The sequence below is a fragment of the Xyrauchen texanus genome, chromosome 10, assembly GCF_025860055.1.
Source record: "Xyrauchen texanus isolate HMW12.3.18 chromosome 10, RBS_HiC_50CHRs, whole genome shotgun sequence".
Lineage (NCBI taxonomy): Eukaryota > Metazoa > Chordata > Actinopteri > Cypriniformes > Catostomidae > Xyrauchen > Xyrauchen texanus.
In genome coordinates, this window is record NC_068285.1 from 16,048,635 (window position 1) to 16,192,813 (window position 144,179).

Genomic DNA, 144,179 nt, shown 5'->3' on the forward strand with positions numbered 1-144,179 from the left:
ATTTATCTTGTTTTAGAAACAACACTGCATATTTAGGTTTTTCAGAGAATGTATTTTTAACATGTGTATTTTATCTGACTGTACTGGCACAGTTTTTAATAGTCAAAACAAGTGAAAAAAATCTACCAGTGCTGAAGAAGTAATCCAAAGTATTTATAATAAATTACTGATCTTGAGTAATCTAACATAATACATTACAAATTACATTTTACACCATGTAATCTATAATCTGTAGTGGAATACATTATGGACTACATAACCCTCCCAAACCTGTGCATATGACTCCAGATGTTCAAAGACCAAACATGATCTAAAAAAACAACATCTCCCATAATGCAATTCGTTTCCTCCGCTATCTCGCGCCTTTCCATCTTGTTCCTCTTCAGTCGAGAGCTCAGCGCCGTAGTTGTTGTTGTTGTGGCATGTAATAATGGCGGCAGCAGGAGGCGGATTACCAGCCTCGGCTGTTGTAGCGGGCATAAACACCTCAGCCAGCGTTCGCTGCCGTTTCCCGGGTCGGCCATGGATGTCTCGAAGCCTGCTGAGGACGGAGAAACGCTCGCACGTCGGCCGGCTGTGGGCCAAAGATAGCAAAGGGCCGAGGCCCGTCGACGTTGGAGCTACGCTGAGAGATGATCCGACACTGTCGCACTTGCTCAGGCTGGCGGTGAAGCACAGGCGCCAGAGCGAGGTGGGATTCTGCACTAGTGGAAGCGATGAGGTGAGTGCCATCATAGTGAAATACAGTTCAACAGCGGATGAGGAGGAGGAGGAGGAGGAGGAGGAGGAGAGTGAAATGCATAGCAAGCGCATTGTTATGCATGTCGCTCAGGGTTTGCTAATGTCAGTTCATGCGGAGATGCACCCGCCTAAGCAAAGTTGCACGGTCCCGAGCTCTGCAGATTAAGATACGGGGCCTCTTTAAAGTGTGTAAAGAGACGCTGTCATATGGTGGACTTTTGCCGGGGTGTCGAGCTCTAATGGCGGGATTTTAACTTTAGAAACGGCTTGGGGTTGAATGAGTTGCCGTGGCTACTGGAACTGTTTGTGGGTCAGTTACAGTATTGTTGAAACCTGAAAACAAGATGATTGTTTCCTCAGATGTGCTGTAAAGGAGTTGGATCAAAGTTATCAGCTCTGAAACATTATGTCAGTTAAGTGTGTGTCCGGACAGCTCAATTTATGAGTTATTAATACTTATAAACAATTGTGTTTGCACAAGGTGTTTATTTGTTGATGATATGTGGTGTGCGTTTAGAATATATGCTAAGTGAATCTGTGCATTATTCCATGTTTCCATAGAAATAATGTTGAATGCCCTTTCTATCAGTGAAACTTTCTAGGGATTTTAATGTCAGTCAAAGGGATCTCTTCTTTATTCTGCAAAGTAGAATTTGCACTATTGTTATCTTTATTTTTTCTTTGCACAGTTTCTCATTGTATCACATTGGCTTTTGGACTATGGTTAATACAATCGTTTTATTCTAATCTGAATCATGTTCTGTGTTTTGCACCTTTATGTAGCTTTGTTTGTTTGTGAGGACTGTCCTCACTAGGTTTTACTGTATTAGTGAGAACAGTTTCATACATGTAAATCGATTTCTCGATTTAATTTGATTAATCCAAATCGAAAAATAAGGCAGAAGTGACGCAGTCCATGGACGAGGGTGCGAACACATAAAGACAAGAGGTGTCAGCTGTGTTACAGCGCTTCACTTAAGATTTGAAAAACAATGCAGGACCTAAAAAACATCACTTCAGCAATGTAACAGCACTTGAAAAGGTTTTCACAAACCTTTGGATTTGGTATCCACCGTGGCATCCACGCTCAACTCACCACGTGTCCCACCGAGAACGAATCACATTATAGCGACCACAAGGAGGTTACCCCATGTGAATCTACCCTCCCTAGCAACAGTGCCAATTTGGTTGCTTAGGAGACCTGGCTGGTGTCACTCAGCACGCCCTGGGATTCGAACTAGCGAACTCCAGTGGTGGTGGCCAGCGTCTTTACCACTGAGTTACCATAACAACTCTAGAAAATGGGCTCATTAATATTCACACGCATGTAATTCTTACACATTTTCCAAAACAAACCGGCATATTCATCTCTATTACATCATGTCTGGAAGTTTAAATTCGTGAATGCTTAAAATTGCCAACAACTCACCCTGCAAAGGCCATTCTTTCATGCTTCAAGGGCTGAGAAAGCACTCATTCATTAGAGGAGTTGTGTATGGGTGATCGCCTGCATGCTGCAAAAAAGATCGGCCCTAAATCTAGGCACAATCGGCCGATCACGGATTTATGACGAATATTGAATGGCCGTTTTTGAATGGCGGCCGATCGATCGGGAAATCTCTATACAAAATAATATTTTTTTTATAAAAACATACTTTATTTTAAAATATTTAGATTAAACAGAGGACATTTTAATGCATACAAGCATCTCCAAAACAGACTTGGTGACAAATTGTTTAATCCCGTACTTCCAATTCTTCATGGGTTGTAGCTTGTGCTCAACTGATTAGCCTTTCTTTCATATATATATAGGCATCGTTGTATATGTTTTCCAAAATATGCAGATATTAGAACTTTTTTTTCCAGAACATATAATGCAGAAAACAATGCTTGGGTGATTTAGAATTGGTGTCATAGCGTTTGTCCCACAGAGAGTGTAAACATCATTGAAAGGTAAACATCTTTTTGCAGTTCAGCAGACAACTGGATTGTGGTGGTGGATTGTTTCTGTTGAGTGTTGATTTCACGCTACATTGTTACCTAGTTGGTGAGATGCAATGCTTGGAGAAAATTAACTATATCGGCAGGGATATCAGTCGGGCTCTAGTTGTAGCATTGGGAATCAGACTCTAGATGCACTCTTTTGCAGAAATAACTTAGTTCAACAGCAGATTTCTTAATATCGCCCTAAAGTGCAAATGTCCTCTCATGTAAGGATGATGTTGGAGAGCTGACTGATTGCAACTACCTCTGAGTTTCAGTCCATTTAATCAGCTATACACTCACCTAAAGGATTATTAGGAACACCTGTTCAATTTCTCATTAATGCAATTATCTAATCAACCAATCACATGGCAGTTGCTTCAATGCATTTAGGGGTGTGGTCCTGGTCAAGACAATCTCCTGAACTCCAAACTGAATGTCAGAATGGGAAAGAAAGGTGATTTAAGCAATTTTGAGCGTGGCATGGTTGTTGGTGCCAGACGGGCCGGTCTGAGTATTTCACAATCTGCTCAGTTACTGGGATTTTCACACACAACCATTTCTAGGGTTTACAAAGAATGGTGTGAAAAGGGAAAAACATCCAGTATGCGGCAGTCCTGTGGGTGAAAATGCCTTGTTGATGCTAGAGGTCAGAGGAGAATGGGCCGACTGATTCAAGCTGATAGAAGAGCAACTTTGCCTGAAATAACCACTCGTTACAACCGAGGTATGCAGCAAAGCATTTGTGAAGCCACAACACGCACAACCTTGAGGCGGATGGGCTACAACAGCAGAAGACCCCACCGGTACCACTCATCTCCACTACAAATAGGAAAAAGAGGCTACAATTTGCAAGAGCTCACCAAAATTGGACAGTTGAAGACTGGAAAAATGTTGCCTGGTCTGATGAGTCTCGATTTCTGTTGAGACATTCAGATGGTAGAGTCAGAATTTGGCGTAAACAGAATGAGAACATGGATCCATCATGCCTTGTTACCACTGTGCAGGCTGGTGGTGGTGGTGTAATGGTGTGGGGGATGTTTTCTTGGCACACTTTAGGCCCCTTAGTGCCAATTGGGCATCGTTTAAATGCCACGGCCTACCTGAGCATTGTTTCTGACCATGTCCATCCCTTTATGGCCACCATGTACCGATCCTCTGATGGCTACTTCCAGCAGGATAATGCACCATGTCACAAAGCTCGAATCATTTCAAATTGGTTTCTTGAACATGACAATGAGTTCACTGTACTAAAATGGCCCCCACAGTCACCAGATCTCAACCCAATAGAGCATCTTTGGGATGTGGTGGAACGGGAGCTTCGTGCCCTGGATGTGCATCCCACAAATCTCCATCAACTGCAAGATGCTGTCCTATCAATATGGGCCAACATTTCTAAAGAATGCTTTCAGCACCTTGTTGAATCAATGCCACGTAGAATTAAGGCAGTTCTGAAGGCGAAAGAGGGTCAAACACAGTATTAGTATGGTGTTCCTAATAATCCTTTAGGTGAGTGTATATAGCACCAGTCTACAAGTGTGATATCTCAGCTCAATATAAGGATTGTTGGTTCAGCTGTGAATGAGACCACAACAGAGCTTAATTATTTAACTAAAGGCTACTTCATAGTAGGGGTCGATATTTATGTCACGGTTCGATATTTTTGCGATTCAAAACTACGATATATTGCGATATTTCACCCAATGTTTCTCATTCGTCTTCATTGGACTACAGAGAACTCTTACCGAATCACTAAATGTACTGTTAAATTAATATAAAAGTGCCAGTTTGCAAAACAAGGCCAGTTTATTTCCTAATATCTGTGTACATTTATAAACGTATACAAAACCATAATGGGTCCTTATTTCTGCAGTTAGTTCAATGGTGCTAGTCTTTATAAAAATGTATTCTAGTATTTATGAATACAATAGTAGCCTAAACACTTAAAAAAACATTATTTATTACAACTCAGTTCCAATACACAAAAGTAAAATAGATTTAACCTAAAAGGTTAGCAATATGATACTAACATTTTTGTCAAAATAAATTGTTAATGTTGCTACTGTAAAATTGTAATTATTTTAGTAAATGTGGGTGATTATGTGAAAAGCATGATAAGGGACCTTCTCCTGTTGTTGATTTCATAGATCAATTTGGCAAAGAGAAAAAGAATTCCCATCACCATAATGTTTGCAAAAAATTGCAAGCCAAATATCGATCCAATATCACTAGGACAATTATCACGATATATTGATATTTTTCCACAACTCTTATAAAGCTCCTAGATCCCATCTGATTTTCCACAACTCATGCTGTTTGGAGTTCTTTGTCTATTGAATGTTCTTGGAAAGTTATTTTTTCATTGTTTTGTCCATGGAAAAATCTAAAAACAATTTAAACTGCAGCGCAACCCATTGAAGAGACTGTACGCCTATCCCTCATAACCTCGTTGTCATTCTCATCAAAAATCAAAGATGGCGCTGCTGTGAATAAGGTCAATGATACCATGATAAAACTTTAATTAAGCAAGCTGTGGTTTTGTAGTGCCACCATCTCTCACTCACTCAACAAGAAATGGAAGAACACAAAGCATTGGTTTGTAACTCCTGTTGGGTTAGCCAGTGCAGAAAAATGCATTTTTATGATATGAATTAATCTCGCATCATAAAATAAACCATTATAGTGAGAAAAAAATAGATGCATAAAATTTATGAATATTTTAATGTTTTATCCATCTTTCTTTCTATTTATCTTTTTTAGGAGACAGACTTCACAGGCTTTAAGTTTGACAGCCAGTCCTTGCGTTCTGGACAAGATTCATTAAGTAAGTATTGCATTTATTTCCCTGTCTTACCATTTTTTTGAAGTAAACTATTTAAGGAATGTGTGCTTGTATGTTCTATATGGCCCCCCTCATCCCATTTTGTCCTGGGTGTATAATAAAATCGCTCATAAGTAGATTGTCTCTTTGCACAAAATGACACCATTTATTAATAGTTGTAAGGGTTCCATCAGCATTATGTACACTATGATAATATTTTAAAATGTACATTTAAATCAAGACATATGCTAGATAATTTTTTCAAATATATTGCATCCAAATCACTGTATCATTTTTACAATAATAGAGCATCAAAATGCATAAGCTGCATATGCCATCAGTTGACAAATATATTGAACAACAATGTTTAAATAATTACAACAGCTACATTTAAATTAAAGTACAATGTGAAATGTGAATATATAAACATATAAAATGTGAAACTACTCACATCGTGAAACTAGTCACATCGAAACTAGTCAAACCAACAATTTGGTGCGACAGGCCTAATGAGATGGGTGATGCTGCTTTCCAGCTGTTAAAGCTTTGATGTCTGGCTGAATAGACGTTAATTTCAGGCGGAGATCGGATTCAACATTCAGTGCGTTCCTGTGCTTTGACTTTAAAGCCACGATCACCAAATATCCTGCTTCACATAAACAACGTTTCCATCCAATAATTTTTGGGGGAAAAAAGTTATAGCGTATCAAAATAAAGTTGATGTAAAAGCAAATTAAAGTATATAAAATATAAACAATTTCATAAGTGGTCAACATCATATTTTTCTGTTTAACTCTAGCACATAAACTCTATGTCAATACTTCAGTTGTCACAGTCGACATAATGCAGTTGTGATGGCTATGCTTTAGATGAATGTTCAAAATAGCCTATTGAATATCAGGAATGTATCAAATGTAAACCTTGATATTACACTGCATCAATTTCTCTTTAATATCGGTGCACACAGCATATACACATCGATGGATGGTCCTTATAATAAGACTGAAAATTTCCCCCACTACTTGGTGCAGTTTACCAGCTTGAACAGGGCCATGATGATTCGCTTTCCGGTTGGAACAGGTGGCATCCTGCGATAGATATAACATCGGGACCAATATTACAGTCCTTTCAGAAGGGCAACTGTTCCCTTTTGATTGCAATTCCTCGTCTTCTGATTGCATTTATTTGTGAAATTAAAATGAGATTAAGCTGGCTAATTTCAATGAATTGTCTCAATACTCTCCCCATTTTACCAATACCTCAGGAGGAAAAAATAGGCACATCTGGGAGGCGAAAGTTACTCAATTAGTGATACACACATTTCTGTATGGAAACGGCTTAAGGGGAGATTTATTTTGTGATAAACCCAAACTTTTTGAGACACGACATCACGCACAACATTTTTATCGACAAAAGGCCATTTGAATGGAAACGGGCAGAAGACGGCAAAGTTTTTTACGCATTTTCACTTTGTCGATAACAAAATAGCATGAAAAGTTGATGGAAACTAGGCTATAGATACGTTGTGGCAAATGGTATCAGAAACATCATTGCCTTGTTAGAGAGCTCAGGGTATTTGGAAGACACATACAACCAGAACTGAGTCAAAAGTCTTCCTGAAAGAATCTGTTTTAAAGAGCTGTCACTGGAGAGTTCAACAAGGCTATCCTGCTCCTTGGAGGTGAGATCCGCAATTACATCCTTAGTATGGTTGGCAAAGAGGCCGGGAAGTAGTCCTGCATCTGTGACTTTAAAGCATGTGGGTGCTCTGTTATAACAGCAGCTGCAGTGACTGGAAGTGGCCAATCAAACTCTTTAGTCAAAAACTCGGACACATTTTCGAAGCACTCATAGTTGGCTCATGCTACTCTTTTCAACCACAGATCAAGTTTCTTCATGGTTGCCTCTATTTTTTTATGTACGTGAAACATTGTTACTGCTTTCCCGTGTAGGGCTAGATTGAGTCTGTTCAAGTGGCTGAAAATGTCTGACAAGTAGGCCAATTATATGGCCAGTCAAAATCACATAGGCAGACTGCAAGTTCGAATTTGGAGTCAATGAAAAATTTTCTGACTTCATCACGTAACTGGAAGAGCTGTGTGAGCACTCTGCCGCATGAGAGCCACCGGACTTTGGTATGCGGTAAGAGCTGCTGGTGTCCACTTCCCATCTCTTCACACAAAAGGAAAACAAACATGCTTGCAATGTATGACACTTGATATAATCTCTTGATATGACTCTGTGAATGCAGCAATGTACGTGAGTGAGCAGTGGGGCAACATCTCAGACCCATTTCACAACTCCACTGTGTTTCCCAAGGATAGCATGAGCACCAACAGTGCTATGTCCAATGAACTTTGTCCAGCTGATGTCATTGGTAACCATGAACGTGTTCAAAATGTCAAAAATAGCTTCCGCAGTTGCATTTGAATGTTGAGGTCTGCAAAAAAGAAAGTCTTCAATTTCTCCATCACACTCATACCTTTTGAATGTGAGCAAATTTGCCATACTTGTGATGTCTTTTGACTCGTCGATTTGGATTGCGTAAAAACTAGCCTGTACTCTGCTAATTAGCTGCTGGAACACATTCTCAGACATATTGTTGATTCAGAGCTTCACTGTGTTGTTTGATAAAGGAATTAAATTTAGTTGCTTAACTGCATTCTTTCCCAGCATAATGCTTACCATCTGCTTAGTGGCTGGCAAAATTAAGTCTTCACCTATGGTGAGGCTTTCCAGATGTACCTTTGAGTCTTGATACCTCATACGATACTGTCACTGCCTTTTCATTTTCGCCACCATTCACACAGGTTGACTCAATTACAGATTTACGATTCTGGTATTCTTTTAATTTGTTTTCAAAGAATTATCGAGGCTTGCTGGCAAACGATGCATGTTTTGTTTCGAGGTGACGACGTAACTTGCATGGTTTCAGTGCCTCGTTAGAAAGTGTCTCTGAGCAAAGCACACACGGAGAGGTGTGGGATTATCGGTGGGTCCAACACATGTAAATCCCAAGGAAAAGTACTCCTCGCTGTACTTACAAGTTTTTATGTTTACTCGTAATGCTTTCAGGTCCAATTGTTGAGGATGATGCACTGTCGGACTCGGCACCTCTTTTACTAAGCAGCCATCGATGGATTTTGAAGGCGCGAATTTGCTGACTAAAATCGCTGCTAATTAGCTGTCTTGTATTCAATTTCATAATCTTGTGCACTATATTATCATGGTGGATACATTTAGAAACAAATCATTTATCTCACATTGCTATCTTTCAAAACTGATATTATGAAAAAAAAAAAATCTTTACAAAATATTTTAACTGATATATTTCTTTGCCTATGCCACTTTGGGAAGCATTGTTCAATAATCTTTAGGGTTTTGATGTTGGCAAAAGTACCACTTACCTATAATTTTTGTTTGAAGGGACAGCCTGTATCCTTTAGATGTTTGCTAATTACATTTGAAATATACATACTACAGTTTTAAAGTTTGGAATCAATAAGACATATTGGTTTTTGAAAGACATTGATGCTTCTGTTTGCCAAGGCACCCTTTTCAGCAACTATTACTCTAGTCTATGAAGAAAAACTCATCCTCACCCATTGTAATGTTCTCATTTGATACTCGTTTTCTTGCTTTAAATTTTGACTCCTGAGGGTCTAGCATCTATTGAAGGTTTTATGCTTACCCTATTTATGAAAATTAATAATGAAGTCCTCCAAGGGCATTTTCACTACAGTCAGCTATTGATTTAAAATTCATGAAGGTGCCAATATCTGTACTAACTTGGTCAGTGTTGGTGTGAAAATAAAGTTTGCAGAGTGATTTAAGAGATATAAAAGTAAAAGCAGTATGTTGCCTTGAACAACGGTCAAATACACAGTTCTTATACAAAATAATTTGAATGCTCATTGCCAAGATTGACCAATATATGCAACATTATGTTGATGCTTTTCCATCTCTTGCTTTTTTCTTGGCATTCCCCTCAAACTGGCAGGAAAATCATCTCTTCCTGCCAAACCTGATATGAAAGGCAGAACGTTTTCCAAAATGGACCAAAAATGTGCAAGGCCTAAAATGGTTATTAAAATGGCAGCCAAAATGATGCCCAAGAAAGACGCAGAGCAAGTAAAAAGGCCTTCTGTTGGTAGAGATGGACAATTGAAGCAGGGTAGCTCAAGTAAGACAAATGGCAGGTTACTCCGGGGCCAGAAGGAGACTGATAATGAAAATGGAGTGGACAAGGTGTTTGAGCAGTTAGAAGATGAGGAGAAAACTGCAAGATCGAAAAGGCATGCTTCCATTGCAACAGAAAGCCGGGCGAAGCACAGGAAAATAGTGTGGGCTTTAACACTGATTAAAAGTAAAGAGCAAGCCTACAAACTTAGAGGGACCCAACACCAAAGAAAATCAACAAAAAATACCAAGGCACTCGATGGCAACCAGTACCACAGGAAGAGGACCACAGATACTACTTGTAGTAAACAGGCAGGTGCTATATCCCCAAAACCAGTTGGCAAACAGAGGAGGGTCCGCAGGGGTCTCTCTTCAGAAGTAGGGACAGAAGCAGGCCAGGAGTCTGTTTTATCTCCTGACGGAGAGGCAGGAACATCACTTAGCGGCATTTTGTTACGTTCTTCAAGAAAGGAGCCTTTTGTAAAGCTAAGAAATTGTTTTTATGGCCACCGAAGGATACAGAAACAAGAAAAACGGCAGTCACATGACAGTCAACAAGATTCTAGTGTGCCTAGAAAGAGGCAGCGACGTGCCTACACAAATGTAGACTCTGCAGAGCACCATGCACAGGAAAAACCACTCGGAGTTGTAGGAGAAATGGAGAGGTATGGCTCTGGAGGCCAGGCAAAAAAACCTAATCACTCTGCCAGACTGATTGTTAGTGCTCGTTCTTCCCGAGTCATTAAGGTACCGAAGAGGTTCATGGATGACGAACGCATGTCTGCACTCCCAGAGAGAGGTTCCCCAAAAAAGGCAGCTTCAACTGAGATTCCTACGGATCCCAGCAGAATGAATGTTGATCTTGTCCAAACCCAAGAAGCTGGAAACAGGCCTAAGGCCTCACAAGAGCCACAAACGCTAAATAATGCAGAGAAAAGTGTTTTGGAAACAGTGAAATCTCAGGGAGGCAAACCTATTTTGAGTTCTTCTGGTCTCACTGGTGGTCAACGCGGGAGGGGTGGGAGACTCGGCCATGCCACTGACCACTATAAGATATACCGTAAGTTGAAGAGGCTCACTGCAAGCCTGGCCAAAAGAAGAATGCAGCAGGTTGACAGTTCTTGTCCCGGATTAGTGGATGAATGTCCTGGGGCTTCTCAAAATATGGAAGGGACTGTTGATTTGCTGAAGAGAAGAAAGTCTGATCTCAAAATGCAAGACCTGGATTCTGGATTCTCACCTGACGTGGTGCCAAAACTAACCATACATCTTGGTGATCGTTCTAATTTGGTGGAGGGCTATTACCCAGCTAAAGAAAATGGTAGGATTAATCCTAATATTTTATCGCTATAGTGTTTTTTTCCACCTTAAGTGTCTTTGTGTGTTCTTGCATTCTCCAGCTAATCCTGAGACTATTTATTTCTTCAGTAGAGACAGCCAACCTTGAGGGCACTAGTGAACAGAGGTCAGAAGATGCCCAGGTGTTGGCAGAGCAAGGTGGTGCCACTAACAGAATGAATATCACAGGTGCCAATAAGAGGATGTTCCACCTGCTGAAGAGAGCCAAAGTCCAACTGATTAAAATCGACCAGCAGAAACAGCTTAAGTCAGCTCAGGTAAAAAATACGACTGCAGATATTGCTGTCTCACTCACTACATATCTGGCAATCTGCCTCTGCATTCTTTCATCTTTTTTCACTGTCGAAAATCAGTTGCGTAATCGTTGATTATTTACAGTTAATTATTCAATTGATCATGAAAAGTAAATAAACAAAAAAAATGGGGAAGATATAAATTAAGGATGTCAAATTTCAGACATTTTCATTTTTGAACAGTGAACATTACATTTATATATCGCTTTTCTGACACTACACTCAAAGCGCTTCACATACTGAACAGTGGCCTCTTCTCAACCACCACCAGGGTGCACCATCAATCTGGATGATGCGACGGCACCCATATGTGCTATTACGTTCACCACACACACACACACACACACACACCAGCTATTGGTTGGGAGGAGAGAGTAGAGTGATACAGCCAATTGAAGGATGGGGATTATTAGGAGGCCATGATTGATGTGGTGGAATTTGGCCAGGACACCGGGGTTACACCCCTACTCTTTACGAAATTTGCCCTAGGATTTTTAGTGGCCACAGAGAGTCAGGACCTCGGTTTAACTTCTCATCCAAAAGACGGTGCCTTTTTACAATATATTGTCCCCATCACCATACTGGGGCGTTAGGACCGTCACAGACCGCAGGGTGAGCATCCATTGCTGGGCTCACTAATTCCTCTTCCAGCAGTAACTTTAGTTTTCCCCAGGAGGTCTCCCATCCAGGTACTGACCAGGCTCAACCCCGCTTAGCTTCAGTGGGCAACCAGTCTAGAGCTACATGATGAAATGGCTGCTGGCCATAATTTTCATAATCGATTAATCGTTAACGTTAATACCGCAAAACACGCATGGAGGACTGAAAATAATAGGTGCATCATTTTAATTAATACACTTTAGATATGCAAGTATAGCGAAGAGGGTGTGGGCGAACCTTAATCGCATGTGAAACCAGCAAAAAAACGAACTGTCTGGCTGCCTCTTTTTATTACTGCACTTTATACTCTGTGAGAGTGAATTTGAAAAGAAACTTGCCACTAAAACGTTATCCTTGTCCATTGTGAATATTCAGTCTATCTGTGTATGCCCACAAAGGTGTCACTGCCAAACCAATCAACTTCCTATTGGTCAACGTGTTGAATTCGTCTGTCAAAGATCACCAAACTTGAACGCCACGTGAAATCCGTGGGGTGAAATTCCTTATATAACCTTAAATATTATATAAATCCATCGTTCAAAATTCACGATTGTGCTGAATTCCATTGAGATGACTATTTTGCCCACAGAATTTATCCACATAGCATGTCAAGTCATTCTGTGAAGTTTATCTCAAGATCGAAGCATCGTCTCACTTTGTATTTGGACTCGTTTTAATCGGGAGCATCTCTTAAAGTTAAGTAATCGTGTGCATTTGTTTCATGAAGTTAGAAGCTAAAATGCAGCAAATAGCCACATCTGTTTGTCCTCTATTTTACTCTCTATACTTTGGTCACATATGTCACATCATTACTATATTGTATGATCTTTTGACTGTATGTTTAACATATAAATTGTAGAGTAATGATATTTTATAGGTACTGAAAACAGTACTTCTAATTTGTCATCAATTTAAAAAGCACTTGTTAAATTTTACCGATTAATTGAGTTTCAATCATTAACAATAACGATTGTCATATTAAGGATATTTCTGAAAATTTGCAGCCTTAGTCCAAAGCTTGGTTATTTTGAGTGGATACAAAATATTATGTACCCATAAGCTGGTTTGTACCTTATGGCCAGCAGTTGTACCATATTTGTACAAACTTTGTCATTTACATGGTCTGTATGTTTATGCTCACAATAATGTGTTTTTTCTGCAGCTTCTGGCTGGGTCTGTGAGAGCAGGAGACAGATCAGTTGCCATCATGAAGAGAGGCAAGAGGAGAGGGAAGAGAATAGTCAGGTCTAACACGGAGGGGGCTCCACAGGTGTGCTACGATTAAAAATGTACTCAATTAGTTCACTGTATATCTTGAGTGTAACATTGTGCCTGTCTACCTTTATAGGGGCCTTTGATAGGTGGTCCTCGAATAAAGCATGTATGCCGAGCGGCAGCGGTGGCACTGGGACAGCCACGTGCCATGGTTCCTGATGATATTCCCAGACTGAGTGCTCTTCCCCTGCACGAGAGGGAAGGGATCAACGCTTCACCTGCCGAAGATGGTACACACCTGTTCTGTCCTCATTCTGTCCATTATTAGTGGTGCTTACTAAGGCAAGCATCACTTTTGGTATTGCTTTTATTTAGAGTTAGGAATATGAACAGACCCCTAATACTAAGTATTAAACTTGGGTGTGTAACTGTACTGTTTGTTCTATAGATGTGTGATTTGTCAAATAATTTGAAAATCTAGTTTGTAGTATCTGGGAATTTTCCCCTTTTATTTCCCTTTCCTTTTTCATCATTGTGGATGAAATGTATAATCAGAGCAGAGAAAAGTGTCTCCTATATGGTTTTGATTCAATATCAGAAACTTGCTTGATGTTTTAGTCCTCAGTTGTCATGTAGATGATTTATCCCATTTTATAGTTTTAAGGGACCGATTGGTTCGATTGCTTGGTCCAAATCAGAGATAGATTCCAATAGAAAGCTATAGTGAAAGTGACACTATTCTTATTTTTATATCTCCTCTGCTTCTTCAAGATGTTGCATCTCACTCTGAACCTGAAAGTGAAGGATCTGTTGATCAGAAGCCAACAATTAGACGTAGGTATGAAAGAACCTTTTTTGGCAGTCGGCTAAAGCGCTGCTTCCGCTGCAAGGGCTGCAATCGGCTTGAGGACTGCGGTAGGTGTGTGTTCTGTCTGGACAAGCCCAAATTTGGAGGACCCAACAAGAAACGGCAGAGCTGCATGTAAGTGAAAAAGAGTTTCCACTTATCATACATGCAGTATAATGTCAGTATATCCGAAGATTTAAGACATTAAAAGTTAGCCTTTACATTTATTTTGTTAAACATGTCATATATTCATGTTGACTTGAAAAGTATGTATAGGCATGAAATTATGGAGAGCCTCTTTGTGGATTTGTTTGTCTTATTTTTTGACAGCTTAAAGAAGTGCTCTGTGATCGAGCAAAACAAAACGAGACGATTTAACAAAGGTACATGCACTTTCCTCTTTTGTCAAGAATAAGATATTTAAATCGCATTTAAGATTCTGTATAAATGGGATATTTGATATTCCATCCCAACATTAAAGACTATCATTATATACACATGTTCATGCTATTCCAAACCTGCATGACTGTATGTCTTATGGCAGAATGTTAGCTTCAGCCACCATTCACTTTCATTGCATATTTTTTCCGTCTTTTTTATTTGACCATTTCTCTTTGGCGCAGTCCAGATGAAGCGACGCCGGTCATCAGCAGCCTCTGGCATGTACAGCAGCGAGGAAGAAAACGTGGAGGAAGGCGGAGATGAAGGGGGAGGACAGGCCCATACCAGCACATTTATCCCCACCAGGAGACAACCCAGACGACAGGTCACGCCACTGTGCTACAGAAAACTGCTTGAATTTGGCGACTCTGAGAGTGAGATGCAAAGTGTTGACCCTGAAAAGACAAAGGCCAGCATGACCCAAAAGACTCAATCCAGTGGTATGAATTATATTGATTCTTTTCAATGTCTTACATTATTTGTGGGACTAGCTCTGTGTTCATCTTAACAGTTAAAGGGATAGTTAATTCAATTGGGAAAATTCTGTCATCATTTACTCACCTTCATGTAGTTCCAAACTCATACGAACACAAAAGGAGATGTCAGCCTCAAATTACCATTCACTTTCATTATATGGAAAAAGATGCAAGGAAAGTGAAGACTTTCTGCCTTACATCTGCTTTTGTGGAACACAAAAGCAAGTCATACAGGTTTGGAATAACATGAAGGTGAGCAAATGATTACAGAATTTTAATTTTTGGGTGCATTATTCATTAATGATTTAAGTTGTTTGATACAATCCATGGAAACCAATATATTGATCCTCTTTCCTGTCTGTCAGGTATGACTACCTCAGAAACTGCTCCAGAAGAGGCTGCAAAACAGAGAAAGCAAGGACTTTACAGAGCTTTTTGGGCCCAAAGCAGAATTGATAAAGTCCGTTAACTTGAAAATTGTTTATGTCTAGGGTTTTTTCTCTCCAAACACTAAAACTCAACTGTGATTTATTTGGTCCACACATTTGTAATAAAAAAACGTTCCACACCATGTGCATGACAAACTCAACTTAAAGGGAAAGTTCACTCAAAAATGCACTTCTGGCATCCCAAATGTGAATGAATATCTTTTTTCTGCAGAACACAAATTAAGATATTTATAAGAATATTTCAGCTGTGCAGGTCCATATAATGCAAGTGAATGGGTGCCAACAATTTGAAGCTGCAAAATCCACATAAAAGGAGCATTAAAGTAATCTATATGACTCCAGTTGTTAAATCCATGTGTTCAGACACAATATGATAGATGTGGGTGAGAAACAGCTAAATATTTAAGTCATTTTTTTATCATAAATTCATCTCCCGGCCCAATAGGGGGCGATATGCATGAAGAACGTGACTCACTAAATACAGAAGTAGAAAATAAAGGAAAAAGGACTTAAATATTTATTTGTTTCTCACCCACACCTGTCATATCACTTCAGAAGATATGGATTTAACCACCAGAGTCTTATAGATAGATTTTATTCAAAATTTGGCACACATTCACTTGCATTGTGTGGATCTACGAGCTGAAATATTCTCCTAAAAATCTTAATTTGATGAGAGAAATTCATGCACGTTTGGGATGGCATGAGGTTGAGTAAATGATGAGAGAATTTTCATTTTTGGGTGAATGATTCCTTTAAGGCCTCTCTTTTTTTTTGCCAGTATGCTTTTTGTTATAGCTAGAATGGCCAATTGTTAATTTTTTCTTATCTCAGACATGCATGCAAGTAGAGCTGTGGGTAAAAATAGTTTCAGCGATGCATCGCGATTCATACTCAAACATTTCTGAATCGATTCTCAAAAGAATCAGAATCAATTCTGAGTTCAGTTTAAATCACGGCAGAGCAGTGGTGCGCGCCAAAGACAGATGTGGAAACAAAGACGCGAGTTAAGTGCATACAATAAAGTCAAATGAACTGTATCAAACACATGACCATTTGTGCCCAAATGAAACTACGATCTCGAAATTCTTTCACAAACCCACGCACATAGCAACGGGAGAGTTTATTCGTGATAAGAAGCAAACAAACAACATGAAAGATGAGCTTGAACCAGTAATTGCACTGATTTGCACACAACGGGGGAATTTCAGAAGAAAATATTGACGAGGCAGCGTTTCCAGAAATGTTGGTGATGTTTTTATTTAGTTATTTTTTCTCCCCCCGATGCTTTTCTCTACTCTTGCGCGCTCTCCATTTCATTGGCTTTTGTCATTGCCGGTCACTCTTTTGTCAGGCCAGTACGCACACCTGATGATAAAGGTTTTATCTTGTACTCGCAGAGCAAACAGATAGAACAGTGCATATGGGATGCTTAATACATTTCTGAAACAACAACTGCGCTATTTAAACCACTTTACTATCACCTGTGCAGGTTATAAGAGGAGATGTTGACAGCTACACTCTCATAGAAGCAGAAATATCTCTCATCCTGGACCAGCATCTTCTATTTGTGCTTAAAAATGAAAATGAATAGCATGGCATAAATTCAATTTAAATAATAATTAAATACTATTAAATTATTTACAATGCTTAAAAAAATATATATAATCAGTCAAAGTAATAGTATTCAGTGTGTTTTGATGGAGAACCAATATTGTTTTGTGCTTTTAATTGATTTTTATAAGAAAGAAACTGAAAAACTGAGATAATCTTTTAAACTATTGAACCATTTATTTAATCTTGTGGATGTGCCATGTTTTGTTCACAGCTCATACTGAATGTAAAAAGCCAGTTTATGTATTTTAAATTTTAAAACAGCTGTTCAATAAAAAGCTGAAAGTGAAAAAACAGAGTAAAAAATTAATTTTTAAGAAACTGAAAAAAGGAAGATATTGAAGGACAAGATGCATCAAGAATTGTTTTATAATCGAATCGTTACCCTTTTAATCATAATCGAATCGTGAGGCCAGTGAAGATTCACACCTCTACATGCAAGCATGACAAATCTTCTGTAGTGTATCTAGTGTGTTATATGTTTGTTTTGATATTTGATGTTTAATATATGTTGCAGTGAAGTGGAATGTTAGACCAATTGCATTTTACTCTGGGTAGAACGGCGGGACAGAAAATGTGTTGTCGCTTGTTGCTATACCAGGTGAAAGAAGAGTGAGCTCGGGAGCATGCTCTTATTTATTTATTCTCTCTTAAACTTTCTCAGACTTCAGGGGAACACACACCGGCCAATGTCCTGACTTCACTGGCCAATGGCTTCACCCAAAAGGGCAAGCTGTTACTGGGTACAACAAACAAGATTCGTGTGGACTTCAAGGTCAGAAAGAGCCCATATGAATTATTATGAAACATTAATGAATTTTATAAGAAATTTTTTCCTTTATCTCGAAAATCGTTTTGAAAGCTTTTTATTGTGTCAATCCCAGAAACTGTCCAGATCATATTTCCCCTGAAAAAAAAGCATTATTTATATATATTTCTATTGTATATAAATTATGGCATGTGTTGTACCATTAAAAAAACAAAAAAATCTTACTACCTATGATTCTTATTAGATTCTCATTACTGTAAAATAACTGTAATACTTAAAACAAAAAAAAGCAATTTTTTAAATTAGTTAAACTGTCCATTACGTAAAGGCTTAACAATAAATATACTACCTTCATGAATAAATATTTAACTATTTAAATTGAACAAAATTGGACTTAAGCAGGTTCTCTTGCAGTATTTCCTTATATTTTGCTCCATCCATTCTTCCTTCAATTCTAACAAGATGCCCAGTCCCTGCTGATGAGAAGCATCCTCACAGCATGATGCTGTCATCACCATACGTCGCTGAAGGGATGGTGTGTCTTGAGGCATAGGAAGTGTTAGGGGTTGCGCCACACTTAGCACTTTGAGTTTGGCCAAAAAGCTTTTTCTTGGTCTTATCTGACCACAAAACATTCTCCCACATCACAGCTGGGTCCCTCCACATGCTTTCTGGCAAACTCCAGATGTGCTTTCAGATAGTACTTTTTGAGTAACGGCTTCTTTCTTGCCACCCTCCCTTACAGGCCAGCGTTATGCAGTGCTCTTGATATGGTTGACTGGTGCACCATTACTCCAATCCCAGCCACTGAACTCTGTAGGTCCTTCAAAGTGATTGTTGGCCTCTCTGGCTTCTCTCACAAGTCTCCTTTTTGTTAGAGCACTGAGAATTTAGGGACGGCCTTTTCTTGGCAGTGCCTGGGTGGTGTGGTGCAGCTTCCACCTTCTGATTATTGATCCAACTGTGCTCACTGGGATATCCAAACATTTTGCTATTATTTTGTACCCTTTCCCGAATCTGCATTTTTATTACTTTATCTCTAACTTCTGTGGAATGCTGTTTGGTCTTCATTTTCCTTCAGATTCACAGCCTCACCAATGATCAATGATGGGTTTTTTTTATCCAGAAAATGTAATTGCAACTTTAATGATTTACAGGTGGATGCCAAAGTATTTGTGTCCTCGTTAGGGCAATTTCTTTCATCGGTGTAACCTGGCAGCCTCCATAGCACAGGGGTTGAATATATATGCAAGCAAGATATTTCTGTTTTTTTTTTTTTTTTATAAATATTTTTCCCAAACATAAAACCTATGTCACCTAACAATAATTGATTTTGAGTTCCAGTGTTTTTAAAATAAACAGAATAAAATTTCAATGCACCATTTGTAATTCAGTAATATGGGATAATTGGTCATTGGTCTGAATATCTTTGCAAGGCACTGTGTGTGTGTGTGTGTGTATATATACATACATACATACATACACCATTGAAGTCCGAAGTTTACATACACTTATGTTGAGCTCATCTACTTTGTGCATGACACGAGTAATTTTTCCAACAATTGTTTACAGACAGATTATTTCACTTTTAATTGACTATATCACAATTCTAGAGTGTCATAAGTTTATATACACCAAGTTAACTGTGCCTTTAAGCGGCTTGGAAAATTCCAGTAAATTATGTCAATCCTTAAGGCAATTAGCTTCTGATAGGAGGTGTACTGAATTAGAGGTGTACCTGTGGATGTATTTTAAGCCCTATCTTCAAACTCAGTGCTTTGCTTGACATCATGGAAAAATGAAAAGAAATCAGCCAAGACCTCAGGAAAAAAAATTGTGGACCAAAAGTCTGGTTCATCGTTGGGAGGAATTTCCAAACACCTGAAAGTACCACGTTTATCTGTACAAACAATAGTACACAAGTATAAACACCATGGGACCACGCAGCCATCATACCACTCAGGAAGGAGACATTCAACAAATAATGAACCGTTTGTCCATAATGACCATCATTATGTTTGGAGGAAAAAGGGTGTGGCTTCCAAGCCAAAGAACACTATCCCAATTGTGAAGCATGGGGGTGGCAGCATCATGTTATGGGGTGATTTGCTGCTGGAGGAAGGACAATTATGTGGATATATTGAAGCAACATCTCAAGACATCAGCCAGGAACAAAAAGCTCAGTCCCAAATGGGTCTACCAAATGGACAATGACCCCAAGCATACCTCCAACGTTGGCAAAATGGCTTAAGGACAAAAAAAGTCACAAAAACTTCAGTCCGATAGAAAATTTGTGGGTAGAACTTAAAAAGTGTGCTCGAATAAGGAGGCCTACAAACCTTACTAAGTTACACTAGTCCTGTTTGGAGAAATGGGCCAAAATACCAGCAAAACGTTTGACGCAGGTTAAACATTTTAAAGGCAGTGTTACCAAATATTAACAAATTGTATTTAAACTTCTGACCTACTGGGAATGTGATGAAAGCTGAATATAAAAGCTGAAATAAAATCATTCTCTCTACTATTATTCTGACATTTCACATTCTTAAAATAAAGTATTGATCCTAACTGACCTAAGACAGGGAATGTTTTCTAAGATTAATTGAAGATTAAGGAATTGTGAGTTTTTAAATGTATTTGGCTAAGGTGTATATAAACTTCTGACTTCACTGTTTTTATTTATTTCACATTACAGAACAAAATTGTTTTGGGGAAATGTGTGCAATGAAAAAAATGGCACAATAAATAAATTTACTCTTAACAAAACAATTATCTTTTTGTTAAATATTCAGTAATTGTATTTATTTTTTGGGTGGTGAAGTATGAGCAAAACAGGTTTCATGAGATACATCCTTGTAGTTTCAACCCTTGTTTCATGAATATAAATATAAAAAATAAATTGTTCAAATGTCAGGAGAGAGGCCGCTGAAGTCACTGGCCTAAGCCTATGTTTATATTTCACAAAAGTGACTGTCCCTTTTGTTTTTCTAAATAAATAAATTCTAACAAATTTTTTTGACCTTATTCAGGAGGACTGTCACATCCAGAATGTGTGGTTGATGGGTGGATTAAGTATTCTCACTTCAGTTCCAATCATGCCCCAGTCTGTGTGTCTGCTCTGTGCCAGCAAAGGCCAGCATGATGTAAGATCAGTTAACTACCTCTCAATACATCACTCAATACCACTAAATCATCACGCATGTTACTGATTGTATCAGAGCCCAATTCTAAAGCACACATCAATAGTCATGTAATCATGTCATGAAGTTAATCTCAGTTTCCATTATTGAATGAAAACAACAAATAAAAGTTGATCCTTGCCTTATTTTAAGTGAGAGTTTGTTCTTTTGTTAAGATGATCTACTGCCAGATGTGCTGTGAACCTTTCCACCAGTTCTGTCTGCACCCAGATGACCGCCCGAAAGAGGAGAGCAAGGAGAACTGGTGCTGCAGACGCTGCAAGTTCTGCCATGTTTGTGGACGCAAGAGCAAGCAAGCAAAAGTACCACACAATCAAATTTATCTACTGCCAAATGGTTCTGCTTACAGTCCCAACAATGCAAAATGCAATTGTACAGTATATTGGAACTGATAATGACTTGAAATGTTTTAGCTGATCATGCAAGTGCTGTAATTACAAATGTTTAGTATTGTCTCATGACCCTTATGGAAACCTGACAACTGTAATGTTCTCTCACCTCATTTAGCCAGTTTTGCAGTGCAAGAAATGCATGAACTGCTACCATCCGGCCTGTTTAGGACCCACATATCCCAAACCTGTCAAAATGAACACATCATGGGTGAGTTATCTGTCCTGTTGCATGATAACATTCTAGCATGTTTTAGGTAACACTTATTCACACTTAACACTTAAAGTTGAGTTATTCAGACAGTGACAATCAATCAAGTTATTATAGTCACGAGTTCACCTTGTTTCTTTGTAGACTTGTATGCTGTGCATTAGGTGTAAGAGCTGTGGTGTGACTCCAGGGAAGTCCTTTGACCTGTGGAACCATGAGCTGAATCTCTGCCCTGACTGCACCAAACTCAACAACAAAGGTTTGACAACACAGTGTTGCCATATTTTGTGGTTAATTTTGACAAATCGGACTATATATTAGTGATAAGCAAATAAATTATGCCATCAATTATGATCATTCCGCTTTGTGTCAGACAAAATCTACCAACAGTCACGTAAATGGATAGTGCACATTTTCTGTTTTCAAATATTTTTAGTCAATTTGATATTTCCCCAAATAAGCGTTCATATAAAACCTGCAATTTTGTAAATGTCATCATAATTGTTTTTATATTTGTGTGTATATATCGGCAATCGACCACCCCATCAGCTATTAAACATCTCATATCAGGGGGCCTGGGAAGCTCAGCGAGTATCGATACTGACTACCACCCTTGGAGCCGCGAGTTCGAATTCAGTGACTCCAACCAAGTGTCTTAAGCAACCAAATTGGCCCGGTTGCTGAGCAGGGTAGACTCACATGGGGTAACCTCCTCGTGGTCGCGATTAGTGGTTCTCCCTCTCAATGGGGTGTGTGGTAAATTGTGCGTGGATTGCGGAGAATAGCATGAGCCTCCACATGCGGAGTCTCCGCGGTGTCATGCACAATGAGCCATGTGATTAGATGTGTGGATTGATGATCTCAGAAGCGGAGGCAACTGAGATTTGTCCTCCGCCACCTGGATTGAGGTGATTAACCATGCCACCACGAGGATCTAAGTAGTGGGAATTGGGCATTCTAAATTAGGATAAAAGGGGTTAAAAAATAAATAAAATAAAACACCCAAATCGGTTAGGAACTACATTTTATAAATTTGTCGTTTATTTGTATTTTTTTTCCAGGCAACTTCTGTACTGTGTGTCTGAAGTGCTATGAGCAGAATGAATTTGATAGCAGAATGATACAGTGTGCCCGATGTGCCCACTGGGTCCATACCAAATGTGAGGGACTCACAGGTAAGACTGTGTGTGGGTTTTTTGTTGTAACTATCAACGCCTTACTTATCCCACACTTAGTTCTTTCTCTGTTACATCCTCAGATGATCTATATGAGATCCTGTGTCCTCTGCGGGGGAAGAGTCTGGTGTTCTCCTGTGCTGCATGCAGTAAGAAATTCCACAGCGACTGGAAGGATGTGGTGCTGGAGGTTTTGAAGAAAGGGTTGGAGAAGATCATGAATGGATTGAAGAGCTCTCCGACCTCCCACCACCTCTTTATTTGTGCACAGGTTAGGTTTTCAACAGGCTGTTTTTCATTGAGACTTCTCTGATAGTAACTTCAACATAGTTTAAAGGGGACATATAAAAAAAATACTTTTTCTTGCCAAGTTGTAAGTCATTTAAAAGAGAGGTTGACTAAATATTACAGACGAAGCTAAAAAAAATACAATATGTCCCCTTTAAGGGCATAGTTCTCTCTCATCATTTACTCATCCTCATGTCATCCCTGATGTGTATCACTTTCTTCAGCAGAACACACATTAATATTTTTAGAAGAATATTTCATCTCTGTCAGTCCATAAAATGCAAGTGAATGGTGTCTAGGCATCCAAAGATCCAAAAAGCGCACAAAGGCAGCATAAAAGTAATCCATATGAGTGGTTTTATCCGTATATTCAAAAGCAATTCGAGAGTAGTGGGTGAGAAACAGATCAATATAACAAGTCCTTTTTTACTATAAATCTCTTTTGTTTTTGGTGATTCACATTCTTTGTGCATATCGCCAACTACTGGTAGGGGCTGATCAAAGGTGGAGATTTATTGTAAAAAAGGACTAAAATATTTATCTGTTTTCCCATACATCATATTGCTTCTGAACACATGGATTTAACCACTGGAGTCGGATGGATTACTTTTATGCTACCTTTATGTGCTTTTTGGACTTTCAAAGTTTTGGTCACCATTCACTTGCATTGTATGGACCTACATAATTTTTTATTTTCTCCCTTTTCTTCCCAATTTGGTATGCCCAATCCCAATGCGCTCTTAAGTCCTCATGGTGGTGTAGTGACTCGTCTCAATCTATGTGGTGGAGGATGAACTGCAGTTGCCTCCATGTCTGAGACCATCAGTCCACGTATTTTATCACGTGGCTTGTTGAGCGCATTACCGCGGAGATCTAGCATGTGTGGAGGCTCACGCTGTTCTCCGCAGCATCCCCGCACAACTCACCACGCGCCCCACCGAGAGCAAGAACCATATTATAGCGACCACGAGGAGGTTAACCCAACGTGACGCTACCCACTACTGGGCAAGTTGGTGGCTTAGGAAACCTGACTGGAGTCACTCAGCATGTTAGCATGGATTCGAACTTGCGACTCCAGGTGTGGTAGTCAGCGTCTTTACTTGCTGAGCTACACAAGCCTCCCTGAAATATACTTGTAAAAATATTTGTTTGTGTTCAGCAGAAGAAAGAATGCCATACACATCTGGGATTGCATGAGGGTGAGGTAATGATGAGAGAATATCTAATTTCTGGGTGAACTGTTTCTTTAATATTTGTCTGTTCATCTTCCCATAGTGTCTTGGTATATCTAACTTTGAAAATAGATAAAACATTAAAAAAAACTAAAAAATGTAAATGAAAGTGTAAAAGCCCAAAAGAACCATTTCATAAAATGCTTCTATAGATTAGATTCAAAAATTGGATTGTAACAAATTTGCTTTTAATGTGTATCTGAACAGTGTGAGGCCTGTCCAGACATGGAAATTGAAAAGGAACAGTTAGGATGTTGTCTACATCCTGTAGAGCAGAATCTGCAGAAGAACCTGTACACCACACTGGTGAGATGTGTGACCATACATGCTTCGTTATGACCACATAAACAAGGTTTACAAATGAAGAATTCCACAAAAAGAACAGACATTTATGTTTTACCATGTACTGTGTACTGGAAGGTGGAATTCTTAGAAACTACATGTTCAGTACTCCATGAATCCCTATAAATGATTCTAGATACTAAATACCTCCAAAGATTTTTTTTAAAATAAAGAAGTAACTGATTACACTTTACTCTGTTTAGAAAGCATTTCATGAGGATGTTGCTACAGTGATGGTGAAAAGACTGAAAAAAGAGGAGTCCCTTATACAGGAGCAGAGGCCCACAAGCTATGCCAAGCAGTATTATTTAAAGGTAACTTTTATTAAAAATATTTGCTACCTAGAATAAAGTTGTGATTGACTTTGGAGCTTTTCAGGTCAGATATCACTGGGAATTTTCTTGCAATACATAATGTACTTACATTGGTTTTGTGGAATGTATTTAATAAAAATGTCGTTATATTTGTTCATTTGCAGATAGTGGAACAAGTATTTAGTTGGTTCAGCAGTCAGGACCACAAGACATGGAACTCACATATTCAAGTATTTCCAAGGTATGTACCCCTCCATTTTGTGTATATATATATATATATATATATATATATATATATATATTATATATATATATATTTTTTATGGGTTAAATTCAATTTATGCTCTTTTGACTGTATCTCAAGCTTGATGTCAGCTGCCACTATTCATTTTGATGGGTCGTAAATAAATTGATTAATGTTTTTTGTTTTCCTAATTAGAGACTGTTGCCGTTTTTTGTAGCAGAAATTTGAAGACTATTTTTGTATTGGAATTTTTAAGTACTGGAATTATTCAATGTTAGCATGTTTATTATTTCTGTAAAGTTGTCTAAGATTTTCTTTTGAGGTTGGACTTCTTATCTAGATGGATAAACATTTGGTTGTGCATAACCGGCCTTGTCACTTCACTGATCACAGAATACCAATGCATGGTTACACCTGACCCATTGACCACCCAATTGGCAAATTATTGAATACATTTACTTAAGAATATGTTAAATGTATTCATGTTTTTCTTTTTGTGGTGTTTTTAAGTTACGGTGCATTTTTGCCCCTTTTATTTCATAGTGGTATGCTCCCTCAAGCAGTAATTCCCCCGAGTGATGAACACAGTTATGCACAATGGCTCAAAGATCAGGACCGTACCATTATCAGGCCAGAGGGGGCCCCAGAAAACACTCAGTCACAAGGTAAATAATTGTATTTTTATCTTTATGGCACATGCTCTTCTCTTGTTTGTCTTATTTTTATTTTTTTACATGAACCACAGATCTGGAGATCTCCTTTGGGGATGAAAGACAGTGCAGCTTCTGCCAGCAACATGGAGAAGCCAAACCGAATGTAGGTTATGCCTATGGCAGTTCTGTATTCAGATATAAGTATTATGTTGGGCTGAGTTGAGTTGTACTGTCTCTTTGTAGGATGCTGGTAGGCTGCTGTATATTGGGCAGAATGAATGGGCACATGTAAACTGCTGCGTGTGGTCGGCGGAAGTGCAGGAGGTCAAAGGGGCATTATTGCATGTCCACAGTGCTGTCGCCAGAGGCCGTTGCATGGTTGGTATCACTTAAAACTGTATAGTGTCATTAGTTATATTGTCAAACAGAACTGAGCATTTATAAAGAAATGGCACTAACCAAATAATGTTAATATATGTATAATTATATAATATGCCAATATATTTTTTTTTAGTATTTATGCATTTGGCAGACGCTTTTATCCAAAGCGACTTACAGAGCACTTATTACAGGGACAATCCCCCCGGAGCAACCTGGAGTTAAGTGCCTTGCTCAAGGACACAATGGTGGTGGCTGTGGGGTTCGAACCAGTGTCCTTCTGATTACCAGATTACCATTTATGTGCTTAGACCACTACACCACCACCACTCCTTTTATAATAAATAATAATATTTAATCATTCTTATCTATATACTGAAAATAGGGAGATATATTAAAATGAATATTGCCAGGCCAGGAAAAGTCATGGGATTCTAATAAAAGTTTATTCGGTCAATATTTATTTTTCTACTTGTGCTCAGTTCTGAAATATTTTATTGACTTGAATGCTCTTTGTGATTTATATAAAAAAAAAAAATAGAAAACTCCGTATCCCAGTTTCACAAGGGAAAGGAAAAGTAATGTAAAATGTATTGCTCAAAACGTGTGGGAACCTAGTCAGTTGGTAGAGGGCTTTGGCAAGACGGTTGTGAGATACTTTTCATCAGAGCTGCACCGATACCAATTTTTGAAGGCCGTTACAAGTACATTTGGGTATCGGCCGATACGCAGTACCGATACAAGTAGTTTTGTGTTTGTAAACGTATGCCATTCAATGTGCATTTGATATCTTGATATTGCCAATATTAGCATTTTCAGTCATTAAAAAAGACAATTCAGGACCGTTTTAATAAGGTGTATCTTACCTTTAAAAGGATCCCATCTAACACGTACACGTTATTCATGCTGTATTGTTATTTTTATCATATTGTTCTGTGCATTCACGGAGAGGACAGTGCAGTTTTAGTACTGATTGATTGTTCTGTTTTTGTTGCGTTGAGTCTAACTTAGTTCGACGTCTGTTCGGTTGCTTTATACTGGGTTTTTATTGGCCTGAAGTAAAGTGACACAGTAACTTCCAGCTTCGTCTGTACATGTAACAGATTATTTTTGGAGTTGCGTTGTTTATGGTAACAATGGCCTTCTGGCTCGAGCATCTCTGGCGAGAGTATGATCATGGCGCTCTTTTTTCTTTTTTTTTCTCAAACACAAATGTGTGGAGAGAAAGAGAAGGTGGATGGAATGAAATCTCACGCATTATTTTCAAACGATTTCTTTTCTTGCTGTCTTTTATCTGTCAAAATGACATTTGGAATCTGTCATGTGCACAGAAGGAGAGCACCAAGGGAAATCTAGAGGTGCCCTTTTGGTCATTCAGAAAAAGGGAAGATATTTTTATAACTAAATTAAAATCTCATAATCTCACAACCGTAATAATGTGTTATTATGAGATTTCTTTGTAAATCACAGGTGCATTAAAGAAAATTAAGCGGAAGTGCCTTTAAGAGTGTGTGCTATAGCCGATCGGGGGCAGATTCCAATCGTAAGTGATCCTCCATATTCTTTATACTCTCTCCGAAGTGCAGAGCCCTTGAAATCGGTAATCTGAAGGAAACATGTATGAATGTACCCTTCACTAACAATCTTGTGGATGGACCCACCGAGAAAAGATACATTTTCTCACTTTCTCGTTTTTTAATGAGCTTTCAAGTGGCGTCCCCTCCCGCAGCAGTGCCCTTCAAGGAAGCAGAAAATGCAGTATGTTATGTTCCGTTTCTGTTTGTCCTACGAAGGCCGTCTCGTTTAAACTGTTTGGAATTATCCATAAAAACAAATCCTGAATGAAGCGATTGGGAATTTGAGTTAAATCGCCACACAGGGAGGGAGAGAAGGCTTGTGCACGTGAGATAGTCCACATAAATCAGATAAAGATGGATAAAATAAAAAAATGGATGTTCTAGATTTAAATGGTTTAAAATGTTTCTCATGTTTTCAAACTGGTCTTAGAAGTACTGTGCACACATGTGCAACCACATTAATGTACTCGTACTCAGAAATGATACCGAGTATGAGTATTTACCCCCCCTGTATCGGCCCAATATGAATACTACAGAGTAGTATTGGTGCATCCTTACTTTTCATTATAGCGAACTGGATTTTCTGAACTTTCTGAAACTCTCTCTTTTATTAGCGCTGTGAACGTTGTGGCCAGACGGGGGCGACAGTTGGCTGCTGTCTTTCCTCATGTCAGAGTAACTACCACTTCATGTGTGCTCGTGCCAGCAACTGTGTTTTCCAGAGCGATAAGAAAGTTTACTGTTACAAACACCGTGACCTCATCAACAACAAGGTCTGTATAGTGTTTTACTCATATTTAATGATTTACAGTTACTGTAAAACTGAAATGTGATGAAAGTTTTCATTCTGATTTTCTCTTTATAGATCGAGCAGGGCAATGGGTTTGAAGTTCTCCGAAGGGTGTATGTAGATTTTGATGGAATCAGTCTCCGTAGGAAGTTTTTAACAGGCTTGGAGCCAGAGTCTGTAAATGTCATGATTGGTGAGTAAACGAATGCTGTTTTACTTTCGCCATGTTAGTTACTATAAGAGAGAATTCATCATGTCTTTCATCGTGTACCTATGCAGGATCTCTACACGTTCAAAAACTTGGTGTTCTGACAGAAGTTTCAGAAAATTCTGGAAAATTGTATCCAGTTGGCTACCAGTAAGTAAAATGAAGACTTTCAGTGAAGACATTCAGTTTTTTGTCAAACAATCTTTTCATTTAATGCTATGGTTATTAATCCAAAATGTTTATTTTTTCTTGTTATTGTCCAAGAAATTGCTGAAAATCCATTTCACGGCACCTAGTTACTCCACCACAAAATGTTTGCACTGTTATCAATATCCCGGTATTATCCTCAGATGGAGGCGTATTTTTCCCCACCTTTTAGATATTAGAGTATCAGGGATCAAATATGGGAAACAGTAGTTCTTCCTGCTTACTGATCTTTTTCTTAGAAATTTGTGCCTATTTTTTGTGGTTTCAGATGCTCTAGATGGTATTGGAGCACCATTGACCCTCGAAGACGATGCCGGTATACTTGTAAAGTGACAGAGGTTCGACCATCTACACGATGCAAAACTTCTTACTCCATGTTGGATCAGGGAGAAAATGAAACTATTGTGCACAGCCCAAAATCACACAATGGTTTGTATATAAACGTTTACATGTTTTTAATATTTAAAGCCAGCATTAAATAAAAATTCACCCTATCTATTTTCTAAATGTATGTTATTGATCTTATTGTGAATGATTCATCCATGCATATGTTTTTTTTTTTTCGTTTTTTACCTCGTTGTCTTTAATCTAAATGTAATAACTCGATTTTCTGGTGAAACGACAGACTTCTCTCTGGTGACGTATGCAGGACTTCTCCAATCATTTAGTCTGTTTAAATCCAGCCCTTTTCTTATGAATGCCACAAACTTGTGTAGAGATGAACGAAGCGTCAATCGCATGCTGCTGAAGGATGGCAAGGTGTATTTTTGTCTGTTTTCCATCAAAACTATCGTTCCTTAATCCAAACTTCCTAGGTTAGGGGTTAGCTGGCTTGAAATTACATTTAGAACGAGGAGGAATAACGGCAAATTTGTTGTGTTTGAGACATTTCGCACCTGAATTGCAGAGTTGTTCACTAATGAATACAACGCTTTGGATGCCTCTGCAGTTTATTTATATTTTTGAATGCAGTTGTCTTGGGATGCACAGCACGAGTGTTTTTGTTCCTTTATATTTAGTGTATTGTCATTCAAAACGTTAAAATATGATTATCTTTTACTCGTTTTTCAGCGGCTATAGCTTCTTCGTAAATAAAGTCTGGTATGTACTCATGCATTTATGTTGTCAGTTTGATCATAAATGTGTTGAGAACGCAGCTTAATTTAATTGATAACTGGCTCTGACTCAAGCAGCACAGTGGTAGTGTGTGTGTGTGTGTGTGTGTGTGTGTGTGTGTGTGTGTGTGTGTGTGTGTGTGTGTGTGTGTGTGTCCACCGCAAACTCTCATTCTGATCTGCCTCTGTTCTATTATGCAACGGCCATATATTCACAATCCAATCAACAAACAATAGATAAACTCAAATCTCTGCCCTACATTTTTTTTTCTTGTTCGATTGGCTGTTTTACTTGGAAATGTCACAATACGGAAGTAAAGTTGTTCACAACTTCCGTTTCATGCCGACTTTAAGAGTATTTTGTTGAGCTTCCATTGTGTAGTTTTGTGCCATTTAAGGTGTGAAAGGTTTGTACTGTCCCATTTGTCTATAAACAATGATCTGTTATGGAATAAGGCTCTTTCTGTCTCATAGATGAGGATGGTACAGACAGTGAGCCTTTTTCACCTGAACTGCCCCCCAGCACACCTTCCAAGACCAAACAAGACTCAGGGGCTGGAGCTAAGACTCCTGGGTATCCACACAACAGGAGACCAGCGGGAGGAATGTTCAGACCATTACCTTCCCCAGGTAAGATCAAGTAGCTTCATTGGCATGGTAAAAAAGAGGCTTTACATTGCTAAAGCATTAGTAACTGCAAATTTACATGCACACATACACACAGTTAAAAAACCATCAAGATTAGCCTAGGAAATTATTTTTAAAGCAAAGATAACAAATTCTTTTTTCTGACTTACATTTATGAATTTAGCATACGACTTAATAAGCTTGATGTTCCAAAGCAATTTACAAATGAGTAAGCAGAGGCAATTAATCCAATGGAAAAACAATACAAGTAGTGCTATGATACCTTATTTCAACTAGGGATATATAGAACTATTATAGAATAATAGTTCTTTACAAAAATTTGAACCCAAATAAAGCTGAACGGGGCAATTTTTCGTGCCGCCGAATGGAATTTTCAAAAATAAATGTTTGTTTTCAAACAGCTTTCTGAATATGCCCTAGGCTTCTGTTGATTGGCTAAACAGATACTCCTGCCACCAACTCACAGCATTGGTTATGTCAATGTTATTGTTTTGGTGTGGATGGGTCACTCAAAACTAGGGCTGCAATAAACGCCCACGAGGGACGGGCGTCCCCGCTCCAGAGGGTGCCTCAGTCGGGTGCCTCAGTCGGGTGCCTCAGGTCGGGTGCCTCAGTCGGGTGCAGTTTCAATCTCTCCCTCTTCACGCAACTCATAGATGTGGCGCTGGCTTCACAGAGAAATGCCATTTTTGTAGTTTGTTTATGATGCACTTCCTTATTATTTGAACTTTAATAAAGGATGCATTAAAGATATAATGCCAGATTGTTTACTTTTTAGATGCTCTGACATTCAGGTTTTGCTTAAGTGGAATGCCAGATCTGGCTCTGCATTATTTCACGATGACAGTACATCTGTATTTCTTTATTTTGCATTTTTCCATTATAATTCTGATATATTTTGTGATCTACATCACCTGAAGCTGTTTGGAAAGATTAGAGTGCATCGGACATGTGTTTCTTCCTCTCCTCAGTCAAGTGCGATCTGTTGTGCTCCTCTCTCACGTCATTGTTAGAGTTTCATATCATCTCATGTTACGATAAATGAGATGAAATGACTATTCGACACCGAAAATTTGTATCGACAGTTTTTTTTTGTCATTGTTGATAACGTCGACTAATCGTTTCAGTGCTACTCAAAACAGGCATTTTTATAGCTCCATAGAGACAGTGTTTACAGTTATTTAGAAAATTAACCAACAAATGGCTTACAGTTGTCTATGCATATTAAGCTGGGATAGGAAAGTATTTTAACACAGAACTATTTACATACTTCAGCTTTAAAACAGCAATCATTCAAAGTCAAGTAACACAAAGTTCCCTTTAAATGCTTCCTCAGGTAATGTTTCCACATCCCATCATATTTTGACCATCAGTGACTTTGATGAAACTCGACGTGCAACAAGGCGGTATTCCACACGTAGCCGAAATGCATCTCCTCCCCCTGTGGTTCTACCGAACCCAATAACACTGCGATCAGGGGGCACCGGTCACCCTAGGTCACTTTCATTTAGCCCCCCTGTCTCACCACTCAGTGCAACTGAGAACTTCATGAGCTCCACCTCACCTCGACGAAGAGGGAGGCCTTCCTCTTTGTCTCCCTCTAGCGTCACCTCAGGGCCCTCTCCGCTACAAGCGGCTCTCCGAAGTACCTCGTCGACCTTACCTTTGTCTCCCCGCCTCTCCCCAAGGCTTCAACAGCCTTTTAAAACCACACCAACACCACAAGACCTTGCCCCTTTAGAGCCAGTAGAGGTTGCAGGTGTGTCAAGCCACAGAATTTCCTTGATGGCCACCTTATCTGACAATTCAGATCAAGAACTGCTTCCTGCACACTTTGATCCAGACACTGATGTGGCAGTGGCCTCGATATTGAATGCAAAGCTAGAATTCGACGAGGCTTTGCTCAATGAAAATGTGGCTCTGCACTGTGACCCACAATGTGGTGAGGGAGACGCTGAAGAAATCGGGGATGGAGAACGTGAGTTGGAGAACAGTTTGTCAGGTTTGACACAAGTCAGTGCCGGCAAGGACTTGCCTTGTCTTTCAACTTCAGAGTTGAAGATGGAAGCAGACTCCGCTGATGAGGATGCTGGCCATTACCTAAACTTCTCTCGCACAGTAGTGGTTTGTGAGGCTCTCAAAGACACTTCACAGGTAGGTCTCACTGTCCATCCTAACTCAGGGTCTATCTCACAGCTGGATGGAGCTGACAATGACTCGGAAAGTGATGCAAGTGAAGCCAACGCAGAGGATAGTTCTCAGGAAGTAGGAAATAGTTTTCATTGTCAGAATACTGAGCCATCAAAATGCAATGGTTCAACCAAGGGCAGATCCCTTGGCAACGGGCAGCTGGTTTGCACTCCGACATCTTCCCCATCTGAAAATCCTTGTACAGCAGATTCTGTTGATCAGAATGCTGAGCTGGTAACATCAGCAACACAAACCATGGACTTACTTTGTGAAGAACAGGACATTCAGGGAATAACTTCTTTGCAAGAGATCGGGAACTTTCTTGTTGACTCTAGTACGAATGTATACAACCAACAAGATGCGCCCTTAACAGGTGAGGAGGAAGTCTTGTTGGACAATGAATCAACAGAGAGTTCAAAAGAGGAATTCTTGGATGACACCAGTGGGAATTTTATACCTGCTGGTTTTGACAGCATTGTTTTGGACAGGACAGATAATGCTGCTGGTCCTGAGAAATCGTGTGATTCCTCATCAGTAAACGTATTAAACAGGGATGGATTAGGTCTGAAGAATGTGGCATCACTTGTTGAGAAAACAGCAGCAGCCACGCCATCAAGTAGTACTAGAACTATTAATATAATCACGCCAGCTAGACACACACAAAGACGTTTAATTACCATTCAACCTGTATCACAATCCCAAACCCTCCAGATGGCCATGCCTGTTGGCACTTCTTTGCCACTGTCTCTGCCCGTCAATGTTGTCTCGTCTTCTCCCGTCATGTGCGTTACTCCACAAGGAACACCGCTTGGAACGCCCTGCCCGGTTGTAATGAATGGCTTTGGAGCTCTGCCGAAGGAAGCCACAAGGGGTCGTACCATCGCCATACGCATTGCCACCCCAAAACAAGTGACTGAGCAGTCTCTGCCACAATGTTTTACCAGTATGCCCTCTTCACCTCAGGTTCTACTTGTCAACCGTGCCGGCCAGATTCTTGTGAAAAACCCACAAACTAACACATATCAGATTGCTAGTGCTAATTCCCCCTCGTATACCCAGATCAGCCAGATTGCGAAGATAATCCACAGCGGGAATATTCTCCAACGACCAGTCCCTAAGGTCACAGTAATGCCGGTCCCACAGGCTCAGGCTAGTCTAGGGAAAAGCCCACCAACACGTATCATATCTTACAGCTGCAACAATGGAGTAGCACCGTCAACCCAAGTGCTGATACGGAGGATAACTCAGAGTGATACTGGAAGCCAGCCTCATGGTATCAGTCAGTCCATAGTACAAAACACAGTCTTGGTTAAGCCCAAGAACGCCTCAAGATCTGAGGGTGGGCAGAAGCAATTGGCCCAGGCGATAATAGACAAAGCAATGGCAAGCCACCGTGACATAAGTCCTAGTATTCTGACGCCTTCTGGATTCCAAGTCTCTCCCTGCCCCAATAAAAACCTCTCTCCTGACTCAAGTGAATCATCTCCTGGGTTTCACCTGCGGCCCCAGCCCAGCATCTTGTCCCACTCTAAGCCTCAGGTCAAGATCAAGAGAGTGTCTTCAGCAACTGATCAAATTGGTGTGAAAAAATGCAAGACTGACTTCTTGGAACAGACAGACCCTAGTTCCCAGGATGACCTCAACAGGCAAGGACAAATATGAGTCAAACTACTATTAATATAATGATTTAACAATATTGTTTATCTTTAAAAGGTTATTATTCTAATAATGTTATGCAATAGTAGTATTTTTTTTCTCTAATGCTTAGATCGAACAGGGTTAGAATAAAGACCCCAAGTTTTAAGGATTTCCTTGACTTTGATGACCTGGATGCCGGATCTCTCGTACAGCCGAGGAATAAATCCAAAGTGGTTGAACAAGCAAGGTTAGTAATGATGATTTAAAGTCATATTGTTAAAGGAAAAGCTCCCACAAAATGTTTAATTCTCTCATCATTTACCACCGTCATGTAGGTCTAGGTGGTATGGTGATACAGTATATCATGTGATGATATAAAATGGGGTAAATCCCTAAATCAAGACCAGAATTATCAACCGTAACTCCACATTTAGCTTTTAATCTACCAAACTCTCAGACTTTTCCGGCTTAGTGTGTTAAGCACCAGAATATTGTAGAGACGTGGGGGTTGGCTCTTTTGACATGGGACACCATACTGAGTCCCTTTGTGGGCAAGTCTTGATGGACCAAGTTTGAGTATACACAAGTGCAAATGAGATTTAGGAGCTATTTCAGAGGGCAAGATGTTCACGGAAATACAACTTAGTGTGAGGAACAGCCATTCTAATTTATGACACCAGGAGTCATAGAATTCAGACTTAGAATACAGTGCATGAGTCATATGGACTACAGTTTATGATACCTTTTTGGAGCTTGACAGCCCCGGACTCCTTTTTGCTTTCATTGCATGGACAATGAAATGGACAATGTTTTTTTTTTGTGGAAGTTTAATTCTTTTGTGTTTGATGAAAAGCCATACAGGTTTGGAATGACATGAGGATGAGTAAACAACCTTTTTTGTCAAGTATTCTTTTAAGTTATACATAAAAATAGGCAGACACAATATTTTCTTGTCCTACTCTTTAGAGTTCCTCTAAATGAATCAGAGCCCACTGCAACCCAGGGAAGGGATACACTTGACAGTGGCAAATCTCAGTGTATGAGCTCCAAACATGGTGAAAATGCTGACTGGGCTCCTTATGCAGGTGAAATTACAACATGAGTTTCTTTTTTTTTATGTAACATGTATATTGTGAGCAATTAAATTAAATGCACTCTGATAATATCAAAAGTTTTTCATCTTTCCAGACTGTTTACAACTTCATACGTAGAACAATAATTAGCATTTAAAGAGTTAAAGATTCGCCATGTCCACATTTTAAAGTCCTAAATTACTGATATAATTGATTTAGAATTTGATATGACCCATAAGCTGCAGAATCTTAATACTGCATAAAGTGATTAGTGTCTTTGCGATCATGGCTGCATTAATACTCCATGTTTTCCACCGCGTTTAATTAGTCACCGAATCTAATTGAATAAATCTAAACTTTAGCGGAGCCATTTAAAACTTACTGCAACTATAATCTTTTCAGGTTGGAGTTCAGATGAGGACTCTCCATCACCTAGCAAGCAGGACAAGTATTCCAGTCAGTGTCAATCTCACCTGCGCTTCCAGATTACCAGTGAAGATGGATTCAGTATTGAAGCAGACAGTATGGATGGTCAGTATTGAGTAATCTCATTCTATGAAATATAAACACTTAAATTGACTGTGTTTAATGATATGTTTCTTCTCATGCATTGGGATCATTATCTGTCTACGACTGTTTCCTTAGTGGCATGGAAGGCAGTGATGGATGGTGTCCAGGAGGCGCGGATAGGCTGTCGTTTGGAGCATTTGCCCTTCAGCAGGGTAAATGGTGCTAGGGTGCTGGGCGTCCTCCATGATGCTGTGCTCTTTCTGCTGGAGCAGCTGCAGGGTGCTTCCCTCTGCCGGAAACACCTCTTCCGTTTTCACCAGCATGAGCAACAGGAAGAGGAGCTACCAATCAACCTCAGTGGCTGTGCTCGTGCTGAGGTCTATGAACGGTAATTCTCTAGTTTTGAAATCTTCATGAGTTTGATCCCTTCAAAAATATAAAAAATATATTCCTCAGCCAGTTCTCTGGAAAAGTCATGGAAATATCATGGAAGTGAATTGGTCAAAAGGTGTAAGACCCCTGTTTCTGTCTGATTGAAAATGAAAATTGCTTTGCCTTTTGCCCTCCAGAAAATCTACCTTTGATATGTTCAATTTCCTGGCGTCACAGCATCGTCAGCTTCCTGAGTCTAGGCCATGTGATGACGAAGAGGATGACGTTATGCTCAAATCCAGCAGGTTAGTGACCTGTAAAATATGTACTTTTTACTCATAACATGTACAACCTACATGTGTGCTAGACTAATTGAAAGCTTCTCATTAAAACATGTTTTTGTTATGCTAAATTTCTCCATACTTTTTCAACTTACCTTTTAGACGGGCAACAAGTACAGAGTTACCAATGGCAATGAGGTTTAGACACTTGGAGAAAACATCTAAAGAGGCTGTAGGAGTTTACAGGTAATGCCCCTTTTAGTGACACAGAGTGGTCAGTTTCCAGCCCAATTTAGCCCAGATTTCTTGTGCAAAACTAGTAATGAGTCCCATGCCTATAAAATAATTTTATTAATGTAACTTTAAAAGGCAAATGGCAAAAGCTGACCATTTCAGTGCAAACAAGGCCTTATATATTCTTCCTGTTATAGATCCGACATTCATGGTCGAGGTCTTTTCTGCAAGAGGAACATTGAGGCTGGAGAGATGGTGATTGAGTATGCTGGTAATGTCATCCGCTCTGTTCTCACTGACAAGAGGGAGAAATACTATGACAGCAAGGTATGTGTTATGATTAATTCATCTTAGTTTTTTTGGAAATGATACAACAAATCATTTAAAAAGGTCTTAAATTTGGAGACGGAAAGACACAAATCCTGATATGACCTAATGTGATACTCAAACTCCAAAAGAATACCATTTAATTAAATAAATGCATTCGCTGCGTCCTTAAAAGTAAAAATGTGATTGTTGTATTTTCTCCAAGCACGTGAGGGCTTGTGAGTCTTTTCAGCTGTTGTAGAGCAGTTCACAAACATTAGGACATATCAGAATTTATGACAAACTATCACAAATGATCACCTGTTAATGATGATGTCATGATGTAAAAGTCTGTTATTCATGATTTATTTTGAGACTTTGTGCGTTTCTATTTGTATAGGGATACAGTATTAATTTAATTTGTTCAGGGGTCGGTTGCTTAAACATAGACATTAACTTAAGACTTTGTCTAACAATTAGTCTGACTAGCTAAAGACATCATTGAAAGCCTATTGCATAAAACAAGCTCAGAGTTGTACACATTTAGTGATTTTAACCTAAATAATAAAAACTAGGGCTGTCAATCAATTGCAATTTTTAATAGAATTAATTACATGGTGTCCCAATTAATTAATCGCATATACAAATATTTGCTGAGAAAGCCCCTTATATAACAATAATTCAATATATAATGATTATACATACACTCACCTAAAGGATTATTAGGAACACCTGTTCAGTTTCTCATTAATGCAATTATCTAATCAACCAATCACATGGCAGTTGCTTCAATGCATTTAGGGGTGTGGTCCTGGTCGAGACAATCTCCTGAACTCCAAACTGAAGGTCAGAATGGGAAAGAAAGGTGATTTAAGCAATTTTGAGCGTAGCATGGTTGTTGGTGCCAGACAGGCCGGTCTGAGTATTTCACAATCTGCTCAGTTACTGGGATTTTCACGCACAACCATTTCTAGGGTTTACAAAGAATGGTGTGAAAAGGGCAAAACATCCAGTATGCGGCAGTCCTGTGGGCGAAAATGCCTTGTTGATGCTAGAGGTCAGAGGAGAATGGGCCGACTGATTCAAGCTGATAGAAGAGCAACTTTGCCTGAAATAACCACTCGTTACAACCGAGGTATGCAGCAAAGCATTTGTGAAGCCACAACACGCACAACCTTGAGGCGGATGGGCTACAACAGCAGAAGACCCCACCGGGTACCACTCGTCTCCTCTACAAATAGGAAAAAGAGGCTACAATTTGCAAGAGCTCACCAAAATTGGACAGTTGAAGACTGGAAAAATGTTGCCTGGTCTGATGAGTCTCGATGAGTCATTCAGATGGTAGAGTCAGAATTTGGCGTAAACAGAATGACAACATGGATCCATCATGCCTTGTTACCACTGTGCAGGCTGGTGGTGGTGGTGTAATGGTGTGGGGGATGTTTTCTTGGCACACTTTAGGCCCCTTAGTGCCAATTGGGCATCGTTTAAATGCCACGGCCTACCTGAGCATTGTTTCTGACCATGTCGATCCCTTTATGGCCACCATGTACCCATCCTCTGATGGCTACTTCCAGCAGGATAATGCACCATGTCACAAAGCTTGAATCATTTCAAATTGGTTTCTTGAACATGACAATGAGTTCACTGTACTAAAATGGCCCCCACAGTCACCAGATCTCAACCCAATAGAGCATCTTTGGGATGTGGTGGAACGGAGCTTCGTGCCCTGGATGTGCATCCCACAAATCTCCATCAACTGCAAGATGCTATCCTATCAATATGGGCCAACATTTCTAAAGAATGCTTTCAGCACCTTGTTGAATCAATGCCACGTAGAATTAAGGCAGTTCTGAAGGCGAAAGGGGGTCAAAAACAGTTTTAGTATGGTGTTCCTAATAATCGTTTAGGTGAGTATCATTTATATCAATGTATAATTATACATAGTTATCTTTAAATATTTAAAATTATATATATATATATATATATATATATATATATATATATATAATAACAAATATTCAGATAAATAAAATGCATTACATTCCTGTAGTAGAAGAGTTAATCATTGATAAGACAATACAAAAAGCGGCTTTAGAATTCAATGTATTGTTTACTACCATATTATTGATCATAAGTCAATCAATGGCATACAGTTCACAGCAACCATTTCACAAGTGAATTTGTCAATCAGTTCGAGATGTATTATGAGGGCTTGTTTAAGGGCCCGTCAATTTACACCTACGTCAGGTGTCTCGGGAGTGTTGCATCATAAACATAAAATGATTGGTCACTGTTTCAAGTTAAATATAGTTTGATACTCAATCTTTAAACAAATCTTGATATCCCTTAGATTGCATTTACGCTCCTTCGAGTGTTTTGAACACAAGAACATAACGCACGTTTGTGTTGTTCTGCCTACTGAAGTGTTTTCTTCACTGTATAAACATTGCTCATACAGCTGATATTTCAATTACTGCCCTCTGGAGTAAACAGGTGGTACTACAAGCTTGCATTTCTCAGGAATCTTCCTTATTATGGTGTGATTAATTGTGTAATTTTTTTTACCGCATTATTTTTTGTCAAATTAATCGCACTGAATTAATGCGTTAAATCGACAGCCCTAATAAAAACAAGAAATGTTGTTACCATCGTAGAAGTCAAAGTCTTCTACAAAGTCTCAACTCAAAACCCTTTCAGCCCTCAACTGAAGTCCCACTGGCTCAGATCACAGTTATTTTCCATGGCAACATAGAATGTAAACAAAAGTTCTAGGGTGTATGCAGTCTCACATTTTGGTCTTAAATTAGACTGATCTAAGTTTTTATGCAGCTGACTGAAAAAAGTTAAGACCAAAATTTTAGACTAACTAGTAAGACTAGTCTAAAAAGGTTTTATTTAACTGGCCCCAGGTCTTAAAGGTGATTTTAAAAACCCTGCAGCAACCCTGAAATGCATCTGGCTATTCAAGCCACATATGTAACCTTAACTCCGCCCAAAAAGCAGTACGTCAGCATAGGAAACTGCAATAAATAACAGTAAATAATAACAGAAAGGAACAGATGCATGTTGTTGTGGAGAAGGAACTTATTTCAAATTTTATTTGATTCAAATAAGTTTGATAAAACAAACAAAACATTGACAATAAGCGCAGTTGACGCACGCGCATTACGCATCTTATCTACGACAAGCCCAGAGGGGAAAAATACACAGTGCACACATGCACCCTGACTTTCAAATGGGATAAATCAGCCCCAGAAGGGCACCTCGAAGGGAGAACAATCATGATACTTAAAGCAGAAATTTCAATAAAATAACTTAAAAGGTGAGTTACAAATAAACGTTATTCAGTCTTCCAAAGCTCTCAATGGATAGTAAAGCTTTCGAAGGGAATAGTGCATATGGAGGATCACTTCTGAATGAGATGCACCACATGCATACAAGTGCACTGTGCAAAGTCACATGGAATCAAGTAATTTATGACATCTTTCAAATTCGCCGCCCAGCTTTAGCAATCTCGGAAGTGAAGTCTGTTTTATTTGCATATTGTGCGGGAATTGATGATCTGATTCAATTGGGATAGCAATCCGGTCAGTAAAAACGCATAAAGTGGTCAAGTGTAAATTGTTTCTCTCTTAATCCTCTTCTCTGCTTGTATTTTCTTGTCCATCCTCTATCTCTCTCTCTCCCCCAAGGGCATCGGCTGTTACATGTTTCGCATTGATGACTTTGATGTGGTGGACGCCACCATGCACGGAAACGCGGCGCGATTCATCAACCACTCCTGTGACCCTAACTGCTATTCAAGGGTCATCAATGTGGAGGGCCAGAAGCACATCGTTATTTTCGCCCTGCGGAAGATTTACCACGGAGAAGAGCTCACCTACGACTACAAGTTCCCTATTGAAGATGCCAGCAGCAAGTTGCACTGTAACTGTGGCACCCGGCGCTGCCGACGCTTCCTCAACTAGAGTTTGGTGGAAACTATTTACACCATCGTGGAGACATTTTGGGATGGTTGACTGTCTGCTGTCAGTAACCATCTTCTTTGAAGGAAGGGACCCATATTATTAGTGCTAAAGGGTGCAAAGATGAATGTATTCTAAAGGGACATTAGGGAAAACAACATAAACGGATCACAATCTGTAGATAGTTCATCAGGTGTGTAGCGATTTTTTTTGACCACCAGCATGTCTTGACTGGTTACTTTGAGCGGTTTTACCTTTCAACAACCTGCCAATATATAAGGTATGCTAAAGCTAAATTCTGGACTGGATCGGGCAGTCGATGTTTAATTTTGCAATTCGCTTTGATTCAACAATGAAAGATTGCGACCTCCAAACTGCTAACATAAATGAGTACTCTTTACTTAATTACGTCCTTTGTCCTTCCTCTACTTTTTTTTCCATCATGCCTTTCAAATCTCGCCACTGGTGGCTGGAAATGCAGTAGATATATTCTGGGACCCGAAGGATACTTTAAATCAGCTGTTAGTACTAATTTATAGAGGATTTCATAATGGAAGATACCCTGAAGTTTGAAAAGGGGTGTGATTATTTTTGCTACTGATTCAGAGGCGTTCTTTGATAGGTCGCCTTCAACAGCACCTTAATAATCTTTTCTCTTTTTTTCCAGAAATGTTCGCAGTGTATATATATGAACCAAAACAGGCTTACTTTTTCATCCAAAAATGCCAGAGAACCTCTTAAATGACAGAGTGGTTTGAAACATAAACAGGAGCCTGTTTATTGTTTCTAGAACATTTCCATTGTACATTTGTTTTTCTGTGTGCTTTTTATATTGGTGCAAGTGAATGTGTCAATTATAGCCACTTTTTTTAAAAGAATAACCCAAATAGATTTAATGCCTTGACTGTTTAACATATTTAAAGCTAGAATTTGTTTGCCCTGAATGCATATAAAGATGACTGCCCACAGTGTGCTGCAGTCGTGTACAGATATTTCCTTTTTCAAAGATTTCCAAGGATGTATCGTCCCATGTATGTATGCACCCAAAGCCCAAATCTTGATAGTTTTAAGAACCCACTGTTTTTATGTGCTTTTATATCTTGAGGCCAGTGTTTTTGGGGGTCTGTTGCTATTTTTTGCCAATTAGAATTACTTGTGCAGTGTTTAAAGTTGATAGTTAACAAAAATCCCATCTCTGGTTAACTTGATAAGAGCCTCGAGTCATTTTAACATGCACATGGTATTAATAAATATACACAAAACCATGCAAATGTATACGGGGGTCTAGCTTGAAGAATCCAACAAGCTGCTGATAGCCATGTGTCTTTCAAACCCCTTATTTACACAGCACGTTTTGGCCCATTCTCATGTCTTTAGGTTGACTACCTCAGTAGCTAAGTAGACCAGTGACAGCTAGTGAAATACAGTACAAACAATTACATAAATTATGCTGGGATAATCCCACACTAACTTTGATTTTATGCAATGTAACTGTTTGTTTGTTAATGTTTTTCAGAAACTTCCCAGACCCCTATTCCCTCATGCTTTTGTACATAATTGAAGTGTGCTTATTATTAAAAATGAAGACTGAGGCTTGATTCCATCCCTGAACATGAGGGAGCTCAGAGTTCATCCAACTCCGAGTCCATCTTTGTATATAGTTGTATAGAAGAATTTCAAAAGCTGATGAAATGCACTTTTTTTCTTTTTTTCAAATTTTATTTATGTTATGTACGTAATAAAGATTCAAAACTATTTGAACACAATCTTGAAATTTTAATTGTTCTACACTGCCTGGCCAAAAAATAAATAAGTTGCAGTTTGGATTTAAGGCAGTGTTATGATCTGGGGTTGCTTCAATTGGTCAGATCTAGGCTCAACAATGTTATGAAGTCTGCTGACTACCTGAATGTACTGAATGACCCTGTTATCCCATCAATGGATTTTTTTCTTCATAGATGGCACGGGCATGTTCCAGGATGACAATGCCAAGATTCATCAGGCTCAAATTGTGAAAGAGTGGTTCAGGGAGCATGACGAATCATTTTCACACATGAATTGGCCACCACAGAGTCCTGACCTTAAAACCCCATTGACAGTCTTTTGGATGTGCTGGAGAACTTTGGTTTGACTTTCCCATCGTCAATACAAGATCTCAGCAAAAAATTAATGCAACTCTGGATGGAAATAAATCAGAAACAGAATGAGCTTTATTGCCAAGTATACTTACACAAGGAATCTGTCTTTGTAAATGTTGTGATGGTGCATAAGTTTGGCGGATCAACGACAAATGTGCACTGTAATCAAAGCTAAAGGTGGTCCAACTAAATATTAGAGCATGCAAAAATTTTTTTGGCCTGGCAGTGTATACTTGGATGCCATGAGTGGTCCCCATTTTTAAGTTTTCCCAGATCCTTTGACCTCCACATCACAACGAAATTAAGCCACAATACAACAGAAAAGCCAAAATATGTGGCCCAGGTTTGAACGGCACAACAAAATTAGCAATGCAAAAAAAAAAAAAAAGAGAAGAAAACATAAACCACAACAACATACTTAAGCTATAACACAATGGACAAGCACGGCACTATTGAAATAATCCACAGCACGAAATTAAACCTTTTCTGATAATTTTGTGTTGTGGCTTTTTTGTTGTGTTGTGACCTAATATTGTTTTGTTGTGCAGCCATGGACCAATGTGAGAGTAAAGTTTGTCAACAAAAAAAAATAAATGGGCCAAGCCAATAGCAAAACATTAAAACAAGTCTTAACAACAAATTATTGCTCAGCAAATTAGCAAGAATAGAACAAGTAGATAAAGTAACATTATGGGATGGTTTTTCACTTTGATTTCTTTAAATGTTTTAGCCTTGTGGGTAAACTTACAGACAGCTTTTTACAGAAAGAAGAGTCAAGGTTGTCCCACTCAGTGTTGATGCTTTAAACAGTTGATGAGACCAAATATTCTCTATAGGGTTCAAATCTGGACTCTGACCAGGTCAAAACATGAGCCTGATGGACTTCTTGGCCGTCTTGTTGAAAAATAGCATCTGATCGTTCCTCTTTAGAAAGCAACTTTTCAATTGTGGAAATCAACTGTGACTTTTCACTGTGCAGCAGCTCACCAGTATCAGCAGCTGAAAAGGCTTCCCACACCATGACACTTCTTCCTCCATGCCTCACTGTGGTAGAGATGCATTCACTATTGTATTTCGCACAAGATCTTCTGGAGCATCGCCATGCAACTCAAATCGAGATTTATCTCTCCACACATCTCTGCTGAACCACTCTGAATCAAACTTTCCGTATTCTGACAAAAACTTCATTTTGTCTTTGATGTTTTTTCTGAGACAGCAGTGGCTTTTTAACACTTCTAGATACAAAACCTGCATGAGATCATTTTGTGGTTATTGCTGTTCTCGAAAGAGTCTTGTTTTCTGAGGTCTTGAATTCTGCTGACAGTTTTTATAGGCTTTTTGTCCTGTCTTTTGAGACCTGTCAATTTCATCAGGTGGTCAACTCTGCATGACAAGGCTTCGGATCTTCTTCATCCTTCCTTTCTGCCAACGTCACCTGTTGTTTCAAAGTGTTGACCTATTCTCCTAATAGCTGATTGAAAATAGGGATATTCTCTGCCTTTAGGATCTTGTAAACTTCAGAATAGCTACAGTTGGCCTGACGCAGACCAGCTATGCTGTTTCTGACAGCAACCCCTGAATTATATTTACTTTTATTTTGGAGATTTTCTCACTCCTTTACCTTGGGACTCACAACACTGTATAGTGTAGATCTCTCCCTGCTCCATCTCTCCTGGTTCCATTTGTAATTGTTACCAGGACATTGATGGATGTTATACACCCAGACATTTAATCATTATCGTGATTTTACCTTTGCATACAAGAAGACTATATAAGTGAATTTTCCTGTTTCTGGCTGTTTCCCAAACAGTTCACTGAACCAAAAGCTAATGAGCAAATGGTGGTTTGGCTCTCTCTCTCTCTCTCTCTCTCTCTCTCTCTATTAAATTAGTAATTTAGTTTTTCTACCCTGTGAAGGAATTAGGAAATAATACCTCTTGGTTGTATTTTCTGAAAATTGGATTTGATTGTATTTTCAGGATACAAGATACATTTTACCAAATCTGTTGCTTTGCCTCAGGCAATCTCATTTCAGAAACAGATGCTTTCTACTCAACCTTTTAGTGCTTTATATAACCCCTACAGTCCAACTTGTTTAGACATAATTTTGTTCCTCTTTTGGGGAAAATTCATAGTGATTTGCAGAGCACACTTCCTTTGTCGTTGATGGGGAGAATTACATTAAATAAGATATTTTTATTAAGAAATTTTGCCTCGTTTGTTGTATCCTTTGATGATGCTACCAGTTGTGCTTTCAGACAAAGGTATGAAGGAACTCAACGCCTGGCTGTCTGGTTTCATATGGAGTAAAAAGAAACCAAAGTTGAACATCGCCAAATTACAGCTTTCCAGGCATAAGGGTGGTCTTGATGTTCCAAATGTAAGGTGGTATCAAATTGCATGTCAGCTTCGCTTTGCTGCAGTATGGTTAAAAAATTATCCCAGCTCCAGTTGTGTTGATCTTGAAGCTTCACAATGGTAAATGGTCTGCACTTATATAGCGCTTTTTTTAACCTTAGAGGTTACCAAAGCTCTTTACACAGTGTCCCAATCACCCATTCACACACACACACACACACACACACACACACACACACTATTGAGCGTTAAGTTAATTTTTTTTTCGAAGAGGAGGGAGAAAGCGCGCGCACTCGCTTGCATGGTTGCCAGATTGCATAAATTAAGTATGACGTAAGGCAAAATAATTCCAATTTGCGCAAGTATAAATCTCTGATTGGGGTTTTGCATCTGTTATCTGGCAACCCTGAGCATATTAAAAGCTTGTGGATGTGCGATAGGTCCAAAAACCAGATTAATGAAAGATCTAATAAAATGTTAGTGATAAATTGACCCATGGGCAGTAGTTTGCCCTGATCTGCAATTGAGGGTGCTCTAAGGTTCGTTTGAGGGTGCTTAGCATCTTAACTGTCGTGCTGAGTTAAGATGTTTTTCTTACATACCTCAATATTTACTCATAAATAAGGACTTTCAGAACAAAAATATCAGTTTTTTTTTTTATATGAATAATACTCATAGAATGGATTTAAAGTAAAATCAGCTTGATTAAAGTATTAGATTAAAACAGAATGCATAAGACAAAATCTTAAACACTCAAGTGGCGAGAGATGTGCAGAAGTTTATAAATGACAAGCTTACTGCGAGTTCTGCAGGCGCAGAATCTGTGTCAGTCTAGACAGGGGCGGACTGGGAAGAGAAATCGGCCTGTCCTTTTCTGCAAAACGCTGCCCCCTTCGGCAAATCGCGGTGCCGTTTTGTGGCCCGTTCTACATAACAGGAAAAGTCCCGGGTTCACACAATGGTGAGTCCGCCCCATGCAATGGTCGTTACTTTGACGTAATCTCCCGACCCCGAGTCTAGGTATCGGCCAATGCCATCCTCCAAAAATTTGAATTCTGTTATCATTTACTCACCCTCATAACATCAGATGTGTGTGACCTTTTTTTCTTCTGCAGAACACAAATCAAGATTTTTAGAAGAATATCTCAGCTCTGTAGGTCCTCATAATACAAGTGAATGGTGGCCAGAACGTTGAAGGTCCAAATATCACAAAAAAGCTGCATAAAAGTAATCCTTACGTCTCCAGTGTTTTAATCAATGTCTTCTGAAGTGATCCAATCTGTTGTGAGAACAAACCAATATATAACTCCTTATTCACTGTACATCTTCTTGCCATTGCAGTCTAGGCACAATCATGATTTCAAGCTTGATTACACTTTCTAGAGCTTGACGCATGCACAGAGCGCTAGATGGCGCTTTAGGAAGTGTACAACCCCTGGCAAAAATAATGGAATCACCACACTTAGAGGATGTGTACCCAGCTTTTTTACTTCGTAGCAAATAAACAAATCACAGATATGACACAAAATGTTTTGGTTTAATAGCTGAACATTCTGGCTTCCTGAAACATCCCTCAAACAAATTCAGTTACATTAAGCTTAAGTAATGGCATATTTTTCTTCCAGATCAAGTAGAACAAAAAATTATGGAATCACTCAATGTTCAGGAACAAATTATGGATCACCTTGTAATTTGCATTTCTAAAACAAATACCGGCACAAGTCTAAACATGCAAATTAGTCTGCAGTTAAAAGAGAGTGCTTACAGACCTTACCGAGCTGTGGGATTTGGCTAATTGAAAGCAAACATGGCCCCAATAACAGAGTTTATGAAGGACATCCAACATGGAGTGTGGCAAAAGACGTTGGTTGTTCCCAGTCAGCTGTGTCTAAAATTTGGTTCAAGTATAAACAAAATGGGAAGGTTATAATAGGAAAACATAAGGGTAGACCAAGGAAGACTTTGAAGCGTCAGGACAGAAAACTCAAAGCAATATGCCTCGACAATAGAAACAAAACAAACGAAAACCCAATGGGTGGAAACAGGAGTCAATGTCTGTGACAAACCTGTAAGAAACCGGCTGTATGAAATGCTTTTTATGTATAGAAAAGCCAAACAAAAACCAGCACTAACACATACACAGAAGAAAACAAGGGTACAGTGGGCTAAAGAGAAGCAATTGTGGAGTGTGGATGAATGGATGAAAGTGATGTTAAAGCTTTTCTTCAGGAAAGGCATATCAACTCAATGACATGGCCAGCAAACAGTCCGGATCTTAATCCGATTGAAAATGTATGGTGGAAATTGAAAACACTGGTCCATGTCAAGACTCCATCCTGCAAAGCTGATCTGTCAACCGCTATTCGAGAAAGTTGGAACCAGCTTGATGGAGAATATTGTTTTTCATTAGTGAAGTGCCTCAAAGAATTCAGGCCATCATAAAGGCCAGAGGAGGAGCAACTAATTACTAATTGCGTCATTTTTTCTTCTACTTGATCTGGAAAGAAAATATGCCATTAATTAAAATAATGTAATTTAATTTGTTTGAGGGATGTTTCACGAAGCCAGAATGTTCAGCTATTAAACACATTTTTTTGTGTCATATCTGTGATTTGTTTCTTTGCTACAAATGAAAAAAGCCGTCTAAACATCCTCTAAGTGTCGTGATTCCATCATTGTTCACCAGGGGTTGTAATCAAGCTTGAAATCATGATCGCCAAGAAGACTGCTGTCATGATTCATAGTGAAAAGAGAATTACATTTTGGTCTGTTCTCTCCCAAAATCGATTGGATCACTTCAGAAGACATGGATTAAACCACTGGAGTCGTATGGGCTACTTTTATGATGCCTTTATGTGATATTTGGACCTTCAGAGATCAGATCGACATTCACTTCCATTGTATGAACCTACAAAGCTGAGATATTTTGATAAAAATCATCATTTGTGTTCTGCAGAAGAAAGAAAGTCATACACATCTGGGATGGCATGAGGGTGAATAAACGAAGAGGGAATTTCCATTTTTGGGTGAACTGTTCCTTTAAACATTGGTTGATTAATTTGTCTGTCCAATATATCACTTCTCATGTGAACATTTATGTAGATAATAGATATAAAATATTTCTATATAAGCCTGTATACTATTATTTTCATAATAGCATCATTAATACTTTCTTACATTTCCAGTAGCATGCTGTTTTCACTTTTTATAGAGTAATTCCTTCAATTCTTGAAGATTGAATTTGGGCAGTGGTGGCTCAGTGGTTGAGGCTCAGGGTTACTGACCAGAAGGTTGGGGGTTCAAGCCCCAGCACCACCAAGATGCCACTTTTGAGCCCTTGAGCAAGGCACTTAACTCCAGGTTGCTCCGGGGGGATTGTCCCTGTAATAATTGCACTGTAAGTTGCTTTGGATAAAAGTGTCTGTCAAATACATAAATGTAAATGAATGATTTATCCTTAATGTTAGAGCCATCACACAACATGTGCTTTTGACATGTTATAGCTGCAGTAACATATATTTTAAGACAACATTCAGCTAGTTATTTTCAATAAATTAATGAATTGGATCATTAATAGGTTAGGTCCTCAACCTAATGTGTGAACCACTTTCAACCAGAAGAGTGTGCTATAAATCTTCTTACTCTACCAAACCAGAACTACTTTCTGTGCCGCCATGATAGAAGTGAATAAAAATGATGTCATCCGACCTTATCTGCAGAGAGCTGGCAAAAGTTCAAGTCTTTGTCCTACTCTGAGGATATGCTTCGTAAAAGTGTTTTATTTTTACATTTGGCAGACGCTTTTATCCAAAGCGACTTACAGTGCACTTATTACAGGGACAATCCCCCCGGAGCAACCTGGAGTTAAGTGCCTTGCTCAAGGGCCCAACAGTGGCATCTTGGTGGTGCTGGGGCTTGAACCCCTGACCTTCTGGTCAGTAACCCTGAGCCTCAACCACTGAGCCACCACTGCCCCATTTTACACTTTATGTTCCCAAGCAGCAGAAACAGTCTATCTTGACCTAGATCTATTGCAACAGCTCACCTCAGTTTGCAGTACTGTCAGTAAGTAACAGGTCGAGGAACAGAGAAATTAGTGTATGAGAGGCATCAAAAGATAGATGGACAAATATTTTACAATGAATTAATCAACATTGTGCTGCATTAAAGGGATGCATGTGTGCACATAGCGTCTGGTAGAAGAACCAGAAGATTTTGATTACTGTACTCAAGTGGAATGCATAGTGTACTATATATACATTTACATTACATTTATGCATTTGGCAGACGTTTAGCATTACAGAGCCCTTATTACAGGGACAATCCCCCGGAGCAACCTGGAGTTAAGTGCCTTGCTCAAGGACACAGTGGTGGTGGCTGTGGGGATAGAACCAGTGACCTTCTGATTACCAGATTACCAGTTATGTGCTTTAGACCACTACACCATCACAACTCCTATACATTGCTAACTAACAATTGGAGTTTAATGGCCATATTGTGGGATAGTGGTTAAAGCTAAAGCTCAGTGCTAGTAATTAGAAGGTGGTTGGTTTGATTTCCACAAGGTGAAAGCCATGAGCCATCACCATTGTGCTCTAAACCTCAGGTTGCTCTACGGGGCTGTCTCTGTATTCAAATTTCAGCCATTTTGTTAACTTCCGCTACACTGATATATCAAGACACCTGTTATGTGATATTTGTCAGGTTGTTGGGGCAATCTTTGTATGGTATTTTACTAAACACATTCAGGGTTGCTGATAAAGGGGGACGACTGGACCTATTGTCCTATGCCCAGGCTTGAGGGGGCCAACAGAAAGGCTTGTCCATATTGTAAAACATTTTGTGTGCAACAGCAAAAGTGAAAGCTGCTAGCGTAGCGCATGTTGATGGCAGGGGGTAGATTCCATGGGGGATGGGGGGAGGTAACCCCCCCCAATAATCAAAACAAGAAAGTGGTTGATGAACTGTCAGCTAGTCTCACTGTGAATTCGGCAACAGGAGGTTGAAAGTTCAGCTGCTGAAATCAGTCGACTCTCTGAAATTTTCATCACTGCCCCCCAGTAGCCTAGAAGTGTTGTTGAATGTATGCACACGTTTGAGTTTCCAGGTGAAATGTCCACAAAGTGGCACCAAAAGCAAGTTGTGTTCATTAGTTATTAGTAATTGATATAACACAGTCACCAGGAACACTTATAAAAAAATCTAGATTTCACTGCAAACATGCTGCAAGTTTCCCAGTCATTATTTTCACTTGCAAATGAGATTGTGAGAAATGTTTGCCAGATGTTTGAAGCTCCTCACCATTAGTAGTGAACCTGCAGCAAACCTTTGGTGACAATGAAGAGTTTGCCGAAAAGCTTGTATGCATATGAACAAATAAGTGGCTTATTTGTTTGCAAATAACTTTGCAGCAAGTTTTCCAGAACTTTCAAATTTTGTAAGTGCTGCAAAATTAGGATTCAAATGGACTGATTGAGGAAGTGACCAATCATGCTCAACTGGAAATGCTACTGCACCCTGTTTAGTACCCTTCGACACGATTTTATTCTGGTCCTTTTGCAAGCACTACTAATTAGTAGGATTATGTATTGCTGCTTCAATTAAACACTGCAGCAGTATCTTAACAGGACCTGTTAAATGGAATTTAGCAGACACTTTCATCCAAGCTGAATTAGAGTTCTAATTGCAGGGACAATCCCCCTGGAGCAAGGTCATTATCTCAGTAAATTTGTGATCATTGGGGTATCTCAAGTCATGAAATATTAGGTTGCACACGGTTTTCAAATAAGCTTATTGAGGATTTTTATCAATTCCGAGTCCACAATATTAGGTATTTACACTGATAGCAAAATCGAAATGGTGTTGATGTTATAATGGTAATATATTATAATTTATTATAGTAAAAACAATTTTTTATAATTGTAATACCCTTTTGGAAGGGTATAACTACCATATACAGCACTATGCAAAAGTCTTAGGCACATAAGAGGTTTCACAAAAACATTTGTATTAAGATTGTTATTTATATCTGATACTTTATTGTCAATAGGAAATATACATTTTGTCCTCCCAAACACGACTTTGTCCATAGAATAGAAGAACAGGGATCCCTGCAGGAGATGTCACGGTCCCCACAGATCCCCCCACTGAACATCGGGTCAGTCTGAGAATACATGAAGAGACAGAAGTAATTGAGACAGCTGAAATAGATAGAAGAACTGTGGTGAATTCTCCAAGAAGTTTGGGACATCCTATCTGACAACAAGAAAGAAGTGTCCAGCTGTAAGTAAAAGAACTGCTGCTGTTTTAAAGGCAAAAGTGTTCACAAAAATATTGATTTAGCTCTTTTTCTGTTTACTGGACTTTGTATGACATTATTTGATAAATGAAAACTATTTACCATAATTTTTTTAATAAATCCTCACTTTAAAAGTTTTTCACAAGTGCCTAAAACTTTTGCACAGTACTGTACATTGAGGGGGATGGAAGACCACCCCCAGATGTTGGTTGTAACATGCTACATTTACTCTGTTACATTTACTTGAGTAACTTTTTTGGGAAAAATACTCTTATAAGTATATTTGAAGGTAGGTGCTTTGCACTCTTACTCAAGTACATTTCTAATTAAAAATGTTTACTTTTACTGCATTACAATGAGCGACGTTCCTATTGTTATATTACAGGTTTTCATTTAATAAGTGTAAACAAATGCGTAATTTATTGAGAGAGTTTTAAATGGACTTTTACGACAGCTGAATTTTACAGCTGTGCTCTGTCACTGGAGTCGAGTCCACCACTGCAGCAGCAGAAAGCTCGCCAAATAAACACTTTCTTCACTGCACACCATTAAAAAGTTTCATCATGCAGTGCCTTCATTTTACAATAAAACATGCAGAAATGTCAAGATAAAAATTGCAACGTGGTAAGTTTTGGCGATTATGATGTGGGCTTGTCTGTGCCATTGTTATTTTCAGGGTGATTCTGTAACTACGGGCTCTTATGACCTCAGTTTATAAGTATACATTTTTATATCAGTGTTACAATACATCAGTTCCTAAAAACCAAGTGTAAATGTCTTCTGCTTTGCAGATCTTGTTCTTGACTTCTGGAGCATGAGGAGACGAGTATGTCTGCACCTGTGCAGCATTTTTGCGTTTGACAGATGCTGTGCGTTTTTCTCATGAGCTCTGAACTTAAATAAGCCTAATACGCTTTGAAACACAGAGATGAGGTGTAGTTTACCCTTAGTGTACAGAACTAATTATCTAAACTCTTTAGACACTGAAAATTCTGTAACTACACCGATCTAAGAATCCATACAGGAGTTTGAAATAGTGACATTAGGCATCAGTAAAGCATGATTTTGCTTCTTTTTATTCAGCATTACATATAATTGGGCCAGTGGGACATTATTCATGTTTTTTCACCATAATAATGACTTGAAACTGGTTTCCAAACTTTTCTTATAATTGACAGATTTGTGTAAATCTGACAAGCGTCCTTAAAGTGATATTTCAACTAGAAATTAATGTTCTGTCATAATTTCCCACCCTCACTTTGTTCCAAACCTGTGTGAATTTGAGTTTTTTGTAGAACCCATAAAATATATTAGACATAATGTTAGCGATTGACTGTCTCAGTCACCATTCCCTTTTAAAATTGACTTGACTGGTAGTGGCTAAAGCACAGGGCTGTTAATCAGAAGGTCAGGGCTGTTAATCAGAAGGTCACTGGTTCAAACCCCACAGTCACCACCATTGTGTCCTTGAGCAAGGCACTTAACTTCAGGTTGCTCCGGGGGGAGTGTCCCTGTAATAAGTCCACTGTAAGTCCCTTTGGATAAAAGCGTCTGCCAAATGCGTAAATGTAAATGTAAAATATAGAGGATAAAACATGCAGTGACAGTAAACGGTGACTATAAGGCTAAAGTTCTGTCTGACATCTCTTTAATTGTGTTGCATTGAAGAAAGTCATATGATTTGAAACAACATGAGGGTGTATGACGACAATTTCCATTAATAATAATAATAGTATATACACTGTAATACATGTTAAATATTTATCATGTAATGGAATATTGGGGCGTAATCGTCCATTATGTTTTATGTGGAAGTAACTAGTAACTAGTTACTCGCTACTTGAGTATTCTATTAACTAAATACTTTCTTACTCTTACTTGAGTACATTACTACTTTTACTTCTACTTGAGTAATACAGGTGAAACTCGAAAAATTAGAATATCGTGCAAAAGTTCATTAATTTCAGTAATTCAACTTAAAAGGTGAAACTAATATATTATATAGACTCATTACAAGCAAAGTAAGATATTTCAAGCCTTTATTTGATATAATTTTGATGATTATGGCTTACAGCTTATGAAAACCCCAAATTCAGAATCTCAGAAAATTAGAATATTGTGAAAAAATTCAGTATTGTAGGCTCAAAGTGTCCCACTCTAATCAGCTAAACACCTGCAAAGGGTTCCTGAGCCTTTAAATGGTCTCTCAGTCTGGTTCAGTTGAATTCACAATCATGGGGAAGACTGCTGACCTGACAGTTGTGCAGAAAACCATCATTGACACCCTCCACAAGGAGGGAAAGCCTCAAAAGGTAATTGCAAAAGAAGTTGGATGTTCTCAAAGTGCTGTATCAAAGCACATTAATAGAAAGTTAAGTGGAAGGGAAAAGTGTGGAAGAAAAAGGTGCACAAGCAGCAGGGATGACCGTAGCCTGGAGAGGATTGTCAGGAAAAGGCCATTCAAATGTGTGGGGAGCTTCACAAGGAGTGGACTGAGGCTGGAGTTACTGCATCAAGAGCCACCACACACAGACGAGTCCTGGACATGGGCTTCAAATGTCAAACGTCTTACCTGGGCTAAAGAAAAAAAGAACTGGTCTGTTGCTCAGTGGTCCAAAGTCCTCTTTTCTGATGAGAGCAAATTTTGCATCTCATTTGGAAACCAAGGTCCCAGAGTCTGGAGGAAGAATGGAGAGGCACACAATCCAAGATGCTTGAAGTCCAGTGTGAAGTTTCCACAGTCTGTGTTGGTTTGGGGAGCTATGTCATGGGCTGGTGTTGGTCCACTGTGCTTTATTAAGTCCAGAGTCAACGCAGCCATCTACCGGGACATTTTAGAGCACTTCATGCTTCCTTCAGCAGACAAGCTTTATGGAGATGCTGACTTCATTTTCCAGCAGGACTTGGCACCTGCCCACACTGCCAAAAGTACCAAAACCTGGTTCAATGACCATGGTATTACTGTGCTTGATTGGCCAGCAAACTCGCCTGACCTGAACCCCATAGAGAATCTATGGGGCTTTACTAAGAGAAAGATGAGAGACATGAGACCAAACAATGCAGATGAGCTGAAGGCCGCTATTGAAGCATCTTGGTCTTCCATAACACCTCAGCAGTGCCACAGGCTGATAGCATCCATGCCACGCCGCATTGAGGCAGTAATTAATGCAAAAGGGGCCCAAACCAAGTACTGAGTACATATGCATGATTATACTTTTCAGAGGGCCGACATTTCTGTATTTAAAATCCTTTTTTTATTGATTTCATGTAATATTCTAATTTTCTGAGATTCTGAATTTGGGGTTTTCATAAGCTGTAAGCCATAATCATCAAAATTATATCAAATAAAGGCTTGAAATATCTTACTTTGCTTGTAATGAGTCTATATAATATATTAGTTTCACCTTTTAAGTTGAATTACTGAAATTAATGAACTTTTGCACGATATTCTAATTTATCGAGTTTCACCTGTACATTTTTTTAAAGTAATTGTAGTTTTATTGAGTTAAGATTTTGGGTACCCTTACAACCCCTGCCCCCCCCACTATATATTCAGATTGGCACTGAACAAATAAGTGTATTTTTTAATATGTATAACTTATGCAATACTTCTTATATAGCCACATTATGACCAACACTGCCAAACATGATTTCCACATTTATTTATGCAATGTAAATGTAGAAATGTATGTCAACAATCCTACATATTCTCATGACAACTTGTAATAATTTGTATGAGATGGCATAATCGTAAGATATAGCTTGGCTTGAATGAAAAGGTACAACTTTTTTCCCATAAAGGCCAACCAATCAAAAAACAGAATTTCAAATAGATACAATACACGCAGCACATTTTAGCTAGCCTCCATTCCAACACTTTAGGAAACGTCAGTGAACAAAATACTTATTTATTATTACATATTTCTTAATGTAATACAAATGACAGATGTATGTCAACAACCTGTAATACGCTTCCCTCCTCTTGTTCCAAACCCTGATGTTTTCTCTCTTCCATAGGACACAAAAGTTATTTTGCTATTAAAATTATCGTTAGGTTTAGGTGTTAAGGGCTAGACTTTATGGTTAGATTTCGATATGAAAATTAGGAAAATCTTAAGAAGGCTTGTTCGTGGGGGCCTGGGTAGCCCAGCAAATAAAGACACTGACTACCACACCTGGAGTCGCAAGTTTGAATCCAGGGAGTGCTGAGTGGCTCCAGTCAGGCTTCCTAAGCAACCAGTTGGCTCGGTTGCTAGGGTGGGTAGAGTCACATTGGGTTAACCTCCTTGAGGTCACCATGATGTGGTTCTCACTCTCAGTGGGAAGTGTGGTGAGTTGTGCGTGGGTGCCTCAGAGAATAGCGTGAAGCCTCCACACGTGCTAGGTCTCCGCAGTAACACGCTCAACAAGCCACATGATAAAATGCAAGGATTGACTGTCTCAGACACGGAGGCAACTGAGATTCGTCCTCTGCTACCCGGATTGAGGCAAGTTTGGAAAAGTAGGGTTTGGAAAAATTGTTAGACTGTATGGTAAGGTATGAGTTTGGGGTTAAGTTTGGGGACTTGTCATGAGACCGGGTTGATAATTTCTTACATTAAAGGGCTTCTAACCAAGGATCTCTGACCAAGAATTCATATTTTTGACCAGTTTTCTGTCATTTGGAAAAACAAAAAATAAATAAAATATAATTTTAAATTAAAGCTTAAAATCAGTGAGCACGTGTACACTATGTGCACATGCAGGGCTCCTTTCCTCTCTTTTTTTCTTTTCCTGTCTGACACACACACACACACACACACACACACTCTCTGCCCAGTGTAAACCTTCTCCCCTTCCCCCCACGTCTCTCTCCCTTTCTGTCCCCCTCATCCTCCCTTCTCTCCACTCCCTCGCACTCTCACTTACAGCCTGCAAGCACTATTTCAAGCCTCTATTAGACAGAGCGAAGGAGAGCAGTTCATAGAGGTCGGGGGGAGGGGCCGGCCGACAGGATTTGGAGTTCAAGTGCATGTGGAGAAAATGACCTGCAAGACAGCAAGACAGAGAGAAATAGAAAGGAATGGAAAAGCACAGGTTGGTGTACCGAACGGGATTCCTGCTCCAGTTAATTCCACACCCTTCTTTTCTCAGAGACACACAGAGATATTTGCCCTGGAATGAAGAAGGTGAGCTTGAAAAACAAGAGCAACTAAAAGAAAATCGAACACCAGGAGACGACAGCGGAGGAGAGAAAATGTATTCCAGGCCCCCTCCCCTGAATACTCCAGGCCTCCTCCTTTTTCCCTCCCTCCTGTGAACCCCTTAGCCTCTCTTTCTATCTGTCGTTCCCTCCCCTCCCATCTCCTCATGCGGTTGCTCGCATACACATGCGCCCTCTCAGTCTCCCTCTCCTTCTCTCGCTATCTCTCCCTCTTACAGCGGTTACAGTTCACTCAGCTCTCCTTCTCTTCTCATCCTGCCTGGCAGCTTCATCCGTGTTCCTCCCTACTGGACGGAGAAACATGCACAGCTTTTCCATGGTTCCCCCTTCTGTGTGCCTCTTTTAAAAACCAAGCCCCTGACCAGCTTTTTTTCCTACTTGTCTCAGTGCTGGTCACTATCCACTCTCCATTGCACTTTACTGACTTTGTTACTAAACTATCTAGCTTGACCTTTTTGAATTTTTGTTAAATGATTTGCCTTTCAATCACAAAAATTCCAGCATTGAAAGTGTCAAACAGACAAGGAGGATGGAAAGCAGTCCAGACCACTGATTGAACAGTAGGAAATGGGCTGATGGATGAGTTAAAAAAAAGAGGAAAACGTGGTTTGGGAGGAAATGCTATGAAGTGACTGCCGTTGGGATAGCGGAGAGGAGGAAGGACCCGGAGGAATGAAAGAAAGAGCGAGGGGTGGCTGAGCGTGGGATCGACGAAATCGCGGGAAAACGAGGGGAAAAGGAGAATCAAGGAAAGGAGAGAAGACCCGAACTGGTACTTGTGTCTTTCCGTTTTTTAACCCTCTGTTTCCTTCTAATTCATTATACATTCATCCATCCTTTTTCTCTTTTATTAACTTTCTCGCACTATCTTTATCAACTTTAACTGTCTTTATGTTCTCATTGTACATACACACATACTTTTCTCCTGTTTTTTGTAAAGAAAATTATCAAATGGTGTTATAAGATAACAAGACTAAACCTTCAAGTATTTTTCTGTCTGCGTGTCTTTCTCTCCCTCTCTCCTTCCAATTCTTATAAATACTCTCAAGCTCTTTCTTTTGTACCTGAAGTTCTTGCTTGATATTTTGGGGGGCTGACATTGGGGATTAGGTATTGAGGAGAAAAGAATCAAAGGATTTGTTAGATGCATTTCAAGAACAGAGGGTTATTGTCTGTTCAACCCACGTCCTTCACTCTTTCTGGTCAAATACTGGTACAGTTGTGCAAATATTGTGTCAGTTTGCATTGGTAGATGTGATGTATATGTGTTTCCGTGTGTCTATTGTGTGTCGGTGTGTGTGTCCACATATGTGTGTGTGTGTATGTCTGCATGCTTAAACATGCAGGAGAGCAAACTGTGTTTGGAATTGTGGGGGTCGCCCTCTTTCCCTGTGTTGCGTTGCATTCCCAGTATGTCCCTACACATGCCCCCAACTTCCTCTGTCCATCACCCTATCATCCGGGAACCCCTACAACTGTCCATCCATCCGGTCATTTGCGTTCTCCGGGGAATTGGAGACAATAGCCACACATCTCAGGCCTGAGTATGTACCGTATGTATACTGTAGTTTCATTGTATGTTTAGCAGTAGGCAAAAAGGCTTCAAATACTTGAAATGTGAGTTAGAAAAAGTAATAGTGTGATGGTCATCTAACTGCTCTTTTTGCGAATGCTCTGATGTTATATATCAGCGGAAGCGCTAATGAAGAGCGACTGCGCTGGAGGACTATGGCACATGTGGTAGAGTATACATCTAATCCAGGGTTTGCTCGGTGCATTGAGGCGTTAAATCAGAGACAAAAGCCGAATGCTTTTGACGGATCAAGAATCGAGGTCTTCGAATACGGCTGAGTCGTGAATTTGATGTCTTTCTGCTTCCTTTTGAATGTTATTTAAATTTCTCTCTACATTTTTCATTTGTTTTTGTTCTGGGTGGGATTTTTTTGTGCTTGTGCATTTTTTTCTGCTTATTTATGCAGAGGCAGTATCAGTGGTTTAGATTGATGTATGCACCTAGAGCTGGTGGGTGTAATGCTTGTTTTGTGTGTGTGTGTGTGTGTGTGTCTGTGCAGGTTGTAGTGAAAATAAGTGTGTGTGTGTGTGCTTGGTTTCATAGGGGTGCGTTCATAGGCAAGTTTTTATTTTTTCTTTACTTTTCGTATTGGACACTATACATAGTTTTGTTGTTTTATTCATATTTAAATGCTTTGTGTTTAGTGCCCCATGTAAGATATGATGACTGCCAGTTTATAGTTACCTTTTTATAGATGGGAAGACTAAATTAGGTCATGAATATGCTGTCTTATTTCTAATGTAGCAATCAGACTTGTGGTATTATGTTGTTGATTTCAGTGATCAGAATTTTTTTTTATGTTAACTGAAAAAATAGCATCCTATTTTAGATTATCAAAGCCTAATGAAGTTTAGACTGGCTGTGACAAACAATAATGCATCTTAATGTTTTAAATAATGGGTTGCATGGGTAAAGACATTTTTTAAAGGGATAGTTCACCCAAAAATGAAATTTCTATCATCATTTACTCCCAAACCCACATGATTTGTTTCTTCAGTGGAACACAAACAATGTTAAAGGCATAGTTCACCCCAAAATAATGTATTTTCATCCATACAATTTAAGTCAATGGGGCCCAAAAGCTCTAAAAATGACATAAGGTCAGGATAAATACTCGAGTGGTTTAATCCATGTCTGCTGAAGCGATACAGTCACTCTGGGTTAGAAACAGATCATTTAAATGTTGCAATACGCAGTTAAAAGTTTTGGTTGAACTATCCTTTTAAAGAAGACAACTGCTGCTGTGTTGCTGTAATGTGTCTACAGTTTGTATAAAAGATGTTTACTCTTAGCCTTCATATTTATATCATCTGATCTAACAAAGAGCTTGTTGTTGATATTCATTAATCTGAAGCAATATAAAACTGCTGCCTTTGATCGGTCGCTTTCCATGGCCTGCTAGTGGATGGCGTGCCTCAGTGCCGTGAACCCAGCCTGACCCTGTTATCACCCAGGAGGAATGATGGAAGGGAGAAATCAGGGCGTGCAGAGAAGAGGGGTGAATATGATGAATCTTTGATGTTGAAATGCGGATGAGAGAAGTGTCTGGGTCTAGCGCTAGACAGACAGAGGCGGAGAGAAAAAAACATAAGCCTGCTCCTCAGCAACATGCTCTGTTTGATACTGAGACATCGACGGACGTCAAAAGGACTTGCCGGAAAGTAATGCCATTTATTTCAACATCAGAAGAGAGATGAAGTCAGAGAAAAGAGCAAAAGAGAGATAATGCCAGGGAGTCATGGTCCCCAGTGTTATGTATTACTCATATCGCCTGTCTCTTACGTAACATTACATAACCCAGGCTACTGTGGTAACTCTTTTATTGGAGCTCAACTTGTGATCAAGAGGATATTTGAAACTGAAGAAGTCCTTTGCTCTATAATTTAAGAAGTATATCTAACCACAGTCATTTTCACAATGTACCTTTTGATTCAGCTCAACATGAACAGGCTCGACATGTGCAATTTTCTCCATTATAAAGTCACCTTATAGCTAAAATAACTGCAGGGTCTACCCCATATTGCAGCTCTTAAAGAAATTATTTTCATCCAACACATAATCAAACCATCCAATTTGTGAATTTTAGGGACTAGCTTAATCACTTAACATTTACCCATATTATTGATTAACCATTATAAAATGGATAACTCCACCTCTAAATTCTGATTGGAAAAGCAACGTTCAAAACCGTTGTGAAGTGACTAAAAATGGTAAATTGGTGCACAGTTTGGCAAGCGTAAATATCCTCCTATAGGGATAATGATCTGTATTACTTGGCTGACGAATAATACATTAATTATTAACTGTTTCGTATAATTTTCCTCTGCTTTTTTGGAGAACTCCTAGAATGTGTGACCTTGTAAAAGGCTAATCAGATTTACTTAGTGGTCATGGTGGAATGTTTCCCATGGTTCTCTGTAACATAACAGCGTGTAAATGAGTGTTGGCTTTGTGCCGACCCAGTGTCAAGGTCTTCATCAGTCTTACCTTAGTTTGTTTATGTCAGTTCGTATTGGGTATAGTCTGTAGAAGCCAGACTGATCGCACAGTGATTTCGGTGACCGCAGGTCGAAAGTTCTTCAGTTGAAATCAGTCTTTGATTACCAAATTTCGAACCACCGCCCCCAGTGACCGAAGCTGGAAGTGTTGTTATACGTATGGGCACATGTGAACTCTAGTCCACAGAGTGGCACCAAAAGCAAATTGTTTTAAGTTGTAAATGATGTAACACAAGTCAACAGGATTGCATATGTTATTAAACATAGGCCCTAACATTCGATAGCAACATGTTGAGTTCCAGTGTGATCATGTTGTTTAGAAATTTTAATGCATGTTTAAACATGAGTATTTTCTCGGGGTGTGAATATTTGGATTGATTCATTCACAGTTTCTATTCATTGGTTTTCAATTTGATTTAAAAGCTTTTTTTCATAAATTCAGAACGATTGTTTTTGATTCAACACACTCAGTAGCGATTTGATTTAGTACAGCAGCGGTTTAGAATGCATTTATAGGTTTATTAAAATACTTTCCCAAATATATCTTTGGGAGGAAAAAAAGTGGGATGATAAACTACTTTAAAATTAGTTTACAATTCATTTTCGATGAGAGTGGCAGATGGACTTGAGAACGGGTGCAATCTTGTGAAGGATGAGTGATAGAGAAGTGGATGTGCAGAGTTAGTTCATTGCCACCCTACATCAGCAGAACTTTGTACATGTGACCTAATTCATGAAAGTATTTACATATGGATATATTTAAAGTAATGTACCGCACTATGCTTGAGCAGTTTGTTTTTTGTAAACACAAATACATATAGGTATATATAAATTACATGTATTATACATACACACACATATATATATATATATATATATATACATATACACACACACACACATATACATCAAGAAAACTGAACTGAAAATTAATAATTTAGACAATTTCAGACATTAACACAAATGTTTAAATTGGAATGAACTATTGCATTTATTGTCTACTGCATATATATTTTCATAAACATGAAAAATCAAATCACATGAGACATAATCCAAATAACTCATTGCAAAAGGTTCATGTATCTTTCACCCCATGTTCAGTTCAGATTGTAGAGTATTTCTGTAACAATGTAGGCAGGCAAACAGGAGCAAAACAAGATGGTGTAGGACCCAAGTGCAGATTTATTTCCAAAAACAAAGGTGATATAAGAAACCCTATATATATACCCGTGAACATGAACTAGACACATGGACTAAACTAGAAACAGGAACTCAAAAACTAGACTCGGAACAGGACGTAACAAGGACTCTCCTACACTAATAAACTACAATACTAGCACAAAGACAATGGCAAATATGAGGGCTTAAATACATGGACATGGAAACATAAGCCAATGAATAAACAGATCTCAAAACAAGATAACAAGGTGATGAACTGAAACCAATGACAAACTAGAACTGATAACTAAGTAATCAAACAATGAACCAATGAAAATGACAAGACTGTTGACCAGGGCTGCGTTTAGCGCCGACAAAACGTTGCACAACGTTTTTTAAACAGAAACGGTGATGTGTTGAACGCACTGTTCTGATGACGCAAGAGTTGCAACTATGGCAGCTGAGAAGGCCATTCTTTGTGTTCTTTGTGAAGAATTTTCGGAGCCTGATGAAGTCGGTATAAATATGTGTTTAATACTGCAAAATATGCCCGATGTTACAGTTACTGCACTTGCCGCCCAGAACACGAGAGAACTTCCCAATCGAGTGAAGGGATTTGTGGAAACTGTGATGGAAGCACACATCTTACCTAATTCAGACTAAAACATCTATTTAGCCTCACATACTGACTTGATTTGTTTTAATACCCTGTATTTTCTTTCTCATTTTTAGGAAAAGCACTTAATTACCATTGTTTATTTCTATACCAAATGTCATACACTTGCAATGAAGCTAAAAATATAGCCTAAACAACTACATCATTATGTTGATATCCTATATTTTACAATAAAACTTACGACAAACATGTCTTCTAATATCCTCAGTTGATGCGTAAACCGAGCTGCATCGAACACATTTGTAAAATACTTTATCTGAACCCATTGTGTGAGTTCACTTTAATTCTGCGTGCTTTATATACATGTTGCTGCTGATTGGACTGCAGTTCTGACACACCCACCAAACAAGAGAAAACGCATCAGAAAGACTCCAACAATCCGGAGGATCCAGCGAAGAGGAGGTCTTCGCTGAAGGAGATTAAATCTAAAGGAACTCGTATGATGGGGTGCCCATTATATAGCCTGGCTATGCTAATTTCGGCGGGCTCTGAGCGCGCGAACGCGAGGCAGAGTCGCCCCGTCATTGGTTCGAGCAGTTGCCGCAGCACAGCCAATGACCGAGCTGCCTCGCTCATTACTGTCTGCTGTGCAGCTGCAATGCGTTTTACATAAAGACTTCAATATTTCTCGAGAAACGGGGTTTTCCCATAGCGTAAGCTACTTACGCAATAGGAGAGACCTCTCGATAGGGAACCCGTTGCACACCGTTGCACGCCGTTTCCAGGAAACATGACGTTCAACCCGGAACCGTAGCAAGACGTTGCGCACCGTTTTGAACTTGAACGTGCCCCAGTTAACAAGACAATAAACCAATGAGAAAAAGACACATGAACATGGAGGGAAAACAGGACATCACATGATGGGAAACAGAAACTTAACAAGAATTTCAACATAAAAGTTCACAAAATTGTCACATTCCAAAAGACACTAGGGAATGTGACAATTTCAACAGTTTCTGTCTTCCTCTCCAATTCCTCCTTTCATTCCCTCCCTCTGTTTTCTCCATCTCATGTATTTCTCATTCATAATAGATGAAATTCAACCAAATACCATACTGAAATGGATTGCATACACCTCTGGATATCCCCAGTCAACTGCACTGGATTTAGAGAGATGGATGTGAAACAGCTCAACTTTTATTTACTCTGACTGATACCACGGCAAATTCCCCCGCTTCCTAGAAAGAAAGAACTGAGAACATATCTTTAAAAAATAATCAGCATATTTCAGATAAACATCATCATCTATCATTCTAGCTGTCACGACTTCATCACAACCCCACATTATAGTTTAAACAAAGCTTTGGAGCAAATGCAGCGAGTTGCATAAATGTTTCACATCATATAATAATTTCATCTCTACAACCAATTAATTAAGAACATGACTGACTGGTCTGGTGGTGACTTTTTGCCTCTAGTTTTTAGAGGTTCCAGGTTGTAATTCGCCCTAGGGGTTGCATAGACTAGTTTACTACAACTAACTAGTGGTCGACCGATATATCGCAGAGGCCGATAAATCAGCCGATATTCTGACTTTTTAAATGATCGGCATCAGCTGATACATTTTCCCATTTGGATGATTTTTTTCTTAAGGGCCCCTGAAAATTGCCTACTTGCATTCAGTCTAGCTGGCTATCTGATGCCTGATGACATTTTTGGTATGTTGATTTGTTTGTAATACATATAATTTTGCCCAAATATAACTTTTTATATATAATAAACCAAGATTGCATCTGCATCTGTACATCAGATGTGTGGAACACATTTTGCATATCTATTCCACCGGAAAAGAGCACGAGCTGTGGATTCAAAATAGCACATTCCAACACCGAATCGCCAGTAAAAATACACACAGATCAGATGAAATAGAAACTCCTACTCAAGAACTGGAGATGTTTCATCTGGATTATGCACATACGTACCTGACGAAAGTGATTTCAAAAATGTTGTGATATCTCATCTGTCTGCACCCAAAATTGAAAGCAATATATCTATCATTCAGTGACGACTTAATAACAACTGAGATATTAATATTTACCTCTTTTTTTCCATGTATCTGTCCATGTTGTCATTGTTGTGGTGTGTGTGGGTCAACCCGCACCAAGAGTGCTCAAACACTGTACACGCGCTGCAGCTGCACAGCGCCTCCGTGATTATCCACTGATGTAATCTATCACACGATTGGCCGCTGATGTAATCTATCACACGATTGGCCGCTGATGTAATCTATCACACGATTGGCCGCTGATGTAATCTATCATGCGATTGGCCGCTGATGTAATCTATCACATGATTGGCCGCTGATGTAATCTATCATGTGATTGGCCGCTGATGTAATCTATCATGCGATTGGCCGCTGATGTAATCTATCACATGATTGGCCGCTGATGTAATCTATCATGTGATTGGCCGCTGATGTAATCTATCACATGATTGGCCGCTGATGTAATCTATCATGCGATTGGCCGCTGATGTAATCTATCAAGCGATTGGCCGCTGATGTAATCTATCACACGAATGGCCGCTGATGTAATCAATCACATGATTGGCCGCTGATGTAATCTATCACACGATTGGCCGCTGATGTAATCTATCATGCGATTGGCCGCTGATGTAATCTATCATGCGATTGGCCGCTGATGTAATCTATCACACGATTGGCCGCTGATGTAATCTATCATGCGATTGGCCGCTGATGTAATCTATCACACGAATGGCCGCAGATGTAATCTATCATGCGACTGGCCGCTGATGTAATCTATCATGCGATTGGCCGCTGATGTAATCTATCATGCGATTGGCCGCTGATGTAATCTATCATGCGATTGGCCGCTGATGTAATCTATCACACAAATGGCCGCTGATGTAATCTATCACATGATTGGCCGCTGATGTAATCTATCATGCGATTGGCCGCTGATGTAATCTATCACACGAATGGCCGCTGATGTAATCTATCACATGATTGGCCGCTGATGTAATCTATCACACGATTGGCCGCTGATGTAATCTATCACACGATTGGCCGCTGATGTAATCTATCACACGAATGGCCGCTGATGTAATCTATCACATGATTGGCCGCTGATGTAATCTATCACACGATTGGCCGCTGATGTAATCTATCACACGATTGGCTGCTGATGTAATCTATCACACGATTGGCCGCTGATGTAATCTATCATGCGATTGGCCGCTGATGTAATCTATCACACGATTGGCCGCTGATGTAATCTATCACACGAATGGCCACTGATGTAATCTATCACATGATTGGCCGCTGATGTAATCTATCATGCGATTGGCCGCTGATGTAATCTATCACATGAATGGCCGCTGATGTAATCTATCACATGATTGGCCGCTGATGTAATCTATCACACGATTGGCCGCTGATGTAATCTATCACATGATTGGCCGCTGATGTAATCTATCACATGATTGGCCGCTGATGTAATCTATCATGCGATTGGCCGCTGATGTAATCTATCACACGATTGGCCGCTGATGTAATCTATCACATGATTGGCCGCTGATGTAATCTATCATGCGATTGGCCGCTGATGTGTTTACTCACTCAATAGGTCTGCGTTGTGGGCTTGGTCAAGGCAGTTAAAAATGTATAAACCCTTACACTTTTTATACATTGGGATACTAATGTTGGGGTGGCAGATGGGGTGGCAATGCTTTTTCTTAGGGTGGCATTTGCATTTGGTTGAAGTGCGTCGATGTGGTGAGCGTAGTGTAAAAGAGCCTTCACTGAAGGTAATGCATTTATTTGGGCTTTAGTGGGGTGCTTTATAAGGGTTCCAATTATACGTTTTTAAGTGTATTCATAATAAATTAGCATTGCAGGTAAGGTGTGCCCCTCTACAATGCTAGCTGCTATTTCTTCATACCTGTTTCTTTGCATTTGTTCCAGCGTGCTCTTTCATCATAATCTCTTCATTATATGTTTTGCCAAACTTGTTTCACTACATTTGTCTTGTTTCTGCATTGTACAGAGCAAAACACTAAATTAAAGACAGTGGTGACATATACCTCATTATAAATAACATAAGAGTTTACTGTATGTTTTTCCAGAAATGAAAACCCGACAGATACGCATGCAAATTATATTTTATAATGAATGCTTGCCAAATAACCCCGTTGACACAGGGCCCCCCTGGCCACAACAACCCCGGCCCCCACCTACCCTCCCAGAACCACCCCTGCCTGTTGATTGTTCATTCCATTGAAACCTTGTAGAATAACTTTGCTTTCTGTGTTCCTGGTGTCAGCATCAGAAATTGGTTGATACTTTACATCTCAATTCTCACGTTGCCACAAAATACGTTTTATGTAGTAGAACTCACTAGCATGCAGGATAAATTCCTCAAGAAAGATTAAAATAAAACCCTGTGGGGAATTGTGTCAGTTAAGGTCTGCTAAGTTTGTCCAAGCTTGACAGGAACCCAAGAAGAACACAGGTGCATCAGTGTTATTTTGGCTTATTCAAAATTGAGGTCTTATCGCATTAAACAAAGAATCCAAGAAGCAGTTACTCTTATTTTGAAAAGAAATGAACTTAAAGGAATAGTTCACCCAAAAATTAACATTTATTTATCCCAGATGTGTATGAATATCTTTTTCAGTGGAACAGAAATGAAGATTTTTAAAAGAATTTCTCAGCGCTGTAGGTGCTAAGAAGTGAATGGCAACCAAAATTGTCAAAGCAAATAAAGGAAGCATAAAAGTAATCCATACGACTCCAGTGTTTAAATCCATATCTTCTGAAGTGATCCAAGATTTCACTTCCTAGCGCTGGGTGCATGTACAGAGCGCTAGATGATGCTAGGGAGTGTAATAAAGCTTGATATCATGATCTTGCCTAGAGACTGCAATGGCAAGAGGAGTTATATTTTGGTCTGTTCTCTCCCAAAATCGATTGGATCACTTCAGAAGACATGGATTAAACCACTGGATTACTTTTATGCTGCCTTTATGTGTTTTATGGAGCTTCAAAGATTTGGTCTCCATTCAATTGCACTGAATGTATCTATAGAGCTGAGATATTCTTCTAAAAATCTTCATTTATATTCTGCAGAAGAAAGAAAGTCATACACATCTGGGATGGCATGAGGATGAGTAAATGATGAGAGAATTTTCATTTTTGTATTCCTTATAAGGAATTGCATGGATTATGCTTTAATAAGAGAAAAGACTGCAGGCTTTGATTTGTTACTATCAGCAGATGGTCAAGTGGTTCAGTGACAACATGAATGAGGCTGTGAAACTGGTGATTAATGGATAAGAAGAGTTGGTAAATGATAACCGAATTTTCCTCTTTGGGCGAATTATCCTTTTCATTGTTTCAAGGATCTCATCATTCATGTTTTAGTCATGTGTTGATATCATCCGTTCCTTTTCTGCAGAACATCAGAGCTGTACTGCATAGTTCTTTATTCAAACACACATACACACCCTCAACACAATCTCACAGCGGCGTGTGATTCATCCAGATGTTTCAATTATATGAATTACACAATTTCCAGGAAGTAGCGTAAAACAATGCATTTGGAAAACATGAGCTGAAATTTAAAGAGTCTGTTTACCAGTTTAAAGTATCAGGTTCATTGTTCCTGATAATTTGATCAGGATGCATTTTTGCAAAATACTAAATATGCATCTTAAACAAAAGGGAGGATTACTACAAAGGGAGGGCATGCTGAAATTAAACGTATCCTTGTTATATAATCTACAATCTTACAATCTTTTAAAACTTGTGGTCTTATACTGCACCAATAAGGGATCTACTGTTTAAATGCAAATGTCCAAATTATTTAACACAAAGGCAAAATAATAACAATGATGAGCACATGTACTGTACACTTCATCCGGTTCATTCATTAATGTTCCTCACAATAACTGATCCCATTAAGAGAACACATTATTTAATCAGAGATAAAATGTATATATTTCAGCTATAGACTGAAAATATGCTTGCAATGATAGTCTGGAGCTGGATTTGGCACACACACACACACACACACACACACACACACATATATATATATATTACATACTTTAGCTTATGGATTCTGCTTCCGTATCCAGTATGTTGGTAGGCTGCACACTAATTCACAGAAATGGGAGTTTTCCTGATTATGTGTAGCTTGACTAATCGCCATAGTGTACAAAAAAGTGTGTATACAAAGGTACACAAGGTATGGCGTTCAAAAAATGTGCATGTTGCATGGAAGAACATGGTGCTAAATACACTGTCATGGGCTCGATTCCCTCTTAAAAGATATGTTAAGAACAAGTACACACTGATTTTTCTGTATGTTGCTTTGTAAAAAGCGTCAGCCAAATGCATAAATGTAAATGCAAATGAATGCCATTCTCATTCAAGCATATAATGTAAATAAAAAAAAGTTATTTTGGGGGAAATTATGTTTATGTGTTATTCTAAACGTATGTAACTAAAACATCTAAAAACCTGTCAGTTTTGTTGATTTTTTATGCTTTTGTTGTTTCAGTGGCCAATTAAGAGCATTTTTGTTATCATACACACGCACCATCTTGTTACTCTTTTAATCAATGCTAGTTTGTATGGATCATTTTACCATATATCTAAATATAAGAGTACAAGGTGGCGAAATGACATGCATTTGACAATATCTCATATGCAGGGACCATCCATTGTGGTTTTATGAAACTGCTTTGGGCCACTGTTTTGAGATCTCTGGTCTGTGTGAATCTGCCTTTGTGTACTCAAATGCTCATGACATTGAGAATATTATTGTTAGAGGGAATGACATTTCAATGTGGAGGAATGGTCTGATGATTTGACCAGATAACATGTTTCATTTACTGTACTTCTGCACTTATGGGGGGGAAGTAGGGGACTGTCTGAACATACGTCTCTATGGTGAAAGAGTAATTATGAAAGTACAGTAACGGGTTAACAGTTGAGGCTTTCTGGAATGTGTCCACATGTTGTGTGTGTTGGAATGTGTCCAGGTTGATGCAGAGAATTCCCTCGCAAAATGTGAATCGTAGCTCTGACAAGACCCTGTGTTTCGTTGGTTAATGTCTCTCTTCCTTTTTCTTTTTTGAGTTTTCTTTTTCATCTATTGTCCTCACATGTCACTGTCTTGAATCTCCCCTCCCCCCCTTTTCCTCTCTCATTCCCTCGCCAGCCTTGTGCGTTAACCCATGTGTTCTCTCTCTCTCTCTCTCAATTTATTTCGCACATGAATTTCAAACCCCGAGGTGCTGGGGGTTGGGTGTGAGTGATAGCGAAACAAGGCGCGAGACTGTATTTTTTATGAAAGTGTGTAAGTGTGTGTCCTCTACAGTACATGCATGCATACAATATAATAATCAAATACCTCTGTGTGCTCATCTGAAGTGTTATTAACATAATTGGAAAAATGAAACTAAAGTTAAATGGATTTTCATGACTCCAAAACTAAATTAAATCAAATAAAATATTTGTACTAAAATTTATTTAAATTTTAGTTTTTGATTTGAAATCTTTATAATCTGCCTTCATTAAATATGAAAATGCCACTATATAGTGATAAAACTACGTCCCTGGGAAACTATTGTTAATATAATGTAGCCCTAAAATGCACACACTAAAATAAAAACTAAATATACAGAAAAACTAAACTGACACTAGAAAGATAATATGAATTAAAACAAATAATCTTAGAGTGAAAACTAATGAAAATGTAACTAATTTGACATGGCATACTGAAAAAAAATTGAAATACTAAATAAATACTAAACAACTACACTAAAAATGTAATATAAATAATTAACTATACCTGTAATCAATTATACATAACTTAATTAAAAATGCTAAACTACAATAAACATATTTGTACTGAATTTGTATCTACATGCAAGTGAGTGTGAGGTAGTAAGTGAGATAGAAACAGAGGAAGTGTGTGTTATCAGTGCAGTTGTGTGCCTGGTACTGTTGGTCTGATTTGTAGCTGACATTGTCAAAGGGCTGCAGTAATTGGACTGCACATCTGTCTACTGGGATTTCATTGCTCACTTTTTTGTAACAGTGAAAAGGGAATCAGTTGTTCTGTTGTGGTCACTTCCTCAACCCTTTGTTACTGAACTATGCAATTATAATTTGTTAACAGCCAAACTTGACACACTCAACTCAACCTACCTGCCTGCCATCACCTTCCTCACTTTAATGGAAAGACTCAATCAAGAAACACAACCTGTTTGTTGTTGTTCACAGATGTCTTTGATTTAAATGTTTCTAAACGAGTAGGTTGCTTAGATGACACTGATTCAATTTCAGACTGTAGTGATATTGCAATGAGTCAGTGAGAGAGGGTAATTAAATTTAGCCCTATGTAAATGTTTTCACATGTTTTGTTTGATGTTCTTCACCTGATAAATTAAAAAATGTTGTGAGATTCATGGCTGAAGGGCTTGTATGTAGATTTAATGGACCTTGAATTGATGAATGAGTCAGATCTTGAAATCACCCCTTTTCTTTTTTTCTCTCCTTTCTTTCTTTACAGATTGGAGTTCTTCTTTTAATGGAAGAAATGGCAGTTCCATAACAAATGTAAGTACAGATTAAAAGTGCATGGTCAATTCGTATACAATTTTATAAGCTTTTTCAGCATTATATTTTGTATTTTACAATGCTGAATTATAAAAATGATTAAGCCTGTTTAAGGCTATCTATCTATCTATCTATCTATCTATCTATCTATCTATCTATCTATCTATCTATCTATCTATCTATCTATCTATCTATCTATCTGTCTGTCTGTCTGTCTGTCTGTCTGTCTGTCTGTCTGTCTGTCTGTCTGTCTGTCTGTCTATCTAAACTCCAATGTATTCAGAATACGGAGCACCATATAATAATACTATACAAAAGCTCAATACTTAACCCTTATGTGGTGTTCGGGTAAAATTGACCCATTTCTTGTTTTCCAATTTTTACTAAAAGAAAAATTATACAAGGATACAATTTTTCAACCTGAAACTCCATGGCCTTGACTTATTTTCTGTGAAGAACATGTAAAAGACACAAAATTCATTGAGTACACATGCTACAATGCCCCCACACATTCATGTCCTTCATACGATGTTCGGGTCAATTTGACCCACATACACACAAAGACACACAGACAGACACACAGAAACATGCACACATGAAAGCACACACACACATGCACGCACGTTCGCTCGCACACTCACTCACTCACTCACTCACTCACTCACTCACTCGCTCACTCGCTCACACATAGAAAGAGAGAGAGAGCACACACAGACACCTGCTACATTGTTACAATCCAAGCACCGAGAAGTCGTCTGCTCCCGTTTACCCTCTCTCTTTACCCTCTGTAGTGTGGGAACCTATAGAGACACACAGACAGACACAAAGAAACATGCACACATATATGCACACACAGTCACTCACTCACTCACTATATAGGTACATTTCCTGAATAAAATGTGAGCAGTGCTTGCCGTGGCAAAATTTCTCACCACGATGTCCCACAATCTGCCCCAAGTTGAAAAAGGCCACCCACATGACAGTAGGATGTTCTGGTCCAGAGATATTGGTGTTGTTCCATGGTTACTAGGGTAACCACATCTGGTTGCTAGGCAGTTACCAAGGAGATACTGATCAAGGCTTATTCCTATCCTGAGTGAAATAAGTCAACCCGGAAGTCTCTACGATTTTCTGGTGCAGAGATATATGCTTTGCTATTTGGTTGCTAGGGTAAGTCAATGTGTTTGCTAGGCAGTTGCCAGGGTGATACTAAGAAGGCTACTTTCTGTCTTGAGTCATATAAGCCAAAATTAAAGTCTCTACGACATTCTGATCCTGAAATAAACATCTAAGTGATTTGGAATGAGGTTTGGTTGCTAGGGTACACTAAATGGTGGCTAGGGCATGGCTAAGTAGTTTCCATTATGATACTTGAAGACTGATTGCTCATCCAAGTTAAACAAGCCAACTCTCATGTCTCTAGGACATTCTGATCCGAAGATATCCCTCTCAGCCTTTTAGAATGGATGTCAATGGGGCTGGTTGCTAGGGTGCTCTAAATGGTTGCTAGGGAGTGGTTAACCATTAAACAGAGTGATTACTAACCTGACTCAAAGGTGCTAAACCACAAGTCTCTAAGACATTCTGTTCTGAAGATATCCAAGTATTATATATATATTTTTTACATAAATTATAACTTTATCACAAAAAAACCGAATGACACTTCCATTGTTAAATGTGATCTAGCAGAGATTTATGTACAAAAATTAATTATACATGTTATATATATTGTTTGGAATTGAGATAAAGACAATATATGTTAGGGAGCCTTTTTTATGTAAATTTTTATGTCTGTATTGCTTTTAAAACCCTAATAATGTCCCGGGTCAATTTGACCCGAACAGTACCAAAGGGTCCAAAAAGTGAACACCACACAAGGGTTAACACATGACACCTTGAAAATGACACAGAAATTAGATATACTGTATAGACGATGAAGCAATTTAAGTGCACCTCTTATTATTTTCAGGTTCAATGCCAGAAGACTTTTAAAAACTATGAACACACTACAGACCACTACTGAATTGGATGTCACAATATATGCATTCCTACTTCTCTTCCTCCGTTCTGCATATCTCACTCTTTCTCTTTCTCCCTCCTCTGCATGAGTCACACATTTAGCTGAATGTTGATGGCAGAATAGTTAAATTACTATAGATCTATACCCATTCTTTCTTTTCAGCCTTTTTCCTATACTCTCTCAAACACACACTATCTCCCTTTAAGCTGTGTTTATAATGACATATCGCAAGGCATGTGGAACAGAGGCGTTCAGCTTTGTCGCACTCAAGGTTTTATGGGTGAACTATCCCTTTAAATGCTCCATTAATGCAAATAATACAGGAGTTCATGGGAATAAATATACAAAGCATGAAGCAAATGGTTTTAGCTGTGGTTTTCAACAATGTACCTCTCTGTAATTGCCTCAGAAAATGGCTTGTGTTGGGTGAAATTAAGACGTATAGATCTATGTTTTATGACTGACTGTAATAACATGAACAAGGCTTGAAATCATGTTAAAGAGTCTGTGGTGATTTTACTCAAACAGATGAGGTTTTGCTAAGTGTTGGGTGTAAAAGGGGGAGGGGAGCATATGTGGACTTTGTGGTTTTAGAGGAACTGCAGTACAAATTCCATCATTTAATACCATTTGCTGTTACATTCTTATATTCTGAAGTACATCAATGGCAAAAGTGAAAAAATGTTTGCATTAAAGCTTGTATTGTAGTGTTAACCACCATGTTCACTGCACAAAATGTCATCTACATAATTGAATTAGAGAAACTTTTTTGACACAAAATATTACGCCTTTCATTCAGAATGGGCCAGTTTCCTAGAGCCAACATAAATGAGGTCAAATTATTGTACGATAGCAGTTTTAAAGCAATTTTAGGTTGATATCAAACTCAATTTACTTAAGTTTATTTAATACATTTTCTTATGTTGGTCCAACTTCATTTATTTTATTAATCATTAGTATATGGTGAGCAAATGTATGGACAGTAAAACAGATGCACTGCCAATGTAATAGCAACTGCTTATCAAGCTAAGCAGCACTCAAATCATGTATCACTTAAAAGCGAAAGTCCATCCTTAAATTAAGCACAAGCGCCATTCTGAACCACAATGGTAAACCCTAACATTCTGGCATAATAGATACTCTTTGAACATGAAACATTTACATATCTCTACATTTTCTAATCTTGCTTAAAAATGCATCAAATAACACTTATTTTCAACACTTTTTCTTCCTATTCAGACCCATGCAGAGCATTGTGGGAAATGCAAATCCCCTGCCGAGTTTCAGCAATGCTACTTTAACACTACAAAAAGTATTCATGTAGTCGCAACTAAAATTGACTTAGTAAACTTACATTTTACAAATGTAAAAAGATAGAATTCAAGAAAATCAAGTTCTGACCAAATGTACTTGAATTAGCTGTATTATTTTGGTGAAAAATTTGGTTACCATGGTGACTTTTAAAGGGTGAGACCACAGAGAATATTAGCACACATGCACAGCTCGCAATTCTTGGCATTTTTTCTCTCTCTATACATTATATATACATATATATGTGGAAGGTTCCCCAAAAAGATTGACCCAAATTAAACAATTTAAAGGCAATGTTACCAAATACAAACAAATTGTATGAAAACTTCTGACCCTCTGGGAATGTGATGAAATAATAAAAGCTGAAATAAATAATTCTCTCTACTATTATTCTGACATTTTAAATTCTTAAAATTATGTATTGATCCTAACTGACCTAAGACAGGGAATGTTTTCTACAATTAAATGTCAGGAATATAAAGTTTTTAAATGTATTTGGCTAACTGTAGCCGTCTGACGTCAACTATATATATATATATATATATATACAATTCAGGTATGTCTGTCAATTAAATGCCACCTTGCAGTTCACAAATAATTTTAAAGCAAGCTTGAAAACTACTAAAACCATTCGCACCACATATTTAAATATGACATTTTCTTTTTCTCTCTCACACACACACACACACACACACACACACACACACACACACACACACACACACACACACACACACACACACACACACACACACACACAAAAAGAGTATTTTGTTAAGGTTAAGTTTCAAACCTCTAGTCTGAATGCTCTTTACATTGAAGTGCATTAGTAAGTCTAAAGCCGCTTTTCTACAATTGGACTGAACATTTCTCATCGCAAAACCATTATGTGGATTATGTTCTGTTGTGAGAGGTAAACCTTGGTGTAAAGAGAAGAAAGGTAAAAGTTCCCAGACCAGCTTAAAAGGATATTTATTGACAAATCAAGTATTATATGAAAATAGTATATGAGAATACATTGATATATTTTGAGTTTTAATGAGCTATTAATCTACTTCCCTGATGAAAAAGGCATGTTTCTAAATAGACTACAATAATAATTAAACCATCATCATAAAATAATGAAATTACACTAAACATACAGTATTTTTATGAACTTTTATTAACTTTCCCCAAATGTTAGCGAACTTGGCGAGCTAGAAACAACTGAAAGAGCTAAAAGTTACCTTAGTGTTGGCAAATTGACAATCGTGGGTCGCCACGCACTAAAGCCATTCCACCAGCACGTTTGACAATAATTGAGTACGGTTAGCAAAACGTGCCAAGAATTCTGGGCTGAGTACGTTTTATAATCGTGCCGTGCCGAATTGTGCTCATGTGGAAATTCGCTGTAACCATTTTGTACCATACTCAGAAGCGTTCGGCCTGATGGTGGAAAAGCAGGTATAAAGACTGTTCGTACATTTCCCCCTCTCCCTTTCTCTCTCTCTCTCTCTCTACTCTCTGTCACTTTCCCTCTCCTTCATCCCCTTTTATCCATCACTCGACTCAATATTGATCTGAATTAATTTGTTTCTTATTGATTTAGTTCTCCGCCCTCTGCCGCATTGTGCAAACACAAGGACACACAGACTGCTCAGGCCGCTGCCAACACACACACTCAGCCTTGCACACCATAAATAAATCTCTTAAGCACTGCGCCTCGCTTGCACTCAGATACAAGAAATCATAAATAATTTTTATCATTGCTTACATTCAGCCTTAAACATAGATATTTTCACATGAAAATGAATACTAAGGTGTGTAGAAAGTGGAAAAGTTTGAACACACACACAAACCTGCATCAGGCTGTGTAATGATGTAAACTGGAGTCTTGGATGCCATTGATCAGTGTCCTGAAGAAATTAATTGAGTAGGACCTGCTAGGTGACACAGTTAAAGCTGCAATCTGTTCTTTAGAGCCTCCTTTGTAAGAAACAGACTCATAGTTGTTCTTTTTGTACACGGTGATACTATTTGTAGTGCCATTTGTGAGGATTACTGTAAGAGAATCTTTGTGCATCTTTGTGAGAGTTTGACTCAACCAAACTGTAACAAGTTAATAAAAATACTAGTAAATAATAGAAAAGTTATCATTATTAATTTAGCAAACAACATAATTTTTTAAAATTAATTCTTTCTCATCTGTTAACAGTATCTATGTCCTTGACAAAGATACTGTATAACACTGCTATTGACAGATAACATGGACATGAACCTGTTTTTCCCCCAGATGTGATATAAGCTTTTATTTACTTATAGACAATTAAAGTAATCTGTTGGTGTTGGCAGTATGGCTCTGTTCTGGGCAAACTCTCTGCCAATCCATGCATATATATATATATATATATATATATATATATATATATATATATATATATGCTGACAACATTTCTCCCAAATTCCAAATAAAAATATTGTCATTTAGAGCATTAAATAGAGCAAGGTATTATTATATGTTATAAATGTATATGAACTGATTTTAATAAGTGCTATACTTTTGTATTGTTAGTTAGTTTACTTAGTTGAGTACTGTTAACTAACTTTATAGTGAAGTGTTACTAAAGAATTTCTAAAAGTACTAAATATTACATTTAATGTTTTTTATTTAAATAATTAAAAGATATATTTTTTAAATATTTATTTTAGAGAGCAGTATCTGTTTCTGCTTGAAATGCCATGTCAGGTATCCTTGCATTACATTTTAGAAATAAAATGTGCCTTTTACTGTACATGTGCACACATGCATTTCAATTTTGTTTTTAGAACAGTAGCTATTTAATATTGTTAAACATTACACAATTCAATTGGATGGAGTTTGTTAAGAAATTGAACAAAATTGCATAAATCTTTAAAATTGTCTAAAATATTTTTTGAGAGGATACATCCGACATTCATGCAGTGGATCTTCTAAAAGACTCAATTCTCTACAATGCTGTATAATTCTTTAATGGAGCGTTCAGCTTGATTGATGCAGTAACAACAGTTATAATACAGCATACACAGCCTCATAAAATTGCCTTATAATTGGATTTTTATAGTTTCGTAACATTCTTTCCATTCTTTATAAACTGAAGAGAACCTTTAAACTCACAAACCATCACAACTACTCCTTTCAGTAATGTCCTAAAGAAATCAGCGTATTATCAGAAAACTCAGATTCCTCTTCTATACCTCGCCTTTCCTCTACATCTTAAACACCTCAGGACGTATTTCCTTGTAACTGTAACTTTTGGCTTGCTCATTGAGAGGTTTGTAATACATTATTGTTTGGAAAGTTATTTTAGTACTATATATATATATATATATATATATATATATATATATATATATATATATATCTCTTTACAATGTGTCCTGCCTGTCTTTTCTCGGTGTTGTTTAATTCATGTAACCCAGATGTATATCCAATTCATAATTCATAACTCATCTCTACAAACAGCATCAACACCACTGTTTTTGTAATCTGTATTCAGTCTTTTACACATTAATATTCAGATATATCCGAGCACGAGTCTGTTAGATTGTTCTCAATACCGTAGAAACTGATTTTGTGTGGCATATAAGCGTTTTCATTAAATCAGCGTAAGTGCAACTCTTGACCTAAAGACCTTTTCACCAGCAGGTGTGAGCTTCATTTCAAAATTCTGCTTTACTAATTTCACTACATTAGCCAAGGAGCAAATACAAATGATGGAAATATAATGTTGCATGAAAATGTACATGTACACTTTATAGTGTGTTTCGTGTGACTGGTTAAAATGTACATGAGCTCCAGTTTCAGCATTTCGGGGAGCAGTTATTTGCACCCTGAAATGCAAATTCAGCCAATATGTACTCACCCTCATGTTGTTCCAAACTCATTTGACTTTGTTTCATCTGTGGAACACGAATGTTAGGGACTATCAGCCTCAGGCACTATTCACTTCAATTGGAAATTACATTTTTTCTTCCATATTAATGTGAACGGTGACGCCCTTACATTTATATTTGTGTTCCATATAGAAGAAATTATATCATGTGGGTTTGGACCATGAGGCTGAACTATCCTTTCAAAGATATTTTGTTGGTGTTCTGATCGGTCCGTGAATGTAATGTTGGATCTCAGAACTCATTATCTTTATTTTTTGCAATACCAAACTTGTAGCTTAGCAGTTATCCTATAATTCTTTTATAAAGCATCTGTCTTTAGTTGAATTTATGTGTTTTCTGATGGCAGGAATGCAGTGGAGCTGCAGTTTGGAATCATCAGTGTTATTCCTTTGCCAAAACTGGAATGATGGAAAGAATTTCAGCATGTACGGTAACAGTGAATCTGACCTCACTTTTCTTTATCTTTCCATTTATATTTTATAATCTGTTCTGTGCATGACAGTAGGAAGAATTTCAAACAATTCAATGTATCTTTGATGTTCAGAACTATTTAATATTTATTTGAGAGTCTATGTTGCTAAATATCTTGACAACATGGTTTTGACTAACACATTACCTAACGTCCACAATCATACATTTGATTCTTAGCTACATATTTTGGGATCATTTAATGTGAAACTCAGCAAAAAACCCTTTTAAGTACATGTACAGTACACATAGCGTACATTTTAAAGTTACACACCCAAACAAAATGAATACGAACAAACACATATAGGCACACATCCAGACGCACACAGCTGGCATGGCACTTTGCTGCCTCTGACAACACTGCCCTGGCAACCGATGGGCACATCGCCAAGCAAGCAAGTTGCCAAGCAGCGAGTTCCCATAGCAACCTGCCATTTTCTGGCTTTCTGAATAAGGTATCGGCAGTGGCAGACAGACATACGGGCTTAAGGGAGACAAGTTTGGGTGAGGTGGAGTGGAGGAGAAGAAGAGTAAAAAGATGAAAATAAAGAGACAAAATGCAGAATGAGAAATGAGTGAGTGATATATATATATATATATATATATAGAGAGAGAGAGAGAGAGAGAGAGAGAGAGAGAGAGAGAGAGAGAGAGAGAGAGAGAGAAGGACTGACATAGAGTTTTGTCAGCCGACCTCAGAATTAACTGAATCCTGCATAATAAACATTGAATACATTTAACGACATGTTTATTTATACATTAAAATGTGACCCTTTTTAATTCCACTTTTCAAATCAAAAATTCAAACATGATACATAATGCATCTGATCTTTTTTTTTTTTTTTTTATCAACTCAAAACTCAGCTTTAAAACACAACTAAACTCTTTCTGTCCTCCCAAAAATGTGCCCCACTCTCTGTAGTCTCATAATTAAGATCATGGCAAGAGTGTGACCTTACGTCCCAATGATCCATGCTGGCAAAGAAACACACACACACACACACACACACACACACACACACACACACACACACACACACATGTTGTGTTTCCATGTTTTATGGGGACTTTCCATAGACATAATGGTTTTTATACTGTACAAACTTTATATTCTATCCCCTAAACCTAACCCTACCCCTAAACCTAACCCTCACAGAAAACTTTCTGCATTTTTACATTTTCAAAAAACATAATTTAGTATGATTTATAAGCTGTTTTCCTCATGGGGGCCGACAAAATGTCCCCACAAGGTCAAACATTTCGGGTTTTACTATCCTTATGGGGACATTTGGTCCCCACAAAGTGATAAATACACGCTCACACACACACACACACACACACACACACACAGGTTGGCAAAAGCTGGCACTGGCACCACCGTGCCGCATTTGCACGTGATTGGACTGTGAATGTGGCGGAGAGAGAGAGAAAGCAAAAGAACGAGAGAAGACGACAGGGTGGAGCCCTGGGTGAAGGATATTAAACGGCAAAGACAAATCAAGAAATAAAATTGACCTGAACAATAGCAGCAGTAGGAACTGTTGCCACAAATTCGTACAGCAAGTTGTCAAAGGTTAAGTTTAGTGTAGAATAAATGTTCTTCACTGTGAAAAGCACTAAATAAAGAGGATGCTCTCAGTGTTTGGACTGCATTCAAGTTTCGCCCTGGGCATCTTTGTCATTGTCAGTGGAGCAGAGCTGTGCAGTGTGTGTTTGCATTAGTATTGTATTTTTTCTTTTCTTGTTTCTTTTCTTCTTCTTTTTACACAACAGTATCTAAATAATTCTAGGCCAGCGAGTGTCTGGGAAAAGTTAAAAGGATAGTTAACCCAAAAATAAAACTGTCATCATTTACACACCCTCATGCTGTTCCAAACCCACATGACATTCTTGCATCTGTGGAGCATAAAAGGAGAGGTTCTTGATGCAAATATCAAACAGAAATAGGTTCATCTACAGGCTGGATTCATTTTCCAGTGTCTTAGACACACAGTAGCTTGAAAAGAAACAGATGAAGGGCCTTTGTCTTTTTTTGAACAGCAAATTAAATTGATTGAAATCACATCTTTAAAGGGAGATTTCACATCATTTACTCACCCTTATGCCATCCCAGATGTGTATGACTGTCTTTCTTCAGCAGAACACAAATAAAGATTTTTAGAAGAATATCTCAGCCGTGTGGGTCCATACAATGTAAGTAAATGGTGATCAGACCTTTGTAGCTCCAAAAATCACATTGGAAACATAAAAGTAATCCATAAGACTCCAGTGGTTAAAAACATATATTCAGAAGCAATATAATAGGTGTGGGTGAGAAACAGAAAAAAAATGTCATTTTTTCACTCAATAACTCAACTTTCACTTTTAAATTTGAAGGTCACATGTGGTGCCTGTTTAGTTTTACTTTCACATCTGGAAGTGAAAGTTAAAGTGGAGATTTAGAAAAAAAGGACTTGCGTATTGTTCTGTTTCTCACACATTTATCAGTGGAGTCATATGCATTACTTTTGTAACGGTTTGGCAGAAGGAGGCAGACGAGGAGTGAGGATCTATGTGCAGTTCTTTAATGAGATAAACAAAAGGGTGAACAGGATAACTAAAATAAAACAACACCAGGAACAAACAAAACAACCACGAGGGGAAAACACAACATAAACATGAAAAACCATCGACGGCGAATACGGGCAGGATTTAAACACAGAGACTACCATAACATGCACAAACATCAATGATCGACAAGGGAATGGAGAACAAACAGTGTTTATATACACTGGAGACATGATGATGACAAACGACAATCAGGTGAGCACAATGACACAGGGCTGGCAGTGATGAGGGCCGGGGATCATGGGAAGTGTAGTTTTAGACAAAGACAAGTGAAACCCAGGGCAGACAACAAGGGTAATCGTGACAACTTTTATGTTACCATTATGTGATTTTTGGAGCTACAAAGGTCTGGTCACCATTCACTTGCATTGTATGGACCTACAGAGCTGAGATATTCTTCTAAAAATCATTGTTTGTGTCTGCAGAAGTAAGAAAGTCTTACACATCTGGGATGGCATAAGAGTGAGTAAATAATAAGAGAATTTTCATTTTTGGGGGAACTATCCCTTTAAGCATTTACGATGTCCAAGCACTCTTCTTTGGTAACGGAACAACCAAGATATTTGGAGAATCCAGAACATAAATTGTATTACTTTATTTGATAATTTGTAAACTTTTAGGTATGTATATCTATTAAATCATCTTTTACATACTATATGTGTTCTATCTCGAAAGAGTCTTTGGAAGATCTTTATTATCTCCATGCTTTGATCTGATCTCCCATGTTTGCAAGAATTCATCTATATATTCTGTTATTCATTTTTACCCTCATGTTGTTCTGAACCCATATGACTTTCTTTCTTCTGTGGAACACAAAAAGAGAAGTTAGGCAGAATGACAACCTCAGTCACCATTGCATCTTCTACACCATGAAAGTGAACAGTGAGTGACACTGTCAGACCAACATTTGTTTTGTGTATTTTATGGAAGAAAGACAGTCACATAGGTTTTGAATGACAATCTGTATGAGTTTTTGGGTGAACTATCTATTTAACCCTGTTTTTAAATAGTTATTCACACACGCATGCATTCACACATAAAATGCATAATCTCATAAATACATCTACTTTATACCCTGTGTGCACACTGTCAAAATAATTTCATGTCTTGGTTGGAACATGCCTTGTCCACTAGAGGGAGACATTATATATGGCTTAAAATGTATTGACAGCTTCATTGGAATCGAACAAGAGCGAGTGCACTGCAGGCTGAGGTAGTTGGTTGTATGGTTTTGCATCATAATCAGCCTGGAGTTAACTGTACAACCTTCTAGCTTTCCCTGCGGTGTCACCTTTACATCGAGGTGAGTATCAATGGCCATAGACTACAGTACACGTGACAGAAAGTAAAGCATATTGACTGACAGTGACATGCAGAGACCTTATCAGGGTCAGGGGCGGAAGGATAAAAAAGGGCACTGATTTGTAAAATATTTGTAATGAGTAGTAATTATAAATACTTAACTTGTTTCTTTGCTTTTTGAGTATTTAACAATTTTCTTGTATATCATTTATATATATATTTTTTCAATTATCACTTTATCACAAATAATGGCCTATTCTTTTATATTTCTCAAAAAATGCACCATGGTAAAACACTTGTTTATTTATTTATCCTCAGACTTGGTCTGTGATAACGGTATGTTTATGACATGTGTCATAGTAAAACTATGGTATTTTTTAAAGTATCTTTGAGTGCCATGAATCATTCAGTACCATGGCATTACCCCGGTAGAAAGTGCAAGCGTGAGGCGATCGATTGTGTTCCGCGAATGCTAGAGGGTCCTTGTATAATGTATAACATGCGAGTAAGGGCAGCCGGTGGAGTTTCTGGTGCCCCCCTAGGGAGTTGGTGCCCTGCGCAGACCGCGTAATATGCGTATAGGGAGCGGCGGTACATGGTATTAGTCTAATGGCTTATTAGTTTCAACAAAACTAAACTGGCTTTGGCTGAACCAGACAGATCCTTCAGTTTAGGACAGTATTCATTAACAGACAAATTTAATTTATATCACTGAAGGCGATGCAGCTGCTCCCATTATAATCAAAATATCTGTTACCACTAGTGGACGATTTCAAAACTGCATTTTTTGCTTCCTTGAAGGGCACTGCTGCGGGAGGGGATGCCACTCAAAAGCTCATTCAAAACGAAAATGAAAAATCTTATGAAGGATACATTCATACATGTTTCCTTCAGAGTACCGATTTCAAGGGCTCTGCACTTCGGAGTGAGTATAAGGCATATGGAGGATCACTTGCGATTGGAATCTGCCCCCGATCGGCTATAGCACACACTCTTAAAGGGACTTCCGCTTAATTTTCTTTAATACGCCCATGATAGTTATCCAATACTAACTGGGCATGTGTGAAAAAGTATTTGCCCCCATGAAACTGCATTCATAATGGGGTTCAGCTGGAATAGAATGACACAGGCCTGATCACTGCCAGACCTGTTCAATCAAATCAAAACCTCAATACAACTTTTTCAGCAGCATGAAGTTGGCTAAAAGGTCTCACCCAGTAGCACACTATGCCAAGGTCGAAAGAAATACCAGAAATTATGAGTAAAAAGGTGATTGAAATACATCAGTCTGGGAAGGGTTACAAAGCTATTTCAAAGGCTCTGGGACTCACAGTGAGAGACATTACCTCCAAATGGAGAAAACCAGGGCTGCTTGCAATAATCATTTATTTTTTTAATCATTTACAATCATTCGCTCATCATTTACTCATTATTATTACTATTATTATATACTTATTACATTATTATTATATATTTTTTTGCAGAACACAAATGAAGGTCTGTCGGTCTGTAGGTCCTCACAATGCAAGTGAATGGTGACCAGAACTCAGAAGGTCCAAAAAGGACATAAAAGCAAAGTAAAAGTAAACCATAAGACTCAAATGCATAAATCCATACCTTCTGAAGTGATATGATAGATGTGAGTGAGAAACAGACAATAATGTGGTCCATTTAACTGTAAATCTACACTTTCACTTTCATTTCTACATTCTGGTGTGGGAGTGACTTTCACTTTCACATTCAGCCACCTACTGGTTCGGGCTGGTCAAAAGTGGAGATTTATAGTAAAATAAAGGACGTAAATTTGGAAATATTTCTAACCCACACGTATCATATCGCTTCAGAAGATATAGATTTAACCACCGGAGTCTTATAGATTACTTATACACTGCCTTTATGTGCTTTTAGGACCTTCAGTGTTCAGGTCAGAATTCACTTGCATTATTACAGATCTGAGATATTCATCTAAAAATCTTCATTTGTGTTCTGCAGAAGAAAGAAAGTCATGCACATCTGGAATTGCATGTTGGTGAGTAGATTAAGAGAGAATTGTCACTTTTGGGTGAACTGTTCCTTTAATCCTATGCGTTTATTTATATTAAAATTGTCAGGGGTATTTAATGATGATTTTTAAGGTCTAGCCATAAATTCCTTCTAAACATCTGGCTGAAGAACAAACATAATGTTAGGGATTGAGAATGCTGACACACATCTGTAAATAAAACCCAACACAATCAGGACAAGGTTCGGTTTTAGTTACATACCTGCACAGACAGACACCAGGAGATGCTCAAGCACCTGCCCTTTTGACCTCTGACTAGATAAGTGTCCTTTTTGCAAGAATTAATGTTTTCTATTTCTTTTTCTAATATTGTATTTTAGTTTTTAAATTTGGCCAATGGCATCAATTCTCAATTAAAAGTGTGTTGTAATGCCTGACAACTGCATTTAATTTCTAATTCTGCGAGACCGCACAAGCCAGCCCCCACAGTTAACACATGCAAATCGAGCACCCTGCAGAGCAGCATCCATGTTTCCCTGACCCGCCTTCATTGGTGACAGCCAGGTAACGATAGTGTTTGCTCTAAGCTTTGACATTGTTTGCCACTGTTTTGAAATTAAACCAATACAGCCAGAATGACTTAGGCAATAGCCCTCCATTAAGCTTAACAACAAGCAAGCTATATAAAATAGTGTTGTGATGCCGTCATTAATTTTAATTTTAAAAGCAGGAGAATGATCCTGCTCCCTTCACCTCAGTACACAGAAAGCACTTAGCCTAATTGTTGTAACTGACATTAGGCCTACTTTGTTATTTGGAGGGTAGTTTGGATGGTTTATTATTTTATTTATTCAGAGATCTGCCTTTTTCAATTTTGTGTACAGATTTGTTGATTTTGAATGGTTATTTATTTTATAGACCACTAAAGCATGGACATTGTGGCACTGTTTTCTTTGTTGTTGCTTGTTCTTGTGATAAATGTAGAAATAGCAGTTTTTCACATTAATTATAGACTATGGCGGCCCGCCAGTCTAATTTGTCCCGCCACAGTTTCATAATGATCCGAAAATATTTTTACACTTCTCATAATAACATAAAAGATCTATTGCATTGTGTTTTGTGCCGTTGCTTTGGCAAAGCATCTCTCAGTCAGCATCTGAGGAGCAGTTTCAACACAGATAACCACTTTTGCTTCATTTCTTTGATGGCTCAAATGTATTCTCGATTTGTGTTTTGACCATTTGTGAAGTGCGTTAAACTCTGTCTCGGTTACCAAGCTTTTTAGGTGTGATTTCTTTGCTGTGTCATCACCATTTATATCTATACAACCAATGTGTTTATGATTAAATTACTACTAGAGCACAAAATTGTTTACCAGAGCACAAAGTAATTCATAGATCTAGCCTTTTAATTTTGCTCTCAAAATGCACCAGATTGATTTATTTCACTTTAAAATGTACAACAATTTCTAAAGACCATCGTCTCTGTGTGTGTAACCGGAGGCAGCTAGTAGGTAGCTGTGCAGAGGCACACTAGCAACTACGCTAGAGGCTGTAGCCTTTAGCCACCTCGTTAGCGCGCCCACCTCCCATGCCGGAGATGCCGGTTCGAATCTCGTTCGGAGCAGGTCGATCAGGACCAGTTGCATTGGTGCCGTGACCCGGATGGGAGTGAAGTTTAGGGGGGTGAGTGAAACAGGAGCCAGCTTGTAGGTAGCTATGCAGTATGTAAACCTCACCAAACAAACCGGTGAAGAAAATTTCACTTAGCAGTAAGGTGGAAGTAAAATAAAAAGACCTAGACATTTGTATAGATCAGGGCCTGATAGTGTAGTCAGTAGATAGATATTTATTCTGTACCATGATATTATCATAGTAACACCCAAGCAGGTGCCGTGGGCTTTGAAACTGGGCAAGCATCAAAGATGTTTAATACACATTATTAAACGCTGTTCCCAGAACACATTATACAGGTGATATATAATGTCAAGCCAAGCGTGTTTATGTCCATTAAATCATACAATGAACCATAGTGCCAAAAGAGCTTGTTTTGACATACAACAAAAAGAAAAAAATTGCCAGTCATTAACAGGCTATGTGTTAACATCAGAGGCTTCACACATCACTCTTCCCACAGTTCAGAAACACTAGAATGGAGAGCAGAAATTAACTAATCTGACCACCAAAGACAACAATCTTAACCTGAATGCACAAGGCAAATGTAACGTAAACACGGCAGTCATCCCTTAATTTTTTTAAACAGACACTGCACCTTAATGTTAGAACAGACATAGCACGAGAAGGACATGATTGCCAGATCAATACTTCATAACGTCATAAGACTAACCAGAAATAATTACCTATCTATGACCTAGTGACAACACACATTTGTAATAAATATATAACCTTTACATAAAAACAAAATACACAAGTCTCTCCTTGCGAATGTACATCTCTGTCACTTTGTTGTAAAAGTCGCCCGCTAGTTAAAGTTTCGATAGCCTCTCTTTGCCGAATCCGCATAGGTCGTCGATGCTTACAATGCAGATATCCAGTTTAGCGCTTAATAACGCATTAGTTATGTGAACTTGAACGTGTATTCTATCAGATAGTGTGACTGAAGGAAGGACCTTCTGAACGGCTTACTCATTTTGGTAAGCATGCTTACCTTGGCCATTTGTAGCGGGTGTGAATGATCGTACAGTGTTAAATGAAAGGGCAGTAAACAATGCTTTGAATCAGAGAAAGCATAACATAAAGTGCATATACCTGAGGGTGATGCCAAAGCAAATAAATTAATAACTGTCTGTGTTGCTCATCTGAGATGAAAGATGATGAAATTTAATGAAAACGGTAGTTTATATAAAAAAATGATATTTAAATATTTCATAGTGTAATTTTTCTTTTCACTCTTCGGTAAGGGAAGCACTGCTTACCTTGCTTATATGGATGGCACTGGTACCACCACAGTAAACAGGAAAATAATATAGCTAATATAATATATAATAATAAGGAAAGTACACAGTTTTAAAAGTAAATGGATAGTTCACACACACACACACACACACACACACACACACACACACACACACACACACACACACACACACACACACACACACACACACACACAGGGGCGTAGCACCAAATTTTGGGCCCTGGGTACAAACCATCTTGCTGGGCCCCCGTACCAAATATGTATGTATAGAAAACTGACTTCTAAGGGGCCCCCCCTGCCTCGGGCCCTGGGTACTCGGTACCCTTTACCCCCCCAGTCCGACGCCCCTGTACACACACACACACACACACACACACACAAAAAGAAAAGTCTGTCATCATTTACTCTCCCTCATGTTGCTCCAAAACGGATTTTCTTTGATGTAAAGATGCAAGGTAGAATGTTATGGACTGTGAGCCTCTGTCACCAGATTGCATCTTTATTGCATCTTTTTCTCCATACAGTACATGAAAGTGAATGGTGACTGAGGATGTCATTTTGCCTAGCATACTGCCTAAGCTCTTGAGGATGGATTTTAAGTGGGTGTGTATGTGTGTGTTTGCACGTAGGCACAAGATCATCTCTTTAGCACTCTTATGAATGATAAAATTCTCCACCCCCTCTCTCTGTCCCGCTGACTGTCTGACCGCTCACATGGCCGCCAGGATCCGCATTGCGTTGCCCTTCTCTAACAAGACGTAAAGAGCATCAACAATCTGTGGCTGTCATTGTTCTTTTCAGACACACACACACACACACACACACACACACACACACACACACACACACACACACACACACACACACACACACACACACACACACAAAGACATTTAGTCCCACACTACCAGAAACCCAGAAGAGAGGAATGAGACAGACCAAAGAACAAAGAAATACTGTAGTTTCACACAGGCACACATAAACATACCTGCACAAACACAATACCTCCTATGCTTTTCCTTAAGAAAACTGCTCATTTGAAGGGATAATTTGGCTAAAAATGAAAATTCTGTCATGTCATAAAAATGGCAGATTAATTAATTCACTGGAAGCATTTCCCAATGTCTCACGAAATATCTTACATTTTCTGCCATAATTGTGTCAGTTTATTCTTGCTCATTTGAACTGTTCCCCCAAACACGCTCTTTGTCTGCTGGCTTATTATCTTTTGATTTGTTCTTAATTGTTTATTTTCCTTTTCAACACTGCACTGATTGGTTGTATGACTTCTTTGTTGTTTGTTTGTTTGTTTAGCTCCATTATCTGGAAATGTGGTTGTTGAATGCACAATGTAGATCATGAATATTTATCACACACAGGCTGTTGGTATTTAGATCCTGGAGATTATAATGTTGAGCTGTATATTTAAGGTGAAATCTTGTTAACCTTCAGGAATTTTAATTCCATTTGTATATATAAATTTTTATTTCCCCCCTATTTTTTATCAATTTAATACTTTAATTGTTTTCTTATGTTTCTATTTTTGTTTTTGAATGCAATCACTTTCTTTATAATTGCATTTTATTTAAAGACATTTTAAAATTACTTTAAAACATATATAAAGTAATATATATTAATCACACACACACAAACACACACACACACATACACAAGCATGACACAGCATGATTTTTTTATAAAAAACAAAGCTTTAATAAAAAATGGTGTACTTAATATTCTTATTATATAATAAATATTTCATAAAATCCAAAAGGCCCTCAAGGCTGTGTTATTTTGTGAAATATAGTAACAGCTGATGGGGTAAAACACCTTAAGCCATGACCATATAAACATCGATATGTGGTCGATACGAAAACCGATAATTTACAGTTCATTGTGGCTGATACCGATATGATAACCGATAATTCACAGCTCATTGTGGCTGATACCGATATGATAACCGATAATTCACAGCTCATTGTGGCTGATACTGATATCATAACCGATAGTTCACAGTTCATTGTGGCTGATCCCGATATCATAACCGATAATTCACAGTTCATTGTGGCTGATACCGATATGATAACCGATAATTCACAGCTCATTGTGGCTGATACTGATATCATAACCGATAATTCACAGTTCATTGTGGCTGATACCGATATGATAACCGATAATTCACAGCTCATTGTGGCTGATACTGATATCATAACCGATAGTTCACAGTTCATTGTTGCTGATCCCGATATCATAACCGATAGTTCACAGTTCATTGTGTCTGATACTGATATCATAACCGATAGTTTACAGTTCATTGTGGCTGATCCCGATATCATAACCGATAATTCACAGTTCATTGCGGCTGATACCGATATGATAACCGATAATTCACAGTTCATTGTGGCTGATACAGATATCATAACTGATAGTTCACAGTTCATTGTGGCTAATCCCGATATCATAGCCGATAATTCACAGTTCATTGTGGCTGATACCGATATGATAACCGATCATTCACAGCTCATTGTGGCTGATCCCGATATGATAATCAATAATTCACAGTTCATTGTGGCTGATACCGATATCATAACCGATAGTTCACAGTTCATTGTTGCTGATCCCGATATCATAACCAATAATTCCCAGTTCATTGTGGCTGATACCGATATCATAACCGATATTTCACAGTTCATTGTTGCTGATCTCGATATCATAACCGATAGTTCACAGCTCATTGTGGCTGATACTGATATGATAACCGATAGTTCACAGCTCATTGCTGCTGATCCTGATACAATAACCGATAGTTCGCAGTTCATTGTGGCTGATCCCGATATCATAACCGACAATGCACAGTTCATTGTGGCTGATACCGATATGATAACCGATCATTCACAGCTCATTGTGGCTGATACTGATATGATTTTATAAAAACAAAGCTTTAATAAAAAATGGTGTACTTAATATTCTTATTATATAATAAATATTTCATAAAATCCAAAAGGCCCTCAAGGCTGTGTTATTTTGTGAAATATAGTAACAGCTGATGGGGTAAAAACACCTTAAGCCATGACCATATAAACATCGATATGTGGTCGATATGAAAACCGATAATTTACAGTTCATTGTGGCTGATACCGATATGATAACCGATAATTCACAGCTCATTGTGGCTGATACCGATATGATAACCGATAATTCACAGCTCATTGTGGCTGATACTGATATCATAACCGATAGTTTACAGTTCATTGTGGCTGATCCCGATATCATAACCGATAATTCACAGTTCATTGCGGCTGATACCGATATGATAACCGATAATTCACAGCTCATTGTGGCTGATACAGATATCATAACTGATTGTTCACAGTTCATTGTGGCTAATCCCGATATCATAGCCGATAATTCACAGTTCATTGTGGCTGATACCGATATGATAACCGATCATTCACAGCTCATTGTGGCTGATCCCGATATGATAATCAATAATTCACAGTTCATTGTGGCTGATACCGATATCATAACCGATAGTTCACAGTTCATTGTTGCTGATCCCGATATCATAACCAATAATTCCCAGTTCATTGTGGCTGATACCGATATCATAACCGATATTTCACAGTTCATTGTTGCTGATCTCGATATCATAACCGATAGTTCACAGCTCATTGTGGCTGATACTGATATGATAACCGATAGTTCACAGCTCATTGCTGCTGATCCTGATACAATAACCGATAGTTCGCAGTTCATTGTGGCTGATCCCGATATCATAACCGACAATGCACAGTTCATTGTGGCTGATACCGATATGATAACCGATCATTCACAGCTCATTGTGGCTGATACTGATATGATTTTATAAAAACAAAGCTTTAATAAAAAATGGTGTACTTAATATTCTTATTATATAATAAATATTTCATAAAATCCAAAAGGCCCTCAAGGCTGTGTTATTTTGTGAAATATAGTAACAGCTGATGGGGTAAAAACACCTTAAGCCATGACCATATAAACATCGATATGTGGTCGATATGAAAACCGATAATTTACAGTTCATTGTGGCTGATACCGATATGATAACCGATAATTCACAGCTCATTGTGGCTGATACCGATATGATAACCGATAATTCACAGCTCATTGTGGCTGATACCGATATCATAACCGATAATTCACAAATCATTGTGGCTGATACCGATATGATAACCGATAATTCACAGCTCATTGTGGCTGATACTGATATCATAACCGATAGTTCACAGTTCATTGTTGCTGATCTCGATATCATAACCGATAGTTCACAGTTCATTGTTGCTGATCCCGATATGATAACCGATAGTTTGCAGTTCATTGTGGCTGATACCGATATCATAACCGATAGTTCGCAGTTCATTGTGGCTGATACCGATATGATAACCGATAGTTCACAGTTCATTGTTGCTGATTCCGATATGATAGTCGATAGTTCACAGTTCATTGTGGCTTATACCGATATGACAATCGATAGTTCGCAGTTCATTGTGGCTACCGATATCATAACCGATAATTCACAGTTCATTGTGGCTGATACCGATATGATAACCGATAGTTCACAGTTCATTGTTGCTGATCCCGATATGATAACCGATAGTTCACTGTTCATTGTGGCTGATACCGATATCATAACCGATAATTCCCAGTTCATTGTGGCTACCGATATCATAACCGATAATTCACAGTTCATTGTGGCTGATACCGATATCATTACCCATAGTTCACAGTTCATTGTTGCTGATCCCGATATCATTACCGATAGTTCACAGTTTATTGTGGCTGATACCGATATCATAACCGATAGTTCGCGGTTCATTGTGGCTGATACCGATATGATAACCGATAGTTCACAGTTCATTGTGGCTGATACCGATATGATAACCGATAGTTCGCAGTTCATTGTTGCTGGTCCCGATATGATAACCGATAGTTCACAGTTCATTTTGGCTGATCCCGATATGATAACCGATAGTTCGCAGTTCATTGTAGATGATCCCGATATGATAACCGATAGTTCGCAGTTCATTGTTGCTGATCCCGATATGATAACCGATAATTCACAGTTCATTGTGGGACAGATGCACAGTTTCTTCAATGGGTTATACTGTCGTTTAAAATGTTTTTAGATCGTTCTGCAGACAAAACATTGAAAACATATCTGTCCAAGAACATTCAGTAGTCAAAAAACTCCAGACAACATGAGTTGTGGAAAATCAGATCTGATCTAGGAACTTTATACAGTTTTATGCCATGCGTGCCATTGAAGAGATCCCTCTATTCCTCACAGCCTCGTTTTCATTCTCGTTAAATATCAAAGATGGCGATATGTGAATAAGGTCTTTTGACAATGTAGCACAGCCTCTTGTGCCTTATTGCTTAAAGGGATAGTGCACTATAAATTGAAAATTCTGTCATACTTTACTGACCTTCATGTCCTTCAACACTTTTATGACTTTCTCTCTTTCATGGAATTCAAATGGAGATGTTAAGCAGAACATTAGCCTCAGTCACAATTCCCTTAAATTAAAAAAAAATGATGCGATGAAAGTGAAGGAGTAACTGAGGCTAACATTTATCTTTTTGTGTTCCAGAAAGGAAGTCATATATGTATTGACCAATATAAGAGTGAGTAAATGATGACAGAATGTTTAATTTTGGGTGAACAATCCCTTTAATTACATGCTAGTCTGTGCTACCTAACATTTACGAACAATGGTTTTTCATAAAGTCTAAGGTTTAATTGAGTCATTCCAACCTGTCATTAGATCAGATCATTACTTCAAAGGACGGAGTTTGGTGTAATGCAGTCTGATGGCTGGTGACATTTTTCATTACTGCAGGGTAATCACCCCGGAGCTTTTGTTTTCTGTCTCTTGTTCTAACTCTCTTTCAGAGATGCTTTTTAACTCACAATCTCCCCATCAATACCATTTTGCCTCATCTCTCCCATTTCACACAGACAACCTTCCAAGCTTTGAGATCAGTCACAAGGTGTTATGACTATTCTTGTGTTTAAGTGCCAGACATTGCTGGTGGAGGGGCAAAAAAAGAAAGATACACTATGGACAAAATGCAGGAGATGTGGGGGGGGTGGGGGGGGGTATTGTTGGAGGAAGCAGACAGAGACACTGAGGCAGGGACAGTGACGACAACAGCAAGGCTAGGTCTGTACGTCCATGGAACACACTGGTTGGGTGCGTTAATGTTTAGTTGACACTGATTTATGATGTTGGGGGGATTAGACATAGTTTCTGTTGGGTGGGTGGAGGGAGAGTAGAGGAGAAGAAAGAGAGAGAGGAGAAGAGGAGAGAAGAAGGGAGGGTTAGGGACAGAATTAGATAATGGTGGGCTGCTCCGAGTGTACCTATCTCATAAGCTGCATTGCCTTTAATCGCCACGAGTGTCAGAGCATCAACGTAACGGTAGGAGGGAGAACAAGAGTGGCGAGCGCAGGGGGTTGGGGGAGATAGAGGGATAGAAGTGGAAAAGGGATGGAGGACAGAAGTTTTGTTTGTTTTGTTTAATTTACAGCTCCGAGGAAGTAAAAAAAAAGGCGACGCATCATGCTCGGGATACACTATAGTGGCTCATACCATCATGGCATGGATTTCGTGACATGTTTTAAGTATATAATGTACGAGGTGTCTGTGGGGTAATTCAGCGTGTAGGTTAGTACGAGCAAGACTAGTGAACAAAAGACTGCAGAAGACGAATCAAGGCTTCTGGGAGACTGCTGTATCAGGAAACACAATTCCACTCTTTTTTCCAGCTTTATAGCATTTATGTACTTTTTAACGTTTGGTGTTTTCTATGGCTGTCTTACGACCCTTTAAACTGCATGCAGTCTCTCTGTGTATCTCAAAATTTCATTTGTCTGCATTTTCGTCCCTGTCTGCTCATTTTCCCCCACGCTTCGTTCGAACGAGATAGGCAGCCTTTAAAACTGGGGCATTACGAGACACAGAGAGAAACAGACAGCATAACAGGCAGAAGAGCCATGTTTGCATGTGTATTGCTGCATTTTTCTATACATCTTTGACTCGTGACACTCCATCTTTGTTGTGCGATCTATCGTACGAAAGACAGATAGTTTACGATATTGTATCAATGTCTGCACTTGACACATGGATAGATATACCACCTCTGTTGTTGATCTTTTTACATAGCCCTGGTTGTGTTTAAGGGTTTGCAGAAAAGGAGGGCAGCCTGAGGGGGGGCTGAGACAGTTTTCTGGCAATGCAGATCTGTCTTTTGGGTTCATTCGGTTCATGTGCAATGTATAATGTCTGCCACCGGGGGTACGAAAAATCTAAACTGCGTACTCATTTATGTTCGGCACTGGCGAAGATATGCTAAGCCTTAATTTCAGTGCTTGTGGGGTATAGCTGTTAATGCATGTGTGTTTCATCTATATTGTGTTACATGTGTTTGTTTCTGTTTTCCACTGGTTTAGGACTCAAAAGAGCTGTTTTGGAGAAGAAACTGAATTTGGGAGTGATGATGCATTTAATGTATATACAGTACATTGCATAAATATATATATATATATATATATATATATATATATATATATATATATATATATATATGTATATTTATATATATATTCATACTGTACATGTATATATTTTTAAAAAATAAATCTTACAAAAGGTAAGTAGGAATGTATAGAGTCTTTTTTAGGTGTGCTCATCCCAGATCAATTATCTTCCTGTAGTGTTGCATGCTAGAATGCATTTATTATGCATTATTAGTGCCTTTCGATATATGGTGGCTTTAGTTTACATAAGGCACAAAATGTATTAAGTTACACTTACATAATAGGAAGGTTGTTAAATTGGTGTAATTTAGTGTTTGTCAAAGGCATTTATCACAAATGGGGCTGGGTATCAATACAGATTTCTCGACTTGATTTGATTCCGATTTGCAAGCTCTCAAGTAAATTTGATTCAGATTCCGGTACGTTTTGATTCCATTCTGATTAATTTGATTCATATATTTCAGTTATAATGTCCATTTTGCTTACATATGAAAGAAATTCTCTCTCAGCTAATGCTGTCAATTATACATGTAACCTTCTAACATTTTCGTAACATTAAAAAAATTACCCAAAAATGAAAATTCTCTCATTATTTACTCACCTTCGCAATATCCAAAGTGTGTTTGACTTTCTTTTTTCACAAGAACACATTTGAAAAAATGTCTTAGCTCAGTAGGTCCTTAAAATGCAAGTGAATGTAGATTTCTCTTTTGAAGCTCAAAAAATCATAGACAGTCAGCATAAACGTCATCGATACGACTCCAGATGTTAAATAAATGTCTTCTAAAGCGACACGATCGCTTTTGGTGTGAAAAAGATAAATATTTAAGTAATTTTTAGCTATAAACCACTTCCTTAAAAGCATCCGTTAGGAGTCACAAGAGGGTGGAGACCAAGTGGCCTCTAATGTGACATATTTGCGTTGCCATGATACCGACGTAATCTCACGTTCTCCACTCGGCTGAGACATCAAGGATAAGCACACAAACGCAACATTATGAGTAAAGCAACAGATAAATACAGATCTAAACCAAATCTAAGCAAGCTACTGTACAGCATTCCTCCTTCTCACTTGTAAACAGCGCTGCCCTTCCGGCTGTGACACACATGCGTCAGGTCTCGCATTTCAAATGCCAGTGCAATTACGTCAAACCTATATACCGCTGCAGAACAGAAGCATGATTTAGAGTTTAAAAAAGTACTTAAATATTTATCTTTTCACACTTCTAAAGTGACCGTGTCACTTTAGAAGACATTTATTTAACCTCTGGAGTCGTATCGATGAAGTTTATGCTGACTGTCTGTGATTTTAAGAGCATCAAAAGAGAAATCTACATTCACTTGCATTTTAAGGACCTACTGAGCGAAGATATTTTTCTACTTTTCTTCAAAAGTGTTCTGGTGAAACAAGAAAGTCATACACACCTGAGATATCATGAAGGTGAGTAAATAATGAGAGAATTTTCAATTTTGGGTGAACTATCCCTTTAATTTAAAAAAATTAACAACAGGGCCTAAACTATGCAGTTCAATTGCTATTTACTTAACAGAGAAAAAAATAAACAACCAAAACTAAAGTAAACTTTAAAGTAAAGGTAAAAGATCGATCGATATCCAGATCATTCAAATGAAGATTGTGATTAATCGGAAGATCTATATTTCCCCCCAGCCCTACTAATAAACACTCAATAGTCATCATATAGCACCATTTACTATAGCATAGTCTAATATCTGTAAACTGTCAATAGACATTTCAGTGCATCATATGAAATGGAGTAGCCTGCTGCTTTGTGTAAAACTATAGTTTTATTCTTTCTTGGACACAAAGAATGTCTGTACAATGAACATCTTCTATGACATGTTAAATGTCAAAAAGTTTACCTATATTTTTTACCAAACCTTTTTTAAGTTATGATACATGCTAATCGAACAAGACCTAAAATTTTAGCTTTGGTTTTGAGTACATTTGTGTACAGTGAATATGGAAGGTGTACGTCTTTGTCCCTGAGACCCTTAACCTGTGATGTCTTCAAAGGTCACAGGTTAGGTCCTTGGGAACACAGCTGTATGTGCTGAACAGCTATAACATCAATATGCAATATATAGACACAGACAAGCCTGATCTTGGCATCATATTTGTGTTGTTTCTGACACCTTATCTAGTGTTACATTGTATCTGATATAGATGCTAATTCAATTAATATATTTTGCTACATTTCTATTCTTTTTATTAGCATTAAAATGTAACAAGTTTTTGTCACAAGAGTCATATTCTAATTACCCCAGCCCCCTCATTTATTTCTAAATTCTGAACACACCTTGTACTGTGACTGACGTTATCACAATAACACAATTAGCATGAGTGATTGTTTGACAATGTGACTTTAAACCTGCCATGCTACTTCTACACTTTGTTACCTGAAGCAGCCCAATAAATCTCCAGACATCTGTCAAATCAACTTCAGACCACTTTGACGCAGCTGTTGGGGACAGTACCTATTGGCTTACTTTGTGCCCAGAACACTCAGGGCAACCAATCAAAAGCAAGCTTAAGTTCATGACCCCTATACATTTCTCCTGAGGCTGTGATGTGGATCTGCTCTGCGAAACCATTTTACAGGCTAGTCTGCCATCTTGTGCTCACTATTATCAAACACTTTGGTAGAGATGTTGCTCCCAAGCAGCTCATTTCAGACAAAAAGTGTATTTTATTATTTTTCTGCAATGAGGATAATTACATTTGACAGTGAGCATGAAGTAAACATCTATAGAGTATGTATATGTGTAATGTTTAATGTATTTTGCCAATTAGATACAGTTTGATACTATATTTGTAACAAGCTTGGGCTATATGACTAATTATATCGCTGGATATGCAAAGCATTATATTGGTGTTTGCTATTTAATAAAATGACATGCCATATAAAACATGTTCAGTTTATGTTGTCCTTAATTTACATTTATATTGATTTATTTTGGACTGGCCACCTGTCCAGGGTGTTTCCCTGCCTTCAGCCTGAGACAGCTGGGATAGGCTCCAGCACTACCTGCGACCCTGAATAGGACAAGCGGCTATAGAAGATGGAAGGATGGATGGATTTATTTATTTTAGATGCAGTTTGGTATAATGTAAAATTAAATATGATATTACTTTTTTACTGTTCTGCACGATGACATCTTTTCTCCCATAAAAGAAACCGTACAGTGGCTTGAAAATCAAGGCGAAACCCTGCCCTGTATGTCTTGAACATGTAATATATATAAAGAGTCTGCATCTAATTTTCTCCCAACCCTTTGTTGTGTGATGTCCTGTGTTCAAATCCTACCCGATGCCTCAAGTCACGATAAAAAACTGTTATTATACCAAAAGTTCCCCTCACAATTAGCTGGGTCTAAGTTGGCAAAGAGAGGCAGCCCTTTTCTCTTTTGCATGTATTAAGTCTATGAGACATCAGATATGCAATATCAATTTCCCCATCTGGTATGCAGTAAATTAATTTAACATCTATACCAGAAATCTGTTTACGAACAATGGAAATGAACTTATGAGACAAAGGAACTGGAACACTAAAATCAGTAAGTGGTCTCTGAAATGATCTGCTTTAGACAAACACATGCAGAGTCCCAAACAGTCTAATTTACTTAATCCTCCCACCACTATCAAGCATGCACAGATTAGGATATTATATTTTAATCAAAGTTATGGTTCCCAACAATAGATAGAGCAGTGACAAGATACAATTGGAAATATTGTTGGGAAAGATTAGAACATAAAATCTAATATACTGGAGAAAGGTGTCTGCTAGCATTTTCATCATCTTATAGCATTTGCTTGGTTGCCATATTCATCCCCTGAAGGATGCAACTTGGATGCAGCAGTCTTTGCTTCTTGGGTACTCTGTAATTACTTGCAATTTGCTTTCCTGAAAGTTTGCGCAGAGGAGCTGTTACGAACCTCCGAATCAAACTCAAACACCTTCATTTTGGCCAGATTTAGTTCTTAATGACATCACACCCGTTCGTTCATTCGTTCAGATTTTGTATGAAGTGTGCAGGGGCCTTTATAGTCTCTTCAATGGGTTGTACTGTTGTTTTGGAACTTTCTGCTTACAAAACATTGAAAAACACATACAGTATATCCGGAAAAAATAAATAAATATGCAAACCTGATGTCAGCAAATCCTAACGTCTATGATTGACAGGCAGCAAGCAATTCGGACTGGCTTATGAGGGTGGGCCGCTCCTCTGGCACTGTTTGTATTTTCTTTGAGGCCACAAAGTGACCGGTATGACATCTCGAAACATAGATTTCAGTGATATCTGTTAACAAATGATATCAAGCTGTAACAAGGGCATTTTATATGTTTTACATATTTTGTATGTTTTTAGATGTGTTTTTGGAACACGGTAGCTGGTACAAGCTGGTCGACCAGCTACCATGTTCCAAAAACCAGCTTGACCACCTTGAGCTGGTATGACAAGCTGCAGAGCTTGGACCAGCTTGGACCAGCTAAAGACCAGCTTGGACCAGCTACCATGTTCCAAAACACAGCTACCAGTTTAAACTGGATTATCCAGCAGGCATATGCATTAAAAATAAATAAAAATTTTTATATATATATATATATATATATATATATATATATATATATATATATATATATATATATATATATATATATATATATATATATCAATACAAAAATTAATAAATGTACTGCATTTTTAAGGCTGTTACTTTTTACTCTGAGAATTTACACATTGTTTCTCAGTAGCCTCAATCTCATTACTGGACGTACAATCTTGTGTTTTACTGCTGTACTTTAACACACATCATTTGCATCTCTCACATCGCATTCACAGAGGCATACCTTTTTTATTTTATTTTATGTATATTTTCATTATTATTTATTCATGCTAAGTGCTAGAACTAGTACACTCAGCAGCCATTAAACCTAAGAAGAGGAACTAGTACACTCAGCGGCCATTAAACCTAAGAAGAGGAACTAGTACACTCAGCGGCCATTAAACCTAAGAAGAGGAACTAGTACACTCAGCGGCCATTAAACCTAAGAAGAGGAACTAGTACACTCAGCGGCCATTAAACCTAAGAAGAGGAACTAGTACACTCAGCGGCCATTAAACCTAAGAAGAGGAACTAGTACACTCAGCAGCCATTAAACCTAAGAAGAGGAACTAGTACACTCAGCGGCCATTAAATTTAAGAAGAGGAACCAGTACACTCAGCAGCCATTAAACCTAAGAAGAGGAACTAGTACACTCAGCTGCCATTAAATTTAAGAAGAGGAACCAGTGCGCTAGCTGCACCCCAACCCAATAGGCGGCGCTATGCAATCAACTCTCGAAAGCGAACCAGAGACGAGAAGGAACTGGCAGTGCCTTTCAAATAATCACAGTCGCCCGCCCACTGTCTGATGCTGTTTGCATTGAAAATATTGTCGAATGCATGAAAAAGATCATCTTTGCTGTTTCCCACGCGCTTTACGAGCAAGGTGCGTTGTGTTTCCAATATTTGCCGCTCTCGAATATCATAAGAAAGAAAGCAGTGTGTTTTTCCATTGAAAAGTTAATCTTAGCAGGAAGCTAATAATAAAATTGCCAGTGCCTTACATTTTACCTGAAACTACAAAAGCTGGCGGTCTTCAATGCACATGATGGCAGCCAGTCGTCAAGGCTCGCTCTGTTATGCGTGTCATTGCATGCAATGATGTGTGTTTTTAATGCATTTTAAAAAGTGTTGCTTCATAAAATATTTTATGCTTACATTTTGCAATTATGAAATGCAACAAACGTTAATAGTCTAGTATTAATAAGATCTCGCGGTGGAAAATGGTTCAGTTTTTTATGCTGATATAATTTTGCCCAGTTGCATCTGTTAGGCATGCACAAACTAAGCTAGCATCGTGTCTGAACTTCTGTAGCTGATGTTTCCTCTGTTGTTTTTAATATATAACATTAATTTACTTCGTCCTGCAGTTGAATAAAGCGTCTTCAAACAGCCCTTGAATTGAGCAGGATTCGATCTAGCCTATTTTTTAAATTAACTACTTTACAGATTTTCAGGAAACAGTAATACCCCTCTGTTTTTGTGAAAAGGGTGCATTTGTTTTTCTTTATTAATATAGTTTTTAATTTTTTGGTGGGGGTGATTAACTTAAATAAAATAATTCTATAGATAATTCGATATTGTATTAGATATTTGAATTAATTAATTGTATAAAAAAAAATCTACTTATACTTTGTGTATGTTCTATTAATTTGACATGGCATAATATGCCTATTTCTTTAATCTAACACTCACAACCAGTCCAGCAAATATGTTATGTTTGTGTCCATAATTATTATCAATGACCAAATAACTCTTATTTATATTATAAACATTTTAAATATATATATTTGTTGTTATTCCATATTAGGTCAATGTTTGTTAATATGTTAGCATTTGGATATGCACACTTTTTTATTTTTTTTTTTTTTTATGTCTTTTGAACTGCAAAGCTAATAGTGCTTAAATATCATTTTTTATATTGATCGGCAACAATTCACCTCAACAGAAATTCACTTTTCATCATAGAATTTTTCATTTTGCTGGTACTGCAGCATTTCCTATGTAAACATATTTTTTTATATTATAGAAAATAATGTCAGTGCAGTTGTTTACGCACAGGAAAGTTTTTTTTTAACAATGACTTTTTTTATACATCCAGTTGAGGTATACAGTTGAGACTTTAGCCAAATGCTTTCAACTCAGTTTTTCACAATTCCTGACATTTAATCCTAGAAAACATTCCCTGTCTTAGGTCAGTTAGGATCACTACTTTTATTTTAAGAATGTGAAATTTCAGAATAATTGTAGAGAGAATTATTTATTTTAACTTTTGTTTCTTTCATCACATTCCCAGAGGGTCAGATGTTTACATACACTTTGTTAGTATTTGGTAGGATTGCCTTTAAATGGATTAACTTTGGTAAAATGTTTTGGGTAGCCTTCCACAAGCTTCTCACAATACATTGCTGCAATTTTGCCCCATTCCTCCAGACAGAACTGGTGTAACTGAGTCAGGTTTGTAGGCCTCCTTGCTCGCACACCCTTTTTCAGTTCTGTCCACACATTTTCTATCAGATTGAGATCACGGCTTTGTGCTGGCCAATCCAGTACCTTGACTTTGTTGTCCTAAATCCATTTTGCCACTACTTTGGAGGTATATAATATAGCCACGTAATTTTCCTCCCTCGTGATGCTATCTATTTATTGAAGTGCACCAGTCTCTCCTGCAGCAAAGCTTTATACAAAAACCAGCATCATGTTGTCGGGGTACAACATGATGCTGCCATCCCCATGCATCATGGTTTGGATGGTGCTCTTGAGCTTGCAAGCCTCATCCTTTTTCCTCCAAACATAACGATGGTCAAATAGTCGCATAATTTTCTGGAATTTTCCAAGCTGCTTAAAGGGACAGTTAACTTATGGCACTTTTCCACTGCACGTTACGGTTCGACTCGCCTCAACTCCACTCACTTTACTTTTTCTGAGCTTGCATTTCCACTGCAGTTTAGTGCCACCTCAACGTGGGTGGGATTATTGGCTGATCGTCATAGTTGCACCTCTACTGCCATGACATCATCTTAAACACGACACAAACTGACCAAAACAATAACACAACCGCTAGCAGTTAGCAACTAGCTCATTGTGCTGCATAAAGCAGTTGTTGCATGGTGATTTTACACAAGTGTAAAAGTTAAATTGTCCTGGTTGTTTTAGAAGCTTCCAGTAGCTGGTCAACTAAATAATGTGAAGCTTTCAAGCAGAGTATAACATTAACATACCATTCTCCATCGTGGACTCACCGAGTTCAAGGCACTCTCCCTCCCATTGCTCGCCGGTTTAGATGGCGTCCATTTGGTCGAACCACTTCCACTTTTCCTTGATGGTTCTGTAGTCACTTAATGTTTTATTTTTTTACTTTTCCCTACACTGTTGGTAGGTCCGGTGGTAGCCGTGTGTGACAGCTGAGACACGTCCTGAGAGACTTTTTCGTTTCGCTCATCGCTAACGTGTGGACCATCTGCACCTCGTTTATTGACCACGGTGTGGTTTTGCGCACAGCCCTTTCTTTTTTCACAATTCGAACGTCACGTGAACAAATGATACTGCTATCGCTGTTGCTTACTTTAAAACTAGCGGGTTGATGTCGCGTGTCGGAAATCCAGTGACGCTGGTAGTGACGATTCTCCCTGACCAATCAGTGATCTGCAGGATTTTGATGTCACATTTAGTATCGGCTTGGCTCGCTTGGAACCTCGACAGAGGTGGTACTAAAAAAGTACCAGGTACTATCCACAGTGGAAAACCCTCAAAAGCGAGATGAGTCGAGTTGTACTGTGCAGTTTAAAAGCCCCATTAGTGTATGTAATCTTCTGACACACTGGAATTGTGATCTAGTCAATTAAAAGTGAAACAATCTGTCTGTAAACAATTGTTGTAAAAAGTAATTGTGTCATGCACAAAGTAGATGTCCTAAACTACTATAGTTTGCTAATATTAAATCTGTGGAGTGGTTAAATTAGTTTTAATGACTTCAAACTAAGTGTATGTAAACTTCTAATTTCAACTGTAGCGAGCCTATATCAGATAGTTGTATCAGTCTGGAATCAGTCGAAAAAGTGAACAACTGAGAAAAGTGTTTAAATTATATTCAAATATATATTTTATAATATATTAAAAAAATATCTCTGCTACATTTTGAAAATTGTATGTTGTCTTGATAATAACTCTATTTCTTATTGACGATGCAAGATATTCAAACATCTTTGGTTTGATTTAATGTCACATTAATAGAGGTAAAAATAGGAACAGAAATGGGCCTGATTTAAATATTTTGTTTTATCACCATCTTTTATGTTTCATAATTTTGTATCAAGATATATTTTGTGCTTGTCATAATGTGACCTAAAATTTGTATCTCCTTTGTTTGCAGAATTTCAGCATCAAAAAGAAAAGCAAGAGTGCTGTTGATAAGACTGAAGTTGTGAGCTTGTAGCAACAACGTGATGGAGGTTGAGAATACAGATGGATCTGAAAACACTGTGTCCAATGGCAGTACCCATCCACCCAAACGTGGCAGAGGCAGACCGCGAGGTTCACTCAATAAGAAATTCACTTATGAGAAAGTGGCAACACAAAATGCCAGGCCATCCAAAAAGGTGGAATTATTTGCTCCCGAAATAATCATAAGGTCCAAAGCGAAGAAGCGTGGTCGACCAAAGAAGCTCAAAATGCGTGGCAGGCCGAGAAAGATCCCGCTTACACCTGAGGAAGAATCAGAGAAATTTCATAGGTTGAGTACACAGCGGAAACGAAAGCTGTGGAAGCCCCTTGGAAGGCCACGCATTCATCCTATCAAAGGTGGTCCCAATATCAAAAAAGCAAGAGGAAGACCTCGAAAAAATCAAACCATGACAGAATCGACAAAAAAAGATATACGCCAACCTAGTGTTGAAATAAGCCTTGATGCTGCTGATGGCCCCCCTCCAAAGAGAGGGAGGCCATTGGGCACATTAAAGAAGAAGAGGGGTCGGCCTGCAGGTTATACCAAGACTTCACCCACCAAGGTCTCAGATTGGACCCCAAAAAAGAGGGGCCGTCCTCCAGGCTCTGCAAACAAATTAAAGATTGTAAAACAAGTTGACGGAACTCCAAAAAAGAGGGGGCGACCCCCAGGCTCCCAGAACAAAGTGAAGATCATGAAACACGCAGACGGAACTCTTAAAAAGAGGGGGCGACCCCCAGGTTCTGTAAAAAAGTTGACTGCAAATAGGGGCGGAGAAGGTGCTCGAAAGAGAGGCCGCCCGCCAGGCTCTGGTAAAACCAGAGTTCATGTTTCAGATTCAGAAGATTGTGATCAGGGTAGCTACGCCACCCCCAATGCCAGTGGTCAGCGTCGTAAGAGGGGCCGTCCAAAAAAAGCCACACTAACTGTAGAGATTGAAAAAACAGAGGAAGACGAAATGGAGAGTGATGAACCCTCTCCCAAACATTCCCGTAACTCGGATTCCTCATCGCAAATTCCAAATGAGACCACAGCAGAAGAAAATGGGGCAAGTGAGAACAATGAAGACCCAGAGGATGAAGAAGATGAAGAGGATGACAACAGTGATTCTCCAAAAGTGAATAGCATAAGTGAGATGGGAGAGGCAGCCTCTTCTAGGGTGCAGTCAGGTAAATTAAAAAAATAAGGGGCATCATTGAAATTTGGTGGGTATATTTTTGGATGGGTTTTAATAGGATACGTCAATAAATATGCGCACTATCTTTTATGCCAGACTGTGCCGAGTGCATTTTAATCTACTCACTTTGAAAGGAGTATTAAAGGAGTAGATTACCCCAAATAAAAATTCTGTCATTTAACCACTCGCATGTTGTTCCAAACTTGTATGACTTTCTTTCTTACATGGAACACAAGAGGAGATGTTGGGAAGAATGAAAGTCGCACAGGTTTGGAGCAACATGAGGGTAAGTAAATGACAAAATTTTCAATTTTGGGTGAACTATCCCTTTAACTAATGATTCTGAGTGAGCACAATGATTGGCTTGTAAGGTCGTTGTTTTTGTTTGTTTTTTTGCATGGGAAAAGTATTTTGTCTGCTTAAAAATTTGTAGCATGCAAAATAGGTCAACTGGGTAGCCAGTTAACGTCATGGGATCCCAAAAAACAAACAAACAAAAAATGGTTAGCATTTGCTAACAATGGCTTGTGCCAATAATTTCAAAGCAACTACCAAACAAGACCGTTTCAACTGGAGTAACTTCCTGTGCAGTAGTCCATTTGCACAGGAGTTCAATATGTTGGAGGCTGATTTAAATTTTTGTTTGCCCAAATCGGACTGGTAAAGGAATTTAATCGACACAGTAGTTGCTTGGGGGGGGTGGTTGGGCTCAGTGCATCTTTGTAGTAGTTTTACCTATTTTTTTAAACAAACCTTTTATCATTGTCAGTTCATTCATTCTCTGTAAAATTACAAAATGAAGCCAGAGTTCAGTGTTTTATAGTGAAGAAGTCCTATTTTCATTATTAAATATTTGTCTGATAAATTGGTCATTTATAGATGTTCATTTGGCTGAAATATTGTGACTGCTTTATTTTTAAGACATGCTATTGTTTGTGAATGCACTCAAATTCTGCTTGAACAATTGTCTTGTTGATCAATTTGATTCAAAATTGTCTTTTTTGAATCCGTTTCTTGTTCTGTCTTTTTGTACCGTTTTCATTTAACTGCATTTTTTCTTCATTTGCTTTGGTTTTGTTAAAAAAAACAGATAGACATGATATGAGCGATACGTCTTTTTGATTATGTTGTTCATGTATTTCGTTTTTAATCTTTATTTACCAATAGATGATGATAACAGGCTGTTTTAGGTGAGAACACAATTACGGTTTAGCCATTATGAATTAATTTACATTAAGTACATGTACACATGCTTTCTAAATTAGGTTCCTCATGTGCTGTAGTACAAAACATTTCTCTATCGCTTTGTATAATTAATTTCTCTTTGTGGTTTTGATAAAGTGTTGCTGATTTATTAACCAAGTAAAACATGACAAACTTACCAAGCCTCAGTGTATCATTTATTTTCTTTTTTGTTGGTTTGTAAATCATTATAAACATCCTTAACTGGAGATCCCCCAATAAGTAGTCAATTAATTGTTATTTGTATAGCGCTTTTCACATTACACATTGTTTAAAAGTAGCTTTACTGAAAATGATGCAGTAATAGAAAAAGATGCTGTAATGTCTTGAGTCATAATTGGGTGCTTTAAATGAACCATGCGATTGAAAATCGTGCCCTAAAAAGGATTGTCTTTAGGCCCCCAATGAGCAAGCCAAAGGTTACTGTGGCAAGGAACCCAAAACTCCATAAGTTAATTTATGGAGAAAAAGAACCTGAAAGAAACCAGGCTCAGCTGGGGGTGTATTAAAATGTTGCCTCCCTGAGTGTATTTTCTAATCTCAGTTAGGAAAAATAAATGACTATTTCAGAGTATACAGTGTCTTGAATTAAATGTTTTTTTTTATTTTTTATCTTGCTGCCAAATTGTGTAATTCAGGTATTATTTTATTTTTTATGCTTAAAATCAGCGGCGTGAGAAAAATATTGCCTTGCACAATTTTTCTGAAGTAAATGCTTTTTTTTAAGAAAGGCTTGGGTAAATTTACAGCAAATCAAGAAAACGTTTTTAAAATCTTGATTCAGATGTTTGTTTACCAGCACAAATCTGCATCTGTTCCCCCACCCACTCCCAAATTCATGTTCAAGTTCAAGCACATTTAAAAACAGCATCAAGGCTGACCAAAGTGCTGTACAATACAAGATTATAAAAACACAACAGTTTAAACCAGGACATTACATACAATTAAAAGCCAGTGAAAAGAGATGAGTTTTAAGAGAAGACTTAAAAACATATAGAAGTTGAAAATCTGATACTGATTCTATTCCATAAGATAGGACCCCGCAGCCGAAAAGGCTCTCCCTTCTCTATGCTTCAGCCTTGAGCGTGGGACATTGAGGAGATCTCAGACTTCTGGGTGGATTGTAAGGATGTAGTAAGTCTGACAAGTAACTGGGAGCTTGATTGTGTAATGATTTATAAACAAACCATAATATGTTATAATTGATTCTAGCTTGAACCGGCAGCAAGTGAAGTGATTTTAAAAAGGGGGTAACATGATCATTCTTCCGACCTCCTTTTAGAAAGTTTGCTGCTGCATTTTGAACTAATTGGAGATGAGCAATAAGAAATATAGAAATTCAACAATAAAGAGAATTACAGTAGTCCAGACGAGAAGTGACGGAAGCATGAATTGCTATCTCTAATGTTTTCTCAGACAAAAAGGGTTTAACTTCAGAGAGTAGACGTAGCTGAAAGAAACTGGAACATATGACAGCACTAATGTGTTTGTCAAATTTCAACTGGCTATCAAACTGGACACTCAGGTTCCGTACTTGAGGAGAGGAAAGCATTAAGATTTCCGCAATCAAGTTAAAATACAAAGGGGGGAGTAACAAGTAACAGCATCAGCACTGTATTAGAATCAGCACATGGTGTGCCAGCAGACACAATGAACCACACAAGTTAGCAGCTTGGCTTCGAAATGTTCAGGGACAGGATCTGTTATTTTATGCATCTCTGAAGTACATATTTACACATAAGTTGCATAAAACACTGTATTAAGGAATCTATTTGGGGAAATTACCTTCACTGCTCTGCATTAGGTTTGCAATTTGAGTGAATCCTTAATGTATGATTCACACATGATGATCTTGCATTTCCAAGGGAAATGCATGTCAACAGCAAATTTTCTCAAATGTGCTGGACAATATGTTCCCAAATTATACCCCAAAAATGCTAACATTTGTCATCTGTCAAACTTATATTCACTATAATGATGATGGTTAAAGTGCCCATTTAATGTATATGTAAGTCAGTTGGTGCAAGTGTTTTGAAATAATAATTTAAAAAATTATTTTACCATTTATTTGACGTAATTCCCCCAAGTAGTTCATTATGGCATCATCAGCGAAAATAACTTTGCACCAGTCTTCTGCTGTCCAATCCTTGTACTTCCTGCAGAATTTCAGTCTGTCCTTGATGTTTTTCTTGGAGAGGAGTGGCTTCTTTGCTGCCCTTCTTGACACCAGGCCATTGTCCAAAAGTCTTCGCCTCACTGTGTGTGCAGATGCACTCACACCAACCCGCTGCCAATATTGAGCAAGATCTGCACTGGTGGTGACATGATTCTGTAGCTGACTCCTCGGGATGAGACGGTCCTGGCATTTGCTGGACTCTCTGGGATGTCCTGAAGCCTTCTTCACTGCAGTTGAACCTCTCCTTGAAGTTCTTGATGATCCGTTAAATGGTTCTTTCGGGTGCAATATTCTTTGCAGCAATTTCCTTGCATGCGAGGCCATTTTGATGCAAAGCGATGATGGATGCGCGTCTTGCTTTAGAGGTAACCATTGCTAACAAGAACACAATGATTGGAAGCACTTCTTCCTCCTTTTATAGCAAACAGTCTGCTCTTATAATCCAATCAGAATGATAGAGGGATTTCACCTGACCAGGGGTGGCCACATAGATATTCTATAACATTATTTATAAAAAAATATTTTTCCTGTATGTTAACAGGATTGCCAACCTTTGAACTACAATGTACATAAAAATTAGAAATATTAATAAATTAAATCAATTATACACCGCAATCTAAGCTGCAATGTCACCAAACAGAGACATCCGTTTATATACTGTACAGTACTGTTGGCCACATGCTGATAAAACCTAAGACTATTTCAAATGGATACGTTTTTAGATAGAAGATATAGTCTCTTAGATGTGAAAGTGAATACAGAAGAGCCCCATCTTGGAATCTACGCCCTTGGTCTCAACAGACTTAATCTGTCTATTCAGGGTCTTATTCCACAATATTGGAGGCAAGTGACAAAATAAATAAATTCAGGAGAAAAATGGATCTGTGAATACGTAAACTACAAACAGGCATCACTGACATGTTTCCAAATCTATCTGAATGTTCAATGCTTGACACTGTTACCACTCACCCAACCTCACTCAGTTAACATTTCAGTCACTACTTCACATACACTGACATGGAGAAATATGACAGGGTTCGAGATCCCTTTTCTTGTGATGTGATGGCCAGTGGCCTCAGCAGAATGGCTGAGGATGAACTTTTTGAATTATCCAGTGATTGCACTCTCAGGATGAGATTTAATCAGCAGACCCCAGCTGAATTTTGGCCCATGGTTGAAAAGGAGTACAATGAGGTTGCTTTTCAGGCCATGAGAATATTGTTGCCTTTCCCAACCACATATCTTTTTGAGACATCTTCCTCAGCCATGATGGCAATAAAGACTAAATAGAGGGCACGGCTTAATGTGGAAGATGACTTGAGAGTTTGCCTGTCACCAATAACACCCAGAATTGAACTCTGCAAAGAAAGACAGTCTCACCCTTCCCACTAAGACAGGCTGTGCACTTTTGCTATTAAATTGATGTTCCTGCATTGGATAATTTATTTTTGAGTAGACATTTTTTTTGTTTCATGGCAAACAACAACAACAACAAAAAAACTTTACTGCAGTGCTTAAAAAAGCGTATTTTATTACCACATCAAAATGTAATGGGTTGAATGCAAATTCTGATTAAATGTATGTAAATTAAATGTTCAATATTCATCTACTATGGAAATAGTAAATTAATGTTCAATATTATTGACTTTTGCTGCACTTTTCCAAAACAAACATTTCTGAAAGTATCAGTTTCAACACAATACTATTTCTATTTTATGACAATCTGTTACATTTTATGAAATATAGAATTGATCATAAATTCTGTGTAATCAAACATCAGAGAAATAAGGCTACCAACCAACAGAATTGATGTTCCAGTATTGTATAATTTAATGTGTTTGGTTTAATTAAAATTACACTAATATCTCTTATTGTGGTTTCACTTTGTTAAAGTTTGAGATTGATTTGTGTTTGAGAACCACTGACTTAAACATTAGTTCATTATAGCCTAACTAACATAACAAAATGTTTAATTTATCATTAAATAAATCCACAACATATGGAAATGTAATTTGTGTGACCACAATATTACAATAAGCATCAGTGAAAAATAGTGAAGACATTGGAAAAAAAAACACGTGCGTGCACACAAATAATACCATATATTCAAATCAAAGTAGCTGTAATACCTCATATTTAATTGTGGTCACTGCTTGAATATTTAAATGTATCTTTATTTTACACCATGTGTTGTGATCTTAATTGTATACCATGTTATGTAATTGATTTCAGTCCTAGTTTTTCCTCCATGATTCCACTGATCTTTTGGCTGACATTAATAATGCATAAAAGCACATGAGTGCCAATCTATGATCAGATATTCCCCTCTATGTGGACTGCTGACTCCAAGTACAAAGAACATCATCCAACCTTTCCCCTAAACATTTGGATTCTTTGAAATTAAGCCCCAAGAATTCAATTAACGATACTAGTCCCATATCCATGAAATGTTTTTTATTATGATATGGAAGGAAATGGCCGATACTAGATTTGCACTGTCACTCTTAGACATTTAATACTCATGGTAACAGATCTCTACCTCTGTCTAACATCATTCAGTGTTTTTGAGGTCGCTCGGGTATGAGGGTACATGAAAGGAAAAATAAGCATCTTTGAACGGAATCAAAGAAGTCAATTTCATTCAAATTAGACTAATATCTCTTATTGCAGTTTCACTTTGTTAACCCATGAAATTGTAACAATAAGACCACACTGGCCATTTCTAGGTAAAGTGGTGGCATTTGGCATCTGTGCATAAATGTGTTACTTGGCCTATTCTTAAACTCAAACTTAATGATCTTTCGGATTCCTTTTCCTCTTTATTTAATCATTGATTCATTTGGACTACAAAAATGTTACAAATCTATATTATTGCATCACTAATTTTTGGCCCGAAAAAGACCAAAGACATTCTCAAATCTAAAACCATAGATATTCCTAGCCGAAGGAGTTTTGGAGTAAGCTCGGTCACTGTTGCAGAAGCACTCAAGAGAGGTACAAAGAAATGCAGTGACAGACAAAGGGAGGGAGAGGCACTGCGTCAATGACTGCGCACACACTGTGGATTCAATGAAAGACATTGGTGGGGAGAAAAGGAGGGGTGGAGTTCACACAAATCTCGGGCCCTGCTGCCAGAGTCTTCTGTCCTTGTGTGTCCCCAGAGAGGCTCAGTAGTAGAAGTACACTGTTGAAAAAGACGACATGTGATTAAATGACTGGCTGGTCTTGCATGTTTGAGGAAATAATTGAGTTTTTATATTTAAAGAATGAAATATCTATATCTCAGCTTATCTATTCAATCAGTGATAGACCTCAGTCAGGGAAGATGAAATATTTAATTTAACACTCATTGAAATAAAGCTGTGAGGTATAAGCATACAGTACATTCAATAGGTTGGACTTAATGCACTTGTCTAACCTCATTTTTACAACCTACTTTTTTCAGATATTTTTTCTAATGGAAATTCTTTGGAAAGACATATTTGTAACGCTTTATTGCTTGAACGATCACTAACATAGTACAAATCGGTACAACACATTGAATGGACTTTACTTTTTTCCCTCACAGTCTTTTCATTTGTATTTAATTAAATAAGGCATATATAGTATATATATACTTGCGCATTTGACTGATCACAATGTATAGTCAGGACAATAATAATGTGAAAAATTACTATTACAATTTGAAAAAAGTTTTTTTGATCAAATCTAGACAGGCCCCATTTCCAGCATGCATATATATATATATATATACACATTCATGTTTATACATTTTAAATATATATATAGAGTGTATGTATTTATAAATAACTTCCTAACAATTAAATAGTGACAATCATTTGTGTTTGTGCAATAACATTACAGTAAGTGTCTACTTACTGAAAACAATACCCATTAAGATGATGCCAATAATGCCCATCATGATCATCATCTATAAAGGAAAAAGAAAAAGATGATCCAACACCCTGTACAGTAACATAAAGCTTTACTAAATACAAAAATCTACATTCTATTAAAAATGACATGATGAACATTCATTTATATACCTTTGTGTTCATGTAAAACAATCTGTTTAGATTTAGAAAAAAATTTCACGCAGTAATCTATTTCAATCAACGTTTCAGCTCCCTTTCAAGCAAGTGTAGCACTATGTCACAAAGGCTTGGAAAGTATAAAAATAGAACGTCATAAATATGTGAAATGAACCATACATATTTAGTTACTATATGATTTATTCAAACCTATTGTAATTGGAATATTATAATTCCTATTATAAAATATTCTTAGATAAGAACATTTGTGTTGTAGGTGCTGTAAGCACTTTTTTCATGGAAACGTATGCGAAACATTTTCCTACTCCCTTGAAGATATTAATAAAATAAGTGTCCTGAGATATCTCACTTATCTTTGTAATCAGCAAACTAATATGTGTCTGCGGACATTGATGCTTTTCACCTTTCAATCATTTTGCTCGTTCTCATAGTGCTGTATTTGAGGCTATGATTCTTAATGTTTGTCAGATGAGGGCGCTATTGTGCCACTGTTGAATTTGACAGCCACAGGAACAAAAAATGCTGCTCTTTTGCTCGGTTTTGGTCTCAAAATTCTCCTTGGAGGGCGGGGTTTGGAAAGAGGAGGCCCGGCTAATTCAACGGCTCAGTCATGTTTATTTTTGCAGTTCCGTTTGGTGGTGCTAGTTTCACAGAAATTACATACTTCAGCTTTAAGAACCATGGATGATTTCCGTATATGCTTACTTCCTGTATACATTTCTTACTGACTCTATATCTTGTTGCGGAACAAACATGTCAGCAACACTTTACAATAAGGTTCTATTTGTTAACAATAGTAAATGCATTAGGTATCATGAACAAACAATTAACTATATATATATATATATATATATATATATATATATATATATATATATATATATATATATATACATATATATATACATACATATACACTGCTGTTCAAAAGTTTGGGGTCATTTACTCATTCTTTATTAAAAAAAATTCATGTCATTTTAGAATAATTGTAAAGTCATCACATCTATGGAATAACATAAATGGAACAGGAAATTATGTTGTGGCTAAAAAATAAAAAAAATAAATCAAAACTATGTTTTATGTATTTCAGCATCTTCAAAGTTGTCACACTTTGCCTAGATTTTGTAGAAATGTACTCTTGACATTTTCTCAACCAACTTCTTGAGGTATCACCCTGGGATGCTTTTTAAACAGTATTGAAGGAGTTCCCATCTATGTTGGGCAATTTTTGGCTGCTTTTCTGTATTATTCGGCCCAAGTCAACCATTTCAAAACCTTTATTTTTTATTTGTATTACATTTTAGTTTTATAATGAAATAAATGAATATGATGGCACAATTATATTTTTGCCTACTAATTTCAAACATTTAAGCATACGCCTTCAGATCAAAAGATTTTTAAGATCATGAGAAACATTTCCGTCAAGTGACCCCAAACTTTTTAACGGCAGTGTGTGTGTGTGTGTGTGTGTGTGTGTGTATATATATATTACAGCATTTATTCATCTTTGCTAATGTTAGGTAATAAAAATGTAATTGTTCACTGTTAGTTCATGTTAGATCATAGTGCATAATCTTAACAAATGCAACTTTTGATTTAAAAAAATGATTAATATGTTTAAATGAACATTAACTAAGATTAGCATATGTTGTAAACGTTTTGTTCATTGTCAGTTCGTGTTAACTGATATTCTTAACTAATGGAACATTATTGTAATGTGTTACCAACAATCTTTTGTTCTCCGACAAAGATGCTTTACTTGAAATACAGATAAAAACTGCAGAAAAGAAAGGCTTTGAAGAACTGCATTAAAAGAGGCAGAAAGAAGAGAAAATAATAAAACAACCTGCTGTGGAGAGGCGGGACAAAATGAGTGAGATTAAAGGTGGGACATTTCTATGAAAGAAGGGGAAAGCAGTCAAAGGATACGGAATATGAAAGGGATATGTGAAAAGTGTATGTCACCGAGCGCATGTGGCAGAGATTGAGAGATGAAAGGGAATGATTGGAAAGGATTACATCACAAGTCACATCTGGGTTTTAATCCAGCAATGCTGCAATCCAGATTGGGGCTAGAAACCCCCCTCACCCCACCTCCGCACTGAGATTCGATTGGACGGGCAGTTGTTCAGCCATCTGGGGCAAGCTGTGGGGGGTTGGTGGAAAGGAGTAATACATTTATGCTGTACAAATTTACGCTGAGGGATAGATTGACGGATACTGTAGCTGGATGGAGAGATAAAAATATAATATGTAAAGTGATGTTGTCATGGGGGCCATTGCAGACTTGTACAAGATAAATACAACGCATCTGAAATGTCACTCACTTACACTGCGTGCCCAATTATTAGGCAAACTGTATTCCTCATGATTAATTTTATTGTTGAACAAACACAATGCTCTCAGTCAATCCAAAATGTTATTGAACCTCAAACCTGAATGTTTAGCAAAGGAAAAGTGAGTTTTGTCTTTCTCAGGGGAATATATTAGTGTGCACATTTACTAGGCAACTATTAGTGTGCACAATTATTTGCCAACTAAATTACAAAAATAATTTTTCCCATCTCAATTGCTTATTCTCATTTTTAGAGTAGGTGAATCAAGTAACACAAAATGACAATTATATAACATTTTTGGCCTTTCAAAAATATTCAGCGACCAATATATCCGCCCTTCTTTTCAGTAACTGCCATGAGCCGTCCACCAATGGAGTCAGTTAGTTTCTTGATCTGTTCATGATCAGTTTTCACCGAAGCAGCAGCCACAGCCTCCCAAACGCTGTTCAAAGAGGTGTATTGTTTTCCCTCACTGTACATCTCATGTTTGAGAAGGACCCACAAGTTCTCAGTAGGATTTAATTCAGGTGAGGAAGGGGGCCAAGTCATTATTTGGGCATCTTTGAGGCCCTTGCTGGCTAGCCAAGCAGTGGAGTACTTGGATGCATGTGATGGAGCATTGTCCTGCAAATAGATCATGGACTTCTTCCTGTACCACTGCTTGAAGAAAGTACTTTCCAGAAACTGGCAGTAGGTTTGGGAGTTGAGTTTCAGTCCATCTTCAACTCGAAAAGGTCCAACTACCTCATCCATAATGGTAGAAGCCCACACCATTACCTCTCCTCCACCTTGCTGGCACCTGACTCGAAGTGGTGCCCTGTGTCCATCAGTGATCCAGTTACGGGCCCATTCATCTGGTCCATCAAGAGTCACTCTCATTTCTTCTGCCCATAAAACCTGTAAAAAATCTGTCTTTATGTATTTCTTTGCCCAATCTTGACACTTCAACTTGTGAATATATTCAGTGGTGGTCGTGTTTCAGCCTTCTTGACCTTGGCCATGTCTCTGAGCACTTGGAAACATATCAATATTTAAGACTTCTTTTTACTATAAATAAATAGATCATGGCCTTCTTGAATGCTGAGGACTTCTTCCTGTACCACTGCTTGAAGAAAGTACTTTCCAGAAACTTGACCTTGACCTTGGCCATGTCTCTGAGCACTTGGCACCTTGTACTTCTGGGCACTCCAGGTAGGTTGCAGTTCAGGAATATGGTAGCACTGGAGGATAATGTGTTCCTGTTATCTTCTCATTTAATTCTTCTCAAGTCTTTTGCAGTTCATTTGCGGCTTTTCTTCTCCATGCGTTTTATGCGCCCAGTTGACTATTCGCAACAAAACATTTGATTGTCCGGTGGTCACGCCTCAATAGTTTTGCAATTTCAAGAGTGTTGCATCTGTCTGAAAGGCATTTTACAATATTTGACTTTTCAGTGTCAGTTAAATCTCTTTTATGGCCCAATTTGCCTGAGGTAATGAAGCTGCCTAATAATAAGCAACTTCTGCCACACCCTCCCTCATTACACAAATACATACCACCTAAAAATGATTGAATCCAATAAGCATTCAAGTTTATATGGTTTGGAGTTGGAATATGTGCATGGAAATAATGATAATATCAGAATACTCACTTGCCTAATAATTGTGCATGCAGTGTAGAACAAAGCAGAGATTTTATAAGTTAAAAAAGTAACAAGTTAAATTACAATAACAATTCTCTATCAATAGTCTAAAAATATTTAATAAAAAAATCATTAAAATTGCAATAATATCCAAATCCATGGTTCACAGCTCTTTTTTTAATAAATAAAATATAAAAATGGGTAACTGAAAAATTAAACAACACGGTTCAGATGCTGTTGTTATTTTGATTGGTAGTCATCTGCACGTCTTGCGTCAGAACTGCAACTTGCCTAATATATCTCAAACGCTCGCCAGCACTGTGAATTATGGGCCATGCTGTATTCAGGTTATATCCAAATGAGAATGCTCCTGCATTTAGTGTCGAGTCAGTTTTGCCTCAGCAGCCGTCTTTAGACACAATCATATTTTGTCCTAGCAATGTAGAAACACCAAAGCGTGTACTATTTCAGAGTATTAGCAATTTATAATTTTATCGGATTGTAAATTCTAGGCCAGTCAAGTTAATATGCATCTAATAACGCATTCAAAATATGAAAAGTAATTAGGTAAAAACCTCAACAATGTCAGGCTACAATATCTATTTTTATTTATGTGTTTGGCAGATGCTTTAAAGGAAGTTCAAAGGTTCAGGGTTCAATACAAGTTTAAATGAGAGCATTAGTGGATTAATGTTGTTTACCACAATAAATATATTTAGAATAGTACCTACTATTCTTACACATCTAAATGCATTCAGCGGAAGATGCGGATATAACATTGCACAACAATGAAAGTCGCCGGGGCAGCCCGCGTTGATGGATGAACTGTCAGACAACTAACTGGAGGGGGGCCAGCTGAATCCGTTTTGTACTGGGCCCAATAATTTCTAACTGCAGCCCTGATTAAGGCTTTAAAAAAATCATTGTTAGTTCTTAATAACTAATGCACAAACAAATGTTAATTAATAGAATCTCATTGTGAAGTGTTACCATTTTATCAGTGTGTATTTTTCCCTGGGATATCGAACCCATTCTCTTCCAGTTGAGCTACAGGGACTAGTAACTTACTTTTTAACTACTGCTAAATTTGTTTTGTTGGAAAATAAACATGTAACCCAATTGATTTTATGGAAATTGGTACTTGAGGCCAAGGATTCCAGGTATGTATGAAGAATACGCAACAATCACCTCAAACGACTATGTTTTTGACAAGGAGATGTCCCGGGATCAACTTGCAACCAGACAGGTATTATGGTTAGGTTTGGGATTTGGGCTAGGGTTAAAGGCACAAAAGTGTTATCAAGTTATAATTTTAGGAGTAGTTTTCAATGGTTTTCGTCCTCTACACAGCACAGAGACTGCACTCGTTGTTAACGATCTACTGATGTCTGCGGACTCTGGAGTCATCACTTTCCTGGTCCTTTTAGGCATCAGCTCTGCTTTTGACACTATCTCTCATAGCATACTCATCGCTAGGCTCTCTGCAATTGGCATCTCAGGCACTGCTCTGTCCTGGTTCATCTCTTACCTCTCTGGCCGCCAACACTACATTTCTATTTGTCAGTATATATCCAATTCTGTTCCTGTTTCTCAAGGTGCAGGGTTCTGTACTTGGTCCTTTGCTCTTCATCACCTATATGCTACCTCTAGGTCACATTATTCACCATCATGGCCTCAACGTTCACTGCTATGCTGATGACACTCAACTTTATATCAGCTCTATAAGCACACTGCCCCATTCCCCACAATTTCCCTCTCTGAATGTATTAAAGACATCAACTCATGGATGATCTGTAACTTTCTAAAACTCAACATTCAACTCACTAAAACTGACATACTGATAGGTGGGTCTCCGAGTGTTTTATCACGTCTCCCTGATCAGTTGGTCGATATTAATGGTGTCAGGGTCAGACCCTCGCTCACAAAAACTGCTTTCTATCATCTACATAACATTGCGCGACTCCGCCCCATTCTTAGCACCAAAGATGCGGAAACTCTTGTTCACGCGTATATTAATTCTAGACTTGACTATTGTAATGCCCTCTTTTCTGGCCTCCCAACTAAAACAATAAACAAACTGCAATACATCCAGAATTCAGCAACTAGGTTTCTCACCTACTCAAAATCCTCTCACATCACTCCCATACTTTGTAGGCTACACTGGGTACCTGTCTCCTATCATTTCCAATACAAAATTCTCCTTACAACATTCAAAGCTTTACATGGTCTTGCCCCCTCATACATCACTGATCTCGTCCACTGCCACACCCCATCCCACTCACTCAGGTCATCTGATTTGGGCCTATTACTCATTCCATGTTGCAAGCTGACCTCACTAGGTGGTAGGGCTTTTTGCACACTTGCCCCTTCACTTTGTAACTCTATCCCTCAGTCTCTCCATGATCATACCTCCATACATGATTTCAAAATCAATCTCAAAACATATCTCTTTGACCTATGCTTCTCTGACTCTTAAATAATTTTAAATTTTTTTTGGTTTACTCTCATCCCGTAAAGCGACCTTAAGTTTGAAGAAAGGCTCTATATAAAATAAGCGTATTATATATTACTTTGTGGCAGGGCGGAGGGCGGTGCCGGGTCGTGATCCTACACACCCGGTCCGATATTAGGCTAATCAAGCCTTCGAGAGGGATAAAGGTCGACTGCAGAGGATCGTGCGGGAGAGAGAGATCGTTAACGGACATGTCCATCATGTGTGTGTTTGTCTTATGTTTAAGTTTTATATGAAACTATTATTTATATTGACAAGCCGGTTCTCACCTCCTCCTTTCCATTGAATCCCTTTACATACTTATTATATTATTATTATTGTTATAGTTAGGAGTAAAAATAGGGTTTGGTATTTGACGGGTTGATAGGAATGTTGTTCCAGGGCAGATAAAGGATGCTGACCAGAAATGTGTCATATTTTGAAAAACATCTATAACCAGATTGCATATTTATCAGAGCGCACCTTCATATTCTTCCACCAGTACTTGTTTTTCAGTTTGGCTGCACTGCTCTCAAACTGTGATGCTCCGGCCTGCAGCGCGTCTGCCCGGTCATCGAGCTCTGACAGCTTCTGATCTCTCTCCAGAACCTTGTCCACATTCACACGCATGATATCCACCACCTGAACACATTGATAGAAGATACAGTACAGACTTAGCATAGATTTGAAAAATCAGCAATATGACAACATCACAATTCATCAAAGAGGGATGACTAATTGAAAGTCAGAGATTATTTAGCAGAGACGGGCCACTTCTATTAAAATGAATGGGAGAAATTGGAACGTTCAACCAAGATGCTCTGAGCACCCAATGTTCAACGGATGTAGGGAAGTCCCACCTTAGAGATAAAAGAGCCAATCACCTTTTAGATACAAACATCACCTGTCAATCAACTCTAGAACATGCATGCGCATTTGCAATACAAGCCGGGGAAATTTAGTTTTTTAACGTAATATGAGGTAAAGAAACACAATTTATGATGCTAGTATTGTCAGATTTGATTACTGATTTGAAATATGTTCTTTGATCATAATCTTGACCAACTGTTTTTGGGATTTTAATCTTTCTCCATTCAAGTAGATAGGAGCTGCACTGTCATGACTGGAAATAGCCTCCCGAGAGTGTTCTAAAGATGGCCGACAGTGGACTGACTTGCTAGAATGACTTTGCTGAAAGTCACTTATACTGGAAATTTCTGAACGTCTCTATAGATGCTCAACAGGGATAGGACTGCCTGCAAATATCAGGCAAAGGAGTAGAGGCTATTAAATATTGTATGACATCCTAGTGGATATCTCAAAATCTGAAAGATCAAAGTTCACTTCCTTGTGGTAATCTTTAAGTAGAAGTTTCATTTTGCATAACGCTTTATCGTTGTTTATGTCATCTAACTGATGCCCCTATTGCAATGGATAATGAGGACCTATTACTACTACTATAACTTCCATGTAAAACTCAAGTGGTATAAACAATATACTGATTATTTTGAATATAACAAACATCAGATGTTAAAATAATTTCAACTTGAAACGTACTGATGTGCATTATTATGTAGCTTGGCCTTCTCTTCTACTTCTGTATTTGTCTTCTGTGCAAAATATTTTTGTGTTTTTTTACTTATTTATTATTAATTTTATATCTCAAACACAGAATTAACACTATTAGTTACCTCATCCACTTGGGCCTGTGTCTGTTGCAGACGACGGTTGCTGGTGAGGTTGGGGGGTGCATTGGGTGGACCCCCCTCACCCTCTGGGGCAGCATCTGGGGCAGACCTGAAGGAAGAAGGGGCGTGTATTGACTTGACCATGATGTGTCAAGGCCTCAGTTTTGACTTGATAAAATTTGAGTCTTGTCAAATGCTCAGTACATCTAAAAATGTTACATTCTTATGCATAATGTTAGATTAGATTTCAATGGCCTTTCATTTCTAAAAGTAGGATTCTGATCTATGTTGAGGGGGAGAGATTTGCATTAGTCAAGTCATTTTTATTTGTATAGCGTTTTTCACAACAGACGTCGTTTCAAAGCAGTTGCACAGGACATTATGCTATAACAGGGGAAAAATATATATTTGATAAAACTAGTATTTGTTTTTAGACCCAAACCCCCCACTCAAATCTACGCAATTTATTTATGTTGTATAAATATAAATTATGTTGAACGTAAAAACCCCAACTCGTCAAACAAAAATACATTACAGGGTATAAAAAAATTAAATAATTGAAAAACACCAAATTAATAAAAATACTGACTAAACAGAAACAGCTTAAGTTTTTTAAAGCTTTAAAGCAGACCAGCGCAATTGATTTAAACAGTGGTTATACAATGTACTCACATCTCGTTGGCAGGTGCTTTATAAAAAAGATCGTCGTCACCGATGAGGCAGAGAGAGAGAGAGAGAGAGAGAGAGAGAGAGAGAGAGAGAGAGAGAGAGAGAGAGAGAGAGAGAGAGATTAGTGGTCAAATGCCAAATTTATATTGTACAAAAACGTACGCAGATAACAAAAACAAAAAAATCACGCTTTCCTCGCACTAAAAACGACTTTAAATCAATGCAGTGTAATATTCCCTTGAGGATGTTGGCATGAACTGATGTCTGAACCGCGTCGTCACAAAAAGTGCTGCATTACCGAAAGAGCCTCACGCGAATAAAGCCTCCTCGAGACACAAATCCAACCCGCTGCTTTCCGTAGGAAGAGCTTCTGTCCGTTTATCACGCGGAATGCGATTATTTTACTCCTGAGAAAATGGGTTTAAATATATACGCTGTGAAGTTTGACGGCTTAATAAAAATGACACTCTGCAACTTTAGTTAGGCTGTTAGAAATTGCAGTAAACCGAAAGACACGAGCATGACTAAACGCTTTATACGGAGCAGATTAAAACGACTAGAATTTAGCTGGGGGAAAAATAATAGTCCTCCGGTGTCCTCATGAAAGTGTGTGTATATGCCTGAGTGAGAGAATGGGAGGGGGAGTGAGATAAGGGTGAGAGAGATTATGAACACTTTCAGAGTGTGTGTCTCTCTCTCTCTCTCTCTCTCTCTCTCTCTCACGCACCTCCCGCCCCTCACGTTAACAGGACAGCACTGCGGTGGTTGTGCACAATGTGGCTGCACTTCCAAACCCTCTTACAGTTCTGGGAACTGATTTTGAGGAAAGAAAAGTTTTTTCTACTCTTTCCGATTTCACTGTGAGATCAGGCTGATTTAACTAGGAAACAGAGAAAAACAGTAAACGCCCCATTGTATGTAGATCAGCATCATCTCAAAAGTGGTGCATATAACAATTCCTCTGGTCTACAACTTTTAAAGCATTGCCTAACACAGCAAGAATAATGTCTAGCTGTGATTAATGCTGACACTACTGTCATCGGCCTCATCCTAGATGAAGAGGAGTCTGCATACAGAAGGGAGGTTAAATAGCGGGGCTGTCTGGTGCAGTCAAAACAACCTGGAGCTGAACATGCTCAAAATGGTACACCCCAACATTGACCCCCTCACCATTCTAAACAGCACTGTGTCAGAAGTGGAGTCATTCAGGTTCCTGGGCGCTACCATCTCACAGTACCTGAAGTGGGAGACACACATTGTGAAAAAGGCCTTCGGCAGCTGAGGAAGTTCAACCTGCCACAGGCGCTGCTGATACAGTTCTACTCAGCAGTCATTGAGTCTGTCCTCTGCACTTCAGTAACTGTCTGGTTTGGTTCAGCTACGAAATCAGACATCAGAAGACTACAAAGGACAGTTTGGACTGCTGAGAGGATTATTGGTTGCCCCCTGCCCTCCCTTCAAGAACTGTATACTTCCAGAGTTAGGAAAAGGGCTGGAAAAATCACTCTGGACCCCACTAACCCTGCCCATTACCTTTTTGAACGGTTGCCTACTGGCCAACGCTTCAGAGCTCTGAGCACCAGAACCGTCAGACACAGGAACAGTTTTTCCCTCAGGCTATCCATCTAATGAACAGTTAAAACTGCCCTATTGAGCAATAATTATGTGCAATACAGTCTAGTCTTTTTATTTTCATCCAACTTCTTCTGCCATTATATTCCCTTGCACTGTATATAACAGATTTGTATTTAGTTTTGCACTACATATGTGTATGTGTGAATGTATGTATGTGTCTGTCTGTATATATGTATTTGTATATATATTGTAGTAGACATGAACGAGTTAATGTTTTGATTGTCACGTGATCATGGTGGGTGTGTCACGGGATTACGTAGGTATGTGAATATTAGTCACCTGTTCACTGATTAAGATAGGTGTGAGGGGGTGAGCAGGGGCGATGTATTCTTTGTTGACCATTAAACTTTGTACCATCAAGAAACATCAACCAGCAATAAAGAATTGCTAGTAAAAGATCAGCCACCTCATCAATGTTTTACAATATATATATTGTACAATAAGACAATATATATATTGTCTTATTGTGTATTCAATATGTACCTTTTTTATTATTGTGCACTGGAAGCTCCTGTCACCAAGACAAATTCCTTGTATGTGTAAGCAAATCTGGCAATAAAGCTGATTCTGATGCGGTTTTATCTTATCAACGCAATTACCTCCTAATGCACACAGATTTTGCACAAGTCTTAAATGCATTATAAATAATCCTGCAGCATTTTGTTAAACTGAAAGACCCTACCCTTTTCAGGCAGACATACAGGTTTGCATTAGTGTTATTTTTGGCTGCATATGCACTGGCATAAGCAGCAGATGAAAGGCAGTACAACCAAATGCAAAGCTCAGCAAAGTGCTACAGACAGTTTGGTCACTGTGGTAACTGCATCAACATAATGACTGCTGGGCTCACAGCACCAATCAATAAGAGAAATATTCGGCCCGGTGCCCAAATGATGGCCAGAGAGCGGACCACTAATGGCAAAATGGTGCCGCAGACAATCAACAAAATGAATGAGATAAACATATTCTAGGACCATTAAGAAAACACTGGGTTGTTTTCCTTGTGCGCATGAACAGTTCTGGCATAAAATGGAAACTTTCTCATTAGGCAAAACACTTTTTAGCATGAGGAATGCAGAAATGTTGCAATTACAATGAAACATACTTGGCAAATTATAGCTTGCATGTGTTTGCAGATTTTCCATTCATATTTTTACTGAATCACATTTCAATCCTTTAAAATGCTTAACTGAGAATACTTAAAGTGAGATAAATTACTTGATGCAAATAAGACCAACGAATATGCATCGTTTTCAATAAAATAATTTATTTTCAGTTAGTCCTTCTTAGCATCTCTGTACACAAGTTTTTCATTTTCTAGTTTCTGACATCTTTACAATGTAATTTTTCAAATATCTGATAATAGCCCCAACAGATTTATTTATGTTTTGTTTAGTACTATTAGTAAATAGTGGTCTATTGCACAATAACATGAATCCATCTGCACAGTCTAGAAGTCCTTTACCAATGTCATCAAACATTTCAAACAAATTTGTTACAGTACAACAGGGTAATGCAATTTCCATTCCCCATTGTCAGTTCATTGTAAAATGACTACTGTTAATTACATGTTTTTTCTCTTTTGCATTTACCAGCTGTTAACTGCTAATTTTTGTAACACCAGGTATTACAAAGGAAGATCATGACCTCAGAGTGTTACAGTTTTTGTACATTGCAGTTCATATAAAACATTCATGTAAACAAAAAGAACATTGCTGCATGAGTTAGCATGGATTAACAGTACGCCGAATTTGACAGAAGAAGCCCTTTTGTTTCCACGGTTTACATCTGCAAGAACTATCACAACTATTAACTGTTGCTAGTGATATTAAAGAGTTTTAAGCAGACAGATGATTCAAAGATGAGTATTGTAAATGTGAACCTTAGCAATAGTTTTCAAGTATCAATGCAAAAGATTTTCCTGCAACTCTCAATCCATCAGGCACCTTGATATATATATATATATATATATATATATATATGTGTTTATAATTGAGCTTTTCATTGGTTTGTTTTTGCCGTAATTGTGAATAATATACAGATCATTTGCTTAATATAGAAACTAAACAGGGTACATACAGGTAAAGTGGGACTCTTTCTGATAATTTGTCATTGGTTTGGTTTTATCATGCCACATGGCTTAGCCCCACACAATATCATTATTACCAGAGGAAAATTAAAATACATTTTAAGTACTAAAAACAAGTGTCCCACATTACCACTTTAACGGCGTATAAAACTTTAACTTTATGCACCTTACACAAGATAAAGCAAACTTAAAGACAATATAGGTTTGTGCCTTTGTTAAAACATCAATATCCTATCATAAATCAGGAAACGTACTCAATTTGCTTTTATTGAAGTAAATTTCATCAGTGTTTATTTTTTCTTTGGGATTACACTAGGATTAATTTTGGTCTATTATTTATTTTTAATTTGAAACATTTTGTTTTTGAAAGCTTTCATTATCCTTAATCCACGTCCACACTAATTACTTTTCGTTCAATCTCTGTTTTCAGTTTTCTAACGTCATCTTTTTCCAAAGTACGTGATACTAAAAAGCGTTTTCTAAAGTGTCCGTTTTCGGTGGAGGGATGTCAGGTGTGGATGAGATGCTTAAATGCAGCAAAATCAATGTTTTTAATTTTTTTTAACAAAAGTTATTCGTGTGAAAGTGGCCTAAAACTGTTCAAAAGTGTAGAAATGAAAGGCTAAAATAGTGAAGATGCTATTGAGAATTCTCCTTTTTTTTTTTAAATCAATAAAAACAAATCTCCTAACAGTTTCCCCTCTGTATATTCCAAAACAATACACAATGAATGAATGGCCACTTTAGTGAGCTTAGCAGAGCATCAGTGCAGAGGAGTGGAATAGTTTGGAATGCATTACTCTTAGCAGCACTTAACATCATCGGCCATCACTTATGCATAAGTGCATAATGACTCACTGCATATTGACTTGTTTGACCTAACCAACCAATTTGATTTGGGTGTTTTTTTATACTGACTTTGTTTTGAGCCAAATGCACACTACCAATGACCATTGTTAACTGTTTTTGTAACCCTGGCCCTCACAGAGTTAATCTCCTGAACTTCATTTGAGCAACTGTATTAAACCAATTTAAAAGAATAGCTAAAGGGATTCACTGTGGTAGCTATAGTGTGGCTCACTCTTGGCGGGGCATGTGGTGAGTTGTGCGTGGATGCCGCGGAGAATAGCGTGAAGCCTCCACACGTGTCATGTCTCCACGTTAACACGCCCAACAAGACACGTGATAAGATGCATGGATTGACGGTCTCAGAAGCGGAGGCAACAGAGATTCCGTCCTCTGCCACCTGGATTGAGGCGAGTTACTCTACCATCACGAGGATTTAGAGCACATTGGGAATTCCAAATTGGGGAGAAAAAAAAACTAAACAATTCACCAGTTATCAATCAATTAACAAGACCAATGCAAAGTAATCTGCAGCCAGTTGCAACAAACCCCTAAAGAAATCCTTGTAACCAGGTAAAAATACCCTTCAATTATTACTAAGGGTATTCTTAACTTGAGGAACTTAAGTCAACTTGTTGTAACTTGGCACTGACCATTAGCCGCAACAACAATTTCAACACAGATCAATAAAATAAGTAAATAAAAGCAAAAATGTCCTGGTAAAGTGCGTAGTCAAAGTATTATATACCTACTGGTCCCAAAATGAACCCCATTCACAGCAGTGAAATGCTGACAGTGGACCTATTTAAATATATTTTGTACTACTACATATTTGTATATTAGTAGAAGCATAACAAACTGCTAAGTGCTTGCTCAGTGAATAATATCTTGCTTTTATTTTTTGAGTATCCAAGGTTAACCCCCCCCCTTATAATTTACTGAAAAGTTATTGTAGACAAAACTTTTCTGAAAGTGCTTCGTGTTGACCATGTCAGTTGTGAATTAAGTAATCTGTATAGTGAGCAAATTAAGAGCAGTTAATTTCTGGAATTTAGTAAACTTTTAATTAAATTATGTTTAGGACCCCATTTACACTTAGTATTAAGAACGTTTCAGGTCACCCAACCACGAGTGGTCAGCTTTAAATACAGGCATAAATGGTGTGCAAAACATTTTGTGATCAGATTACAAAAAACACATAAGAGGGTAGTCAAAAAAATAGTGTAAATGCTAATCCGTCCTGTATGTGTCCCAGACAGCATTGAAGCACCACCCCTGACCTGTCAATCAACCACTGCTCTTAAACAAGATTTTAATCTTTGCCAGATGCAAGCAGCAATAAAAGGAAATAACCACCCGAAAGGAAAATGTAAAAAAAGCGAATAGATACACAAGCACGAGAACTTCACGGATCTTCTTCAGTGTAACTGATATCATCATGCAGGCACATAGATGAGAAGGATGAACATCTGAAGTGCCTTCAATACAGGTACTCCACTAAAATAACAGAGAATTCTGCTCGTGATGTTGCGATTAAATTCAGCTGCATCTGGGAGAAACAGCACCAGTTTTATTCATGCTTTCTTTGTCTTTTATGACTATTTGTGGTTTATTATCATGCAGTAACACACTGACATAGTGACTGATGTATGTCATCATGAAATCAGAGACCCTCCCCTCAAAATTCGGACACAAGGGGTCACCTGTGACTCATTTAAGTAACAAGGTGTAAACAGTGATGTCTTGTATGACCATGCAGACACATCTTAATACCAGGTGTAAACGGGGTCTTGAAATGTTGATGCGACATCAGCCAAGTTTTCTATATGGAGAAAGTGCAAAATTAGCTTTTGCTTAAAAGGATTATTTCACCCAAATCATCATTACTTACTCTCATGTCGTTCATCATTAGTCGTAATGAATCATCATTACTCACGCTGTCATTTACCAATGATGACACTACTCAAAAGGGAACTATCCCTTTAAGGTACAGTACTGTGCAAAAGTAAAAAAAAAAAATGTTGCAGAGTAAGGATGTCTTCAAAAATAATGCCATAAATAGTTTTCATTCATCAATTAACGTCATACAAAGTCCAGTAAACATAAAAAAAGCTAAATTAAAATTTTGTGTGACCAGCGTTGCATTCAAAATAGCACCAGTTCTCGTACTTATAGCTGGACACAGTTTTTCTTTTTTGTTGGCAGATAGGATATTCAACGCTTCTTGGAGAATTCGCCACAGTTCTTCAATCTATTGCTTCGGTCTCTTCTTTAAACCCATACTGATGCGATGCTGAGTGGGGGGCTTATTTGTGGTCATGCCATCTGTTGCAGGCAGTGGCGGGCCATGTGTTTAAAGTCTAGTCCTTCAGTGTGATTCGTGCCATTAAGAAAACATGGTTTCACAATGAATAAGACACCCTATGCCTTTGGGCATCATACATCATGTCGCAGCTAAATAGTAATACCAATTGACATTTTAAAAACACGTTCACGCATGAAAGCCACTTAAAATTATATTTAATGCTCAAGCAAGCCTAAATTTAACTGCAGCATGACTGTTTTGTGAAATGGATGTCTCCCGAACACATTCAAAGATCATAATTTTTCATATGAATCTACCAAGGAGGTCTATAATATCTGGAAAAAATCTTTCAAATGTTCCTTGCAATAAATTTAGTTTCGTCAGGGTTCACGGTTATGCTGCGTTTCATTCAAGTTGGATGTGGGATATTCCTATTTGATATCTCCAACCATAAATGCATTCCATTCCCCGATATTCGGAACTGCAACACTTCTGTTAGATTAGCAGGGGTTTGACTCTCATTAGAGATGTCTCCTAGCAACCCAACTGATAAACAATGCTGCAGCGCTAGCATTTGTGCTTCAGGTGTACGATTATCAAAATAGATTATAATGTTTCATACACCTGTTTCAGCAGGCATTTGTTAAACCAGATTTAATATCATGTAATGTATTAATATTAATGAAGTAAATGTTTATCACTTACTTTGTATATCTCACTGAGTGTCGACATGTTTGTGTGACATCATGCTCCTGCGTCTCAGCGAAATCAGAGTTGAGAATTTCTGCACAAGCCTACAAGTTGTAATTCTGACTTCAAGATGCATTCCATTGCACTTTTCCTAGCAGAAAGTTGTAAAATCCGACTTTCCGAGTTGAATGGAACGCAGCACTACTTTTCAAAACTTGATCCGACACTGAATGCTCCAGAAGCATAATTTACACTTAGAAAAATCCTGATGTTGCTATAACAATGAAAAAGGCACTTGCCAATTTACTTGAAGTGAAAATCAGCCCTCCTTTCCTGTTTAATAAATTAAGCATTCACACGGTCATGGAGATCATCTCCTGATTTTAAATCCATAAGGATCTCTTTCTCAATGGTGATACCAGCAGTGATGACAGCCGACTCGTCAGACAGATTGATCTTACGCTATTCGCTCTTGAATTACGTACATCACGTAAGTGTGATTGCGTCACTCAAGGCCAGCTAGAAGGCCTCAACTGAGAAATATCCTAAAGACCACACCCACCAAGAACAAATAAATCAATCTGATTGGCTGATGAATCTGACAATCTGACATTAGTTGCCCATTCATTTGCAGGATGAAAAATATTTATTTATTTGGCATGGTAGGCCAGCAGAGAAGGCTTTGCTGGCCCTGATAAATCGTTGGTTGCAGGGCTTCCTGTTCTTTTATTCTATTTGCAAAAGGAATGTTTGGGAGCCTAAAATTTATATTCCCTAATGACACACTAAAGCTGAAGATATAAATAACAATTTTAAGACAAATGTTTTTTTTTAAACATCTTACATGTCTAAGACTTTTGCACAGTGCTGTATATTAATGGTGTATTCCAAAAGAGGGCACTAGTGAAACCACACAAGATTACTTTTCTTTCACAGGGTAACTATAATCTCCATACTGTGGAGGCTTGTAGCAATATCACATTCTCAATTATGAAATGATAACGGCCATATCTTAAAATTTTACAGCTATTAATGCAGGGCTAGAAGGATAAAAAGGCTCTCAAGATGTTTTCCATGTTTGCTCCGGGCCAGCAGAGTTTGACTGCATGTCATAATACGGTTCAGTACTGTCAGAATTTGCTGCAGAAGTTGCTTTCTTCCTCTCCCTCTCTGCATCCTCTCCCTCTTCCACAGAAACCGAAATGAGAAGAGGGGACTTTCTGTATAAGAAATTAGGAATATAGACACAATGAGTGAAAACATTGTGACATTACACCATGCTTTGAGGATTGTGCTTTGTGTGTGTGTACCTGTCTCCACTGTGAGTGATTAATTGTCTGCAGGTCTCCATCTGAACATCCAGCCCTCTTTTCATGCTGCACATTTCCATATACTCATGTAAATGCCTTGTCATATCGGACTTAGCTGTCGCCAACTCCAGCTACAGAAACAGACAAATACCGAATGCCCAGTGAAAGACAGAGTTTGGGAAACCTGAACATTTCAGTCTGCAGATGCTTTTATCTAAACTCACTGTATAGCAAACAATTTTGTTCTTTAGCAGAGGCATCTTTTTAAAGATTATGCAGTATATCATATCAAACCTCTCAATGTTTTTGGCTCTTCTTGCTAAATGCTATAACATCCTTGGCAGAGTTAAAACCAGCCCTAAAGGAATATTCAGGGTTAAATACCAGTTAAATTCAAATCAACAGCATTTGTGTTTCATAATGTTGTTTACCACAAAAACATTTGTCTTGTGCCTCCTTTTTTTCAAAAAGAGCTAAAATTCAGTGAGACACTTACAATGGAGGTGAATGGGACCAATTTTTGGAAGGATTAAAGGCAGAAAGGTAAAGTTTACAAAACTTACATTAATTCATCTGTATTATTGGAGCTGTACATTTGTATAAATTGTCATTATACAGTCATTTTATGATTAACAGTGTTATGTTGTGATGACAAAGAAATTGGGTAAAATTGTATATAGCTTTACACAAAAAAGGTTAAGCCCCAGGTATACTTAATTTTTGCATGTTCCAGATAGGCTTGCGCCAGGCCGACAGAGTTGCCTTTGTGAGTTTAATATTCTGACAGCGAGCGACTACGAACACGTTTGACGCATGTCCTCTACAGCTTATTTGAAATACTCCTTTAGTAGAGTTAATGCCCGACACGTGCGCGGACAATGCGCACTGAAGATGACCGCATGCACGCAAGTCTATGAAAATCTGGCTGGCATCGAGTCAATCCACACGGACTAGACCATGACAACATTTACATCAAGCATACTGTGCACGGAGCGATCAGCAATCCAGACGCGCCAAGTATACTTTGGCCTTTACTAAGCAATTTTATAACACTAAAATCATGTTAAGATGAATATTGTTTATGTCTGTGGCAATAGTTTTGAAACAGCGAGTATTTTAACATTTATGGATTGGCCCTAATTCACTTTCATTGCAAGTGTCTTTTTTTTAAAGAAAAGGAGGAATGAGTCAAAATTTATTTTGTGGTAATCAACATTATGCAACAAATGCTCTCGATTGAGCTTAATTTGTACTGAACTCGAAATATTAATTAAATGCAGAAGTGTAAATACACACACACACACACACACACTTTACCTCGATTTGGTCTATGGTGTCTTGATAGTCCTTCTCACGGGACTTGAAAAGAGACTCTGTGTCCTTTATCACTTTCTCTATGGACTCCTCTTGCTGTGTGAGGGACTGTGAATTAACAAAAGAGAAAAAAAACTTATCTTTGATATGATTTCTTTCTCAAAATAATATTTCACAGAAAGGGAAAAAATATCTAGATGAAACATTAATTCAGTTAAAAATGACAACACAGCATTTTTCATTTGCCTTTTTAACCAGAATTGATGAGCTAGAAAAAACCTCCAACCCATGTTAGTTCTAGTTTGAGCACTTTATTTTCATGCTTGTATGACCCCATTTAAAAACACATCGGTATGGTCATATTTGTCTCTCTTTAAGCATTGATTGGATCCTCTCAATGTGCAAATTTATCATGTAAATTACATTTTCCATGGGAGCCAAAATGATTTAAATAGGGATGTACCTCCCCTTGAGTCTCAACGCTGAAGGTGCATCCTGGAAAATCCTCCCAGAGTAACAGAGTTTCCTCAGTCTCTTCCCATGCAAGACTATCACAGTCATCTTCAAACTCACTCTCACGCCTGTGACACAAACAGTTTACTTGATTAGTTCTGAGTTTATTCTAAAGCCCAGAGTCTGCATTAATCAAATTGTACGATTGCAATATTTATTTAGTTGTTTTGCAAGTTACCAAACTCCTTAAGAATTCATTTATTAAGTTTGTGTAAACAACAACCATATCTTAAGTTTATTTATGGCAGAGGGTAGAACAAATAGCAACATCAAAAAACATATTTTTTGCACCAATTCACTGCAGTGTTTGTGCTTATTTAGAGTCCCACAGACACACTTGACCAACCATTACCCGAAACAAAAACCTGACAGTACCTTAAAAATAACAATTAACAATGATTTTACTACCATAATGTCACCATATTGTTATTTTGTATTAAAAGTATAGTAACCACAAAATTAAACATGGTAACTATATTAATATTACATTACTGTAGTAACACAATGGTTATTTGCAACAACAACAACAAAAACAAAAACAACAATTTTGGTTTCCACCAAAAAACATGGTTTCTACAATATTACTACAGTAAAACAATGTTTAATTTTCTACAGATCAAATGTTTCTCTCAACTCCTGACATTCACAGTGACCAAATCACTTCAAGGAAATCAACTTTTATAATTATTTTATTTATTATTAAAAGTAGAAGGAAAGTAGTAAGGAAATTTGAATAGTGGAGACAGGACACAGGATGGGAAAAAGTGGGACAAAATGCAGTGTCGTCCACAGGAAAAGAGCACATATACACCATTGTTAAACCCCATGCTACTCCAGAAACACTAGAAATGCAATTTTTTATTTTTACCAGACTACAAAGAGACTCTGTTTCCACCAGACTATTGAAGTGCAAAAAGCCACGCTGTGTGGCAGGTGCTATTGACACCTAGTGCAAATACTCACTACTTCATTATCTTCTATGGCATTATATACATTTTCAAATTTTCAATTTTGGCACTTACAACTGGTTGAGCATCCTCTGCATTTCCTCATTGATCTGACTGGCTGCTGAGCCACACAGCTCTACTCCCTTATTTCTGCTCTCCTCGCTCTCGGAAATGCTTATTGGTTCATCACTCTCGTTCCCTCTGGTTGTCTGTGGTGCTGGTATTCGAGTATAGCGTGTCAAGGTTGAGGGAGGTGTGGCTACTTGCTATTAGAAAACACAAGGAAGATGATGTAGAGTTGGATGTAAAGTTTACATACACCTTAGCCAAATACATTTAAGTTTCTCATAATTCCTGACATTTAATTGTGGAAAACAGTCTTAGGCAAGTTAGGATCACTACTTAATTTTAAGAATTTGAAATGTCAGAATAATAGTAGAGAGCTTTTATTTCTTTTATCACATTCCCAGTGGGTCAGAAGTTTACATACACTTTGTTAGTATTTGGTAGCATTGACTTTATATTGTTTAACTTGGGTCAAACATTTTGGGTAGACTTCCACAAGCTTCTCACAATAAGTTGTTGGAATTTCTCCAGACAGAACTGGTGTAACTGTGCCAGGTTTGTAGGCAACCTTGCTTGCACACATTTCTGCACACAAATTTTCTATCAGATTGAGATCAGGGCTTTGTGATGGAGACTCCAATACCTTGACTTTGTTGTCCTTAAGTCATTTTGCCACAACATTGGAGGTATGCTTGTGGTCATTGTCCATTTGGAAGACCCATTTGCAACAAGATTTAACTTCCTGGCTGATGTCTTGAGATGTTGCTTCAATATATCCACATAAATTTCCTTCCTCATGATGCCATCTATTTTTGTGAAGTGCACCAGATCCTCCTGCAGCAAAGCACCCCCACAACATGATGCTGCCTCCCCCATGCTTCACAGTTGGGATGGTGTATTTCGGCTGGCAAGCCTCAACCTTTTTCCTCCAAACATAATGATGGTCATTATGGCTAAACAATTACATTTTTGTTTTATCAGACCTGAGGACGTTTCTCCAGAAAGTAAGATCTTTGTCCCCATGTGCACTTGCAAACTATAGTCTGGCTTTTTTGTGGCAGTTTTGCAGCAGTGGCTTCGATATAGGACACGTTTTACAGTGTATAAAGATAATCGTTTCCTCCAGCATCTTCACAAGTTGCTGTTGTTCTGGGATTGATTTGCACTTTTTGCACCAAACTACGTTCATCTCTAGGAGACAGAATGCACCTCCTTCCTGAGTGGTATGATGGCTGTTTGGTCCCATGGTGTTTATACTTGCATACTATTGTTTATACAGATGAATGTGGTACATTCCGGCATTTGAAAATTGCTCCCAAGAACGAACCAGACCTGTGGAGGTCCACAATTTGTTTTTCTGAGGTCTTGGCTGATTTCTTTTGATTTTCCCATGATGACAAGCAAAGAGGCATGGAGTTTAAAATACATTCACAGGTATACATCCAACTGACCAAAAGGCTTTTAGGCATCATTTTCCAAGCTGCTTAAAGGCATAGTTAACTTAGTGTATGTAAACTTCTGACAAACTGGAACTGTGATATAGTCAATTACAAGTGAAACAATCATTAAATAATTGTTGGAAAAATTACTTGTGTCATGCACTAAGTAGATGTCCCAAACGACTATAGTTTGCTAATATGAAATCTGTGGTGTGGTTAAAAATGAGTTTTCATGACTTCAACCTATTTGTATGTAAACTTCTAACTTAAACTGTATGTCTATGTCTTAAAAAATTGTGCTAGCTCACCTACAAGGTTGAATTTATATCTCTGTGTTAATATATAAATCAAATAAATAATTATTATCAAATAATAATTAATTGAAATAAATGGTTGAGATGGATACATTTAAAGCAGGGGTTCCTGGAGGGCCGCAGCCCAGCAGGGTTTAGTTCCTGCCCTGCTCCAAAATGACTCCTTGCGTAGCTGCTTCAGGTGTGTTTTATTAGGGTTGTAGCTAAACTCTGCTGGACTGTGTTTGACACCCCTGATTTAAAGACTGCCATCTATTATTTTATTTGCCCCCCCCCCAAAAAAAGAAAGTTCTGTCAACATTTACTCACCTTCATGTTGTTCCAAACCTATATAACTCTTTTTTCCATGGAAAACAAATGGAGATGTTAGGCAGAATGTTAGGGACTGACAGACTCAGTCCCCATTTACTTTCACTGTATGAAAAAAAAGATGCAATGAAAGTAAATGGTGACTGAGGCTGTAAGACTTTAAAAATCTGCCTAATATCTGGGTGAAATATTACCATTAGCTTCAGTTTGCAACTTCTGTGTAATCTGCTTAAACAGCAGAGTGAGAGCAGCTGTCTCTGAAACACCACTGATTTCTACAATGAGGGTGTTCAGAAAATGTTACATATAAACCTTCTTAAAAGACTATGGTAAAGTGCTCTAAAGCTTGAGAGGAACATACAAGAGCTAAAGGATTTTAAATAAATGCCCATAAAATTTAAGAAAAAAATTAATAAAAAGACTAACTGATGTAACTGCAGACAAATAACAACACTGCAAGACCTGGAAGATTTGAATCATATCCTCGCAGTTTCTCTGCTGAGCTACATCACACAGGCGGGCTGTGATGTCGATCCTGCGACAGATGTCCATATCCACTTTCATGGCCTTCTCCTGGATCTTACTGTCCAAATCTGAGTGATTCTAGAGGAGAGAGGACATGCAAAACAGACAAGATATATTAAACAAAGTGCATAAGCAAGAAAGATAAATTACTCGCTTAGACATTTGTCAGTGTGACAGTTCAGGTGAATTCAGCATTAATTGTGCTTCGCAATGGTTCTAGTGCAATATCCATTCACAATGTGTTTAATATTGATATTCAAAAAAGGTCAAATGAGCATTGTAATTTACTCACATTACTCATGAGACCTTTGAAAAGAACCAGCTCTGTTTTAAGCTGCTTAACCCTGAGAGACAGCTCATCCTGACACACCTCGCTCTCCTGCAGGTCCTGTAATACACACACACAAATGTTTTATCAAATGTAGTACATGAAAACAGTGGAAAAGGCAACAATAATATGATAGCATATGTTGTTGAGAAATTTATTTTTGTTTTACCTCTTCAAGCTCTGCAATCTTTTCCTGTAGATCCACCCTCATTGTGTATTCTTCTTCCCATCTGCAAAATAAGGATTTGTTCATTAAGTCCAGAGAGTGGTCTGAACCATGAAACAGAATCATATACACCCTGGTTTAGCAAGTCACCTATGAGCAAAGCTGCAAAACATCATCTGGTACCTTTTAAAATTAATGGATTGAAAATAAACCTACAGTTAAAGTTAAAGTGTGTAATTTCTGTGGCATAACCAAATGGACTCATTCCAAACAGTTTTCCAAAACACTCTAACAAACTACGTTTCCATCCAAGGATTTATTGCGAAAAAAGTTTTAGCACATCAAAATAAAGCTGATAAAAATGCAAATTATTGCTAAAATTTCACAAGTGTCAACATAATATTTGTCCGTTTAACTCTAGCGCATATACTCTATGTTGATACGTTAAATGTCAAGAAAAACTGGTTTGGAAACACTTTTTGTTGAGGAAATTGATATTAATGCAAAAATGTGTAGTGTCACATAAAAGTCCATTTGAATGGAAACAGGCTGAAGATGCCAAATGTCGCAAAATTCGTTTTACATATTTTCATTTTGTCGATAACAAAATAGCGTGAAAAGTGGATGGAAACTAGGCCTGCCATTGGTCAGAAAACATTATCTAGCCCCAAATTCACACCACTGTTTGAGCCAAAGTTGTTTTGGACTTGTAGGGATGCTCAAAAAAACAATCAATGTTTTGATTGCACCACGGAGCCAAGGTGTTACACTTTTGGGGGGAATCAACAAACAAATGGCTTAATTACGGTTATTTCTGCATATTAAAGGAACAGTTCACCCAAAAATGAAAATTCTCTCATCATTTACCCTTATGCCATCTCAGATGTGTATAACTTTGTCATCTGCTGAATTCAAATTAATATTTTTTTTTCTTTTGATCCATACAATGCAAGTGAATGGGTGCCAAAAGTTTTAAGCCTGTTTGATCTGTTTCTCACCCACACCTATCATATCACTTCTGAAGATATGGATTCACAAGGATTACTTTTATGCTGCCTTGTGTGCTTTTTGAAGCATCAAACTTTTGGCACCCATTAATTTCCATTGTGTGGACCTACAGAGCTGAAATATTCTTCTGAATAAAGAAAGTCATGGCATGAGGGTGAGTAAATAATGAGAGAATAGTTATTTGGGTGAACAATCCCTTTAAGTTGGGATAGAAGAAAGTATTTTAACAATAAAAAAATTACACACATCACCATCAAGAACGCAAGCATCGACTTTATGGTTCAATTCCAAAAATGGTTAATCGTTATTCTTGTTCTGTACAATCAATTCAACAATCAAATAATAAAAAAATCTTTGTGCCAACTAAAAAGACAAAATGCAAGAATCGAATTGAGAAATCTCACTCATAACCTTAAATTTTTATAAAAGCAAAGTTTAAACATGAAACTAAACACTTTCACTCATCTGTTTCCCGACATAAGAAAGCTACCACTAGCCCAAAGTGAGTAAATCTCAGCTTAAGATATCAAATCTCATGTAAAATGACCCTAGAGTTTGGGTTGATAGTAGTCTGCTCTTGTAGAATATCTGCTTTCTGTGCAGAAACCATTACATTACATGTCCAACACTGTGTGCACAGGGAATGCATGCTACTGCCTAAGACGGAGTGCAGGACAGTTCACCTACTTGCTCCTTTCACTGTAATCCATCACTGCAGTACTACTGCAGCTGTAAGTTCAGGTGTTATTTTAATGCCCATCTACTGTAACACTCAAATAACATTCACATTGCCTTTATCTAAGCTCACCAATGTACTGTACATCCAGACAGCTGATTCAGCACTTTCAGAGCACAATTCACTAATGCAATACATTTCACACTAAAACAGAGAGTATACAATAAAAGAACAAAAAATGCAAACAAGGGGTTTGAATGTTGAGTTTAAATGTGGCTTCAGCAGCTGGATGCAATCTGGGGGAGCAGAAGAGGAAGGTAAGAGAGAGAATGTTGAATTATTCTCTAGTTGCATCGCTGGCAGTAGCAGTACTCAGTATATAGCACTGCATTGCAGATACTGGGGCGCAGAGGGGAGGTGGCTGAAGTTGGAATGAAAGAGATGGAGAACGAGAGAGGGAGTTGAGGGGAGGAGGGGGTTACATTAACTGTAACACCTCCGGGTTATTTTACTCAGTAGTCTTGTATCGTTTTAAAACTGTGCCTAAATTATAATTATATAGTAAACCAATAAGAATTATTCATATTGTATAGTGTTAATTAATAAATTAATCCACATCTGTTTTTTTTATATCCTAATATGTAATATGATATAGAGCCTTAGATAAATTTTTCATGTCTACATCACTGTGATGGAGATAGATATCAGAATACAAACTGCAGTATTTAAAGCAATAGTTTGACCCAATATGAAAATTCTCTCCTCATTTACTCACTCTCATGCCATCTCAGATGTGTATGACTTTCTTTCTTCTGCTGGACAAAATTAATGTTTTTAGAAGAATATCTCTGCTTTGTTGGTCCATAAATGCAAGTGAATGGGCACCAAAATTTTGAAGCTTCAAATGCATTTAAAATCAGCATAAAGGTAATCCATATGACTCCAGTGATTAAATCCATATATTCAGAAGCGATATTATATGTGGGGGTGAGAAAAAGATCAATATGTAAGTCAATTTTTATTTTAAATGGCTTTCTTTCACTTTTCACATTTTTCTTTGTTTTTTTGCCACCTACTGGGCAGGGTGGAGAATTTAAAGTAAAAAAAAAGGAATAAATATTGATCTGCTTCTCACGCACACCTATCATATAACTTCTGAAGACATGGATTTAATCACTGGAGTCTTATGGATTACTTTTATGCCACTTTATGTGTATTCTGGAGCTTCAAAATTGTAGGTACCATTCACTTGCATTGTATGAACCTACTGAGCTGAGGAACTCTTAAAATCTTTGTTTGTGTTCAGCAGAAAAAAGAAAGTCGTACACATCTGAGATGCCACGAGAGTGAAGAAATTATGAGAGAATTTTCTTTTTGGGATGAACTCTTTCTTTAAGTAATTAAATTAATAATGAATTAGCTTCAAAAAATTAAAGGGGAGTAGAAACAATCAGACTCAAAACACTCAGTTTTAATAATTGAACAATTACAAAACACTACTCCTCAAAGGATGATACGCCTAATCCTACAGCACTTTCATGAACATTAGTGGATGGTGTATTTTCCACAATGTTTATGCACTTCAGAGAATAAAAAAAAATCGGTTTTATTGTCTTGCATTTAGACTTATACACCTCTGACTTATACAATGCAACCCCATCCATCAGGATAAAAAACAAAAATGACTCATTTACATGACATTTAACTCTTGTGCCAGCCTTTTATGAGGCCTGCAGGATTCAAAATCTCGATTACAGTACTAAATATTCACTTACAGCTAACTCAGAGGATATACACTGAGGTTAATCTGCCTAATCTCACCTCTCAGATAGGAAGAAACAATATAAATATGCAGTTTAGTCCAAGTCACTTTTTTATCATTTATTTTCTCTTAAAAACGTAGTCTAAATGCAATTTTGAAAATGATTTGCCTTATGAAAGTATATCTTAACGACCCTTTACACTGCTACTGAGATAAATTGAAAGGAAGCCTTGTGTCTGGCTATGGGAGTTGTATAGTGCGTGCGTAAAAATTGCTGTTTGAAACTTTTTTAAACCTAATTTACAAAAATATGAGGTTGAAAATATACTAACCTTCGTTTGTATTCGTCTCTCTCCCTCTTCACTTTGGCGAGCACATTGTACAGGGCCCGGATCTCTGGTGTGATTGTGTCAATCTGGACACCCACCCCGTCTGGAGGAGTCACCCGTGATGGCACACCTGTACCCGCGACGCGCGGCTCACGCCCGGTGCTGCACATCTGGGTGTTCTTATAGTACCAGAGCGACCCAGCATGAAATCTAGATGTGGGGTTTGATGTACAGCCAATCCCAGTGTTGACATATTTGCCGTTAATATTGCTGAATGTTTTTGGTGCTGGATCAATGGGTGACACCGGGCTGATGGGGAAGTTAGGGGTGAGATTGTAATTGGAGTCCTTCAGACTTGTTGGAGTTAGGTTTCCTTGGGTTGTTTTATAACAGGACTCTGGAAGCAGGATGGTGCTATTTAATATAGGTGACAGCAAGCCTCCGGACAGACACGCGGTGTCATTTGCGTTCTGAACGGGTATCAGGTCTGGCCTTATAGGAATGAACCCAACAAAGTCGGTTTGAACTCCAACATCTCGAGTTAAAGGCTTCTTATAGTGCTCACACTCCCCACTGTCGTTGCTGTCATCCAAAGCTAACTGGAGTTGCTTCTCCAACACTTTATTCCGGCGTTCCAGTTCATGCACTTTGGCTAAAAAGCAGCGGAAGCGCAAATTCAGAGTTTTGAGGACGCTTATATTGGAGCCCAGGTCGTTACGCAGGGCAGTGGCGGCTGGAGGTGGCGTAGACCCCCGGTGCAAATAGTTACCCAAGTGCAGATACGATGCACCTGAAGGAGGAAACGCACCCAGGTCCAACCCAGTGACCCCTTCTTGCCCAATACCACCCGCGTGTTCGCCGAAGAAAAGTCCCGAGTCAGGTGCGCCATACACCGAATCTGTCCAATAGCCCGACGACGCAGAGTCCGATACGCCCGTCACCTGGTTCTGCTGGAACGGGTACACATGCTCTCCCAATACAGGATTCATTCTGGAGTGAGAAAATCCGAAATGCTCAAAATCCGGCATGAACACTGATTTAACTGTGTGCCTTAAACGCCGTTACTTATTTCTGAAGTTGTTCAACTGAAGGAACACTTGTCCGATTCAATGGGACCAAATGAATGAATCCGATCAAGCTAAAGAGCTTGCCATATAATGACTACGACAGTCTATAATTCAACACAAACGATGCGTCACGCGTATTTGCACACCATTATGATGGTACCCTAAAAGATGCGATTTATTTTCTAGGAGAGGATTAAACACGTCTTAAGATGTAGCAGAGCAGCCAAGCCCCAGAGCAGAAATAAACATGGAAAGAGCAACTGAGGCTCTCTCATACCGACGGTTCTGTAGTATAAACCCTTGACTCGAGCGCGTCACGACAGTTATTTTCCAGTTTTGCCGATTTAACGCGATAAATGTAATATATATTGTAAATTAGGAAACCCTGAAGTTAAATAAGATTAGTTATATTTTACTGTGGAATCTTTAGGCTTATATATTTGAATGTGCGTATATATTTCTGTGACTTACGGTAGTGACCGTTAACCCTTACGTCACGGACTGTGATTAGCAGCAACAGCGCGCGAACTTGATACAGCGCGAGGATGAGAGCGCGCGACATGTGATCTCTAAACGCGTCATCGCCAATGCGATGGTTTCAACCCTTGTGCGACCTTCGGGACATTTTTGTAGATTTCGAACATTTTGGGTTTGTATTTTTGGGGAATTTTGTTATTTTAACCTCAGTTCCTATAATACAGCACTCAGGACAAAAATGCAAATCATGCATATTATGATATTACGCTTTCAATCTGGAGCCCTGGCTTCAAAATGTAATTATTATTGTAATTTTTTTCCATTTTTCTCATGTTTAGCCTATGGAGCAAATACATGTTTTTTCCTATTTTCTGTTTGCTGTGAACACTGCAGGCCAATTGAAAAAATGATGCAGCTATAAAGAACGTGTTGTGTATGTGTTTATTGAGAAAACTGAAGGAGTGTGTGTGTGTGTAAAAAACAACAGTGGCATTGTGTAAACAAACTGGCATTTAAAGAGTTAAAATACTGAAAATGAATAAATATTTGGTAGTTATGATCAGGACTGATGTTGGTCAGTGAAATGTGGAAAATAATATTAATATGGCAATTTATGGCAGTTTTTTGACACTAGTTGTTTTATAATTTATTTATTTTTAAATCTGACACTGCACAAATAATAATAATAAATAATAATAATGCAAACAAACAATTTTGTTGCTAATCATTGACATATCCCAGACTGTGATAATCCAAAAAAAAAAAATAAAAAAAAAAATAATAATAATTCCCCTTAGCATTTAGTATATGAAAAATAATTAATTTTGTGTTTTGATTTATTTAGTTTTTCATAAAAAACAACAGAGGCATTAAATAAACAAACTTGCATTTAAAGGGTTAAAATCCTGAAAATGAATGAAGATATTGTTAGTTATGATCAGGACTGATGTTGGTTAAAAAAAAGAGTAACTTATTGAAAGTGGAAAATAATATTAATATATAATATTATTTATTACAGTTTTTTTGACACAGATATTTTTGTCCTCTAAGGACCTCTGTTTGACTATGTTTTTATTGATGCACAATGGTTAATATTATTTGAGCAATATGTACAGTATAATTAAAGCAAATTTATGTAATCATAACATCTTGGCTTTGTTGTGCCATGACATAGTTTCCCAAATGTAATTGCACACAAAGACGGAATAAAAAGAAAGAATCCAAAGCACGTTACATCAGATGTATGAGGAGCACATTGTCTATTTTAAGATGAACACATTTTAATTGTATGATACATTTCCATTAAACTGAACTGAGTAATGTTTAAATAGTGTAAATACTGTGAAATCGTTTTTTATAGATTCATAATAAATGCTGTTATATAAGTATAAATATATATAAAAGTATTTAAATAAAAGCATTTATTAAAATTTAGCAGAATTAACTTCAAAAGATTTAAACAATATTTATAGTTTATAAAGGCCAAACAACTACATTTATCTGGCATTAATTTAACTTATTTTA

General features: G+C 38.0%; 4 protein-coding genes across 5 annotated transcripts; 2 read left to right on the plus strand and 2 right to left on the minus strand.

Moving 5' to 3' along the window:
* Nucleotides 1-329: 329 nt before the first annotated feature.
* On the plus strand, nt 330-44,196 carry LOC127650369 (histone-lysine N-methyltransferase 2A-like). Its single transcript, XM_052135736.1, has 37 exons — nt 330-721; nt 5,485-5,548; nt 9,546-11,045; nt 11,153-11,340; nt 13,199-13,306; nt 13,385-13,541; nt 14,023-14,233; nt 14,429-14,481; nt 14,722-14,979; nt 15,381-15,475; nt 17,743-17,853; nt 20,877-20,990; nt 21,203-21,349; nt 21,555-21,647; nt 21,792-21,906; nt 22,709-22,822; nt 22,906-23,093; nt 24,550-24,648; nt 24,888-24,998; nt 25,163-25,239; nt 25,786-25,907; nt 25,988-26,058; nt 26,139-26,273; nt 28,465-28,623; nt 28,716-28,833; nt 28,920-28,998; nt 29,324-29,484; nt 30,645-30,800; nt 32,155-34,654; nt 34,777-34,893; nt 35,613-35,731; nt 36,122-36,250; nt 36,365-36,617; nt 36,799-36,906; nt 37,045-37,128; nt 37,314-37,443; nt 41,118-44,196. Exons 1-37 carry the CDS (start codon nt 431-433, stop codon nt 41,391-41,393), a joined length of 8,811 nt encoding a protein of 2,936 aa, XP_051991696.1. The 5' UTR covers nt 330-430; the 3' UTR covers nt 41,394-44,196.
* Nucleotides 44,197-57,238: 13,042 nt separating this feature from the next.
* On the plus strand, nt 57,239-107,637 carry LOC127650886 (nucleolin-like). Of its 2 annotated transcripts, XM_052136525.1 has the most exons (4): nt 57,239-58,159; nt 71,833-71,879; nt 79,469-79,547; nt 105,017-107,637. In XM_052136525.1, the coding sequence occupies exon 4, from the start codon at nt 105,090-105,092 to the stop codon at nt 106,272-106,274; it is 1,185 nt and encodes a 394-aa protein (XP_051992485.1). In that variant the 5' UTR covers nt 57,239-58,159; nt 71,833-71,879; nt 79,469-79,547; nt 105,017-105,089; the 3' UTR covers nt 106,275-107,637. The 2 variants fall into 2 exon arrangements, with proteins under 2 accessions (XP_051992485.1, XP_051992486.1); XM_052136526.1 differs by lacking the exons at nt 57,239-58,159; nt 71,833-71,879; nt 79,469-79,547 and adding an exon at nt 101,398-101,530.
* A 3,555-nt stretch (nt 107,638-111,192) lies between these two features.
* On the minus strand, nt 111,193-123,166 carry LOC127650591 (vesicle-associated membrane protein 2-like). The gene is made up of 6 exons (XM_052136091.1): nt 122,839-123,166; nt 122,544-122,559; nt 121,875-121,980; nt 120,667-120,825; nt 113,563-113,614; nt 111,193-112,867 (listed from the first exon to the last, which is right to left on the minus strand). Coding segments are annotated over exons 2-6 (336 nt in total). The 5' UTR covers nt 122,546-122,559; nt 122,839-123,166; the 3' UTR covers nt 111,193-112,850.
* Nucleotides 123,167-131,165: 7,999 nt separating this feature from the next.
* Nucleotides 131,166-142,139, minus strand: LOC127650955 (non-homologous end joining factor IFFO1-like). The gene is made up of 9 exons (XM_052136634.1): nt 141,115-142,139; nt 137,340-137,400; nt 137,135-137,230; nt 136,780-136,920; nt 134,265-134,455; nt 133,193-133,310; nt 132,733-132,825; nt 131,416-131,546; nt 131,166-131,325 (listed from the first exon to the last, which is right to left on the minus strand). Exons 1-9 carry the CDS (start codon nt 142,137-142,139, stop codon nt 131,166-131,168), a joined length of 2,016 nt encoding a protein of 671 aa, XP_051992594.1.
* Nucleotides 142,140-144,179: the final 2,040 nt, after the last annotated feature.

Bases quoted from the DNA above. Each gene is read 5' to 3' on its own strand.
- LOC127650369 (XM_052135736.1), top strand. From the start codon at position 431: ATGGCGGCAGCAGGAGGCGGATTACCAGCCTCGGCTGTTGTAGCGGGC. The intron at 11,341-13,198 runs GTAAAAAATACG...TTTTTTCTGCAG, and splicing joins AACAGCTTAAGTCAGCTCAG to CTTCTGGCTGGGTCTGTGAG. The intron at 21,350-21,554 runs GTACCACACAAT...CACCTCATTTAG, and splicing joins GCAAGAGCAAGCAAGCAAAA to CCAGTTTTGCAGTGCAAGAA.
- LOC127650955 (XM_052136634.1), bottom strand. From the start codon at position 142,139: ATGCCGGATTTTGAGCATTTCGGATTTTCTCACTCCAGAATGAATCCT. The intron at 133,311-134,264 runs GTAAGTGCCAAA...TTTGTGTCACAG, and splicing joins CAGAGGATGCTCAACCAGTT to GCGTGAGAGTGAGTTTGAAG. The intron at 131,547-132,732 runs GTAAAGTGTGTG...CTGTTTCTGTAG, and splicing joins ACACCATAGACCAAATCGAG to CTGGAGTTGGCGACAGCTAA.
- LOC127650886 (XM_052136525.1), top strand. From the start codon at position 105,090: ATGGAGGTTGAGAATACAGATGGATCTGAAAACACTGTGTCCAATGGC.
- LOC127650591 (XM_052136091.1), bottom strand. The intron at 120,826-121,874 runs GTAACTAATAGT...CAATGTGTTCAG, and splicing joins CACAGGCCCAAGTGGATGAG to GTGGTGGATATCATGCGTGT. The intron at 113,615-120,666 runs GTGCGCTCTGAT...TTTCCTTTATAG, and splicing joins ACTGGTGGAAGAATATGAAG to ATGATGATCATGATGGGCAT.